Source organism: Haemaphysalis longicornis, unplaced genomic scaffold, assembly GCF_048455015.1.
Source record: "Haemaphysalis longicornis isolate Haplotype H1 unplaced genomic scaffold, Haemaphysalis longicornis Haplotype H1 scaffold_5, whole genome shotgun sequence".
NCBI lineage: Eukaryota > Metazoa > Arthropoda > Arachnida > Ixodida > Ixodidae > Haemaphysalis > Haemaphysalis longicornis.
Genome location: NW_027526385.1, coordinates 174,059,817 through 174,203,995, shown reverse-complemented (window position 1 = coordinate 174,203,995; position 144,179 = coordinate 174,059,817). Strand labels below are relative to the sequence as shown.

Genomic DNA, 144,179 nt, shown 5'->3' with positions numbered 1-144,179 from the left:
GTGAACACGTAATACTCTCTGACCGCAAAGGTCTGTCAGAAAGTGGGTGACTGACTGGCGTTTTTCTGTACAAAACTCAAATGTCCAATAAGATCCTTTGGAAAAACTTCAGAAAAATTTTGAGATTTCATGAAGATGGAGGAAGATTTTTGAGCAACCTACTTTCAAATGTTGGCTACGATGAATGCTGGCACACGGTGTAGATGCATCGAGGCTCAGTTGACGCAAGAGCCATTTGTGTACAAGGAACACTTGCCTGCGCTGATCCTCGTGCCATAAAGCGCATTTCTAAGGCTTACTGTGACCCGTTAAAAATGTGCTTACGTGGCAAGACCCAAAATGCAAAGAGTCGTTTAACTATGTCGTGCGGGAGCGTGCGATCAGAAATCTGTTTCTTAGAACGGAAGCGCTCAAAATTGCCACTTTTGACGCTCTCCTCATAGAGTTGTATACTTACATATATTAGAGAGAAATCCGGCGACACTGTCTAGTGCAACCGCGCTTCAGCAAGCGTTACTCCATGTACCGGGCATGCACGTTATACTTACGCTTGGCATGGCTCACGAAACACTGGAAAATTGCCTCTGGCTGAAAAAAGCAACAATATTACTGCGGGATATTATTCTAAGTTTGGTTGTTATAGAATTGAAGCTTCAGAAAGATTCCTTTGTCAGGGATTATTTAAAAGTTTTATGCAGGGTAAACAAGAAAACAATGTTACCATTTTTTATGATTCTGGCTCGAGTAAAAAAAAAGAAGTCATTTATCTAGCTAAGCCAAGTAGGTGAGGAACGTCGCTAGCTGCAATGGCGGCGCCCACGACGGCCCGAGCATGCAGCGCCAGATTTCTCTCTAGTGTATATTAGTATGAAACACTATGGCTGTGCTCACATTCATCTAAGGTTGCATGGCCCGAGTTAGCGTCCTGAGGACATTTGGAATGTCCCCGGGGGCAAAACTCTGATATGTTTGGGTGAGGTGGTGCGTGGCAGATTGTACTTCGCCTGGATGGATGCAGACGACTTACCACAACAAGCCAGAGAAACAAAAAGACAATCACCGATGCGGAATCAGACCATCACCATAGCACTGACTGTGGCGCTACAGTCATATCTGACTGTAGCGCTGGTGCATATTGATAGACTGGCCACTTAGACCTGCGCTTGTCCCACTCTGCTGCGTTGCGTTCAATTCAGTAGAAAAGCGCCTGTAGCTTGCGTGTGCCCTGTTCGCAGTGTACATATGGACAGTTTAAGACTGATTTTATTTTCACTGTAATATTTTGTACAATTCAATGCTTTATGGTGTTAAATTTGATGCGTTTTTTTGTCCCATTTTTGTACAAGTTTCGGTGCACCGCTTGTGTGACTGGCGTTTTTTGTTGATGCGCGGCTTGTGAGATATCTATGCCACTTTTGAGGACAGCCATAGGAGCATTCTGGTCAGCGCTTTCTCTGCCCATAACACCGCTGTGACCAGTAACTTGCCAGTAACACGAACGGGACAGCGAGTTGTAGCAGAGCAGTCGTATTTTTCTTGCTTTAGAATGCAACTACCGTTGCATTTATCAAAGCCCGCGAAAAGCATCCCCAAGGCTATAGATTAATAAACAAATAAACAAGACGGTTGAGGGTGTCCGTCCTGAGAAGTTTTGTTTTTGCGAATGTCGTCTGGTTTGTGCCAGGCTGTGAAGATTAAATGAGGCCAGGGTAATCTTAAGCTCCTCTAGGAAAACTGGATTTATAAGTTGCACGAGTCACATGACAATTTCTGGAGGTATGCAACAGTTCTGTCTTTGACACACATTTTATATTGCAGATATGTATGTGTGCTACACAGGTGGCTCTTGCGCCGTGAAGTTTATGGGGCGAAAGTATAGTTTTTCATCGCTCGTATGCTCATTCATTGTTTAGCCAACGTACTTGCTGGTCGTCTAGCGTTGCACTAGGGGTGTTGAATAGAAATATTTTTGTTTTGTATTTGTTGAGTTGTCATTATCGGTTTCAGGCCTTTCTTGTGTCTGTACTAGAATGATTTGAGGTTGCAAGAATTCTACAACCCCTTGACCTTTTCGCGAATGTGTTTTGTAGTTCCGTGGGAACGCTTGAAAGCAATCTGTTGTTGGGCACGTATGCTGTTGTTTATGGGCTAAAGCTACCTCAAGCGTTGATTTCATCTAAGCCGGAATGCCGAAGCTTTAATTTCAAAAAAGTATACGGGTGTTTTTAGTGTTCCAGAAGTGTGCGAAATTGAGTTTGTGGGAGCATCTGCGGTGCTTTTACTAACTTTGCTTCAAACCTTATCAGCATGTATGATATTTTAAAGACGCGTACAAAACTTGAGGCTCTCTTTGTGTCTTACCCAATTAACAAGTGTTTACAAAGGCTTTTACGTTTCAGTCAACTGTGGAAAAATTAACTTAAAGATTTCAGTTACCTTACCCAGTTGGCAAGTGTTTGCCTAATTTTTTAGGACGGAACTGTGGGACAATTTACCAAAACTTTAAAAGGAGATGAAAACGATCATTGCCGTAATGGTTCCTGTCTTCACTCTACTGAACGGTCCGAAAGAGGACAGGCGAATCAATCGCCAAATTTTTGCGCAACTACGGGTCATGCATTGTGCTTCTGACTGCTGGTTGCTTTGGGTGATAGATAAGCTCCAGATGGCGGAACGAATTTCTTAACAAATGCCCCATGCGTTTACGTGTTCAGACCACAAAGCTTACTTGGATATTATTCCCCCCCCCCTCCCAGTAACTTTCTTTTGGGGTTATCCATTAAACATTAAAATTCTCAGCCAAATCGGCCAAATTGGCAACTTTTTTCTCGCAGTACTCCTGTCACCAACCCATTCCATGGCGGCGAGACAAGAAACGGATAGCCAAGGGTGAGACAGCGGTATGATTGACAATACACAGTCGGTTTTTTTGTTTTAATATGTTTCCTGTAGACTCATGATTTGGATAGGTTTTTGTAAAACGTTTTGGGTATATCTAATAACCTTCCTATTTGACTTTTTCACTTGTACTAGTATTGTGTTGTATTGCCATAAATGTGGGCAGAAAAATTAGTGCGACGTGTACGTATGTGCTGTGACCAGGCTGTTCTATTTATGTTACTTTGTCGGTATTTTGGTGGAGTGCCAACTGGTCAGACAGGGGTTTGGTACCTCACCCGATGTTGCCCCACAGCTGATTCTACAAATTTGATGCCGGTCGAGATAAAGGGTGTGATAAATTCGTTTCCCCATCCGACGGCAAGAAATAGCTGAAAATCAACTTTTTTTAAGACGTGCCCTTCTAATAGTGACGATTGTGCTCCCCGCTGGAGACACAGGTGGCTGTAGCGCCGTGAAAGGTATGGGGGGATGTACGGTTGTGTCACTGGTCATGTGCGTGTGGTGGCATTCAAGCTGTACAGAAAGGGACGAGCCACCGAGACCCCTCCCGATGATTCCTTTAATCCTGTGAACTCATGATAATGATTATGGGGCACGAGAGAGGCAGAGATACTTCTTTTACAACATCCTCCCACGCGCAACAATGAACGAGCATCATATTCCGCGCCTGGAAACTTTAGTCCGTGGAGAGTTCCTTTCTAGTTCATGCGAGCCAAATGAGTTCGACATCGTGTGGCTTCCATCCCCATCGATGATAACTATGCCTTCGGGTTGGTGGGTCCATGAACCGAACTTCTGCGGCCCCTAGAAGCAGTGTTGTTTGGAGACCAGTTGAGCTGGTTTTCTCGGTCTTGGTTGCACGTATTACTTGCTGTTTCCACCCTACGCCATTTTTCTTTGTGGCAGCCGGATGCACGTGGAACGCAGTGGACGTATGCTTGCTTTCACAAAAAATGAGGCGCGCCCTGGTGGCTAACTCATCTCTGTGTCTTCGCTCGCGGGGGACTGTACGCCCTTTCGCTGAAAGCTGCCGGTGCCCACGAGTATTCTTCCCATCCGCAACATTTAGCTTGCGGCGCCCATACATTCGCAGTGAGGCTGAATTGAGATTTAAAACAGCTTCCTGCTCCTCCATCTTCGCACGTTTCCTCTTGGCAGTTTTTGCTTTGCTAGTCTTGCGCACCTTTTTCTTCGGAACCATACGTCTTAACTCTGGAGGACAAAGAAGGTCGTGTGATAACAAGCATTTCTTTCCGTGTTCGACCGGCGAATTGTTCGAAATCACCTTGGGGTCTCTACTCTTGCACATTTCTTCCGTGGTCACTTGAGGTGCTGGAAGACTATAATGCTCCTTGGGTCTTGCATGTGACGGCAGGTTGTCTATGCTCGAGTCTTGTCCAACCGTGGAAGAAATCAGTGCCCCTTGATCTGATACCTTATTGCTAGAGGTAACCTCGTTGGATTTAGTCTCTCCTCCATTAGGCGCGAAATGGGTGGTTGTCAGTATTGCTGCACCTTGCCAATTCACGTTTGTTTTTGTAGTAACTAGGGCCTTGAAATTCACTGCTCCATTACTCTGATTCGTGTCTGAAGTATCGCTCTTTTTAAAGTATTCTTCCGTATTTTGCCGGTGGTCCTCCAGTAATTCGTGGGTTCAACCTCTGTAGGAATCAATTAGCTTTTGTCGGGCTCTCTGTGCGTCGAATATTTTAAACTCAGCCCTTGCCTTTGCCATACAAACTAATTATTTAAACTTGAGCGCATCTTCTACCTCAGCCTCTGATTCATCGATGTCTACGGTGTCTTGAATATCTCGGTTATGCACTTTCAGTTTTTTTACGATATTCAACCAAATTAAGAAGAAGTTCCTTCAACTCAGTTATTGATGGTCTTTCGATTGGGAGGATTGATGGTCCTAAATCTTGCCGATGATGGACGTGATACCTTGACGGACGATGCGCCGCCTTTCACGTAGGGCCTCCATAGTCCGGTCCAGCGTCGCAAATTCCGTAAGGGCTGGTGACCGGGCTCAGAGGGCACTAGTCGGCATCGTCTCCGCGTCAGTATCGGCCCCGCATAGGATCATCATGTCTTGCATCGTGCAGATATCTCCTAAGCCTCGGCTTGTTCCATCTTCTTCTTCTTAGGCTGCTCCGATGTTCCTCGAATCGGCGTCTTCCATCTGCGGCTTCATTCTGGCTCCCGAGAGGTGAGAGGGCGGCCGAAGAGAAGCAAAATCCGCTCAGTGTGGCTCACCTCTCGAGGTCCCTTGTCCCGGGTTTCACGGCACCAAAAATATGTAGAGAAAGGGACGAGCCGCCGAGACCCCTCCCGATGATTCCTTTAATCCTGTGAACTCATGATGATGATTCTGGGGCACGAGAGAGGCAGAGCTACTTCGTTTACAACACAAGCCAAGTTCAGACACTTCTGCTATGACGTCATTCTCCTCATGTTCTGTTCAGTGAATGGTTGCACTTCGTCTCGCCACCTGCTTTATTAAATATCATTGCAATTCGCTCCACAGCAGACGATCGCCGACAATCGTCAGTCCAAGTTACCTTACGCGTCAACGTCCTGTCACTGATTAAAGATATATAGCAGCTTTTATTCTGCATATTCCCACATTCACACAAATTTTATGCCGTAGGCGATACCAAGTTGTCTGACTAATCATTACAATAGGCGGGGATTTTGTTGTCGAAGAGAGCTAAACTGTTGCATGTTCATTCGTTGGAGCCATCATAATGCGCTTTTGTATGCTCAACACAGAGGTCACCCCTGTTCGAAGAGGCAGCGAATGTACTCCTGTATGCGAGAACGAGTGCAATCCTTTTCTATACCGATTCCACTAAAGCGGCGCCTCTCACCTTTATATTTCCTGTTTCAACATGCTCACCCCGTTGCGTGGTTACTTGTGAAGGTTCTCAGTCACCTCACAAAGTGGATATAACATGACGTCATGTTCTGGGAAGATATATAAAGACAGTCAAAAGGTACAATGGTATCGCTGCCTGAATTACGCATTTTCAAAAAAAGCAATGAATCGTTGGTGGCCCGAAAGTTTCGGAAGCAATTGTCAACGGTGTACAATCGCTACGGCATGACCAGACAAAAGACATGAGCCACGAGATTTGCGAACGGTGTATTTACAGTATTTACTTTGCGGCCACGACTGTACCTGCGCTGTCTGTGCCCACCACATACCTTCTTCCTCACAGCCAGGTATGCACGTGCTATGTGTAATCGTCCACTTCTTTTTGTTAAATATCCCCAAGGTAGAGGCCGATCTTCTCGGTCAATCCCGAAATGGGTTGACGGGTTGGGTATACATATTCGGTACGGTGACATTGAGCACTCAGGTTCTTGCCGTAACCGTTAATTATATATTTATTTATCATTCCCCGCCCCACAATAGCGATGTTTCAAAACAGCTACGAAGCGTCATGGGTACTTGGAACGAGGTCGGGACGAGAGGGATGGGGAGATGGAGCCTTCGGCTGGTCTCGCCTGGTCAGAACTTGTAGCGGCTCGTCTTGATAGGCTAGTATCGGGCACACTGGGTGGGGAATGCGGTTGTGTTATGGTCGCGACGGCGCTGTGGCTGCCCGACATTGCTCCCAAACCATCGACCAGTGCGTCCAGGCGGAGACGCCGAAAGCTAATTACAGGATGGGCATGAACCCACACTTCCACCAAATATGTCACGGGGCGGCGGGACTGAAGGCATGCACCATGTGATAGGAGAAATAAATATTTGCAGTGTTTACATGGTAGGTAATGCATGGTCTTTCTTCCTGTTGTTTTTGAGAAAATTCATATATCTATTGAAATGATTCACATTCCTTAGCATCTGTTGGATGAAGTTTCGCTATTTTTGCCACCCTTTTTGTCTGCGAACTTTTGCCTGATAATACACTATAGTAGTTATTTGGTGAATATAAGGTCGATGGCTTGCGTAGCATGAGTCAGCATTTTTCTGCACAGAAATACAACCTACATTGAAGACGTACCATCAGAAAAATCCTGTCAGAAGTAGTATTTTTGATAAAATAAGAGAGCACTTGACTTTGTGGCACGAAATCAAAAGGACACGTTAGAAAGCGTGTCCAAAACAGCCCACATAGCATTTGAAACTCAAAAATAGGCGCTATTAAGCTCTTCTAAAACAGTTCAAGCAAATTGATTCACAAGACGGCGCACGAGCAGGGAAAATACGGTGAAAATGAATGCAATATGCAAATCTAATTGTGCTTTCATTTAGGGAAGATGGCGACAGGAGGGTAAAAAGCCTGATCAATAGGACGGGAAACCTGAAGTGCTTCAACTTGGAAGAGGTGTCAACCAATTCCAGTGTTTCGATGACATCTAAAGCGAAGAAAGCAGGTATTATGTCTTGGTTGCTTAAGCCTTAACCATTCAAGTGAGTGTGCCGCTTGTTGTATTTTGAAGCGAGCGGTTATATTCTTATAGCATGTGCGTGGCTACAACAGGTTTAACAAAACTGGACACCGGTATAATGACACTCAACTTCTTGCTCTCAGCAGCTATTCGCTTTATTTATTAGTAATTTTGAATACTGTAAGCCCTTCGGGGCTGCTAATTGGTGAAAAAACAAAGCATGTTCATGCCAAAACGCTTTCAAATTTTCTTCATATACGTTAACATTGTTGTTAGTTATAAATAGTAAATAGCTGAAGTTGTTCCCCTCAACAGTTGTCTTGACAATGACAGTGTGTGAAAGCATCAACTCGAGGAACAAAAACCATGACAGTATAAGCATGATTTGTTCGCGATGAAACTACTCCAGGTGGCTATAAATATGAACTAGAACTTAGATTCACCTTTTTGATGTAAAGCTGATACAATCACTTAAAGCTTGCGATCTACTGCCGTTAGCCAACGTAGTGAGGCCACACCAGGTAACCATGCATGTTACCGAATGTGTTTACGTGTAGTAGAAAAAATTAACCTACCGCCATTCGCTGAATATTTTCTTGTTTAGCTATTACGTAGAGTTCATGAGGGCTCATAATTAAAACCGCATGCTTAAAACTTGTTCTAACAATAGAAGCGCATGCCTTAAGGTTGATACTTGAAGTAGAACTTCGTAATTGTCGTAATAAAAATACAAGCCTTCGCTGGGATGATCCACGTGTGTTTTCGAAGTGTTTCATCCAGTTAAGTTAACAACTGTTGTTATGCAAGATATTTGTGTGTCGTAGAATGTTAATTACATTGTTATTCACACAGAAATAAAATGGCGATGCACATTTCGTAGCCGGAGTCCTAATACAAATACAATTACAATTATTCATCTACATATCTATTTTCTGCAACACTTATAAATTTTGTAAAAAGATTCATCTAGTAATTCTTGATCAGACACACTTCTGACGGGACAAAACAAGAGAGAGGTGTCGGCAAACAACCACACTATAATCACTGAATGCACATTGGTTCCACTATCATTACCATGCAGCGCAAACAACACCAGACCGAATATAGACTCCTGAGGTACACCCGGTGATACTGGGAGCAAAGAGGAGCACTGACCATCTGTTTCAACAAATTGCTGTTTATTGTGTAGGAAAGCCCTAATCCCTTTATTATTGTTACATTTGCATTATACCCATAATGTTTTAAAATAAGCTCGTCATGGGTAACCCAAAAATTTTTTTTGATAAACCAAGGGTGTCTTTCGCGAAATTGGGTAGGCTTAAATTGAGTGCGTGACCATTGATGGGCGACTTCGAAAACAATGTCGTTTGCCGAAAAAACATTATTTTAGATGTATTCCACTAGCTGTTTACAAAATACATGCTCCAACGTGTTGCAAACCATAAAACACAAATGATGGATCTATGACGGTAGTTTGAAAAGTTTTCTTGTAAAGTTTTCTCAACGTTCCGTCCACACTAAAAAGTGGTACAACACTCTCTACTTACCATTGACTAGGTAGTTTCACATTCAAAGGTGTCACAGAGAAACTTTAGGAAGCACGCAAGCCATTGACAGTATTGCTTTAAACACTCATTTGGTATTTTTTCAGGGCAACGTGACTTCTTCAAGTCTTTTTTAGCAACATGTCAACTATGCCTCCTTTTAATATAAAAATATATTATAACCTTGGTCCTGATCATCTAAATTTATTGCAGCATACTCATCTTTTCGCCTGAATATCAAACCAAAAAATGATTGAATTTTGGAGCAATTTTGTGGAAATTGTTGCACACGGTACCATTTACAGCTTTTCAATTTACTACCGGCTTTGATCGTGTGCATGGTGTCGCCAAAATATTTGATGGGATGCTTTAAGGTCAGCATTTTAAGTTTTGAGTAGAAAACCACGCTGTGGGGGCTTTTATTCCTGTCCAACTTGAATGCTAAGTGCCGCTGCTTTATCACAGTTTTTTTTTAATTTTGTTGCCACGCACAATGTAGCTGAATCTATAGATATGTTTCCTCACGAGAATCCTATGGATTGTCTAGGTTCAGACGCTTAGCTCTTTTCTCACATAAAAATGAACAGTGCATAACGTCTGTAATGTACTTCCATTATTGTTCTACGTCATCCTCTTTTGGTTTATGATCTAAAGGCAATTCTAAGCAGTCCAAGTCAGACTTAACCTCATCTTTGTAAAACTAAAGCGCGAACAATCTCGTTCTTAGTTGACAAGGCCATAATTTTTTTTAGTTTTAAGCTGCAAAGAGGGAGAGCAACCAATATCGACTATACTGCACCATCGTTCCCTGACCTGCACTGCATTTTTAGTTGTGCGCTTCGTAAGCAGGACAATTGCTGTTATCATCGCAGAGCAATAGAGAGAAATTAAAACATCGATTGGAACCCCTGTCGATCCAATTACTTGGGAAGCAGTCTGGGCTGGATGAGGTGATGTATTCAAACAAGGATAGCCTTTTTTTGCATTGTCCTCGACGGCATTCAAGTAATTTTTGATTATCATTAAGCATTTCAAAAGGCATAACGAAGGCGTTAGTGCTGATGCCAAGTCCTTCTCATTTCCGAAGGAAAAAATTTGTTTTGTACCTTTATTTTATTTTTTTCCTAATAATTTTCATCGAAGTGTGCCTCCGAATGTAACATTTTTATCTTGTCTGCTTTGTAAAGCTAAGGCTACATTACCGCATTCAAGCACCAGAATGAATCCTCTGCGGATATATTCCGCGAATAAAATCACGACCAACGCAGAACAAAAAAGAGAAATTACACTTTCCGACCATCATAAAAAACAATGCTTCAAGAAAGCCACTGCTTCCAAAAAAATGCAACAAAACCCAAAGGCTGCGTTTTTACCTTTCAAGCATTCCGATTACCCATAGCACACCGAGAAAATCTAGGTTTTGCAAGATGCACAACAAAATAGGCATTAAACTCTTTATTTTGCCTACCAAAAGGGCACCTGCAAATGAAGCTTCCCAATATTATGGCGCTGAGCTATTTACTAAAAAGAAATTCTGCAGTATTGGCGTATTTTCTATGGCTCCGTTTCGAATATAAAAAAAACAGGCGAAAAACAGCTTCCACATAAAAGCATTTTGGCGAGACGGGAAATATGTATCAAGTAATCTTGCTAATAGCGTCCAAGGGTTGCACTCAAAAACATTTGAGCGTTTTCCAAGCAAACATCGCTCTTAGCAATACCAATGTCACCATTGTCAAACACACCTCTTTGTCGCCGCTAGCTTCCCTCTTATCCGAATTTCATTAGAAAGCGGGTAGCAGGATTGGCCATTTAGAAAATGAACAGAATCGGGCATTTTGGCGTAAAGAAATACAATAAACCCCAACGCCTGTATAATAGAAGAAGCGATTTCAACTAAGATCGGCAAAGCACGATAAGCATACGCGACGCGCTGTTGCTTTGCAACGGCATCACAACAAAATATTCTGAAAATTTTAACTCTATATTCCCAGAGGACTGATAGACTCGAAAGGGATTGCTGTCATTGAGTCCAGTCCACAGAACAACCGATACGGACAGGGTGTCTGCCCTGGGTGTTCGGCTACGTCTGCATCGGAATCGAAGGATAAACTGAAGTGATACAAAACACCTAATTTTGAGTAAGCAATATTAACATCGCCTGAAGAATTCATAGTTTTACTCACACAGTGAACAGATAAAAAAGTGTTATTTCCGTTCTGGCCCTTACGTACCTACCTACTTCTAGGATAAGCTTCAATCAGAGTTTATCGAAGTCTCGACCAATTAGACTGGCCCTGTCGTATTTCTGTGTCCTTGTTTTTTATTCGTGCTAAACCTATTTTATTTTAAATTATACAGTTTCCTAATCGTTTTAAAACAATGTAAAGACTAAAATTTCCGAAGGATATTTCTGTGATGCAATTAATGGAGGCCCGGTTGGCGTAATATATCGTAGGAATTGATTCTCCTGTCAGGGTAGCCATATCTTTTCGTGGCAGCGACCTTGACGTGCCCCGCTGACAATCAGTCATATTTTCTCTGCACATTTCAGCCACCCAAGACATCTACTTTTTGAAGAATCTCAAGCTACGTGCCCTTTACAAAACGCGCCAACAATCGGGAAGACTCCTGTGTGTAGCAAGATCGTTGACGTCCTTCTCCATTGACAGCTTTCGCTGATGGTGGCGCTGGTGTTTTCGACAGCGCATGGCGACATTTGCGACCGGTAATGAGGATCGCTTCATTCGCATATAAATTGCTATGTTTCACTGAAGATAGAAGAAAGCAAGCACTGAATTGCTGCGGAATTATCCCTAAGAGCCAACATACACAGTAATCGTTATCTTCGGTGTTTCCCTTCATTCGCATATAAATTGCTATGTTTCACAGAAGATCTTGCTAAGGCTTAGGCAGGCCTGTATTGTACATTGTATATGAATAATAAAGTTTATTATTATTATTATTATTATTATTATAGAAGAAACCGACTACCGAATTGCTGCGGAATTAACCGTAAGAGCCAACATACACAGCGATCGTTATCTTGGGTATTGACAATTTTAATTTCCTTGCTACAATTTCGCATTTCGTTGAAACTAATATTCCGCAGATCCAGAATAATGACTTTGAGTCAGTTCAAAAGACTACGTTGCACATTTGCGATTTTAGCTATTTGGACACAAGGCGCGACCCCAAGCACTTTCCTGAAGCAAGAAGAAAACGCGTTAATTTTGCTTCAACGTGGGCTCTCCCGCTATGACAACCAATTGACAAAATACGACAACCAATTGACTGTGTTATTGACTCGTGCATCTCTCAACAAGTTTACGACATGGTCAGTTCGCAATGCTGGTTTTTGCGAAATGATAGCCAAGGATGCCGCGTCCCAAGAAAGAGCTTTTATTATGCTGCTCAGTAGTTTATATGAAAGCAAGGACTGCCTGTTGAAATGTTCGGACAAGGTAGATTGGCATTATCCTGCGGATTTTGTGGTGTTTTCAGACGCTGATGGATATAGTATAGATTTTCCAGCAATGCCCAAAAATGGCAGGAAATACTCAATTTGCTTAAAGTTGAAATGGCCCCTGCATTCGCAAACTTCCAGACAAGGGATGCTCTATACACATACTGGAACACTCTTTTCCCGTAATTGTGCACTTTACAGAACTCGAGAAAAACCCGGGTTGAGCCGTTCCCTCAATGGGGAGACTATTTTATTTGGTTGTTGGATCCTGAAGAGATTGAAATGGCGATGGCACACGCCGTGCGACAGTCGTCAATTTCAGATGATATTTTCGGTTCTGCGTGCGCTTAACGTGATGCCAGCATTCCCTATTTGCCCAGGTTATTCAGCTTCCAAGCCTTCGGCGACTCACTGCATCACGGACGTGCTAATGCATATTTTTCCGGTGCGAGACTGGCGGCTGCCTATGTACACCATACCAAAATTCTTAGAATATCGACACGACACATTCTACACATGGCAGGGGGATGCTCACGAGTCATTTGTTCACGTTGTTTCGCACTCAAAAGGAGCTGTTGCGCTGGTTCTGCTAACCATGGCAGCATTTTGTTTGTCACTGGCTTGTGGACGCTGTATAGAATTTGGTTGCAGTTCTGCAGGCAAATATGTCTTAAATGTGCTGACATTCCTCACTGCCTCATTTCTGTCTGCAGCAGCTCCTATTCCCGACCAGCTCAGGAGGCGGAGAGGTCGCTTCATGCTTACCAGATGCAACGGAATGTTACAAGGCTTGTGGCTATGAAGTGTTTTTTCCTTGTCTTTTTACTTTCGAGGAGAGCTTACTTCTAAATTGACCGTAAATGTCCCCGCAAACCCCATCGACACGCTGTCAGAGCTAGAGGCTGCTTTAGATAGAAATTCAATTTTCCCCTGCGTATTTAACCTTAGTGATTTTCATTTCAGCCTTCAGAACAAGGAATCCGGCAGTACTTCTACATTGTTCACAAAACTAAGGTCGGCGTTTCAGCTGAATGTAGATACCACGAGGCTCACTTTTGGAGGATACAGAGATTGTCTGAATTATTGTGCTACGAGACCTGGTTTCGTGTGCTTCCTGTACTCTATCAGCGACTGCGACGATTATGTACCGATCCGTGGAGCGATCCAATCTCGAGAAAGGCTACAATTAGCTCTGTTTTCCACTCTTGTTCGACGGGACTTCCCACTAGCCTTGTCGTACGGGGACTTGATGAGAAGAATATTTGAAACCTCCCTGAACACACGCACCTTCAATGCTCGCCGAACATGTTCTAATAATGATTTTAGATATGCCCAGTTTGTGGGCATCGAAAAATCCGAGATGCAGTATATTGTCACGTTCTCCCAACTCTCCGTGTTTTTCGCTGTTTTCTCACTACTGCTTTTCCTGACGATAATTGTGTTGTGCCTAGAGCTCGCGTTCGGCCCCAACCGCGATACTTGATTAGTCATAGCACCACACAATCTAAATTGTGTCTGTTGTAAAAACCTTGCTCTGAAAATCTAACAATATTCTGCCGAAAATATTTCGAGTGTAAATTGCACCCCGCCATACCAAGTACAATTTAACATTTTTCCAGCACCTTATTGCGCATGTTAACTAATATTCTTCCAAAAGACTATCGCTTGTTAAAGGACCCATGAAGAGAACATACAACTTCGTTTAATTCGAAATAACTAGGATTTAGTATCTCACTCAGCTCCATTATAGCCACAAAACATGTTTTTTAACGAAAAAAAAGCAAGAAGTATTTAAAAACTCAAATTTAGCGCCACAGTGACGTGTTATGAGCAAGAATGACGTCATACAGGCCAACAATATAATATAATTTTCAGTGCGTTAACTGCACGTTAGCATTCAAGTGATGCGGTCAAATGGAACTAGAGGCCCCATTACAGATGTCCAGTCATGTGTAGTCGCGACAGGTCAGCTAGGCGGTCGCCAATCGCACAAACAAGATTCCGTGACGTCATAGAAAAGTTGAGGGAAATTGGCTAGGGGGTCGCGACTGCTTCACACGTTTTCTTTAATATCTCCGTTATTTGTTCGAAGATTGCAGATGATATTGGTATAATTGTTATCGGGACCAAGGAGTCTTTATAATTAAACGCAACTTGTATTTTGTCTTCATGGCTCATTTAAAGGCCTACGTTGATTTTTTATCAATAACTAGCTTGTTTAAAAATAATACATATATTCCCAGAATTTTTACATTTAGCAGTTTTATATTCTATACCTCGTTATATCATAAAGGCATAGAAAAAGTGGTAATCGAGTCTGATTTATAGTTGTATACGCAAATGAGGCTGGCGGATTATAACCAACTGAGATCCATTGCTCCGAAACATGCACAACGACTACAGTGGAATTTTGGATGGCGTAGAGAAACCAAGGTGAAAGATGGCCAAAGCAACGTCAGCCATTTGGTACGCCTGAGCTAGAAAATGGTGTGTTTGCCGCAAAGGATACACATAAACTATTCAAATCATTTCGAATTTCAGGTGGGGTAACACTGTGTAGTTGTGAGCATTAAAATGTTTAAATAATTTCGTTTTTCAATAACCTCTGGGTGAGAAGTTGTCCTTCATTGAGGGCTTTTGAATTTAACTATATTTCACGTCTTCTCTCAACCTAAACATTCTGTTATGAGAAGTGCAAAAACTAAAGCCGTTCCACTCAATGTGAAAGCTGTCGTAAGTTCAGAGCAGTGATTCGCCATAATCGGCTGTACCGCAGTTATCCGCTTACTGCTACCACCCCAATTCAAATTCCCCCCTTTGCAGTGCTTCACAACTCTGCTGCACTTTGCTGCACAGTGCTGCACAGTGATGCACAACAGTGCTGCACAAAAGTTGCAGCACAACTTTTTCTCAAGTGGGGTTGGCGATTTTATTATGGTATCTTTGGTTCATCAACTCGCTCCACAAAAAATTTGATGCAGCGACTTGATCCTTTCCTTGGTTACATGCGATACTATTTCATCCGTGAACCAATAAAACAATGAATACAGGACCTTATTTTGCAAGTAATATAAATAGATACAGTTTATTTAGGCCAAACTGCCTATCATAAGGGATACTCTAAGCCACGTTTGCAGTATTTACATTTATTGTGTTTAGTGTAGCAGTTTCGGTTCGACAGGCAATAAATTTTCCAGAAACCCGCAGAAAAAGCCATGTCTTTGTTTATCTGGAGTAAGCTCCTTAGGTTTATCAACCATCTTAACACCTGTACACGGTGGCTTCAAAGTATTACTGTATAACTACACCGCCTGCCTTTTCAGTCGATGAGATAAAAAATAATGTATAACAGGCGCAATTGATTCACCTTTATTCAATATCCAAACTGCATGTCTCGCTTAATTCTGCCCAAAGCGTCCTTCTTGGGGCAACTACATTTAGAATTGGATTCCTGCAACAATTTGAAGAAAATCCCGCGACTTTCACTTCGGTGAAGCCGCGTAAGTGATGGTAGTTTTGTTGTTTGCTTTCTTGTGTCTAGTATCATTGCTGTGTAAATATAGCCTGAAAAATTGATGATTCACGTAGGCTGAGAATTTCGCTCTATTTGCATCCCCATAGCAGATAACCACACAACGAAAACACCCGCGCCCCGTGTGGAGGGCCTTCTCTGCGAGGCGGACGTTGCTACGTTGTTGTCAAGTCAAGTCGAGTCGAGTCGACGTTGTCAAGTCGAAGCGCGGTGTGACTCTTGCCTCTGACGATGCTGCGGTCGGTTCCGCCTCGACGGTTTTTTAATTCTATCGCTGCTTCCCAAGAAAACAGTAAAATAAACGACGGCGACGAGAAGCTGATACTCGCAGAAAAAAAAGTGACAGGCAGCCAGCTTTTTTGCTCATAACAGCAATTATGACGGAATGGTGGTTAGAGTGCACAGCCCGGTTGGCAAGTTCGTTGAGGCGTTAGCAAAACCACTGTATTTCGGATATGTGTGGCCGAAGTAAAGCGTGCGCATAACTTGAGCCCGCGAGGGAGATAGAAAAAAGATTCTAAAGCATTGTTTAGTATCGACCAATCTTTGTGCAGGTATTTTTTGGCATTTCTTGGGATCGAAAAACCGCGTATCCGCATAGTGGTGGTTTTCACATGCAGTATATATACTGATTCAAGTTCACAGAAAGCCGAAATGGTGGAGAAATAATCGAGTACGTCAGACTTATTTTAGCCGTACGCAAACATTACTCTCACGGTGGGTTTTGCGGGTCTTGAGGTTCGAAGAAAAACGGCTTCATGTCTCGACAATAGGTGCGATAACGTTAGTATTCGAAGCAAATACCTACGGCGTAAAACATGGCATTTTGTGTGTAAATGTGTCGCCTATCAGCTCCTGAGGTTTTGTAATGCGCGCCTTTATTTGTCGTGAAAACAAACTGGCAGACATATTTTTCTCTTCAAATAAAGTAATTGGTATGTTTGTGTTTCTGGCTCTTGTGACGTTATTTTTTATGACATGACTATGGTGGGGGTGGTTCCTTTGTTCACTCACGTGACTAACACCTGTTCCTCGCAGTGCGTCTGGAATGCCGGAACATTCGTTTAATTTCCATCGGTTTTTAAAAGAGACTAACGAATCAAACGATTCAACGATTCTGGATGTTCCCACAAATAGGGTTGAAGATGGAAGGCCATAGCGAATTAGACTTCAAATCGTGTTCCAGTTCACCAAATTCATTTCCCCTATGCCGTAAGGGGTAACGAAAAAAATTCTGGAACACCGCACAAGCGTGCTGCTGGTAACTACATCCCCCAATACTTCGCAAACCTCTGACATACGTTGTAAGTTGCCGCACTCGGCAAGCCGAATTTGGGACAAATACTATTTAGCCAATACCCGAGGCTGCTGCGTTCCTCCTTTGGTCAGCTTAATCGGGAAATCTATAGGATTTAGCATAGCGTGCTTTTTGTGGCTTCATAAAAAGTAGGAATTGATGTTGCTTTGATTTTGGTATACCCGCTTTCACATTGGCATTCAAAGCTCATGCATATATTCTTTCTTTCCTAGAACAATAAACAGTTGCTATTCAGCGCCCGTGTCTGCATTTTTATTGTGTCCTGTTTTAGCGATGTAACCGGTAGAAATGTATCACCTCGCTGAAATTTCTACTGGCTTGCATTTCCAAGACTGCAACACAATTCTGGGCCGAGTGCGCGATTTCGCATTCCGTTTTCAGGCCTTTTGCTGCGCCTTACTTGTGTGTGGGGATCATGCCCAGCACAATATTAACGCACTTTCAGTAAGTATGTCGTACTACAACCGGTCCGCCTTAATTATTATTGAAGCGTAAAAGATCTCAGGAAATGTGCAGCCGGTTTGGCAACCATTTCACAGGATACGCAGATTGTACTCACAACTGCTTTTCTATTTGCCGAAACTGCAGAAACAGTATGATGCCGTTTGTTGTTGATTCCCAAATATTAGTTTGTGCGTCCGGCTGGATTCATTGTAAGTACTACTTTTTTAATTTGTGAGTTCCAAAACCAGAACCTAATGAATGGTTTAGTGGCTCTTGCAGTTGTATGACGTTATTAAAGACGATAGTCTTTCTTGGGCTACCTAAATGCAGAACTTTTGGTCACAAGGACTACGTGCCAATTGTCGTAACAAGGTAGCATAACGCGTGCGAACCCACAGACTCATCATTCCCCATATGAACCAAAAAGGGTCTCTATGTCTATCGGTCCCTCAATTCTGCAAACTAGAGATGCATCGCTCAGGAGTGATCCGGTTCTTTTGAGCCGCTCTTTTTGAAGAACGAGTGAGCCGTGGCTCAGTAAAAGTGAGCGGCGGTTCTTTTGGAGAGAGGGAGACCCTTCTCGCCCCCTCAGTGATCCGTGTCGAACGGGGCGAGCCACAGCACTGCAAACCATGGAGAAAGAGCCAACGGAGCCTAAAAGCCGGGTCAACGCTCTCTGCGCCAGCTATTGCCAGCGCGAGAAAGCAACTGCACTGCCGGGCCAGCTGGGGCTAATTTTCCAAATTTCTCCAGCGCCCCCTGTCGTGGGAGCAGGCAATTCGAGCCAGGAGAAGCGGATGCAGTTTTGACCCGTTCATCGGCTCTTCCGGTTCTTCCGCTCAGTTACTGAGCGGAAGAACCGAAGACCCGGGTCAAATGAGCCGTCGCTCTGCGCCATCTGTTATCGGCGCGGGAAAGCAACTGTACTGCCGGGCCGGCTGGGGCTAGTTTTTCAAACTCCTCCAGCGCGCCTCCTGTCGTGGGAGCAGACAATTCGAGTCAGAAGAACCGGATGCAGTTTTGACCCGTTCTTCGGCTCTTCCGGCTCTTTCCGCTCAGTTACTGAACCGAAGAACGGCTCCCGCTCTTTTCGAGAGCCGCTCTTCGCTTTGATTTGATTGATTTGATTGATTGTAGGGTTTAACGCGCCGACGCAACGCAGGCGATGAGGCGCGCCGTAGTGGAGGGCTCCGGATTAATTTTGACCACCTGGGGATCTTTATCGTGCGCCGAAATCTCGTACACACGGGCGTTTTTGCTTTTCGCCTCCATCAGAAAAGCGGGCCGCTCTTCGCGAAGCGGATCTTCTGAGGCGCCATTTGGGAACCGCGGTGGCGGCGGCGGTGAATGACAGATCGGGTCCGGGAGGCCGCAATGGCAGCAGTGGACGAACTGCGTCTGTATTTTCAAAGTAATAGGAAAATAAACTCAGTTCCGCGGCGATTCTTGGCTCCCGGCGGTTCTTTGGCAGAGCGCCTCTCCTAAGAACCGACGTTCAGCGGCTGCTCGCTCGATTAGAGAATCGTGCTGAGCATGGCTCTAAAGAGTCGTGTCGGCACGTTCCGGTAGAGGCGTATCGGCCGACCCAGCTGGGTCTTGTGTACAACTGTCGCGTCATCTATTATCGCTGCCAAAAAGCGGACCCTTCTCGCTTCGAATAAACTGAACAAAGTGTTGTTCACCACCACAATATTAAAATTAGTTTCTTGCATCATGTTTTCCAGAATCATTTTTTTCTGGCGTCACAGCTCATTAGTAGAGATCATATCTGTGAGGTTATAAAGTTGACAAAAAGTTGCATTTTCTTCTTTATATATCGACCGAGAGTCATTCTGAAATACCACTGACACATAAAAACCTTTGTAATGATGGTGACGCCACTTCTTTTCAGCACAAATACAGCGGATGTTGTTACAAAATAAATGACTCGATAACAATTGAGTAATAATTTAGATTACGCATGCTAACACAGGTTACAAACCTAAATGAACCGCTGAACCGTTCAAATGAACCGGTTCACTTCAGTGAACTGAGCCGTTTTGCCCATCTCTACCAGTGCAAACCGGCCGAGGTTAACGAAATTTTGTATATCCACTGCCATTTTCAAACATCCAAGTCCGGTGGCAATATTCATACATGTCAACAATGTCGAACCAATACCAAACATTGCGTATATCTGAGGCGAAACAACAATACATGGGTGATACTTCAAGCGTTTATTTATCAAAAAAGTGACATTAGTGCTTTATTGCTGCGACAGAAAATTATATACAAGTCACGGCGCAGGCTCGGTGCATGTCCTTAGATAGGTACTTGGGAGTCGTTCCCTTTGCCGCGGCTGGGCGCCCCAGAACAACGTTTATAGATACTTTTTCAGTTTGGGAACTGCGCCTTCCAAAGCGGGCGCGAGTTTACCCTAGGCGCTGAGAGGGCGCTCCGGTCGCGAGTTGCGCTGTGTCGGCGGCTGCGGCGGCGGCTCCGGCGGCAGCGTCGACGGCGTGCGCGGCCGGTCCGCTGGGCTCAAAGTTGCGGTCGCGGTGTAGTTGCGTGTCTGCTCTACGAGTTTCTTCTTTTCGCTTGCGTTTGTCTTCGCCCTTGTGGGTGAAGACATGTGCTGGGCTTGGCTTTGGCCTTGACATGTGCTGGGCTTGGTGCAATGCCGACTTGCTTAATTCGCAGTCGGCTGTACGAGATTTTACAGCCCACTGTAGCAGTGATGCTTGTGAGGAGGCTGGACACATGCCTCGTGCATGGGGCACGTGCCCTTTACAAAATGTCCAACTGTGAGGAGGAGGACGGAATGTATATAGATCCGCATGTTAAAGAACAATTATTAAAACAAAACAGACTAGTGAACAAAAACAAGAATTCTTAATGCTGACAATATAACCAGAAAACATGCAATTCAAATATCAATACATAACTTCCTAATTTATCCAGGATTCTGGGTTAGCTTTAACCGGCGAAACAATTTGATTTCTTCGGAACAACAAAGGATACACGGATGTCTTTCATAAAGAAAGCATGCAGTTGTTTCGCATGGCTATTAGGAAATATCATTCGTGCTGCAAGGAATTTGCGCGATTGGCATGGCAAGCGAAATCGTGTGCCCGCTTGACAGCTGTATACTGCTACATGAAAACTCATTTAAAATGCTGTCGTTCTTATTGGTATTTTATCCCCCTCTAAAAATCTCTGGGCGTACGTACACCTCCTTGCATAATAGGCCCGTTTCAAATAAATCACGAACTGGAATAGCGCGGCAACAACGTTGAGCAACTTCCGAGAACAGTTATATTTCTTTTCGAGCACCCAACCAGAGCTAGCTGGTCACAACCCGAGATGCCGGGCGGAACGTACGTTACGGGAGGGCCGGTTTTTGCATCAGGGCGAAGGAGTCCAACAGCGAAAAAAATCACCTGACCACCAACCCTACGTAACGTGTTACGCCATTTAGATTTTTTTTTTTGCTTGTTTCCTGAGGGTTCTTATTTCTCTGCCATTCTTTTCTCTCTCTCGCGCGCGCGCTGCGTTTGCACAGCGTTGACGCGCGCTCCGGCAAGTCGAAGTTCTCATGTGGTGCTGATTATTCTTCTCCGTGCCTGTTCTAGGTTCATGCGCACCGAGCTTTTCTTGCGCGCTGACATCCCGGCGCTCACATACGGTTTCAGTTATGTTTTCCTTCCGAGCGGAGCAGGACGGCGAAAACCGCATTTCCTAGTTAAGCGCTCAGCATGTTTGCTGCGCGTGCGTGGGTGGGCGCACACATCTGGAAATTGTGTACATTCTTGGAAGCCAACTGCTACAATAAACAGAAAGCAATAATTTTTTTTTTTTTTTTGCTCCTTGTAGTGGTTCCTTCCGAGTCCACTCCTCCATAAGAGCATGTACGCGTGCTCCAGTCGGCTGAGCTCAAAGTTTCGGCGTAGTTGCGCGTCTCTACAAGTTTCTTCCTTTCGTTTGCGTTTGTTTTTTACCCCTGTGCGTGAACCTTTCCCTTTTAGTGCGTTCAGTTAGCGACGCTATTGAACAGTGCCGATTTCACCGAGGATTTCGTTGGCTCCGTCAATACATTGTGTGTTTTTTTATAAGCCTGGCTTACCGCAATGCCAATCGCACCTGGCTGTACGAGCAGATACAGAAGCAACACTCAGAAGCGTCACTTTTTAGCGCCGCCATCAGATCCATATTTCCCCGCGCGGTCAAAGAGCTAAGGAAAACGCGCAAGGCATGTGGACTTCATTTTCTCGAAAAGGACGTTGCGAAGAAGTATAGGTATCATTAACGTAAAGTCGCCGAGATTGACCGGGCTTACACTGAAGGAAGGTGCAGTCTCCGTTAACTTTCCCAACTTTCCCAGCAACTTAATTTATTGCGGAAGCAGATTCGGCGGCGATCTCCGAAAAAGACAAAGGCAGCGTGTGCGCACAAGCTAGGTGATTACAAAAGGAGAGCACTTGCCCATGGAGCGACAAGAGGAGTTGTCCAACTATGAGGCGCCTGTTCCCCTGCAGTGCACCGATTTTACTCAGATAGTCGAGAATAGTGCGATAATACGGCTCCCAGCCAACTTTATAACGGCCGCACTAAAAAAAAAAACCGAACCATCGTCGGCAAATTGTTTTTTACGCGGCCGGAATGAAACCGGGGGTTGTGAGGCACGATACCACCGATGTTGTCCACAAAACGGAAAGCTGCTCCAACAGTCGTGTGAGGAAATATCATTCATGATGCAATAAATTTGCGCAATTCGCATGGCAAGATAATTTGTGTGCACGCTTGACAGCCACTGCTACGCGAACGTTCATTTAAAACACTGTCGTTCTTGATATTTAAGCCACCGCTAGGAATCCCCGGGCGTACGTACACGACTCCTTGCATAATACCGCCCGTTTCAAATTGATCTCGAACTGCAACGGCCGCAACAAAATGATATAACAGCTGCGAACAGTTATTTCTGTTGCAGTACGCAGCCACAAGTGAGGACCGGTGATGCCGAGCGGAACGCTCCCCGCTAGCAGACGACGCTCGCTTTCGTAGCGCCACTCGCAACCGCAGCGCCGCGGTGGCGAGAGTCGCGGCCGGCCGCCTTCTCTCCATGGCCGCGGCGAGGAGATACGGAACTGAAAAAGTATCTATGAACGTTGCCCCAGAATAACTGGATATGGTGGCGCCTGCTGACAGAGCACGTGGGCGCGTTCCTCCGTGGTTTTCCTACGACATGGCTAGGTGGCGCCAGTGGTCTCGCCGGAACTATCTTTGAATGTTTTGCTTCGCCGTTCGCATCTGTAACCAGATTTGGAATGACCCATAGAGATAATATACTGGAATGACCCTCCACCCCGCCCTTTCAACACGGCCTAAAGAAATTGGAAGTACTCAAATACCCCTTGTACTACAGCGCACACAGACCCATTCTCTGCATGGTTGCAATGTTGGCAATGCGTCGGACGACGAAGAATGTGATGGTGGCACTGAAGGTGCCCGTGGTACCAGTGCGACTATGCAGCAGCATCGTGCCTTACACCCAGGCACAACCGGACATAACATGGCGTGTACCTCTTCGCATCGTTAGTACATGCGCATAGTAAGTGACACTTCCACGCCATAAATATATCCATGTTTGACGAATAATTCGTCTTCGAATACAATAATTCTATGCCGCAGCACATGCCAGCCAAACGTTGCAATATCCTCGAGTTACAGAAACATGGAATGTCAGCGGAATGAACGTGGTAAAAATGAAATCTTCGCAAACAAACATCCATTAGGGTGTCGGAAATGGTACGGGAAAACCATCGCTGGCTATGCTACTTATGTAGCATCGCCAGTGGGCGATGTGGACGATGACTTGTGTAGCAGGGCCGGCAGACGACTATGATCTTTCGACGACATCCTCAGCGAAGAGAGCAGATTCGCGACCATTTTTCGTATTACTTGTTCTTTCTGCTTCCTTTAAGGCCGTGGTTTCCTCATATATATTTCTAAAGAGCCACGGGCTTGAGTGTATTCATTTTAGTCCTGTCTGTGGGCATTGATATCTCCAACCTAAACACTTTTTAGCTCAAAAAAGACTTTTCGAAAACACTTATAATTTCATTAATTTTCCTAGCTCATTCGCTGCCAACCGTGCGTAAGCAAGCGTGGATCACTTAATTTTTTCTTCTTGTGTGATTTTTACACATTTTTTTTTAAGTTTTCAGATAATCACCGAGTTATGTTTCTTGTTTGTTCAGCATGCCAACTCCAACCCTATCATTGCCGTCCTGTTCTGTGCATCGTTCTAGACGTAAAGGTGTAATGACTGTGCTGCACCTTCCGCCACGGTGGTTCAGTGGCTAAGGCGTCGCGCTGCTGAGCACGAGGACGCCGGTTCAATTCCCAGACGCGACAGCCGCTTTTCTGATGGAGGCGAAAAGCAAAAACTCCTGTGTTCGAGATTTCGGCGCTCGTTAAACATGCCCAGGGGGTCAAAATTATTCCGAATTCCTCCAATACGGCGCGCCTCATCGCCTCCGTTGCGTCGGCGCGTTAAACCCTACAATCAAAATCATATCATCCTGTGCTACACCCCTACTTTCAATTGACATAATTGACCAGTCACTTGCAAGTGCACCTTATGTACTTGTAATGGGGCAATCGATAGACAGTTGGTTCAAAGCCCTTCGATAGGTAATATTCCTCGACTCGCGCAGCGCCTTACAAGCCATCCAACAACCACAGTCAGCTTGTATGTGAAATTGGCAAGATTCACACAATGGCAGTGCGCAAAGGTCATTAAATCATTATTCAGTGGCTGCCTGGTCACTCGGGAATACAAAGCAATATTAGATCTGATGCAACCGCCACCGCAGGCCCCTTTATGAGCAACACGACCCAGCTTCCTTTCTCCCGAGAGGACAGCAACGCCCTTATCCTCGCAAGTGTGTGGACCGCCCAAATGTCGGAGTGGCAGGACCCTCACCGCAGGTATCCACCACTGCAGGCTATTGACCCCCGCTGTAACTTCCGCTTTCCACGCGGCATCAACAAGCGGTGTGACCGACTGTGCCTGAATGTATCATTTACTCGTAGTTTTAAGTTCAAGATAGGTTGGGACGATTCCCCCTGTGCCGGACTTGCGCTGTGCGTGAGACTGTAGATCACTTGCTGTGCGCCTGGCCTCGATTCGCTGCTGAGCGAAAAACTGCAACGAGCTCCCTCTTTTATTAACAAATATATTGCAAATTCAGCGTACACACCTGAAACACTTCGCAAGTGGTATACCCCTCACCTGCCCCCTCGATGTCCTTACTGCCGTACCACAACACCATCAGACCTCACACACCTAGTTTGGTGGTGCCCAGCTTTCGCCACGCACCGTACATTTCAATCTCCTCAACCCCATCCCGATCCACAACAAACTGATGCACAACTATTATATGAAATAGCGGTTTATTCAATCAAAAGCGGTCTGGCACGGGTTGTTTGAGCGGGTCCTCCCCCGAACAAACTGGTGTATGTGCACAAACCCTATTGCGATCACCATGAACTGGCCCATGAATTGCAGGTTCCAAGAACTGGCCCAGTTATTGACTCTACTGAGAACGACCAGCATTAATTTGTTTATTTTCTCTTACCCTCCCTCCCCATTCATTTCCCCATCGTGACCAGTGGTCATCCTTTTCTATTAAAGGTTGTCTCTCTCTCTCTCGTGTACGCCATGGAGGCAGTCTGGAACTTCGTCATTTTCTTGGTCCCTGGGCCAACAGTGCTGACAGTACCTAAGGTACAAAAGTTCTACTCCAGTTCCTACGAGACACTGAACTCTGAGCAAGAGTGTCACAATATCTACTTTTTCGCACTGTGGCGTTAATCTAATTATTTTTCTTCTGTTGGTGTCACTGTGGCGTTCATCTATTTGTTTTTCTTGTGTTGGTGTTACTGTGGCGTTCATCTATTTGTTTTCTTGGGTTGGTGTTGTTACCCATTTTTTGCGTCGTTTACTTTTCATTTTGTTTCAGCGTTTCCATGAACGATTTTCTTTTCAATTGTATTTTTATGTTCGGACTCTGCTGGCAGAATTGTCTTGCTTTTCTTTTCTTTTTTAATGTTTCTTGTTTGTCTTCTGCCTCCTGCACCCCAATGTCTAATATTCGCCACTCATCAATGCAGTCAACCCCCCCCCCCATCCGGTGTAGCAAGCCTTGTCCCTAGCAGGGTGACCTCACTAGTTCCCTTTAAAGAGCATTCTCTCTCGCTCTCTCTCTCTCTCTCTCTCTCTCTCTCTCTCTCTCTCTCTCTCTCTCTCTCTCTCGAGTATAGACCGTGCACTTCGTAACTGCGGCTTGTGCCCCATTTATTTACAGCTTCTACAGAGGCAAGCAGTAATACTGCCTCCCGTTAACAGTCGTCTTTCACAATCAAAAGCAAATTTTCAGGACTCTTAATGTACCACCGTTAGCCGACCTGTTTCAACAAGGGCTGACAGCAATTATTTACCGCGTACTGAAGAATAAATTATCCCTTGGTAGCCAAACAGAGTAAAACCTGCTTAAACTCAATCCCACGAGGTTCTCTGAAAACAACAACCTGCTAATACCCCAGGTTAAAACTAATTACAGAAAATCCACGCTGTAATTTATGGAAATTATATTTTGGAATCAACTACCAACTGAAGTCGAAACTTCTCTTTCGTCACATTAACATATAAAACGTGTTAAACCCAATCTTGTTACCACACTTGATAATTCGTCGGCGCTGTGAACGCTGCCTAAGTGCAAATATATTGTTTACGGCTGCTCCTCGGTTTTCATGACGCAAATGTAACAAATTATCTTTGATGATCTTGTGCGTTGTGTACTTCATGTTACAGTATACTTATTTTGCGATTTCTTTTTCTCGCCTGGTGTTCTCATTTATACTCTCTAAGCATGCTTCTGTAGTTTAATTTATTCTGATTTATTTACGTATTATTGCTACTGCCTGTAACATTTTACTTTTCATCTGCTTTATTTACTAATAGGAGGTCCCCCGTCAATTTTGTAACTTTGAGACCTCCTTCTGTATTGAATGCTGCAATAAATTGAAATTGAAATAAATATGAAAGCTTTCAATGCCTGGCGTGAACATAATCTACCAAGTTGCCGTCGCGTTCATCTGTCCAGTGGTACAGATTAGGGTAACTCTGGTTTAATCTCTGGCGAGGGACACAGACTTTGTCTTTGTAACACAATCGGTTGCAAGCCTGAACCCCGGAATCAAATCTTCTACAAAATGATTGATGTTATCACTAGCGCTACTTTTCTTGTATTCCAAAATATCTTTCCAAACACCAACATTTTTTATGGTCTTGTCTCTCCATTTGCCGGCTGTCTGTCGGTGTGTCTCTCACTAAATTGGATTGTCTTACCAAGTGTTGTAAGAATGCTGATGAAAGAAGACATAGGAAGCACTGTTCCGGATTACAAAACCTTGTGACTTGCGATGTAGATGCAAACATGATTTAGACAAAGAAAAATTACCCATTGTCCTTGCAGAACACTAGTAACAAAGCAACACTAGCAGAGTTGTTTTATTATAAAAACATTTGAGCTGCTTTTTTTTGCGGAATATAAAAGCCCGCAGTAAAAATCTTGCTGAAGCCTAACAAAATAAAAGGTTATGGAAATGCCTTCACAAGCTTTCCGAAGTACAAAAGAAAGCAAATCACCAACAGATGCTGTGCTAGGAGTACAAAAGCACGAAAATTGAATCTCATGGAGCAAACTGCTATGGTATGAACGATGGCAGGACGGAGATGTGAGGACAGCGTGAGGCGGAAAGCACAATTCGTACGCGGCTAGGAGTCATAAGGCTGTCGTTCTTCGACACAATTTGCAGCAAGTAGGAAGATACCCGGCCGAGTTTCTGTTTTCATTTTATAGCGGCTGTGACTTGCTGTACCGAACGAAAAGTGCTTTACTCGTAACAAAAAGGCCAGTACAAGGGTAGTAACAGGTATATTTACAAATTCCTTACGAACATTAGTACCCCGCAAACGGTACGTAGGTTCTGCCACTAAGTATGCACCCTAAATGTTATCGACATTCGCAAGCTCGCTAAACAGCGCTGGAGTCAGTTCTGTTCTGGACTGGATCCGTGCAAACAACTCACGCGTGTCTCGAAAACGTTTCGCACCTTGAGAACACTACCAAGCTCACTTCACCCGTTCTCAGCCGTGGCTCTCCAGAAGGGCGTCAGTGAAGTGGGCATTGCCGAGCAATTCTGCACTAAAATCACCACTACGCCCAGCAACGTGGTAATTTCGCAGGTGTCCGCGTTCTGCTACTCCGCCGCGAATTCAACGCTGATGGATGAACCCTTCACCATTGAAGAGCTTACCACGCTGTTGGGAAACCTCAACTTGTCTTCCTCTCCGGGCGCTGATGGATTCACGTATTTGGTTTTACGCCATTTGGGCCCCAAGGCTCTCCAGCAGTTGTTCTCTCTCTACAACCAATTCTGGCAGATAGGGCGTCTTGAGGCCTGCTGGAAAATTGCCTGGATCGTGGCGATTCTCAAACCAGGGAACAGGCAACGGATATAGACCAACGGCCAATGGCACTACTAAGTTGTACTGGCAAGGTAATGGAGAAGATGGTGCTGGAACGGCTTGTTTGGGACCTGACGAATTGAGACATTTATTCATTGCAAACTTCAGCATTCAGGAGAAGACGTAGTAGCGTAGACAACATCCTTTCCTTGGTGTCAGATATTACCCGGCAAAAATCAGCCGGAAACATCACTATGGCTGTCTTCTTTGAGACCAAAGCAGCATTCGACAGCGTCGCACACGAAGCCATTCAAAGAGAAATATATAGGTCTTCGAGGACGCATGCTCCAGTGGCTCTGTGACTACTTGCAAGACCGCTACGTCTACATGGCCACCACTGATGGCGAAACAGCCAAACATCCCATCACGCAAAAAGTTCCTCAGGGCGGCGTCTTCAGCCCAACGCTTTTTAGCATGTGTCTCATACGCCTCCCAACAGTCCTTCCCAAAGATGTTAACATGTCACTCTACGCAGACAAAATCTGCATCTGGGCATCAGGCAGGAACCGTCGGAACATTCGCGCCGCACTCCAGAAGCCAATTCTGAAGATGAGAAAATATCTCAGATGCTGTGGTCATATTTTCCCCAGAGAAGTGTGCTGCGATGGCATTCACGCGGCGCGATGTTTCACGTTATACACTCACCATAGAAGGTACTCCAATACCTTATGTCAAGTCCCACAAGTTTCTCGGAGTGACGTGTGACCGCTCAATGTCGTGGGCCCCACATATTCGGCGACTGAAGGAGCGGCTTCTGTGTTTTGTGCGCATTCTGCGTATGCTCGGTGGAAATTCATGGTGCTGCCTTGTATCCTCCCTCTTTTGCCTTTTAAAGCCTTTTTTGTCGGCCTCTTGCGTTACAGCCTGTCGGCGCTACATCAGCTATCCCCTACAAGCGTGAAGGTAATAGACTCAGTGCTGGCAAAAGCTATGCGCACCTGCCTGGGTCTGCCTAAATGAACATCGACGGTTGGAACTCTGTGCGAAGTTCGGTGCTTTTCCGCCAAAGTGCTACAACGCCAAAAGGTTCTTCGAACGTCTTTGCGCCATTTCACTTGGTGTCATACGCACCCTTTGGCAGACACCTCAGCACAGCATGTGAGACGCCTGCTTCCGGCGAATTTTCAAGGACCTCAAAAGTCGATAGTAGCACCGTGGATACTGGCGCCATAAAAAATTTGCACGACAATACCCGGAATCAGCAAAAAGTCTGCCATGCCCGCGGTCCCGCTCAAGTTCTTCACACTCGAGTATATCTGCAGTACCTACAAAGGCTACACACACGTTTACGCAGATGGCTTGGTTCGCCTGGGCTCATCCGTCATCGGCGTATAGATCCCTTCAGCACGGCGGTGCACTATCGAAAGAAAACTTAGCCACGAAACATCCTCCAGTGCTACCGAACTGGCAGTTGTAAGGGTTGCACTTCACTATATCAGCGGACATCATGCCCAGCAATAGGTAATATTCCTCGACTCGCGCAGCGCCTTACAAGCCATCCAACAACCACAGTCAGCTTGTATGTGAAATTGGCAAGATTCACACAATGGCAGTGCGCAAAGGTCATTAAATCATTATTCAGTGGCTGCCTGGTCACTCGGGAATACAAAGCAATATTAGATCTGATGCAGCCGCCACCGCAGGCCCCTTTATGAGCAACACGACCCAGCTTCCTTTCTCCCGAGAGGACAGCAACGCCCTTATCCTCGCAAGTGTGTGGACCGCCCAAATGTCGGAGTGGCAGGACCCTCACCGCAGGTATCCACCACTGCAGGCTATTGACCCCCGCTGTAACTTCCGCTTTCCACGCGGCATCAACAAGCGGTGTGACCGACTGTGCCTGAATGTATCATTTACTCGTAGTTTTAAGTTCAAGATAGGTTGGGACGATTCCCCCTGTGCCGGACTTGCGCTGTGCGTGAGACTGTAGATCACTTGCTGTGCGCCTGGCCTCGATTCGCTGCTGAGCGAAAAACTGCAACGAGCTCCCTCTTTTATTAACAAATATATTGCAAATTCAGCGTACACACCTGAAACACTTCGCAAGTGGTATACCCCTCACCTGCCCCCTCGATGTCCTTACTGCCGTACCACAACACCATCAGACCTCACACACCTAGTTTGGTGGTGCCCAGCTTTCGCCACGCACCGTACATTTCAATCTCCTCAACCCCATCCCGATCCACAACAAACTGATGCACAACTATTATATGAAATAGCGGTTTATTCAATCAAAAGCGGTCTGGCACGGGTTGTTTGAGCGGGTCCTCCCCCGAACAAACTGGTGTATGTGCACAAACCCTATTGCGATCACCATGAACTGGCCCATGAATTGCAGGTTCCAAGAACTGGCCCAGTTATTGACTCTACTGAGAACGACCAGCATTAATTTGTTTATTTTCTCTTACCCTCCCTCCCCATTCCTTTCCCCATCGTGACCAGTGGTCATCCTTTTCTATTAAAGGTTGTCTCTCTCTCTCTCGTGTACGCCATGGAGGCAGTCTGGAACTTCGTCATTTTCTTGGTCCCTGGGCCAACAGTGCTGACAGTACCTAAGGTACAAAAGTTCTACTCCAGTTCCTACGAGACACTGAACTCTGAGCAAGAGTGTCACAATATCTACTTTTTCGCACTGTGGCGTTAATCTAATTATTTTTCTTCTGTTGGTGTCACTGTGGCGTTCATCTATTTGTTTTTCTTGTGTTGGTGTTACTGTGGCGTTCATCTATTTGTTTTCTTGGGTTGGTGTTGTTACCCATTTTTTGCGTCGTTTACTTTTCATTTTGTTTCAGCGTTTCCATGAACGATTTTCTTTTCAATTGTATTTTTATGTTCGGACTCTGCTGGCAGAATTGTCTTGCTTTTCTTTTCTTTTTTAATGTTTCTAGTTTGTCTTCTGCCTCCTGCACCCCAATGTCTAATATTCGCCACTCATCAATGCAGTCAACCCCCCCCCCCCCCCATCCGGTGTAGCAAGCCTTGTCCCTAGCAGGGTGACCTCACTAGTTCCCTTTAAAGAGCATTCTCTCTCGCTCTCTCTCTCTCTCTCTCTCTCTCTCTCTCTCTCTCTCTCTCTCTCTCTCGAGTATAGACCGTGCACTTCGTAACTGCGGCTTGTTTGATGCTAACATTCATTGATAGTGCTAAAATTCTAAGACTTATCGAACATAATAACTACTAAATTATTCCTAATCCACCTCACGAATAAACGTTTTTGCAAATCCGCGTGTTCACATTATGATCCCATTGTATATGTTCACATTGAAATGGGTAATTCCAAAACTATCCCTAAAATATTTGATTTTTGCTACAAGCCCCTCCTCTCTATCTGTAGACTTACCGCTGCTGGCTATAAAAGCAAAAAGAGCAGAGTATTCGTAACGTAACGAAGTTATACACGCTTTCTTCGTGCATCCCACTGATTTCCTTACTCAATTCATTTGTGGTCCAATTTGAATGTTTGCATCTTGCATGTCTCTGTACTTTGTGCTGCCCGCTCAGCCGATCTGCCTTGTAGCTGCGCTTCCCACACCCCTACTTTAGGATGTTAGGCAGCCTTACACTTTTATTCACAAGCACACACATTTCTCATTCTTACTCCATTTATTATTCAAAACACCTTTTAAAGGCGTGTACCATGGGACAGGATTCTTACACCCGTTAGACCAAAAAGTGTGTAAAAATGTGCATTGTGCACGTACTAGAATAATGTAGCGCTGCTTACTAGGTTACGTTGGCCAATCAGTAAAAGCGTGTAGCTAAGGAGAGTGGTATTCGCTAGAGCATTGCTGAAGGTAGTGGTGCTTACTACCTGCTTCAGTTAGTAAACCTTCTTAGTGATACATTTCCTACCTCCGGCTACTAAGTGTCCAGTAGATGCTGTGACAAGCAACTGGTTAGTCTTCCGTTATAAATGCTACAACCTTTTTTAGGAGTGTAAAACTGAAACGGCGCAATCTTGCAAAGTGGAGAATTGAATAATTTCGCCTGAAAATCCGCCGTTTATGTTAGCGAAGGTGGCCTCGGCGGACGCGGATGGGCTTACTAATCCACTCCAAAAAAATTACAAAGATCACAAGCAGTTCTGAGTATGTGGCAACTTCTCAGCATGAGCAAAGAGAAGGATTGCGGCAGCTGCACTAGTTGACGTCGAATTCTCGGTAGCAGCGACATGTCGCTCTCTTCGGTCGTTGACACCTGTGCATCACATAAATAAGGTATTGGAAGAATACCGTTAAACGACGGAAAAAACAAAGATTCTTTGGAGCAGAAATTTTGACGGAACACCCAGCAGAACATAAAAGGGCAAAAATTATTCTTATTTATGACTGATAATGAATGCCAAGTGCCCTCCACACCTTAAAATTGATGATCTGAAGCGATGTCGAGATAAAGCAAGGGCGCGTTGTAAAAAGGCTGAAAATGATATGAACGACAATAATTCAAAAGGCTACCAGAACTGTTGTTTCTTTCACAATTTGGAAATGCAGAAACTATGTGGTGAAGGACTCTCGCAAAGCACCGCTAGTAACCCTTGTGCAGCATTCTTCCGCACTGTTTTTGTTACATTTCGCAATACGAGCATATTTACAACAAAGAAAAATCTGACTGCCCAAAAATCTTCCGTGAGGACCTCACCGGTGGATTTTTGGGTGGGAAACCATGCTTACAAAAATTAAATCTAAGGTTTGATGGAAACTCGTCTGGTCGGGTGAAAGATACATAGCTGAAGAATGCTGAAATCCAAATATGCTTTGAACGCTGAAAGACGCATGGATAGCGAAACGTATCGGCGCACTTCAGTGATGAACGGTTGGCCATACGACCGTCGTAACATAATGAAATCTAAGGTTTGACGAAAACTCGTCTGGTCGGGTGAAAGATACATAGTTGAACATAGTGATGCATAGTGAACAAGGCTTCCTTATGGAAGCCGAAACGTCTTTTTAGCCTTTTTAAATAAACCTTTGGTCGGCGATAACCACATTCTTAAACCATGCTTACTATTGGGTACCCAAAAACGTATTTGGAATGGACGGGAACTAAATATGGGGTGACCAGAAAGATTACCAACAGTCCTTCCTAGCATAGAGGCATACTTAATGACCCATGACTGATTGTTGAGTTATTCCTGAGTCGAAGTGGCCGGCAATAACTGTTCCAGTAATTTGCTACTGTGCATAGCACAGAAATGGGTCCATAATTGGATCGGGAAAGTTTGGAACCAGATTTCTGGATGGGCTTACCTTTGCTGTCTTCCAGTTGTCTGGTGTTTCGGTTCAACCTACACTTTCACTAAATGTTGTGAAAGGAATTTGCCGAATCATTCCGCGCACCGAAAACGAAAAGCATTTTGGATTTCATCGGGTCCCTCAGATTTTTTTAGTGTCTCAATTTAGCAAGGCCGAGAACATTCCTCCTCCACTTATTTTTATATCAGGTAGAATTAATCCTTTCGTTTGAAATGAGTAAGTTGTGCTGCGGCTGCGAAGTAAAACCGACGAAAAAAAACGTCAAAAGCTGAATAGTCACTGGGACATTCCTCCTTTTTTTATTGGAGGGACCCTAAGTGGTCGAATGGTGTACTCCCATTACCGCCGCCAAGATGATGATGATGTTTCTTGATTAATCACACATACAGAAACAGGAGATCGGCCAAACACCAGTAATAATTATAAAGAGCCTATTTAACTGTAAGACCCTGTACGAAAAAAAATGGAACGGTAGGAAAGCATATTGAATGTAAAATAGAGATATTGAAAAACAAGGAACTGGTCAAAATTGAAAAGCAGAACTAACTGCACATGTATCCACCGTAAACGAAGCCAATCATAATGTAAATCAATCAGTCAGTCAGTAAACTTTAATGGTGGGAGCACGAGGGGGGGGGGGAAGGGGAAGCGGTGCTAGAGAAGTGAGTGCAGTCGTTTTTTGTTTCAAAGGTTGGTGGTTCGATTCTCACTGGGTAGCGCCGGATTATAGAGCGATTTCTTCCGTTTAACTGCATGTGGAATTTCTGAGAACAGATTCCTCCTAATTTCACAAAAATTTCCAATAAGGCGAGTTTGAATTATCGGGAGTCGACTTTATCAAGCCTCATTAGCGGCAATAGACATTGAACTTCTGATCTGTACTCTACTCTTTTAGCAATGTGAGAATACTGGCTGGCCGATCGCCCTCACTGTCCTCAAGGCCCAGTTTTCAATTCCAAATCTGACTGCCTCGGTTTGAAGAACGTAGTTACAAATATTTTATATGTAACGTGGCCTACAAGCGTGAACATTCCATTATTTTTATTATTTATATTTTATTGCATGAAAGTGAGGCAGCCTATCAGCACCTTTAATTGACATGTCATACACACAGAACACAAATAAGCCGAAATGGGAGTAAATTGCTTGTCGGATAACTCAGTACCAATTCGGAGTTTTAAAAGCTTCTCCCAACGGGAGTATCACCTTACTCCTATCATTTCCGCAGTTTTTTCAGTAGCATATGGGAGTTTCGTTTTACTGCCACTACAATGTAAGTTTTAAGGAGGACCATTTAGAATATATTATTTCTTCCAACCGGGAGTCTTCGGGGTACGCGTTGGGAGCAGCGTTGACCTGCATTCGAGATATTTTTTTCTGTTTTTGGGCGTTTGATATAAGCGCTGTAGAGGAATGTATTACTGTATTTTGGAGTTTCTAGTGAGTGCACATGGCGCATTTTCTTTTTTTCGTTTTGTATTACGCACTTTCTAGTATTTTCCCAATTCAAACGTTGAATGGCAAAACGTAAAAAGTTTGTTTTCTGCACACAGCCAATTTATTGCATAGCTTTTACATTAATACGATATACGTTTGAACACGTGAATAACGCAATAAAAACACTGAATGAACAAAACACCTACATCGAGAATGCAAGCTATCTGGTAAGAATTTTATCTACTACAACACTCTTTAACAAAAAAATTGCGCCCACCTCCCCGCGAGGGGAACACTGTGTAGATGCGACGCATCGTGGGGTTCACTCGGTGTTTCGGTTGGATTGATTCTGAAATCGCGTGAAACGTGTCGGGAACGCGTATGATTATTATGTTTTACTGGCCAATCTTGGTCAATCTCTCTAAGTGGTATGCTTGGGGCTTCGCTGTCGCAACGACCTTTACTCCATCATTGCTGCTGTAAGCGGGAGCTTCTTTTCTTTTATTACAAGTGTTATTCATTGCCCCATCATGCGTTGTATCAGTAGCTTCTTGACGTAGCTTGAATGAGTCAAGGATATAAGGCGCGTTCGTAACATTTGATTCTGTCTCGGTTTTGTGGCGCAGTGGGAAGAGCACCATGTACCTCGCGTTCCGCCCACAGGGTCGTGGGATCGAAACCGGGCGCCGCTAACTATTATTTTTTTATAGTGTAGGACGAGGGGTGTGGACGGACAACAACGCCGTATGGAGGGACAAGACGAGTGAATGAGATGCAGTCACATCTAAAAAATGTAAGCCATTTGCAAACAATGAGGTCAGCGTGTCGTCGATGCGCTGTTTGCTTGCAGTTGCCTCCCAAACACTGACGCTACCGCTCCTTCTGGCACTTTACCCTGGAAGCCACAGTAGCACATGCATTACAGGGTTAACAAAACGGTTTAAATCTCCGGCAACAAATACAGAAGCATATTTGGCATCCGACCTCAAAAAATAAAAATAAAGGAAAAGCATTGTAATAACGCCGCAATTGCCACTCTTGTGTCCAACCTTCCGTAATATCTGAATGTTTATTTAAAGCTACGCAAAATTGCACTTCCGTCCGAGATACCTGTGTTCACTAGTTGGTCAAAACGAAGTGCTGTTCGAAAGGGAGCGCGACCCTTGTGGCGACCAACATCTCAAAATGCTTCCTTTCCCTCTTTTCCTCGCGTGTAGTGTTCTGGGAGCGAGCTTCAGGCCTGACAACCCGCACTGCCCCTCTCTCCCACCACCCAAAGTTAAGGAAAAATTTCAGTCGGTGTGACACCTGCGCCCCCCCCCCCTCCCCCCCCCCCCCCCCAAAAAAAAAACAAATAAAATAAGCAGTCATCCGTCGACTCTACAGAACGCTCCATCGAATTGATTTTGCTTGTTATAATTACACGCGCCTAGCACACGGACAGCTCCCACTACGGGGCCCCGACCTTCTCCCGTTCCAGTGAAAGCAATGAATCGCCGGCTGCACGCGGCAGTCCCCCTCTTCGTACCAGGCGCGGCCGGCACCACACGTACTCCTAAATAAAAGCGGCCCTGCGACGTTTGACCGGCCAACTTCACCTTCGCATGCCAACCTAACAAAAGCACCTAGCAGCCGTTCAAAGTGCGGACCCCAGAGTCACACAGAAAACTGATGCCGTGCAACCTCAGGTAGAAGCAGCAGAGTTCGAGCAAACGAAATAAAATTGGAAGGCCTTTATGATTCACCTCGGCTTCTGTCAATGTCCATGTAAGCCACCTGGTGTTAGTAAGCTTAAGAAAAACGCAACTATCTCCTAAGTTATGACTGCACCGGTTTCACGCACATTCCTGTTAAAAGGTGAAAGTGATGGAACAAATTAGCAATGCATATTAGTACTACTTACGTTTGCTTGAGAACACAAACGGTTGTCTCAAACCAACAGACAATGGCAAGCATTTCAATGCGAACTGTAATCCCGCAAAAGAAACTATGAAATTTGTTGCAGTTCCCCACCCCCCAACGGGATGTCCTGCACTTCTACATTAGGGGAATCTCGTTCCATGCGCTCTACAAAAACATTGCCGATCTTGTTTTTCCTGAAAATACAATTATTTTTGTCACTAAAGTAGATCACAGCAGCAAAAGCATGTTACGAGTACTTCTTTACTGTCAATGCGACAACTTTTCTTCAAAGGCAATACTTGCCATACACAAAAGGACGCCCAGTCCCAAAATTGGTGGTGGGAGTGTCCAGCAGACAAGAATCTCGCCTGCTCACGGGAGAGCTGGAGGAGGAAGGTGCTCCCTGGAGGCTTCCTGCGTATGTGCCAGCGTATGACAGACCCCACATCAGTATTGGCCCACATCTGAAACCAGAAAATCAAGATCTTCCACTGCATTACCTTACGACATTAGGAGAACAGTTGATACAGCCATCTTCATCAGCCACGTGCGGGCAGGATCCATAAAGCCCTGTGCCGTAAAATGCTTACAGCATAATCTGTAAGATGAATGCAGTTGTCTGGCTGGCTTTGCCTTGAGGTCATCCCGTCCGGTGTAGGCCACCCATGCCGTTGACCTGCATGGATGATTAAGGGAACAGTAAACAAGTTTGCAATGACAAATTCCCTGCTACCAGTCTAAACAGCAATATGACACAGTGGTTTGAGCACTTGAAAAAGGAAAGTTCACTACAACAAGTATTCAAGCATAGCATCCACCTCATGTCACTTATATGCAACATAAAACCTTATCTTATTCTCCTCAGCGTTCGTGCCGTTCCGCTTTTACCAACACTGATAATATGCACGCCTAGTTATTTGCGTAAGAGTGGTTACGAGCATTTTTAATGCAACCTAGGGATTGTTTGGCAAAACAAAACGACAATGCAGCCGGTACACCCTGAATGACGGCCTTTTTTTACCTAATCAGGACAAACAGCGAGAAATGAAGGTACTACAAAGCCCAAACGCACCTGTTGTCCCGTGAGATGCGAAATAAATGCACCCCTGGACCGGGCACTTGGCGCGGGTATACCTTGCCACTGTGTGGGCACCACGGCACACAGCAGGAAGTGCCGTACCGATGACCAACCGAGGCCATGGGCTGCAAAACATGGAAATAACATACAGTGGTGTTCAGAGAATGGGGCTAAGGCGTTGCGCTGCTGAGCAGAAGCTCGCGGGTTCGATTCCCGGCCGCGGCGGCCGCTTTTCTGATGGAAGCGAAAAGCAAAAACGCCCGTGTGTACGAGATTTCGGCGCCCGTTAAAGATCCCCAGGTGGTCGAAATTAATCCGGAGCCCTCCACTACGGCGCGCCTCATCACCTGCGTTGCGTCGGCGCGTTTAACCCTACAATCAGATCTGTTCAGAGAATGGGTGCTGTATGCGCAATACGTCCTTTATAAATAAACTACCCAAAAAATGACTAGAGGAAAACGTTCACATGAACGGCACTGCACAGCGCCACGGCATATTAGATAATAGCAGCAAATAACTAGCCGTGCCTAGGTAGTAGCATATTCGAACGCAGTGTGCGGCTCACCTATATTAAGCGCAGCCACAGCGTCTGACACTTGCTTCGCCGTTACGGACCGCCGCCCGGCCGACAACTTTTGCACGTTACTCACCGCCGTCGTAGCCGGAACGCGAACGTCACGTGCGACGACGGGAACGTACCGCATACCGTTGACACTTCAGCACTTGCGCGAACACCACAACCTCCCTAAAATATGTCGATTTTCAGCTAACAGGCATGGTAACATTCCCAATGCATTGCCTGAACTACTGTCCTGAAGACACATAACCCGCCATGCATTACTTCACTGATCAGTATACTCGCGGCTTTCAAGAACAAAGAAACGTAAATACCATATTCCGCGTCAGAACTTTCAGGAAGTGCCTCACTTTTCGTTCAGGACGAAAAACCGATACCGCGATGAAAGCGCCAGTGGATTCTTTGTCCAAGAAAAATTTGCACAGAGTTCAAAAACGCAAGTACAAACCGCGAAAAACGCTGTCAAGAGACAAATCAAGACAAATTGCGACGGCTTTCTGCGACTTGACTTAGTACCGTCGACAAAAAAGTCACAAAAATTTACATTCACAGGCATTAAACTTGTTGCATAAATAAAAGTGTGCAGACTAATGTGTAACAAAATTAAAAAACCATAATATTGTGTGTTAGCTTAATTTTAAATATACAGTGTTTTACCACTTGCGCCAATTGCCGGACGGCACAAGAGTCAGGCCATTCGGCCGCGATAAGCCCGTCTGTCCTCTCTTCTATTTTTTTTACTTCTCTATGTTAGGTGGCCTACAAGCGTAAACGTTCCATTATTTTTATTATTTATATTTTATTACATACAAGTGAAGCAGGCTATCAGCGCCTTTAATTGACATGTCGTATGTCGAAGTAGGAGTTTTATGCCGTCTTCCAAGTAGATTATCGCTTGGCGCCAGTATAAAAATCATGTCAAAATCACTAAACTTTCCGCATTGCCGAATCGCCTCCCGGTATTGTATGAATCCAAGACCTAGCCAGCCTCTATACGGCTGCGCGTAGTCGCTGTATTTCGACTGTTGCATCAGATGCCGCACAAATGCATCAGATTCCTCACCCTTAAATTAGAGCAAAAGCGGAAACTTTCTTGAAAACACGGCAGTGGTCACAAGAATTCCGCTTCTTGCAGTTTTTTAAGCGCCACGCCAAGGTGCATCTTCGCTCGTTGCTTCTTGTCACCGGTTTTAGGTCAGGTGCCAGGGACATTCTAGCGTCAGATGCAAGGTTAGGTCCTCAAAAAGTAGATCACAATCTTTGCTCCAGCAAACATCTTTCCCCGTTCTAACGTAAGATATGGTCGACAACTCCGTCGCTTCATTTTATGGGAGTCTCCCCACACTGTAAACACAAACTAGCCTGAAATGAAGTTTTTAAAGGGACACTGAAGTGATATGTAAACATTGCGGGATTACTAGCGCAAATTGTAGTCCGGAGTCCCCAAGCCATGTTCCGACCACTCTAGACGCGTTTACGCGATTTTATTTAGTAGAAAAACTAATTCGAAAATGCTGTCCTCCTCTCTTTACGCTCGCCCATTTTCTGTGGCGTTTTCGTGTGACGTCAGGAGGGGATGAGCTGGCAATTGGCTGCGGCGCTACTGCACGGCTCCCCGGCCAACAGAGTCAGTCGGCCCAGCGTTTCGTCCGCCGGCCGCCGGCGGGTCGTCGCAGTCCAGGAGGTTAAAAAAAATTGCTTGGTCGCAATTCGTTCGCTTAGTTGAAACGAAGCCAGGACACGTTTGTGAATGGAAGAATGTGCCCTTCTTTACTTGGTTTGTTTGTACACTGTATCTAGCTCCAAGTCAAGTTCGCTTCACACAAGTGCTGCACAAGCGCACATGCGACGCTTCGCTGACTGGTACGCCAGTAGGAAAATATAAGGCCTCTTGAAGGCGGGAGAAGAGTCAGCGAAGTCAATATAGGTACTAAGGAAATAAAATCAACTGATATTTTTACCGTACAGCGTAAAACAAGGGCGCGGGAAGCACTTTTTTGCGCTGGGCGAACAAGCACAGTGGTCAGCAGCACGACTACGCATCTGCGAACGCTTTTCCGTCTACGAAATGCAATTGCTAGACTTGAGCTACTGTGGAAACTCGGGCGACGCTTACTGCACGATCGCAGTACAACAAATAGTCACCTAAGCTGCTTGAAATGCCAAAACTAAATAAAAGTGTAAACCGGTTGTACAATATATACCCTATATTAGCAACGCATTTGCGTCCCGCTCCGTGGCTTAGCAGTCTGAGGCGCTAGGAATTCACACCGAATATTTTGCGAGTCAAGAGTTCGAATCCCTGCGGGTACGTGCTTTTTTTTTTTGTAAGTTAACTTTTTTGTTTTCCGCCGATGTTTTCTATATTGAGTTCACCTTTTTTGGGGCCGCAACGTTCATGGCTACACGAACTAGTTCACAAAACGCGCGCAGGCTGGCACTGGCGCGCTAGCGAGTTCTCGTTGGCGTGTTGTTGCCATAAGCACCGACTGCTTGCAGGCAGTGGGCACAGGCCAGAATGAACAGACCCTTGGCCTGGTGCGAACACGCTTTTTACGATACAGGCATGAGGGAGGCAAGCTCCAAATATGGGGGAAAAGCGCATGACATTTGGGCGTCTGCGGGTACGCGGAGGGCGTTCATGCACTGCGTAGGTCTCGGCTAGTGAATGCTACGACTACAAGCCGTCCTGGGAGCCTTATCTTGTGCATTTTACAGCCGACAACATGGCAGAAGCGCGGTACGATGATTACTGAGATATTGAGAATGCCCATCCAACAACGCCATTGGTTATGTTTTACAGAACCGAAACCGAAACCGAAACTTGTTTGATTGCTAACCTTGGGCATCGTCCAATCACGGCGCCCCTCCTCTCAACGTCACAGCCTTAGTTGGTGCGGCCGCCGCAAACCGCGCATGGTAGTTTTTCTTCTTTCGCGCTTTGTAAAGTAATTACCGATTTGTCAACCGGATAAACGATGAAAAGTGTGCTAATTTGAGCCATTCTACGCAGTGCAAGCAAAAACGGAAGCTTGACAAATTCACTTCAGTGTCCCTTTAACAAGTGATGTGCCCTGAAAAGTACCTATAGCAAAAAATGTACTCCCTAGGCACGGTTTAAAAAAGTGGACGAACCTCCATGGTAGTACCGTTGCCCATCCGTGTAGCAAAAGAGAGGATTGAGAACAACTTAACACCTTTTGTGAGATGGCGTTCGGTTCCTTGTGTACTACCACGTCCACAATAAACTCCCCATCTGGTGTAATCATCTCAAGCGGGCGGTCGCCATGTTAGTTTTGTGTTGTTTCCGTGTATCAGCACTTCAACCGTGGCCTAATGCTAATTAGAACGAGTAAGCAGGACACGACGGTTGCATGCAGCTACAAAACCGATACCGTACGTATCCCCGTATAGATACTTCAGCCAGAGCAATCACAGGCAAACAGCGCGGCCGTGTTGTTTCAATCTGTTTATTTTGACGATAGGTGTTTTCAAAATCTGCTGCTAACAAAGAGACAACGCTCGCCGCTGCAACAATTGCAATGTTCATCTGCTTCGCTTGCTCGCGCATTTATAGACGATTTAAATTCTCGCGTCTGCGCGCCAACGCACCCGACTGCAGCGACTCAACTTGCCCTGGCGGCACGACTTGCCGCCCGGATGTAAACAACTTCCGTCGTGCTACCAACAACGCAGCGCGGCCGGCGACTCAGTGCGGCGTGCGGCCGGAGTTTCAAGCCTCGCCTTGGGCCATCGTTTTTTTTTTTTTATTTGAGAAGGACTAGTAGTGCCATTTGGTGGAAAGACTTTCATGTGCCCCTGTCACACGAGGCACGGCCGCTAACAGCATTTGGATACGGCGACAGCTGTGGACAGCTCGCTGGTGAGTGGTCTGTCATCAGTCGGTGCGTTTGTCAAACGGTTGGGTAGGGTTAACTGCGAAGTACGCGTGCCGCACACAGCACGTACACGCACAGGCAAAGGAGAAAGCGCACAATCGTTTTATTTTACTTGTTTGTGGGTTTTGGGGTATGCATTCGCATTCTTTTGTAGGCCGGTTTGTAACAGGGCATTCGAGATAAAATCGTTTGTCGCGCGCGGCGTCGTTTCAAAGCAACCGGAGGGTTACTTCGTGCTGGCGAAAATCAGCGCAGTCAGACGGAAGCGGGAAGGAAGGTAGACAGGTCGGGAAGAGGGTGCTCATATTTAAAAGAAAGCGTCATGCAAGACGAGAAAAGGAGCGCAACCCGCCTGCGTTTCTCTGAACTTCAGGACAGAGCCACACACGGGTATGTAAAAGTTGCTATGAGCCTATCGAACGATTAAATGCATATAGTGTGGTCCACGACGGCGACGTGGTTCGAACCCGAAATTTTTTATTCCCTTTCGGATGGTAATGCGGGGTCGGTATACAATCGGGGCCTGTGAGTCGCCAGCTAAGGAAACAAATTCATGCCCTTATGGAAGAGAACGGAGTTTGTCTTAGCATGACGCAAGTCTGCCTGGCATAAAAAGGAATATCATTTTTTAGAAGGGCAATAGATCAGGATGGCTAGGTTCCGCTGTCTCACCCTTCGAAAGACGCTCCGCTCCTTTCTATTCCCGCCGGCGCACGGCCGGGCTATACACCAGCGGCGTCCGCCGCTCTAGGCCGGCGTGTCCGACCCTCCTGCCTTCGGGACGCCGCCCCCGCTAATTCTAAGTAACGGCTGGCAGAACCTCTGGTTTCACTCTTTCTAGAGCAACGTGTGTGAATTCAAGTGGCGTCGCATGGGCAATCGTTTTTGGTGTCGTTTAAAGCTTTGCTTTCCAACCGCCTTCACAGCGTGGATTGGAGCCAATTTTTGTTATCTTTGGCACACACTATTTTGTTGTTTATAACTTTGTCATAATCAATAGTAAGACCATACACAAAAAATTACTGGAATCATCGGACACTCGATTTTGACACGGAGCTTGCAGCTACAAAAAATGTACTGTGGCTTTCGTGACGGATACTTCTACAATCACGTTAACATTAACTAAGGCAGGTGTGTGTGGCCTGCAGCGTCGGTACGTTAGTAAGAATAGCGTTTCCATTGCAACTGTTTTTTTTTTTGTTGCCATAAAATCATAAGTAATTCGAACCATGAACGAGGTTTACGCTAGCTAACAAGATTGTAGTAACGGTTACGGCTACAAATTACCTTATGCACCAATCATGCTTGTCAGCATGGTGACACAAAAAAATTATGGTGTCGGAATACGGATGACTCAGTTGCCTATTTTATCACTACTGTAAAAAAAAAGAAAGTGTTTTCTGAACCAGTGAAGGCCTTTCCTGTATGACGAACTGTGTTACGACAGATGACCATACTTGATGACGCAAAGCCGTAACAAATTAGCTTTGGATGTAACACCACGAGGGAAATAGGTGGAGGTATCTACAAGTATAAATGAAACAGTGTGCGCCTGTCCGGCATGAATTCATTATTTGCTGACACGATTTTCTTCTGCAGATCCTGATATATTATCGAGTTGAATGACTTCATAGATCTTAAGACAGGGCAGGCTGTGATGTACAAGGCAACGCTGCAGTTGGGAAGCAAGTTGGTTCCTCCAGCAGAAGTGAGTATTGCCACGGCTAATTACCTGCACTTTTTCTATGAAAGTGAGCCACCGTGATAGGGGAGAGGCAGTGTAAGGGTTTGCATCTTTAACTGTGTGCCCACTCACTTGATTAGATGCAAGCTGGCATCTTAAAGCAAGAAACAGCAGTTGACAAAATCACGCAATACCAAAGTGTTTTTGAGTCAAAAAAAGAAAAACTTGCACGTGTTCTGAAAGGACCCCTTGCAACCTCGAAAATGATAACGCACGTTTTTCTCAAACAAGCCTGGCAGGAATTGTCAGGTCGAAATAGACATGAATCACGGTATCATTTCAGAGGATACTTGCAGCGCTGCACTTTTTTTGCATCCAAACGTGGAACTAAATCATGGAAAAATTTCTTGCAGGCACCTTCAAGGGCTTTGCATTTGCCTTCCCTTTTCTCTGCCTTGCTTAATTGGAAATTTTTGTAGTGTGTCTTGGAACGTGGTCACTTTAACCCATACTAGGGTGTCTTGATGTCACTCGTGATAACCACATGGTGCGGTCAGGTCCTGAATTATGAATGACTATACCGAAATACTATACCGAAAAATTAAAGTTCCTTTAACCATACGGTCTGTTTTGAATTTTACATGTGGGGCATTTTTTTTTTTTGCTTTTTCAGGCAGATGTTCCTTTGACTCCCTGCCTGCTGTCCGTGAACAGGGAAGTTAGCCTCCACATCGATGGCCAGCGTGTCTTGACTGCATCATCTTTACTGGGAGGACTGTGTAGTCTGTTTGCATCATTCTGGGTTTTCAACATTCAATATCCCAAGAAGGCACACAGAGCTCTAATGTTGGTGGATCATGCCTTTTTGGGTCTTGCCAGCACCAAACTACGTGTGAAGGCTTTAGAACTAATTAACTTTTACCGCATCAGTATCGCTCACTAATATTTTAGTAGTTTTCAATCCTGTAATCATTAGAGTGTAGTAAAAAAAAATTGTGTATTTTGTTTCTGACTTTTTTTCTTTTTTTTTACTGAACAGGGGATATTTGATGGGCCATTCTGTATGCTGATAATACTACTATCTTTAATGAAGCAATAATATTAACGAACTATCTTTAACTTGAAACAATTATCTAAATAATGTTGGCAACTGGTGCCAAATGAAACAATTAAAAATTATCCGAAAAACACGAATTTCATGGCTTTTTGTTCTCACTCTAAAGAAGCTGTCGCGATACTACCCATTCTGTTCTATATCCTTGCAATTCACCCATCGGACTCGGTCACTTTTCTTGGCGCATTTGTGTCATGATCATAACGCACTGGTATTTTCCGCTGCATATTTTTTGTTCTTTATATAACTCGTTTATCCATAGCCATCTCATTGCTGTCTGTCTCCTACGTCATTTATCTCTCGTGCCTTTACCACCTACAAAATGCTCGTTACCTTTCAACATCAAATCGTTACACAGCTCTCGCTCATTTCACCACCAATTTAAAAAAAAAAATTTGTAAACCACGGGAACCATTTTTTTACACTTTGCGTACTGTGTACTGATGCGTACTGATAAGTTCTGATAAGTACTGACGCGTTCTCGATCCGCTAGTATTATAAAATGATTTCACTTACCATGCGGTTGTGTTTGTGCCTATCTTTGTTTTTCACGTATTTCCAGTTCTTGTAGTAATATTGTTTCTACAGTTTGTTCAACTAGCATAGTATTGCTGTCCTCCATTCCTAACTGGCGTGTTGTTTAGCAATGTACCATTTGTGCTTTCTTATAGGATGTCGGCCTAAGTTTCTATTTCGAAACGTCCTTGTGTTCACCATGTACCCTGTAAACTTGTATGCGAAAGTTCGTTTGAAATAAACCAGAAATCGAGAAAAACCGTGTGATATCAATACTCCCGCAGGGAACTAGAAATTCTCCCCTGTCGCCTTGAAAAATCTCCTTTCAGAAGGCCTACAAAACCACCCAAACTTTTGTAAAACTCCTTTCAAAAGAAATATATGCTTCCCTTGAACCCCCTAAAAACGCCCCTAAAATAACATAAGTACTTCCCAAGGGAGCTAAAATAGACTCCTATTCAACCGCCGAAAAATTCCATAAACATCACTTAAAAACGCCTTGAGGAAGTAAAAAATACTCCGTTTTGATCGCCTTAAATTCTCCCGAAGATTTCCTAACACTCCCTAAATACCTCCTTTCTATCACCTAGAAACGCCCTGTTTTGAGGAGGTAAACAAAACCTCCCTGTTCTATGTAGTAAAAAAACTCCTACAAGGAGGACCCAAAACGACCTCACCTTTCCAACCCGCACCGGCAACAGTGTCACCAGAGACAACACACCTGATTTATCATTCACTAAAAACATCTTCAGGATCCAATGGTCCCGACACGACGAAACACTCGGCAGTGACCATCATCTCCTCTCCCTTCGCTTCCCAACCAAAAAGAAAACGACCCGGACGGGCACCGCACGCCTGACTAACTGGTCCGCCTTCCACGAAGATCCAACCCCTCTCCCTGCAATAAGCCAAAATTTAAGTGACTGGACCCAGGCCCTCGAACACCGGGTTAAAAAGCACACCCAAGAAATCGCACTTACCGACAGCACTCCGGCAGTCGACCCCCACCTTATGCACATTTGGGACGCGCGTCGTAGTCTTACTAAACGCTGGAAACGGCAGAAGCATAACCGTAAACTTGAAAACCGCATAGCCCTCCTAACCCAGCAAGCGCAAGCATACGCCGCCGATCTCCAGAGACAAAATTCACTCTTTCTGCAATCAGCTCCAAGGCACTGTCCACTCAAAGAAAACGTGGCATCTCCTCCGTTCCCTTCTCGACAACACCAACACTAAGAGATACACAAACCATAGAATCCATCAACTAATCCGCAACAGCGCTCTCCCCTCTCAAGAACTCCTCAAGGCAATCCGTGACCATCTTTTTGGCAACCCTACTACCTACCCACCCATCCCCGACACATGCTATACGGGCCTAGCTAACGAAGCACTAGACGCCCCCTTTACCTTCACTGAACTTCAAGCTGTCCTGGCCCGCCTCACCCACACCACCACCCCAGGAAAGGACCATATGACCTACCGCACTCTCCGCAATCTCGACGAGGACACACTCCAAGATCTCCTCGAACTTTACAATTATCACTGGCAGGGGGCAACTCTACCTGAGCAGTGGCGACACTCGGACATCATACTGATCCCAAAACCCAACAAGCCACTGACGCCGACTACTCTTCGACCAATCTCCCTGACCTCATGCATCGGTAAACTCTTCGAACACCTAGTACATCAGCGCCTCACCGCATACCTGGAAGACCACAACCTCTACCCTTTCACAATGTTTGGTTGTCGGCAACACCTATCTACTCAAGACGTCCTCCTGCAGCTCAAGGAACATGTGGTCGACCACCTGAGCCGCACCTCTCCCAAAACAATCTTAACACTCGACGTCAAGGGTGCATTTGACAACACCACCCACGAAGCCATACTGGAAAACCTCAGTACCACGAACTGCGGCGTAAATACATTTCGCTTTATAAAATCCTTCCTTGAGAAAAGAACAGCTACACTCCGACTTGGCCCTCTACTCTTGCCTACTTTCCACACTCGGGTAAAGGGCACACCACAAGGATCGGTTATTTCGCCTCTTCTCTTTAATATAGCTTCGCTTCACCTCCCTGACAAACTGCTAGCCATTCCCGCCCTACGCCACGCATTCTACGCTGATGACCTGACTCTCTGGACCACCCAAGGATCTAGCGGTGCACGACAGGACATCCTTCAGCAAGCAGTCGACACCACTACTGCTTACCTTCAGCCCAGGGGATTGACCTGCGAGCCATCTAAGTCCGCCCTACTGGTCCTCCGCGCCCGCACAAGAGGCCGCCCGGCTGCGCCCACCCCTGACCCACAAGTCCCCATAAGTGGCTCTTTTATCCCCCAAGTTACCACGCTCAGGATATTAGGCGTTCCCTTCCACTGGGATGGTTCAGGCTCTGCCCTACTCCCGCAACTGCACCGAACAGTCTCCCAGCTCATCCACCTTATACGCCGAATCCGGGGATCGGCATACGGTCTAAAAGAGCCAGACACTTGCCGTCTTGTCCAAGCCCTCATGACCAGCCGTCTCACCTACGGAACCCCGTTTGTGAATCTCAGACGCCAAGAAACCACCAAGCTGGATGCCCTAATCCGCAAAACTTACAAAGCTGCCTTGGGCCTCCCTACATTTACCTCTACTGAGCGTCTACTCCGACTTGGGCTGCATAATGCCCTCAGTGAAATTCTGGAAGCCCAACGAATCTCACAGCTACAACGGTTGGCCCTTACTCCCACTGGCAGGAACGTGCTTCACACCATTGGCCGGTCCACCCCGTCTGCAACTCACGAACTTCAACGCATCCCTCTTCACATTCGCCAGCGGCTTAGGGTCGCCCCAATCCCGAAGCATATGCATCCGACGTTCAATAGGGGAAGGCGAGAAGCTCGTGTCAGAACGCTCACAAGGCGGTATGAAACCGACGCCCAAACGCGCTACACGGATATCGCCCATACTCCCAACGGTTCACACACCACCCTCGTCACCCTGGACTCTACCGGCCATCTCGCCATTGCAGCCACCTACAAGTAGCTACCAGTTCCCACAGCAGAGGCACTCGCCGTCGCTCACGCGACCACCACCCACCAAAAACAGCCCTACCTAACCATCATCACCGATTCTCAGCAAGCATGCCGGTGGTATCAAGCTGGCCTGGCACCCCCTCAAGCTCTTCCCATCTTTCACTGTCTCCCCGAAGAAATAGAGATACAAGTAGTTTGGACCCCTGGCCACTCTGGTCTTGCTGGGAATGAAGCGGCCCATGCCGCAGCCCGCGCACTCCACAACCGGGCACTGCCCTCTGCAAGGCTAGATACCACAGGACGTCCAGATTCCGCAAGCACCACCTTAACACCGCTGGACTCTACCTATAGCTCCATCCTTTCCCACTACACAAACAACAGAAGAAGGTACCCTCCTCCCCACCCATCCCTTACCCCACATGAAGCCTATGTCTATCGCCGCCTTCAGACGGAAACTTTCTATAATCACACGATTCTCCCACACATCTCCCCATTCCTCTTCCCCCATAACTGTCAAGCATGTGACCTTCCTCTTACCACCTTCCACCTAGCCTTCTCCTGCCCGCAGCACCCAACCCCCCTTCACTCCCCCACCCTTGAGCAGTTGGAGTCCGCTCTGACCAGCTCGTCACCGGAGCAGCAGCTCGCCCTGGTGAAACGAGCTCTGGAATCGGCGCGGGCTCGCGGCCTCCTGGACATGGGAGGCTGACCAATTCCCCTTCCCTCGCCCCTAAAGCTCAAATAAACGTTTTTACCACCACCTACAAGGAGGACCACTAGAGGACAGACGAAAAAGAACGTCTAGGGAGTATATGGGAGGAGAAAAAGTTTAGAGTGCATATACCTGCATTACAACCTTCCCTACGCCCCATGGCAGCTTAAACCTCGAACCCGGGGTTGGCGAACGTCCCGATTCTAGTCAGCTGCCTCATCTGTTGTACCTTTTGACTGGAACATTCACTTACCCTTCCCATGCTGCCATGGTTTGCGCCGGTATAGCCACCTTCAGAGTCCGCAATCTTGCTTGTCCTGATTTCCTGCTTTGTCCCGCTAACAAGGCACATGCGGGAGGTTTAATGTACAGAGGCTGGCCAGCTTCAGGGACCATGGAGCCACCCATGTGGACACAAACGCTATAGTGCTTGTCCAGCATAAACACCTTGATTTTTCTATTGTTACGGTGACGTGAAGGAAGACGTGAATCCAAGAGGTATAGGCCGTATCCACACAGTGTATTTACAATCCTGAGAGCACCGCGCAGGCAAGGCGCAAAATCCTCTTCTACCTCTACGTCTCACTCGTTCCCCGAGTTGGTTAGTTGGTTGGTTGGTTGCCTCCCACCATGGCACATACCCACGCGGGGGATTGGCCAAGAAGTTTTGTGCCTAATGAGGATGTGACCTATATTATTTTAGATCCCAAAATTTAGAAAAGAAAATACCCAACAGAATTTTTTAAATATGTATAATATGAAAGTAGATTCAGGAAGAAAAATGAGGTATGTGTGAATGTTTAGCTGGCTAGCAGGAAAACCTGCCTGTCGCCACAACATAAGAATGGAGGACAGACACAACATCCCTGTGGCAGACTCCTAGGGCGGAAGCGCCTAGTGACAGGACCTCGTAACTAGATAGCGGAAGGTTAAGGCGTCTAAAGGTTGACTCCAGATGCGTGCGTCGCATTGGGGAGAAGCTGCGGCAATTAAATAGGAAATGTTCTAAATTTTCCAGTTCGTCGCAGAAAGGACATTGAGGAGATGGAGCCATACGAGATTTATAAAGATAAAAATTTAGTAGGGGAATTTTGCACCGAAGTTTAGTGATTGCAACCTCGCATATCCTTGTTTCACAAAACATTGGCTTCCATGCATGACGAAGGGGGCTATAATCACTAGAAGATAGAAGGGCGTCTTGCTTATAAGCCTGGAGTAGCTGTAGACGTTTAAATCTCGCCCCCAATAGAAAACTGTCATTTGGACATTGCACGACCACAGGGCCACCAAGAGACATTCTGGCTAATTGATCAGCCACTTCATTGTATGAGATTCCTGCATGTCCTGGAACCCACACTAGCCGAACCTCACAAAGCTGATGTGGAACAAATGATCGAAATGTGCGGATAATTGGAGAATCTTTTTCGGATGTTAATGCGGAACACACAGAGAGGGAGTCAGAAAGTATAACTACATGGGAAAATCTATGCTGAAGTTTTTGAAGAGCCAAAATTATTGCCAATAATTCCGCCTGGAAAATAGGTGTGAAATCAGGTAACCTGATCGAAAAGAACCAATCGAGGTACTGGGAGAATATCCCGACTCCAGCTTTTTCATCAACTTGTGAGGCATCGGTAGCAATGACGATATGGGAATGAAGGGTTGACAAATGATCCTCCAGCAATCCATTTAGAATTCGGGCTGGCAACATCTTGGCATTCGGGGGGAAGATATTATCAAAGATTATTTCGACAGATGACACACTAATACAAGTAGAGGGGAGCCGGAAAAGGTCTGCGTGAAGTGGCTGGAGCCATGACTGTACTAGATCCATCTGGGGTCTGTGGAACCGCGTCCACTGAATGCCTTGAAAAAGATCAGGCCTCAGACGGAAAATGAACTGGGCGTCATGCAGTGGGGGTTCAAACAATTTGACAAAGGTTAGTACGGTCAATAATTGGAATCTAAACTTCAGTGGAGGAAACCGTGCCTCAAGGTGTAAAATAGGGTTAGCGACATATTTTGGCAGTCCCAAGCATAGTCGCAAAGCCATTCTCTCGACGATAAATAAGGGATTTAATTTGTACGCCGCACAACCAGAAAATAGGACGCAGCCAAACTCTAATACCGGGCGGACATAACTGCGATAGTCCGAGCATGCTATCGTCATCTTCTTTCGGCTGGTACCTGGCACATGTCCCAATGTTGTACATAGGCTATGAACTAACTTTTCCTCTGCTTAGCCTCTTCGGCGCTCGTTCTTTGTCTCGCTCTGTCCCGTCACGCATCATCGGAGACGCATAGCCGGCCCGTTCTCTTCGAACACCGCAAAGCCCCACTCGCAACCCACACCTTTTCCAAATGGGCCCAGAGCGTCCCTTCCAATGAACGTTTTCCTCATCCTCGTCACCTCGTGCTGGGAGCCCACCTCGACTAGCCAAGGCGCCTGCCTACAGAAGGAACTGTGGCGCCTAGTGGAGGGCACTGCATTGCCCGGTGCAGTGTGCTCCAGCCCTCAACAGTAAACGCAAGAGTTCTGACGCAGCTGGTGGTTTTACAATTGCGTTTCAGCTCTTTCCGTGTCGTTCACTCTCTGACACATTTGCTGCATGCCACGAGTTTCCCATCACCAGGCTTTTCGCCTTTTAGCAACCTTTACCGCAGTTGGCCAGAAAGGGTAGTAGAGGGTTCGGCGTTTATTAAAAAACCGATGAGTAGTTTTGACCACTTGCTGTAGTGCTTCTATCTTCTGGCTCTTTGGTTCTTCTTGTTCCATTCGTAGTTTCGTGCTCCTTTTTCCCAGTTTGCTCGAATGCAGTGGTCAATTTTGCTGGAGGAGAATCTTTTTTCACGCACTCTCCATCCTTGCAAACGCGACCAAGTAAATTGAATGGCTGAAACAGGAAACGAATGTTAAAATCAGTTAAAGCAATTTTCAGAACAAAACCATCAATGTCATCATCATCATCAGCCTGCTCCGGTCTACTGCAGGATGAACGCCCCTCCCGTTGACCACCAACCGCTCCTGTCCTGCGCTACTCGAGTCTATGCTTCACCACCGAAATTACGTGTATCATCCCTCCATTGTCTTAGTGGCCTTCCGCTTCTTCTATACCCTCCTCTTGGTATCCATTCTGTCACCCTGATTGTCCGCCCGTTGTTGGTTCGTCTCGCTACATGGCCAACCCAAGTACATTGCTTTTTCTTTATTCGAACTATGATATCGTCAACTCTAGTTTGTTCTCCGCTCCTGGTAGCTCGTTTCCTGTCCCTAAGTGTTGCTCTTGAAATTATCCATTCTATGGCTAGTTGAGTCGAGCTAAGTTTGCTTTCCGGTGGTTTAGTAAGGCGCCATGTTCCAGGTATGTATGTCATCACCACCAGTATGCACTGGTTGTAGATTTTTCTTTTGACAGACGTACTTTACTTTTTAATATTTTGGAGTGCTTTCTGTGTTCTCTTCAGCCCATAACTATTCTCCGCCAGATTTCTCTCAGCTGGTTGGAATGAGCACTATCCGTATGTCCGAGGTATTTATCTTCTTTTACTTCTATTAGCGTTCGTTTCCTAAGCTGAAGAGGACGTTTTCATCATGCTTCTCCTGATTACGTTAGATTTATTCATATTTATTTTTATCCCCAAGGCCGCTATTTCCGATTGTAGTTCCTCGAGAATTGTTTGCAGGCGTTCTGCAGTCTCACTCCGCAATACTATATCGTCCGCAAACCTCAAATGGTTCAACTATTCCCCGTTTATCCTTAACGGGGACATTCGGACAAAACAAGAGCTTGGTTTATTCGAACGACTGCTTCTTCAGAATCATACTGACACCACTTTTAACGCACACTTCGCTCAAATGAGCTATATAATTAGGAAAAGAGGGAATGGCCATGCGACCCACTTGCTCATTTCCCGCTACAGAACCTATGATGTCATACGTGCCCAGCTGTGCGATCGGTAGAGGCTGGCAAATGCAAACGCAAATTAGGCACAGCCTCTAAGCTTGCTGAACGAGCTATTTCCACTCAAATGTGATGCATATTCAATTTACAGCAACAAGAATGGTTCAGTAAACAATGAAAGTTACAGAAATTCACGTAAGCATAAAAGTACCGATGCGCACTGCTGTTGGTGCTAGGCGCACTATGCTTTTTTTAGCTGCACAGCTGTTCGCCGCTTTGGAATTGTGTTAGACGACACTGGCCGATTGGCGAAAGCGACATTGTCTTATGTGACTCTGTTTGTCGAGCATACCCCATGCTTCAAGAAAAGATTACTTCCAACGGCAGCAAAAACAAGCCAGGTTCAAATACATTCAAAAACAAAGCAACGGCGGACAACTGTGTGGATGACTATGGTAGCACCATTTTGAAGGACTGGCGGCAAGCAAGGCTGCAGAGCTATACGACGCAGTGGAAGTTCTTTTGAATACGCGCTCTTATGACTTCTTTGATGACATATTTAAAACACGCGATTTGGCGGGAGAATCAAAGTTTTAACATAAATTGATTGATTTCTCATTGGGTACGGCATCGTTTGCTTCCGTACCAGCGCTAGGGGCGCTATAAAACAAAATCTTTCGAATAAAACAAACTTGTACTTTGTCTGCATGGCCCCTTTAATCCGATGTTTTCCCATTAAAACTTTCTCAACACAGTAGACTCACGATAATTCTAGTCGAGGGGACACCAGGGTTTGTTTGAATTACCCCAACTTTGAATTATGAGAAGTTCACATAAATAAGAATCTTGTCATCTTTCTATGTTACAGTGAAACACTCACACATAATCTGAAGTGCCATTTACACTTTGAAAAAAAGTCGCGAATAGATTACTTCTTTTTCTTTAAACAAGAGTTCAAATCAAACGAAGTTTTCAATACCGGCATCTTGTTTTTTGCTGTTGTTGTTCCTCAATTCACACGTGATTTCGCTTTCACACACGCATGCAGGTAATGGGCTTTATTTGTGACCATTAGCGGTATAAGGATGCAGACCTGAAGCTAGAAGAGGTAAATTCACCAGATAATTTCAAGGAAGGATAAGCAAAAAGAACGAATTAACCGAATTTACGCAATAGACCGGTTTACATTAGGCGGCTTTAAAAATGCATTCAGAACATACATTGCAAGCCAAATTTTTATAATTTATTTGAATTAACTGAAAGTTTGAATTATCCGAGTTTGTATCATCGCGAGTCTAGTTACTCCTTCGAGATATGCCGTGAATAGCCTTGGAGAGATGGTATCTCCCTGTCTTATTCCATTTCGGATCGGAAATTTATCGCTTTGCTTGTGGAGGGTTATCCTGTCCGTGCATCTCGCATGTATGTCTTCTAGAAGTCTTATGTAGGGTACCTTTAGTCGCTGTATTTTAGTTATTTTAAAACGGCTCCGGTAAATAGGGAATCAAACGCTTTCTCGTAATCTCTAAAGGCCATGTAAAGGGGTTCAGTGCACTCTGCGGATTTTTCCATCAGTTCGTTGACGACGTGAATGTGATCCATTGTTGAGTATTCTTTACTAAACCCAGCCTGCTCTCTCTCTCTCTCGCTTGATGGGAATCTAGGTTGTCATACGGCTGACTATAACTTAGGTAAAAAGCTTGTAAACAACTGAGAGTAGGCTGATGGGTCTGTAATTGCTGAGGTCGTTGGGATCCTCCTGCTGAATAATAAGTACAATGTTGGCGTTTTTCCCGGCTATGCGCACTTTTTGAGTCTTCAAGCATTCCGAAAAAAGAAAAGCAACCTTCTCCAGTACAATACCTCCTCCCTTCTTCAAAAACTCTACGGTTATGCCGTCGTCACTTGCAGCTTTTCCTATTTTCATGCCTTTGAGTGCCTTTCGAACTTCCTCTTTTCGAACTTCCTTTCGGGCGTTTCCCGCCGACGACGTTGTCGTGCACGTCTTCAGTGATAGGGATCCAGCTTTTGTCGCTTTTGCTTTTACACGCGCGGTTCTGAAGGAGTAAACTGACACGCTGCCTGACTTATGAGATTGACAGTCGTCTGTACGTTGGAAAGGTAAGCAACTGATATGCTCAAGTGTACAGCTACGAAAAAATGGCTAGTTTCAAGCTCAGCCTGCCAAAGAAACGCTGGCCATCGGAAGCGGAGCTTCTCAGCTTACGGTCTAGTTTGAAGCTGAGCTCGGGCAGCTCCGTCAAGGCGTGATCGCCATGACTGGAAGGTTCTCGAACGTACGGTGACTCTTTGTTCACATTTTGGCTTTTGGCTGCAAATTTAGCAAAAATGCGCCTAGCGAGCTGAGTTAACTTGTCAAACTATCGGAACAGCACCGCGATAATGCGGGTATGGCCTTTCAAATGTCGCCTTGTCACGAGCGTTACCTACCCACCTTTGTCTTGCTTGCGTGTGACTCAGCGCGCGCGGCCCCGCAAATTGGCTAATGCCTGTGCTACACGGCTATTTTTAACGCATTCCGAAGGCCTTTGAACCGATTGTCTAATGAGCGCCCTATTGTAAATGCGTAGGGCGCCGTTGTTGCCGAGAGTACAGTGGTCAATTGAAAGTTACAGCGTCGTTTCTTTAGTATGGCAGTGCAAGTATTCCAGCGTTTCAATTCTGGGATTACGGCAGAAACTGTTGAAGTCGATATTTCTTGCATTTCATTTGTAAAGTATGGCGTCAGCTTAGTCCTATGGAGGAATAAATGCACGCGCATTCGAAGCTTCAGTGCTTGATAATCATAAAATGTCGATTACATGCGAGGAGTACCGCAGAAAGTTTCACTTTATGCTCAGTTGTCCTCAGCAAGAACTCGTGGTTTTCTTACCCTCGTTATGGGGAAGTTATTCGCTTGTTTTCTGAGCTGCATCTCCCTACCCTTCTCGAAGAGTTCGAAAAGATATGCTTCGCAATAACAATAAACTCCTGCTTCGTATAAGTTTAGGTTCGCTCGGCGAAAAGATTGTTGTTTTTTTCTTTTTCAGAACAAAACATACCATTATAACTGGTGGAGGAGGGTTGCAAGCTGGGCTAGTGGGAATTGAGACATTCTTGGATAAAACCAGCGCGAATTCAGACGAAGACAGAAGGAAGTAACCACAAGGACAGCCGCTGGTTCTTGTGGTTACTTCCTTCTGTCTTCGTCTGAATTCGCGCTGGTTTTATCCAAGAATAACTGGTGGGCTCATTGCTCCGTGAAGGTCAGCGTTGTCAACACCGGATATGTTCTATACTATTAAAAAAAGGTTTGCGATACTGAAATTTAGCAGAGTAGCTAACGCCTCGTAGCCTGAATGTTAACATAACGCTTTCTTTTGTTGTTGTCAGTGTCATCAGTACAGGCTATGCTGTGCCACCACATTAAAGCGTTGGGCCTTGTCGGGGTATCTTTTACCTTATGTTTGCGGCACATAATTAGGAGCGCCCGACTTCGGAGACCACGTCAAAAACAGTTTGGGAGGGCAAAGTACGCGAGATAAACGAATAACAGCCCATGAAGCGTGTTTCTATGCTGTTGTGTACGACGCCTCAACACGGGGTCCACGTATGATGACCGGGCGGCATTGGTCCCATTACAAGATTTTCCCAAGGAGCCGAACGTACTGCACCACTTGTTGCGATATTTTCTTTCATGCCACATTCGTTTTGCTGTCTGTGCCTAATGGCTGCCTCTCGGCTATAAAAATGCAGAAACAATTACTCTAGCAGCACTGCTTTGAGCAAATAAAGCGGAACAACTGTAAATTGCGGATTAGGGGATTGCACGAGACTCACCCCACAGCCGATGCCGTCCTCCTCGTTTTCAAACCGCATGGGAAATCCTAAGCACAGGTACTTGCAAAACACTCGGTAGTTTTCCTGCCACTGCACAAAAGAAATAAAGCAGTTCTCTGAGAAAAAGAGTGACATCCTTTGTTATTTCAGCCAAACCGCATGTGGAAAGCAACTTACGAAAATTTGTGTAGATAATAAATATTCAATTGCGTATTCTAACAATAGGTAAGTTACACGCACGTGCGCACTCACACACGCACGCACGTACGGAAAGTTCCCTCGAATCGGTGTACATCATAAAACTCAGTGCCTATGCGAAGTTGGTTCGCGAAAAGTAACACACCGGGTGACATACAGAAAGAAATTTCGGGCCATCTCCACTAATGTGAAGCCTTGGGAGGGGCGAAGCATGCAGTGTATAAGTCTATTCTTGGCGCCTTGGCATTTCTGCCAACGAAGATGATACCGTTGGGGTAGAGGTATACAACGTTGTTGTAAAAGTCTCCTGTCTTTGAAGCACGAAGCGTTCTAGCGCCAGGCGTAAACGAGTGTCCCGGTGTTTTTTCAGTACACGTTCGAAGCGTTCTAGAGAAGGCAGGCGTGGCAGGGGGCGGCAGAAACTTAGATGGGCAGATGAGATCAAGAAGTTTGAGGGGATAAATTGGTCACTGTTAGCACAGGACCGGGATAATTGGAGATTATTGGGAGAGGCCTTTGCCGTGCAGTGGGCGTAGATACGCTGATGATGGTGGTGACAAAGCGTTCTAGCGCGAGGCGTAAACGAGTGTCCCGGTGTTTTTGCACCGTCACTACATGAGACGATGATTACGAAGATGATGACGACGACGACAACAGACGCCAACAGCCCCCACCCCTAAGGGGCTTCACCCACTTCGTGGCGAAATATGGCACCGCCACTACCCTGTGCCTGTCATGATTTAACCAAGAGCTCTAACTCCTTGTTAATAAGAAGGCTTTGAAGCCCATGCGATGCAATTTGCGTCTTCTCCACGTTAAGCCCACGTCATGAACAGTTACATTATTGGTAAGATAAAACTTGCAGTGTGTCAGAATAACAACAAAGATACCCGATAGGGCGAGCGCTATTGTTATTGTTCCAGAGAGCGCTGATATTTTCATTCGGCCGAGTAATAAGACATACGGGTGGACGTGGATGTTCAGGGTTACGTTTACGGCATTTGGATGCATAGCAACTCGTTATATTGACCCCCCCCCCCTCCCCCGATCTCTGCACGCTGTCGGCTACTGTGACGACAAACGACTGCTAATCTCTTACCTTAGCCAGCAAGCGCGATTTGGGGATTTGGTTTCGGCGGTGAACATTGCCAACTCGGGGTGCCAAACTTAGCACAGACCACATTTCATTCTGAGACATAAACAATTAGGTAACAGGTAGCATTCACCCTCCTGCGTTTGTTTTTTACTTTTTAAGAATTTTCGACTCTTGCAGGCGCGCCCTTTTTATCGTTCCACTATACGCTTTCAAGATTCACTAGTATTGACGCTCGATGCATTTAAGCCCACATTACCACGCTCGTCGGGTACATCTTGCACGATCATAGGCAGAGGGACCTTGGCGCCGCGATACTTTTGCAGTCATTCAGAAAAGAGACTCTTCCGTCCATGGCTTTTAACCTTTGGCTAAAATTTACAACTGGCAAATTGTGGGAGATTAGCCGATTTCGCGCGCAAACCGCCTGCGTACGTCACCTGCCGCTAGTCCTGTCCGTTATAGTAGCACGCTTCAGTATAGAAGGCCGTGTTCTTGCGACGAGGCGTAACGCGGGTCCGCTCGTATGCGCACGAGAGCCGTTTTAGACAACAAACGCGCTTTATCAAGTTTTCTTGTATTCTGTAAATGAACTGATGTTCGCCTGTCGCAGTTTCAGTTTAAAGTACACAGTCATAAAGTACACAGACATGGGCCCCATAGTGAAGAACACTGCCTGTGAGACCCCGGGTCCCGTTGCCTTGTAATCCTTTTCCTAAATAGAAGGCTTGCGCCCAGAATTTTTGACATCCAAATGCTCATTTGGTCTACTAGCTTCTTTGTTAGTGTCGCATAAAAAATTAGCAGTGCCTTAGCTCTACTATGCCAGGATATACGTAGCGTAAGCTAAGGTTCAGCTGGTTATTGTTAGGTTTCCTGGTTGTTTAGGATTAGCTGATTATCATGCTTACTGCTGCTAAAAAGATTTTTCAATCCAATCCAATCGTGGCGGCGGCGGCTGCGGCGCGCCAGCTGTTTTGTCGTGAGGCGTCACTGCTCCTCGCACATGCGCAGCACGGCTCTCCAGGAGCCACGCGAAACTGCTCAACCTCGGCCAGTGTAGCTCATGCTACAAAAGCATGTGTTGTGGTTTACAAATTTCCTCAGCCTAGAAAGCGGCCGTGTCGTCGTTGTTTTGAGTGTATCGTACTTTTGTAGTGATAAAAAAATGAAAGAGGGGCATGGGATGGGCTTGGCTACCTGAGTATGCTCTACCGCAGTGCGCTGTACTGTTCCGCAGCGAGGCTTCAGTGCGCTCACTGGTGGCGTCTGTAATTCGAAAACGGGCGAATTGAAAGAAAAGAATGCATCCCGTGGCGTGAATTGAACCTGATACCATGCGTTATGAAGCCGGCGTCTATCCGATTGCTCCATTCTGCCATTCTAATAGTGCCGAATCGGCTAGGATTTCGATAGCATTGCATGGACGTTCCTGATTAGACAAAAAAACTGCGGTTGGTTCCTCTGTCATTGGAATCAGTAAAACACGAAAGTGAAATGTGCAGTAAAATCTGCCGGTGAGCATAACTTGCGCATCGGCGGCTAGCTTGTCGGTGTGCTTGGTGAGCGACGTCCTGCTGGCGGGTCGCTTCGGCAAAGGTGCACTGTCGTCATTTCCGCGACATATACGACGTCAGTGAAACCTTGGTTATCGCTGCATAAAACACTTTTGCGTTAAAATATAAAACCCGAAAATGAACAACCCTAAGTATAACGTACTCTTTAGTACTAAAGGTTGCTTCCCCGCAAGAAGACCCAGTGTGGAGGGGTGCACCCTTTACAGGCCGCTTGCTTCATTGTACTGGCGTCACTTCCGTGACGGAAATGACGTCAGTGAAATCTTTGCATCTTCCGGGAATAAAACACTTTCGTGTTAAAATCCTGCACCCCATCCGTCACTAGCAAGCTTCGCCGTCAACCATCGTCATCGTGGACGGAGGAGTTACCGATTTTTTGTAGTCTTCTCCTATTATCATTTTCTGCTTGGTAGTTAAGCTATTGCCTGTCAGAGGCACAGTTTGGATTGATCATGCCTTCATTTAAAGGTGAAGTTTTGCCCACTTTTTACCGTTTGTATGCGTCTGAATTGCCGTAGATAGCAGTGTTAACGTCAAAACCTGCCTAGCAACATAAAAACTAAATATATAACAGTCCGCATATGACTAGCTGGCTTTTTGAATAACGAGGTTTCTCCTGCAATACTTACCGGCATCAGCGGCAAAGCTCTTTCACACCGTTTTTTCCCTTCCTGGACGTTTTCTGTTAATGAAGGAAGGGGAGCTTCGTGTCAGGTGATTGCGTCTCTCATTGAGAAAAGTATCACTTACATAGGCATTGTTGGCCTTATTATCTGTTTGGCTTCATAACAAAAAAAAGGTTCGATACATTTTAAAATGCAGTAATTTTGTTGGGTGACGCTCCGTGCTTCCCTTAACAATATCGCAATCTTTTTATGCCTGGTAAACTGAAATGTATATGCTGCCACATTCGCGGCATTGAAGGCATCATTAGAAGTTCTTAGATTTCTTCATACTACTTTTATAAAAAAATGATTGCTTTAGCCATATTTATATGTCTTTGGTGGTGCTGGTAAATAATACCACTGAGCAAAATACGAAGATTGGAGTTAGACGTGATTCATGCCCGCATGTGTATTGTGTTGACGCAAGCTACAGTGAAAGGCGTTTATGTGCTACAAGAAAGGGTAAGATTTCTGGTGAACAAAATATGGGCAAGCCAACAAAACATTTGGCATTGAAAGCACGAAGAACACCGGAGCGAAATATTTTAAGTTAAGAAACAAAAGTTTGTTAAAGAAGCTCCAACCTTGCTTCTATCACTCAAAGGCAAGATGTTACGGCTCATGCGGTTTGAATATCTTGAGCAAATGTTACTCAGCATGTACCTTCTAGTCAATATGGCCACAATTAAACTGTATCTATCAAGAAATTACCTCTCGTGAACATTTTTACAGTGCAGTGCTAACAAGAAATACTGATCTCGTGAACACAACGAGTAATAATATTCATACCAGTCTGGGCGAATGCGCAGATAAGGTAAGCTGCGCCAAGAAGAAGAAGCGTCAACCGGGCTGCCATTGTCGTCACCGGTTCCTTGCAAAGTGCCGATAGTGAGGAGTGATAGCGTTGGTGCACCCGCGCTCAATTTATACAGAGAACATTGCTTGTCAGCGGTGCAATCGAATGAAAAGTGGGGACTGCCCCATAGTACCTGTCGCCGTACCTTTGCATCCTGGCCGGATAAGGTTAGATAGTGCGTACTATAAACGTGCGCGCGGTAATAAAGCAAGCAAATACTGCAACATCCGCAGTACGTGATTCCGACACAATGTATCCGGGGAGACGTCCAGAAATACGCCTTTTTACGTTCATGACTCCGTATGGTTAATCTCCGTAGCGATGTATTACGCCGTGAAGCGACGGGCAGCCTGGACTTTGACGCACCCGTCAGGGGAGTGCTGTGCGCAGACTTAATTCACACCGACTGTAGATGATTGGTGTGAGCATAAAGAACCAGGCTTAGCGGCTTTGCGATGCTCGTGTAACTATCAATCAAAATGAGCTTACTGGCTACGTTCTATAGCGGCTCTAACTTCGTATTGTTCCCCGGCGACGGCGGGTATCTCCGAATAAGATACACCTCTGGCTTGATCAAATTTTCCAAACTGTAGCTTTCTCCCAATGTTACATTCATTATGGCATATGTGGTGACAGTTAAAGGTGGATTATGGTGTGAAAGATGACTTATGGAGTGACAGGTAAAGGAACTGTTTAGAGCACGCAGCCAGCACGCAATTCAAGTAAAGGGGACGAATATTCGTGCCTTGGCACGGATGCAGTCACAGTAGTGCGCATACACTACATAATAAAACCGACGCCGCCTGTGGCGATGTGGGGGCGCCAGCCAGAGGCTGCCGCTTTTCCAAAGTAAAGTTCACTGATCCCTCATTAGCTGCCCTCTCACCCTCTCTTTGCATGTTCGTTTACGTCGTATACCAGGTGTCGAACCGAAAACATACTGGTTGATTCCTCTGTTGTAGGAATCGGTAAAACACGAAAGTGAAATGGGCAGCGAAATCTGCGGCTGAGCATGATTTGCAGGTCGGCGGCTGTATTGTGGGTGTGCTTGGTGAGCCACGTCCTGCTGGCGGGTCACTTCAGCAAACGTGAACTGGCGTCATTTCCGGGACGATTATGACCTCAGTGATATCTTGTGTATCCCGGCATAAAACACTTTCGTGTTAAAATATAATGCCCGAAAACGAACGATCCTATGTATAACGCACTCTTTAGTGCCAAAGGTTGCTTTCCCGCAAGAAGACCCTGTTTGCCGGGGTGCACCCTTTACAGGCCGCGTGCATCGTTGAACTGGCGTCAGTTCCGTGACGGATATGACGTCATTGAAATCTTGGTGTATCCGGGAATAAAACACTTTCCCGTTAATATCAGTTAGGTTGCGGTTCGGGTGAATTCATTTCCTTCCCGTTCAGTTCCTGGTCGACTAAACCACATGGCGAACCGGTGCGCAAACCGATTTGGTGAGTCCAGTTATCACTGAAGTGAGGAAAAACATGCTTATAGGTTCAAAGATTCCATAGAAACATAATACAAATAAAAAAATTGGCGCAGCTTGCCATAGTGCTGCAAGGCTCCAGAAACAGCGAGGTTTCAACGGAGACCCCGCTCTGGCACCCCACATTTATTTCAGACCTTGCCGCTGAGAGTTCTCAATGACTGGCAGGCTCGGATCATTTCGTCCGCAGGCTTTCGCACCTCTCCCAAAATAGACCGCGCTAGCACGCGCTAGAACCCGCAGCCAATTCCAACGCTACATGCCGCGATACGAATTCAAAGAAAATTCTTTGCGCCCGGAATGGAATGACTGCTCACTGAAATAGAATTCGGTTTCATTGCGCAAGGGAGCCAGGCTCGATTGAAACCACGGGAGTGTTTTTTTTTTCTTTCCAATTGGCTGAACATGTTTTAATGCGTAGCATTAAAACATGCACATGCAGATATCGCAGATATCTGCATTTGCAGATAATGCAGATATCGCGCAAGTTCCAAATGTAATTGTTATAATAACGTAGATGGAGATAATCTGTCGAAGGAAAGTCGGAAAAACTAAAAAAAATAGGAAAAATATTACGCCGTTACTAAAAATGGCAAACCGTATAACGCCCTGCATTACCACAATAATGCTGATTTCGTGGATGTCCCAATACTAATGTTTATAATAACCTAAATGGAGGTACTTGGTCGGACAGGATTTAGCAAAACCAAAAAATTTGACAGTAAAAAAACTCGCGCTCAAGAAAAGCGGCATAAGAATGCTACGCATTAGTAGATAACTCCCTGAATTTTTGCAGAATTTTTGTTCTCCCTCGTTGCTTACCCCGTACCCCTCGTGCCCTAAGGGTGGTCCTGTAGTTAGGTTGCCGGTTTCACGTTCTGAAGGTCCAGGGTTGGATTACCTGGACCCCACTTGACCACATTTTTTAGGTGCGAAGCACCTTAGGACCTTGCAATGTCCCTCCGTTGGCGTCCGTGCGCACATCAGTATAAACCGAATATGTGTATGTCGGACCGCCTGAAAGGTTGCCAAACGCGGCAAAAAAGCGAAAACCGTAACTATCAACGCTATTTCGCAGAAAAAAAAGGTTAGATATATAGAGAGGAGAGAGAGAGAGAGAGAGAGAGAGAGAGAGAAAGAGAGAGAGAGAGAGAGAGAGAGAGAGAGAGAGAGAGAGGTTGGGCAGTTTCGTGTGGCTCCTGGAGAGCCGTGCTCCGCATGCGCGCGAGGAGCATTGGATTGGACTGGTTTAAATTGCATTTTGATTGAATTGGATTGGATTGAAATGAATTTGATTGGATTTGGATTGGATTGGAGTCAAGTGGATTCGGGCGCATGCGCGCAAGGACGCGTCGTGTAAGAACGCAAACCGCAATGAAATGGCACACGCGGAGGCGCGAGCACTAACCAACCGCGCCCCCGCCACTGACCGTCCAACGTGGTTCGGTGCTAAGGACCGAATGACAGACTATGGCGAAATCACCAAAGCATAGCTACCGCCTGCTCGTAGGACCTTCCCACCACCGGACGCGGGGTTGAGCAGGGCAGAGGTAGTGCTACTAAGGGAGCTTCAGACCGGGTCCCTACCTACCCCGGCTCTGATGCGCCGAATGTATCTGGAGGTGTACCCGACCGACGAGTGCCAGCTCTGCTGCAGGGAGACTGCATACCAGAAGCACATCTTGTGGGACATAGTGCATGTCATGAACCCTGTGGAAGCGACGTCAAGAACCATTCCGCCACGGCTTGCAGAAGCCACAAGGAGCTACACCTACGAACATCACCACTGGGCCGTCCAGCAGGTCCTGCCGGTAAGGTGGCTAGAATGGGGACGCTCGAAAGGCATGAGACTCGCGAGTCGGCAACGGCGAGCTCACGTCTCGGCTGAGTAGCCACCAGGACGACGCCGAGGCCCGCGTCGCCGCGCGTAAAAACGTCGTTCTGCCGGCTTAGATAAAGTTTGTTCAATCCAATTCACAAGAAGGCTGCTCATATCGTCTTTTTCACCTAAATAAAATCCCTCGAAATGAAATGAAACGAAACGAAGTGAAACTAAACGAAAGGTCAGCGATCGAGGCCGTTAGACACAAAATATCAAATACTAGTGCAAGCACGCCATTCTCCCCATTTTAGCTGTGAAATCACGGCACTAATATCGCATTTATTGTTCTTTTCTGCATCTGCTGTATAGTTCGTTCATTAAAAACACCGCTTTGTCCTGATAACAATGGCACCAATTTGAAGCAAACTTTAAGGTCATAACCGAGACATCAAAGAAAACAGGCGAAGCAGTGACGACTCCCCATTCACTTTCCGGCAAATGTTCTATGGCGTCGCGGAATCCTGTTTGTACGATTGCCGACCGCCCAAGGGTATACCAAAGCCACCCCACGTGAAAATACCGTATTTACTCTCATAATGATCGCACTCGCGTAATGATCGCACCCCTGAAGTTCGTCGTCAAAATATGACGCTTTTTATTTCCCGCGCAATGATCGCCACCTGAACTTGCCGCAGCCATATGTCGTATGTGTGCCAAGTCTAGACGACGATGGTCGGGCTTACGTTAGTTTCCCCCTCTTTCAAAGCGGACATGGCTACGTTATTGCCGCGCACTTGATTATATTAGCGATATCGGCAAGCGTGAGTACATTATTGGTGCGAAAGAAACTCTCAGTAAATGCACATAATGTACTCACAAAACAGATAAGAAAACGCGCTCGGCTTGCTGTGTCGGCAGCCATGTCTTGATGTCCCACACTGTGACAGCAGCAGCCACTTAATTATTGGTCAACCTGTTCTCACCTCACAGCAAACTTGTTTCGGCGCGTTAAAACACTGCATTTTGCATCACTCGGTCTCATTCGGTGGTCGGTGAAGTTATTATTATGTTGTTATTTGTTATGTTTATTATGTTCATGAGACTTATCGTAAACATTCCGACTTGCAACTTGCGTTTTCAGCGCTGAAACTTTTTCCCGAAAAACTTACCTCGCGTAATGATCGCACCCCTAACTTTGCATCATTTTTGTGGAAAAAAAGTGCAATCATTACTCGAGTAAATACGGTAATATTTTTCTAGCTCGATTATTGAGAGAGAAATTTGTTCTAGCTAGAAATATTTATAACCACAAAAAGGCAGAATTTCGAGCTAGAAAGTCAGTTTCTAGTTCATTTCTAGCTGGATTGAGATTTTTTTTCCAGTTGGCAGCTATTACTTCTAGCTAGCATTCGTCAGACCAGCTGGAAGAAAAAAAAAACCTGCAAGCTGGAAACAATCGTCTCTAGCTAGGCTAAGGATTTTTCTATCTAGAAGCTGTCAATTCCAGCTATAATCTATAAATCTAGTCAGAAATGAAGCTGGAAGTTATGATTTCTTGCTATAAATGCCCTTTCCATTTTCACGGGGGACAGCCAAATAAAGTGACTGGACGATTGTAGTGGAACCTATATAGGAATACGTTTGATCGTATCCATTTTGTCAAAATTAACCCACGCAGATCTGGCACAAATACGCACATAATTAAGTGAGTACATGTTTTTTTCTCTTTAAATGCGACCATTTTCTGCGCCGGGCAACCCCTATTTTGCGCCTAGTGGGTACAGACAAAATGAAAACTCTATGGGGACAGACTTGGCCCATAGTGTTCATTTGTGTATGAAACTCTATGGTTTGGCCGGCTGCTGTTCTGCTCTATATATGTACATTCCTGTGTCCTCGGCAGATCACGCCATGACGAATTTCGACACAGTCAAAACCACTTTTATTTTCAGAAAAAAAAACGAGAATACCCACCTATGGAATCCGAGAGTACGAAGCAATGCGTCAATGCAAATGTGCACTCCTGTACTAGCTGGAACAACCGCCTTCCCCAAGTACTCTATGGTTAATAATGCCCCAATAAAAACAAAAAGGGCAATTTTTTTATACTACGTGGGATCGCCAATCAAAGGTTTATTAAAAAAGGAGGTTCCGGCTTTCATATGGAAACCTTCCTCACTCCGACGAAAGCCATACGCTTATTACAGCAAGGCGCTTCGGCTTATATGCGGAAGCCTTGTTGCTCACTTTAATAAATAAAAAAAGTTGCGGCTTCCATACGGAGGCCTTGTTCACTCTATTAAAAGTAGGCGTTTTGACTTCCATAAAAAAGAGCTGTTGACTAAAAAAAGAGCTGTTTTGGACTAGTTATATTGGCTTCCCAAGAAACCACGGACGTCCGTGGGACGTCTGAAAAATGGCCTAACGTCCAATGCCAAGTTTGGACGGCCACTGTACGTCTACTGTACATCCCTGTTCGGTTGTACATAAATTTGCGTACGTACAGTGGACATCCAGCAACGGGTGTACAAAGGATACACATTCGCATATGTACGAAGGACATCCGCCCTTGGACGTACGAAGTACCACGAAGCCTCAAATAACGGCGTAAATTGAATATAAAAGCTAAATCAGAACAGCTACTCTGCTTTTCAATTAAACGCCCTGACTTGTATATCGGAAGTCTCTTCTGTGTTATTGAAATTAAGCTTCATTTTCAAACTTTTTCAGCGTCATACCGACTCTAACGATGACCTCTTAGGAGAGTATATAAGAATTAAGAAACGCTACCACGTGAAGCAAGTTTGCCGTGTTCCTGTATACTTATCTGCCCAGTAGTGCGTCAGTGTTGTGCTGTGTAGTATTCGTTGTAGGAACTTATGCTTAAGATTTGCGAAGTTTTAACTGAACGTCCGAAATACATCCAATTTCGGACGTCCAAATGGACGTACGGAAGTGTTACATCCGGGTGTCCCACGGACGTACATGTCCATCGGCTCAGAAACGGACATCCAGCGGACCATAGAGTTTCATACAAATAACTAGAGGGGAAACTGGCGCTAGTGTCAACGCGAACATGGCAGCGGCGCTTACGCTTCAATGGGAATGATGGGTAGTTTTGGAACCGGATTGCGTAGGATCGAAACGGGCTTATGGCTGCGCAAATTGTGTTTTTTGACAAAAAAGCTCTTACTGCCCGGTTCTCCGTTTACAAATTACATGGCGAACAAAAAAGTTAGTGACGAAAAATTGGTTTTGTACGAAATAAAACGGCGCGTTTAAATAAAAAGCAGACGCGGAGTCGAGAAGGTTTGTGGAGCAGGTTTGCCATTTTTCGCCAACTACAGCAGGACGCGGACTTTTTTTAAAAACTACTTGTAAAAGTTTCGGCGCTGGTGGTTTGTAATAGTAAGATAATTTTTATGCTCATAAGAAAAAAGAAACCGATTACCTTTTGAGAAGTTATATAGTGACATACATCAAGCTGCGTTCCTATCAGCCGCCGGTGCTGCTGTTCTACGCAGTAGGAGCCGGCGTTCGCACGGAAGGTTTGGCTGTTCCAAGCGATTCGCAACCGTCGTCAGCTTCGACAATACATTGCTGTGCCGAATGAGAGCGCCGCAACTCCTAATTAGCAGACAACTTCGCCGCACAGAGCGCCGTCATTTGTGTTTTCGTGCTCGCTGTGCGGCAATGCATTGATAACCCACCCAATTCGCAACTCTGGTTGTAAACATTCCACTCAGGGCGGCGTCAGTGCACGCGAGGCATGCAGTTCAAGGAGAAACGTATTTTGATCACTCCTCCCAACACCCCGCCTAGGCAAATGCGTTCATGCAAATCCAAAACGAAAACGAAACTGCCTGCAATCCATAGTAAGTTTCAGGAGCCATCAAGCGCCAATCCGAATCCACAATTACCCATCACGCCCATTGAGGCGTACGATCGCAGCGCCAGTTTCCCCTCTAGTTATATTGTAAGAAACTCTACGCAGCGGACGTCCACTAGAGCCGGAATGGACGTACGCTGGACGGCCGACGGACGTCCAGTGGTTGCTTGTCTTCCGCGTGGAGGCGTTGTTCACTTTTCTTTTTCAACAACCATTGGCATGCGATCCCACGTTCTGAACTACGAATATTGCATCCAACCAGTCGATATTTCGTCAAAGATCCCTTGTTGACACTGCGTTAGGCGGGTATTTGAGCTTTGTGATGACCTGTAACCGGAAACCGAAACGGAAACTTCACTAGCATCATACGAGGCCCCATCGGTATCACCACCAGTGTTCAACATGGCCGCGCATATTCTATCGCTGTCGTTTCGGCATCAGTAATCGTATCTTGGATCCTATCTTAAAATGTGGCTCATTACTTCGACATCACACACGGGCCCTTTACACTTCAAGCACAATTCTTCCCTCACATACTCCGTCCGCAATCAAGCTCTTAGCTAATCAGCATTGCGAAGTCGTAGGTCGGTTAAGGTCAACAACTTTGTTTACCAACAGTTGATGGTTCGCCTTATCAACGTTCTTTGCCACGATGGCAGATCGCCGAAGAATTCTTCAAGGTAAGCAACTTTCTAGATTCGATGGCATACCTTAATCGGTCAAATAATCGTGCACAACCGAAACAACCGAATACGCATTGTGAGCGCTTGTTTCGCCCACCGATCGAACGTGCAGGCTGGGCGCAACAGGTGTTCAAGGACTGGAGATACATTCCAACGTGACGTCCCGTGAAGGCGGCACTTTGATTAAAAAACCAAAATGTCGAACTGCGGAGACGTTTGGTTTTAAACTGTCAGTACTCGTAAAACAACCTTCGATTGGAGCGCGTGAACGTAAAGCCACCCGGTTTATGGCGAGTGTCTTTCACTCGTCATTGCGGAATGTAAAGACCAAGGAAATATTGCAGCCTCTGCGGGCGTTCCAAAATAACTAATTGTGTAAGTGCATGCATTCGATCCCAGCCACCGTCGGCGCCGTTTTTTACCTAATCGGATGACTTTTGTTATGGTACACACATACATGCTGACCACTTTGCAGAAAAAGAATATTACGGAATTTATGACACCCTCCTTCATCTAACAGTGCTGACGAATTAAGTTTTTTTTAGTATTTAGGACAAACGTTTTGCGTGTGGCGAGTAAACTCGCGTTATGTTTATGATGTCTCTTTTTTCATTCTAACTCGCATGGAAATATTTGCTGAATTAAAAGCAGCGGGTGGGGGGGTGGGGGGATTTTATATTCAATGGCGCTGCAGCCTCAAGCAGCAAGTGTAGCAGTGCTTTTTGGGTCATTTTCTACAGTACCTGTTGATAAGTACGGTAATCTCATGCTTTAATATGCTAGCATGTGATTTCTACGCTTGTGCGGTACTCCCTCCTCAGTTCAGTGCAGCCTTGCTGAACAAATCCTGTTGGCACATCACAAACACCAAAAACAAGAAGTTTTTTGAAGCTGGAATCGAGTTGAATGAGACAGGCAATGCTACTTGTTTCAAATTAAATCAAACTGTATTTTGTTTTCACGGCCTCTTTGAGTAGGCATGCTGCCGTGTTACTGTGACATGAAAATTCAGCTTACCACCTGAAAAATCTTGCGCGTCTCTAAGTTGTGCAAAATCGACGCGGACACAAGCAGAAGAAAGTAGACAGGCCACCGCACTTGGTCTGTCTAATTTCTTCATTTTTTTTGTCCGTGTCGATTTTGCATTGCTTCAAGATCTTCAAAAACTACTTCCAGCTAGCGCACAAATGGTCACTCCTCCTGAAAAATTGGTTGGCGATTTTGTGTCCCGGCTTAGTTCTCTGTTTGGTGGGTGTGCGTGGGTGGACGTTGCAGATGACTGCTCCGACGGCCAATCCCCTTTCAGCGGCTGAAGCATGGGGAGCACAATGAAGTTGGGGCTGCTGCTTCTACTCTTGCCACTGTGTGCGTTCGCCGATGTGTTTGGTGCGGCCGACGACGACGACTCCGACACAAGACGCCCCTGTGGCTGCGCGGAGCAGTTAATGCCCGACAACCAACACTCGTGGACTTGCACGGGGAAAGAGGAGCTCACAGAGCTCCACACGTGCTTCGTTAAGGACCGCGACATGCACCTCAAGAACCTCACCCTCCGCAACATCAGCATGGATGTGCTTGCGCCGGGCTCGGCAGAGTTTGCAGCCAAGCTTGAGTTCCTTTCCCTGGAGGGTTGCCGGTTTAAGGAGCTCAACCTAGAGGGCGCCACCAACCTCGTCTCGCTCAGCCTGGCGTCCAACCAGCTGCAGGCTGTGTACACGGTAGGTAGCAGTGAGGAAATATTGTCTAGCTGGCAATATATATATCTGATTCGCTATATATATATATATATATATATATATATAAGGGTTGGCAGTCCAGAAAACCTCGGAAAGCAAAGGGGAGGTTGTGGTGAGTCATAGAAAGAGATGAAGAATTTTTTGAGTCGAAAAGAAAGTGGTGAAAAAATGCCCGCCGGGTGGGATCCGAACCCACGACCTCCAGAATACCCGTCTGGTGCGATAACCACTACACTACCAGCGGGGCTGTTTCCCCAGCACTTTCTCGGGTATTTATGTTAAGGTATTTTTGTTTCCTGCACTTGGGGGTGGTAGCCAGCGCCACTCGGACTACTCGGGGTCCCCTTCACCCCGAGTAGGCCGAGTGGCGCTGGGTACCACCCCCAAGTTCAGGAAACAAAAATACCTTAACATAAATACCCGAGAAAGTGCTGGGGAAACAGCCCCGCCGGTAGTGTAGTGGTTATCGCACCAGACCGGTATTCTGGAGGTCGTGGGTTCGGATCCCACCCGGCGGGCATTTTTTCACCACTTTCTTTTCGACTCAAAAAATTCTTCATCTCTTTCTATGACTCACCACAACCTCCCCTTTGCTTTCCGAGGTTTTCTGGACTGCCAACCCTTATATATATATATATATATATATATATATATAGCAAATCAGAAAATGGGAAATGAGGGGCTCAGTAAATTAACACAGAACAAGGGTTGGCGGTCAAGAAAACCTCGGGAAGCAAAGGGGTTAATGTGGTAGGTCATAGAAACAGATGAAGAATTTTTTGAGTCGAAAAGAAAGTGGTGAAAAAATGCCCGCCGGGTGGGATCCAAACCCACGACCTCCACAACCTCCCCTTTGCTTTCCGAGGTTTTCTTGACTGCCAACCCTTATTTTCTGTTTTGTATGTATGTTATATATATATTGATAGATAGGTAGTATAAGTAAACAGTCGGATACACAGCAAGAACAATAAGAAAGAAGCCGGCCTAAGTGTGCTTTCAAGTCGTTCAGTGAGGCGCCAAGTTTCCGCTCTACATTTCATCACCTCGCATTTATTTCTGAACTTGCCACTGAAAGTTCTCCATGACTGGCTGGCCCGGGTCATTTAGTCCACAGGCTTTCGCATCTCCCCCAAAGTGCACCGCTTTAGCATGCGCTAGAACCCAGAGAAAAAGCTGTGCACCCGGAATGCAATGACAGCTTTAATCGGATAGACGCCGGTTTCATAAGCGAGGGACCCAGATTCGGTTCCGACCACTGGAAGCGTTTTTTTTTGTTTCCGATTGGCTGCACATGTTATTGTTCCCCGCTGCTGCTAACACCATACCTCTTGGGCCTTTGGGGTGGCCCAGTGGTTGGGTTGCCGGTTTCACGCTGTAAAGGTCGTGGGTTCGATTCCTGGGACGCATATTTTCTTGATACTTCAGGGTTTTCAGTCTCCGCCGGACGGATTTGTGTCATCCCAAACAGCTGTACTTTTAAAAGGCTCAAAAGCAACTCACTCCCATGGATCCTGATGTCACCAAGACACCTGGTGCTTGGCTGTTGACGGCCCAAACCAAGTATAGGTTGACTAGTCAGAACAGATGTGCTGGCGAGGTGCTTTCTCATACTGCCATGGTTGAATGAGACGCAACGAACCAGCGCGCTTTTCTGAGGGTGGCAAAAAGCGAAAGCGCCCGTGTGTATGAGATTTCGGCGTACGTTAAAGGTCCCCAGGTGGTCAGAATTAATCCGGAGCCCTCCACTACGGCGCTCCTCACTGCCTGCATTGTGTCAGCCCATTAAACCCCACAATCAGTCAAATCAAATCAGTGAGCAACAAACCAGAACCCAGGTGAGCTTTTCACAGCCTTCTCACACAACCAGGCATCATCTTTGTGCCATCCCTGAAAATAATTGGGCCAGCAAGGAGCAAGAAAGGTGCATAAAAAAAAAAAACGTGCGGATATGACCATGCATTTCCTGGCTCAGTCTCCTCCCACGTGCATAACAAAGCAGTGACTGTGCTGAGCGCCTTTAAGTTGGTCACCACAGCAAAGGCAGTGGTGACACCAAGTCTGCTCTCTTCAACCAGATGGACAAATGAAGGGAAGAAAGAACAATCGACAAAAACTCTGCAATGGGCTCACAAAGAGTTTACGCAAGCATTTGAACCGGGTCATCCCCCCGTTCACCACTTGAGACGTTTATGACTACGGGCAAAGTTCAACAGGCTTTGGATTTTGGGCACGGCTCTCCTGGAAGTAGTAAATGAGTGAAATGAGCATGAAGGCTTCCAGGGGAATGTTTTGCCCAAATAGAAAGAGCAGACATAATTGAGACTGAATCGGTGAAGATAGTTTTATAGTATCTGCTTGCAACTTCTCATTTCCTAACATTGGGCCAGGTATTATCTTCAGCCGCTTGCAGCATGCTCAGAACGTGTGGGACTTCCACTATTAAAAAAAAAAAGACGAATGTGGCTAGTATTTTGTTTTTTGCATGTGCATAGTGTTGATACTAACTGACAGAGAGTAATAGTGTAGGTGCAGACATACTTTTTCTCCTGACAAACTCTTCGACTGTGCCTTCGTCTTCATGGCTCCTTTAATGCTAGGTACAAATGTGATACTCAGTGTGTTTTGAATTTCATTTTGATTCGATTTTGATTTTTCATTTTGAAAACGATTTTGAATCGTTTGGTTGGAAATTCTGTACAAAGGTCTGTTTTTATGGCCTCTCTTGGTTAAAAAGAACAGAGGCGGCACCAAAGCTCAGTTCCTTTAGGAACAGATTCAAAACCACTTCTTTACCGTGGGAGGAAAGCTGACGAGAGAGCTATTCTTCCTGCGCAAATACACGTAAAAAAACAAGAAGGCTTGGAGTAAGCTCATAAATGAAAACAGGTTTTCTTAGAATGCAAAAAAATTAGTGCGATACGTGTGACGCTATATTTTTACAAAAGAAATAAGCCTCAAAATGTGCCCTTCGTCCAAAGCTTGAGCCTTTTTGGCAAAAACAATTTTTGAAGGTGCTGCTTATTTATTGGTGTTCTTACCCCATTATAAAGGTGTTTTACCCCATTGCACCCTGCAGGATGCAATGGGGTAAGAACACCCTTAGGACATCTTGGTACCTCCGGCTCAGCACACTGCTTCAAAAGTTCTGTTCTCAGATAACTCACGCGACCAAAAGGACCCCTTGCTGATGCTCGCTTGACAAGCTGGCAACGCAATGCTTTGTCTCCTCCCTCCTCCGGTCGCTTGTTTTCCTTCCCTCTCCATTCAAAAAGCCATGAAGACAAAATGCAACCTTGTTCAATTCGATAGAACGAGGTAGGTTACGGATGGGCCACACACATGTAACACACTCCTACCTGCTCACGGGATCTCCTAGACCCCTGTGTAGCAGGTTTGGAGACGGCCTATCTGTGACCCACATACTTCTTCAGTGCAAAGCACTGGACACAATACGACACAAACATTTCACCCAACTCTACAGGCAACACATCCCACCGCACCCAGCATTTTTCCCGTCTGACGATCCCGTGTTTTCTGTCAAGCAAGTTTTTTGAGTGTTTAGCGGAAGTAAAATTTTTAGACCTAATTTCGTACCACGCGCAATCCCAAACTGGCCTTCCACACCAGCCATCCTTATTGCCTCTCACTGATTTTACTTTAGTTCTTCTAACCGATTTTACTGTTTACCTCTTCATTTCTCATATGCAACAACTGTTTTGGCGCTCTTTGCCCCAGTGGGCCTTGCGCCATTAACATCCAAACATCGTCATCAGAACGAGCCCCTGAGAACTCACTCAGGTTCGTTTCAGCCACGAGAAACGTTTTCTTAAATGAAAAAAAAAAATGTAGATATTTAAACACTAAAATTTCGCACTATAACATATACAGCCAAGAGTGACGTTTCGTGGGCTAGCATTAATAGTTAGCATAGCTACCGATGCGTTAGCTGCATGCTAATGTTCAAGTGATACGGTCAAACGTCAAATGGAATGAGAGGCCCTTCACTACAGTTGCTCAGCCTTGTTTCTTGGCGCTGACTTAGTTCGTCGGCTGATGATCGCACATTCAACATTCCGTGATGCATAGAGATCTCGCCAGAGAGCGACTGGGGAGCCGCCACTGCCTCGTTTGTTGTCTTTAGTATCTCTCTTACTCGTTTGAAGTTCGTGATAAAATCGGTATCATTGTTATCTCGATAAAGCAGTCTTTTTATATTAAACTAAACTTGTCTTTTGTCTTCATGGCCGCTTTAATAGCTTGCTGCAGCTGTGGCTGTTTCAGAATTTATGTGCGTAGGTAACCCGTGTTTCTGAAAGGGCCTGTCATTCTCGCTCGCGTGACAAGCTGGTGACATAAAGATTTGTGTCTCTCTGTCCCCACCCACCACCTGTGTTGTTCCCCCTCCCGCCTCTTTTAGGCCTGGTTCTCACCCCTGGTGGCGCTGCAGCAGCTGAACCTGACCCACAACCGGCTGACCTCCCTGCCTCCCAACCTGACCCACGACCTGCCGACCCTGGCCGCCCTCGACCTGTCGCACAACTCGTTCGAGGAGCTCAAGGCATCCTGGTTCGGCCCCTCGCCCGCGCTGCACCACCTGAACGCCTCGCACAACCACCTCGAGGCGACGGCCGCTTCGGATGACGAGGCGGTCACCCTCTGGGGGGGCTACCTCGCCTCCCTGCAGGCCCTCGACCTCTCCTGGAACAAGGTCAGCAACCTCAAGGGTCACGACCTCTTCGACCCATCTCGCATTTGGGCAGTTGATTCGGTCTGTGTTGGCTTTGATGCAAGCAGAGTCCCAGGCAAGTAGGGGACAATTCAGTCAAGGTGTTAGTGTTTGTTTGTCCATTACCACATCGGTGGTATAAGGAAAGAGTAATTTATTATAGTTAGTATTTATCTTATAAAAAGATATAGTAAAATAAAATGATGGAACAATAAAATGTCGAATTAAAATTGTGCAATTTTCTATTTCATTTTGTTTTGAGATTGAAATATGACCATGTTTACTTCTGTGATAATTCAAAAATTAAATCAATTATTCACTTAAAACAATCATTGCTAGCAGAAATATTTATTGTATTAAGTTTATAAAAGTAATAGAGGAATGAAATAATAAATCTCTTTTACCACCCTTTTTCCTGTAATCTTTCATCCCTCCTCCTCCATCTCCTCCCCCCCGCATTGGGTTGTATGCAGGTGAGCCCCCAGACAGACTCAATAATATCCCCAGTGCACTTCCTTTCCTTTTCACCCGAACCACCATCTCTCTCTCTCTCTGGGGGTATGAACCCACTAGCTTATTTTGGCTTACTTTATTGCATTATTAAAGAGCAGAGGGAAGATAGGAAGTCCCTGTGCTACAACACGACATCCTTCTTCACCACCGCGTCATCAGAAGTTCAGGAGGCTAACTGTGTGCACAAAGGCTTCCACATCTGCAATTACTTTTGAGGTTATAGGGAGAGGGGCCAGCAATTTGTTGCGTGCAATAGTGAGAGTTAAAATAGCAGGCTTCCACCGGGACGATACTTGGGATGGGGTGCAGAGGTGTTTTTGGGAAAACTGGTAGTTGAAGAAATGAGAGCCCTGGCCGATTATGGGGGAAGGGTGCACGGGAAAGGGGGAATTAATAGATGGTACACATTGGGCCTTCAATTGCCTGGCAGGGCAGTTCACTGTCACTGTCACTGTAGCAGTATTTGACAAGGCCAAGGGAAGGGACAGCGACTGATCTACTGAAGTGTTTATTATCCAAAGCATAGCAGGGGGTCGCACACATTCTGCAAAGCCTAGTTTTAGCATGGAGAGGCCCGCATAATTGATGCCAGGCCTAGCTCGTGTACGAAAGTGTCGCTTGCCACTGTCAAAGAGGCCACACTGCAACAGCAAAAAGAAAAAAAAAAGGAGAGAGAGAGAGAGAGAGAGAGAGAGAGAGAGAGAGAGAGAGAGAGAGAGAGAGAGAGAGAGAGAGAGAGAGAGATTCGTTGAGAAGATTTGGAAGAATAAAACCCAACTGCCAGACCACAGTTATGGGTTGCGGGGTGTCATAAAACTTTTGTTGCTGCCACAGCTGCCATAAATGAACACATTCTGCTGGTTCTTGCAAGGTGTGCTACTCTATCACTGAAAATGCTTACTAGGTATTTTCACAGGCTTCCCGGAGTTTCCACATTAAGCCCTTCTTACGAAACAATAGCTCTTTGAAAACCAATGGGATTCTCTTACGGTTGAGAGCAAACTTTTGACGCGGCCTGCATTCCGGGCTGCAGCAACCGGCACGCTAACCCCACACTATTTTCATCTCAAAGTGGGTATCAACTACGCAGTAGCTGAAGCAGCTTCAAAAATTTGGGTTGAGTGCCTGCATAAGCAGAGTACGGAGGCATTCAGAACGAGATGCAACAGTAATCATTAGCTTCCAATACCACAGCAAACACCACAGCGACGCAGCGCCTCCATGCAGTTGAGAGCACACATTGTGTACCATCGTACAGGTGGAAACCTGTGCGCGTGTGATTTGGCTAATAGCTCTGACCCAAGGCAATGCTAGGTCTTTTTTGAACTGATTGCCTAATACCCCTGTCACACGGGCACTTTCAATCACGATTGAGTCGATCCGGATCGAGCTCAATCCGGATTGGGCGCATGCTACACGGCAGTTTCAATCGCGATCGAGCTCGATCCCACTCGAACTCAATCCTGGTTTCTCAAGCGCGATCCAGGCTTCCAAGCGCGATCGAACGAAAGCGGCGATACTCTCGTCCTCGCTCAGTAATGACACAGAAGGTGAAAACTTCAACTAACGCTACAAACTGTGTCGAATAACTTGACCCAAATAAGCGTGAGGTAACATTTACATAGTTACGTACACCTACGACCGCAAGAAGTTACCAGATGCCGGCCACAAGTACAATGTTAGCGCCATCTAGCGTACACGAGTGCAGCCGGTGCAACTTTTCGATCTCGATTGAAACGGGCCGTGTAGCAGCGGCGGTGCGTCGAGTGCGCTCGAAAACTCAATTGCGATTCACTTCAATCGCGATTGAAAGTGCCTGTGTGACAGGGGTATAAGGTGGTTGCGCTATATCCGGGGCGAGTGTAATGCTGCTGCTTTTAGCTAAGGTACCCGAGAAGCACACTCGAAAAACTTTTCATTTTTTTGTCTGCCTTCCTAGGTGTGCGGGCAGGTTTTGTGTGCGCTTACATGGTGCATATTCACACGTGCGCGTGCATACCGTATTTTCGTGCGTATAACCCGTCCCTGCATATAATCCACACGCCCACTTTCAGCCCGCCGGAAAAAAAAAAAAAAATGCTCGCGTATTGCGCACATGTTTGATACAGGAAAGGCTGCACCAAAGCTACTGCTCAAGCAATACATTACGTACTATGTAGACAGAAAGAGTGTGTATTTAGCAAGTATAATACACTGACTGCAAGGTGAAAGTCACAGTTCACTCATTGTCACTGCTCTCGCGAGTGCTATCACTCGAGCCGCAGTCTTCAGGAACTACCGTAAAAACCCGCGTATAATACGAGGTTTTTTTCCAAATTTTACTATGTAAAATTTGTGCCTCGTATTATATGTGGATCCCAAAGTTTTCAGCCGAAAATGTGCACTTTCGGTTTCGGTTTCAGCGGAGGGTGCGCCATCTTGCGATGGCGTTAGCTGGCTGCTGCTTCTCTCAGTCGGCGCTATTTTGATTGTTTTGACCACGCGAAGGGTCGGGACGTTCACCGAAAGTCTATCACGATGGCGGGTACATGAAGGCAGTATTCGGCTGCAATTAAAAGAAACGTTATTTTATGTACCAAGACCATCAGGAATTGCGCCGCAGGACGGCAGTTCGGCGTCACCGAAGGCAGCATTTGCAGGTGGAGAAAGCAACTGATGGCCTGGAGCACTGTTGGGGTTCCCGTCAGTGCTCGTGTTGGACGCCTTTCGCTGCTACCTGGCCGATTCCGTGAAGAAGTTGTTGCGCGAACCCGGCACCGAACTCAATGTCATTCTAGGAGGAATGACATCCCAGCTGGAACCGCTAGACGTTTGCATCAACAAGCTTTTCAAAGACTGCATCAGGTCCAGCTACCAAGAGTGGATAATGTCAGGAGACCCGTAAGTGACAGCTACCGGATGGCTGACGCGGGCTTCTCCAGCGGTGCTTTGTGGCTGTATCGCGGATACGTGCGCCAGCATCTCAGAGGAGCTCGTCAGTCGCTATTTTTTAAGAAATGCGGCATCTCGAACGCCCTTGATGGCACTGAGGACCACTTTGTGTGGGAAGACATTTCCGACAAGGTTACTTCAGGAGACAGTGGCAGCGAACCTGACGATGACTGAGCGGACGTCGGGAGACAGTGCCAGCGAAAACTGACAATGACTGAACGGTAACTGCAGTGCAAATAAATGTTTTCTGTGCTTTTTACACCGCATATGTGGATGAAAACTTTTTTTCTGATTTTGCTGTCCCCGAATTACACCTCGTATTATACGCGGGTCCGTATTATACGCGGGTTTTTACGGTAATAAAATTAAGTTGTTAGAGTGCGTTCATCCTTGCTTTTTCTTCCTTGTCGTTGTATGATTTGTGCAATCGCTGGCATGGAAAGCTTAGTCAGTGTTACTGCATAGGAGCTTCATGGCACAATGGGCATTACCATGAAGCTGCAGTAAATGAAAAAAAAAATTACACCAAAGATTACACATGGTTCACATGGTACACATGGCCAAAAAGATTACACATGGTTCCCGTGGGGAACCATGAGGAGGATGCGAAGCATCATGGGGGTTGCGCGTAGGTTCCATTGTGTTGCCATTATGTTGTTTCATTTGTCGGAGCACGAACGGGAATGTAGTGTGAACCCCCATGTAGAGACAGAGAAATGTAGAGACAGCGAAGAGATCGACACCCGCGTTACCTGATCGAGCACCTCCTGGTTCTCGTCTTTCTTTATTGCGTGCTCACACTCCTACCCCGCTGCCCGCCCTCTTCGTCCTCTTCTCTGGTTGAGCTGCAAGGCACGTGGCGCTTCCCGCCACAGCTTTCCCGCAGGAAATTCAACATCTTCCTATAAACTTTTCAGTTCGTCGTTTCCGTTGACGTTCAGCTTAGTGTGCCTTCGTCGTATCAGTAGCTTCTTCATGTAGTTTGAATGAGTGAAGAACATAAGGCGCGTTCGTAGCACTTGCTCCCGTCTCTGTTTGTAGCACAGTGGGAAGAGCGCCACGTACCTCCTGTTGCGGCCAGAGAGTCGTGGGATCGAAACCGGGCGCCGCCTAACTATTTCTCTTTTTATAGTGGACTGCACTGACGTCAGGCCAAACGCTGGCGGAGCTGAAGAGACGCGCATGCGCAGTAGAGTGCAGACGGCGGACAACAACAAGGGAGGGAGGGACACAGCCCCAAGCATGAGATGCTTCACATCTAAAACCCACGTATTATCCGCCCCTCTACTTTGGCACTGAAATTTTCGCATTTTTGGTGCGGGGTTTTACGCGCAAAAATACGCTACATAGTCTTGCTACGTCTCTGTATGACCTCTTGGCTGTTAGTGAAGGCTTTTTTGTTTTAAGGGGTGTTGCTCTTCACACACCAACCCTGGAAAATATTTCTCACATCTAACAAGTCGTTGACATGACTCTAGCTCTTCTGCGAAGAAACGATCCCAATAACAAAATTTGCTTGTGGCTAGCATGTCCTTGCGGTTATGCTAGGGACATGCATTTGTTTGGTTATTATTTCAGAGGGGGGAAAAGAGCTGTCTTAAGGAATTTCCATTCAGGAGCAGTGAGTAAACGTTTATAAAGCAAAATTCAGATGCCACGTTTGTGTTTGCAAACCTGTAAACTCAAACCGTTTGCAAGTTGTGTTTACAATGTGTCACTTGAGTGGCAAAGACACTCTTATATTTGACGTCGTTCTTGTCATTTCCTTTCAAGCCCTTTCTTATAATCTAGTTCTTGTGTACCCCATCCTCATGCACAAAGTGTTTTCTACAAGGTAAGATATTGCTATCGTCATTGCCACAATGATGCCTCAACTTTGTCTTGGGTCACTGAATATGCCGATTTCTTTTTTTTTTTTTTTTTTTCAGCTTTGTGCAATTTGAGGATGCCCGTTTAAGGCAGGGTTCGCACAGGTCTTTGAAAACCCTTGAATTTAGAAGTGTCAATTTCAAGGCCTGGAAAGTCCTGGAATTTTTAAAGGGTCCTTGATAACCCTTGATTTTTCTGGAGAGAACTAATGGCCCTGTCTTTTCACAAGAATTTAAAGTTTTTGTCATGGATTTTAGGTGTTAAAAATGTAAAGAAACATTGTAACAGTCAGGTTTTAGTGTATTACGTGAAATTACGAGTTTGGTGGATTGTCATTATTACGAGGCAACATTGGGAGCAGCACTCCTCACTAGAATCCATGCCACGATACAATCCAGTGAAAGTCGACTTCTCTTCTCTATCTTGCATGTTCCATGTAGTCTGTGGAAGGCCGCTCATTGCATGTTTGCTGTGCCTCATACGCTCCATCTGCATTTGCTCTTACGTGCAAATGGTGGACGTGTACATAGTTCATCCTGCCTTGCAGCAACACTTGCTGAGTTAATTTCAGCTGATACTCTTGTTGACAAAGCAGGAGATGCAGGCCACATTAACTAAGTTTTGAAATCAAACAGCCTCAGAGAAACACAAAGAAAAAAGAAAAATCTGTAAATTCCAACTGTGAAATAAAAAATAAAGCTGGGGGAGCATTCATGAACCCATAGCGCCTATCTAAATGTGCACTAATGTGCTTAGGTATTGGGCAATAACAAAATTTTGCATTGTGTTGAAAAAGTTATAAATAATCCGAGATAAAACATTTGATGGGGGCCTTGAAAATGTGTTTTCTGGTCCTCGAAAGTCCTTGAAAACCCCTGAATTTTTGCTTTTGAAGCCCGTACGAACCCTGTAAGGCCATTCAGTAGTTTTTTTTTTTTATTACCAAGAGCAGAAAAGTACACACTCGTGAAGCAAATATTTGTTAAAAACCTGCAGTGCAATCTAGTGCAGACACTGCAATTTGTCAAGCTCCTGCAGTGCAGTGCTTTCCTTTCAGCCGAAATTAACCAGAACGGGGTAGGTGGTGGCTGTAATAAATTTGACGCCTCCGAAATGTGGGTACATGAGGCACATGAGTACGACACACGAGAAATGTGTGCAGCAGTGAAAGGCATCAGTGGTCTACTATGCTTTCGACCGGCCACAGCCACTGTGGTGATGCGAAGGGTTTTCCAGGCAAAGCGACATTACAAATGGAGAGGCTGTTTGCTCGAGCCAGGAGGGAAACGTATTCTGCAGTAATCAAAATGCGCCGGGCAGACTGGGGCGAATTTTCTGCGCAACGGTTGGTGTAGAAGTGCAGGTTCACGCTGAGTGCTTGACAGACACGTCTGCGGGGTCTCCTTCGGGCAAGTCCTCTGCCTGACCATGGCGCCCTGCTTGTCTGGAACTGTGCAGCTCCGCTCGGCTTCTGGCCTGCAGCCCCTGCAGAAGCTGGTCTCCCTACGGCTGGACCACAACCAGCTTTCGACTCTTCCGCCCGGGGCATTCCTCAACAACACCCATCTCGTGCGTTACCACCTGTCTGGTGAGTGGCCTCTGCCATCTTCCGTTAGAGTGGAATATGTAGACATTTTTCAGTGACGGTCTGCTTAGCGGCCGCCGAAACGAACAGAAAACACTGGGCAGGCATGCCCTCCAAAGATGGTGTAGTCAAAAAACTTCGTGCACATCTTCATTGCTCAATCACTCCCCCACCCACACGAAGCCTGTTCCTTTCACATGAATGCCATAGAAGCAAGCGCATGTTCCTGAGACTAACCTGCAGTGTCTGAAGAGTCTTCTTCTTTGCTTTCTTTTTTATATTTTTTGTGACTCCCTGACTGGTAGCTGATTCAAGTTCAGTCAAGGGCGCGGGTTTGATTCGCAGCCGCGGTGGCCACTTTTCTGATGGAGGCGAAAAGCAAAAACACCCACGTGTACGAGATTTTGGCGCACGCTACAGATCCCCAGGTGGTCAAAATTTATCCGGAGCCCTCCACTACGGCGCGCCTCTTCGCCTGCGTTGTGTCGGCACGTTAAACCCCCACAATCAATCAATCAATCAGTCAGTCAATCAATTCCAATTCTGTGTTCTCTGAAAAAGAAAGAGAAAAGAATGCAGGGAACAAGACCTGCTCCAGCTAGGGTAGGGCAGGTTTAAAGCCCATATAAAATAAACAAGTAGGGCTGAAAGCCAACTTAACGTTTTCAGGAAAAAGTAAACTTGAAGGTGCAAGTTTACTTTTCAAACAGTACATTACTGTTTTGTGTCGGGAGTACTGACACGAAAATTGTAGTACATTTTTTTCGCTGTTACATGTGCCTACCAGCCCACTAACCATAGAAGGGCACATAAGACGGGCAGTCGCAATAAAAATGATTATTTACAGCCTCGCTTATTTGCGCCACCTTCGGTTTTGACAAAACGAACACCGAGATGGCTGCCGTAACAGGAGGGCACTCGTGACGTCACTGTTCTCGTCGCACCACGGCCGGTGTGAGCGCGCGTCCAGACCGGCAGGGGTCTCCGCCATCCCCACGTGCCCGGGCAGCACGACGTCAGTCCCAAAACCGTACGCCAGAGCGGCACGTGCCAACCACAGCCAGTGCGTTGGCCACGTCGGCAGTTTAGGGCCACGAGGAGCAGGTGGCGTCATGCTGATGCCAACTGCAAAAGGGTATCCGTTCTGATCTTTCTCGCGCATCCAAAGATTAAAATGGGTTTACAATGTGTTATACTAAACAGTTACCATTGAAACTTGCTGGGATGTATTTTCACATACAAAAGAAGCCTTTTACTTAGTTATACCAGCTTTGAAATTTCGTGTCAGTACTCCTTTAACCTCTTCAGGGTCACGGACGTACATGTACGTCCTCTGCAAACACCTTCAAAATGGTCAATAACGTACATGTATGTCATCGCTTCTATGTTTAAAAAGCGCGCCTTTTTCGCCAACTTCTCTTGCCTGGCATGTGCTGCCACACTGGGGAAATACGTCAAATTATTTTCTGGTGCCGATGGCTCTTCTTTTTATTTTTTTTATGATTTACTTTAGTGGCACGCTGGGTATCGCCCACCTAAGGCCCCTTACGCCCACCGGGCGCCTCTCGCTTCTTGCGCCTGCCACAGACCAAGGGCGCCTGCGAAACTGATGAGGCTCTTTTCTTCCTTTTTTTTTGTATTTTTTAGGAGCAGTGCACCGTCTATCGCTCGCGCATCCGGCCGCGCGCCCACATGGGCGTAGCGGCTGGTTTCGGCATCGTCCTCCAGGCGCTTCCCACTTTTTGCGCCCGTGAAACTGATGTCTGTCTGATTTCGATTCACTCAAGAGGTGCCGGCTTGTTACTCTCGTTTTTATTTGGAATTTTTCTTGTGTTACTCACGAATAAACCACATGTAGGTTACAACACAGAGGATTTTTTTCCCCTTTATGGTCACCCTAAAAAAATTACGATAATTTTTTCTCGAAATAGATTCATCGGAAGAATTTAAATCGGCAATAAAAAAAATCTACCCTGGGGAATCGCATTTGACGAAAAAATTCGACCCTCGAAGGGTTCAGACGAGCGGAACACAGAACATGTAGCGAGAATGTTTTTATGCAGCAGACACTATTAAAGTACGCGTAAACTTATTTTAAAGGGACCGTGCAGCACTTACCATCGACTACTCGAAATGTATTTTGGCGTAAAGTCTATTGTCCTAGCAGTCTTCTCCCTCAAGGATTATGAAAATCCTTTCACTATTACCGGAACTATGCGCGGTGAGAAATCGCGCGTTATTGTTCCCGCGCAACTTGGCCGCGGACAACGCGATGAAAGCTGCGCTTCCTCTCCTGGAGAGGGGGCAGCTCGCGGTGTTCTCTTCAGTGGCCTTTAATATATATCACAGGTCGGGGAGTTTTCTCTTTTTCTCCGGAACGTGGAGGGGTCCATTTCCGGTATGGTGCCACAAAAAGGCAGGCATAGCTGCCTGCTCGCAGGCGCGCACTCAGGCTGGTAGGGCATATTTGAAGCAGTAAATGTTTGTCGTCGAGTGGTCTCCTTGAAAGGGGAGTACTGAGTTCGTCATTCAAACTCTGCGCGCACTCAAAACGCAAAAGAAATGCCAAAACTACGTGTACAGGCTCAGGTATAGAAGAGGTTGGTACACAGCACCGACAACGGCGGACCGTCGCAGGAAATGCGAGAAATGAGCCGCGGAGTTGGCTAACGACAGCCAATAGGACAGCCATGGCCACAGTGACGTCGTTTAGGTCACGCCAGGGGTTGCATAATGAGGAAAACTGAAGAGAGCGCGGTTGGTTTTTCCGCGTCTTTTACAGCGATTTGCACGCTCACTGCTTCACGTGCACGTGAAATATTTGGCTCAGGCATTCCTGGCAGTGTAATCTAAGCGTCGTGCAGGCTTACTTGCACTGCTGAAAGAATGTGATTGATTGATTGATTGTGGGGTTTAACGCACCGACGCAACGCAGGCGATGAGGCGCGCCGTAGTGGAGGGCTCCGGATTAATTTTGACCACCTGGGGATCTTTATCGTGCGCCGAAATCTCGTACACACGGGCGTTTTTGCTTTTCGCCTCCATCAGAAAAGCGGCCGCCGCGGCCGGGAATCGAACCCGCGACCTCGTGCTCAGCAGCGCAACGCCTTAGCCACTGAGCCACCGCGGCGGGTCTGAAAGAATGTTGCAGGGTCCTTTTAAGCTTTCAGATGAAATGACAGCCTCCTGGGAGGAGCGTTGTTTTGGTCACGTGACAATGTAACGTGGCGTACGTCGATACACTGGGACCCATCCTGTTAGTCTGCACTGCGAAAGAGTAACGATAGTCACGACGACTTGTGATGCACAGACAAGTTTTAGGCCGCGTAGTACTAGAAGGAGTGTGGAAAGACCATTACATCAGCGAAGGGGTGAAGTCTGAAAATTCCAAGGCGAAAAAAAGACTCGGGCAGCACAGGAGAGGGGCGCTCGGAGGTCTCTCTCGGGGATTGGGTTTCGTCTTGTAGTGAACGTAGACTGATGGTGATGACGATGCCAGGCACGTGTCCCATGGGCTACCCACATCACGCAGGCAACCCGTGGCACTGTGACGAGAGCTTTGTGCAGCGTCGCCACGCCTGGCTGACCTCGCTGACCGCCCAGCCGGACAAGCACCGCCCGGGCCCTGAGGTGCCCAATGTGACCGCCACCGTGTGTGCCTCGCCGCCTCAGCGGAAGGTGAGGAGGAGGCACTGTCCCCGCCCTGATACTTTGCTACCGCGAGGACAAAAAAAAAACTGTTTGCAGGTGTTCGTGGCAGGGGACGATGAGAAACGATGGTGGCTAATGGACATGTTTGTGTGTAATGCATACCTGCCAGGTTTCCCGAATTTTCCGGGAGACTCCCGAATTTTCATGGTTTTGTACGATTGTACGACCGAAACAAAAATCTCCCGAAAACGCACCTGTCTTTGGACAAATCTTTTTCCCAGTCTGGCCACAATGCGCCGGAGGTATACCTGAACCCGACACCAATCAGCATCGTTGTCAGTGAAGTGCTTAAAAAGCGTAGTCGCGGCCATGCACAGACGGTGAACCTGTTCGTCCCATTGTTAGCTTACTGTTGATGAAAGCGCAGCGCCACCGCCGCTTTCATTTACGCACGAGCGCGGCCATTCTGGACGGCAATTCTGAAGATTTAGCAAGTCTCCAGTGATGTAGCTTGTTGTTAGTTTAGACGAAACAACAAAACAGTTCAGTTCCTAACATGTTTGTATTGCGCTTGCAGTACTATTTCCAGGACCTTCTGAAAGGGGCGGTGGCAGCCACATCGAACACTTAAGTGGTGTAGCTTGTTGGTAGTTTGGACAAAGAAACAGTTAATTTCCTGCTATGTTGTAAGTAAATAAAAAAAAGTCTGTAAGGTTACCCATTCTGTTGTTGCTACAACCCTCCCTGGTCAGATCTCCGTAATGCCATCCCGGCATACCTGGCAGGTGTGGTAATGAAACGTTAATACAGTTCTTGTCCCTTAATGAAGGCATTGTAGTTGTGGATCACCCGCCTGTTCATTTGGTTGGTTCGAAGACCGGTGTGTCCCTATGGGTGACGGAACAGCAGGGCTGACCCAGTGAAGGCAGTTGGGGTACTGATGACAGGCTTTTCTGGCCAGCAAGCTCCCCTAGGCTTAGTGATGCCAGTTGTGGGGACCAGTGCATAAATAACGGGATTTCAATGCGTCAGTGGGACTGTCATGCAATTTAACTGAGCGTATCCAAACAGCGTGAAATAATTGAGTTGGTGGACTAGCGAACACCAAGAAGAAGAGAAAAAAGAGAAAGAAAAAGCACAGTGCCCATCCGTGGTTCCTAGTGTTTTCTATGCCTTCCTGCAATTTCTTTCGCGCTGTTCAGATGTTTCAAGATTTCAATGCAGAAGCATTAGATGTACCATTGAGAGAAAAGAGCTGATATTCGCAGCATTCTTTGCAGTGGAAAAACCGCAGGGTGTTCTGTCATACAGGCATTGTGTTGATAGAACACAAGAAAGGGACCGTGCTTAGGCAACACCTCGGCACGTGTAGAACCATGAGAAAGCGGAGAGTACATCAAGTACGCATTTCCCTGTCCTCACTCATGGGTGCAAGGGTCATCAGCAAAACAGGCCGGTATGTGCAATAGTAGAGTTCTCAGTGACACCGTCCAAATGATTGATTGATTGATTGTCAGGGTTAACGTGCCGACGCAACGCAGGCGATGAGGCGCACCGTAGTGGAGGGCTCCGGATTAATTTTGACCACCTGGGGATCTTTAGCATGCGCCGAAATCTCGTACAGACGGGCGTTTCTGCTTTTCGCCTCCATCAGAAAAGTGGCCGCCACAACTGTAACACATTACTCCCAGCGCGCTAAACTCGGGGGAGTGCTGAGCAGAGTTCAGTCGGAGATGATTGTTTTTGCATTCACAACTCGTAGAAAGTGCTTTGTCCTGGATTTTCTTTTGCTGTGACTTAGGAGCTTTGTGACGGCTTTTTCTTTTTTCTTTCCCCTCTGTTTCTCCCCAGGATTTGCACTCGTTCAAAAGCTACCGTATAATGCGGAATATAGGTCGAGGCGGAATATAGGTCGACCCCCTTACCTTGTAGCCGAAAAATGCAAAAAAAAATAATTGGGTACCAACCATTGTTTTATTGAGACTATAACTTCTTTCGTCTCAGATTACTCATTTAAAACTGTCTGAGGTATCGTCGGACGACTGCTTCTGGCTCGCCGTCGCCCACACAGCAGGTCATCCTCGGTGCAGTCCAGGGAATTGCTTATGCAGCACTTCTTAAACACTCGCATGACCACGTCATCGTGAAGCGAGCGCAAAGCATGGGACACTCGTGTGCAGACCGTAGCGACCGCCAGTCTGTGCAGGCGGTCAGCAAACATCTTGGGGTATCCATTCGTAGAGACATCGCATGATGCTAGCGGACAAAATTTGCCCCTTTGTACAGCAGCACAGGTGCACAGAGCAGCGCCCATGAAGCGAGGTCTTCCGAGTGTTGCATACCGAGAGCTGCCCCTTCAGCTAACGCCGCTAGCAACACTTCTTTTGGTGATACCGAACTGGCGCAAGGCGGACACGTCATTGGCCTTGGAAAACCCCCAACTTTTCTTTTAAATGCTGCTGTGAACTGGCACCAAGTGCCTAAACTCATTTTGAGCAAGAAGAAAATAGCACGCACACATTCGCCAACAGCGAGAGAAGCAACAAAACAAAGATGGCGTCGCGTCCGATTGATGGTGGTGGCGATGGTGCCTTTGGAGTTTGGATGGGCTCGATGGGCTGCCCGGTCGCCAGATGACAACTGCCAAATGACTGCAATATAGGTCGAGGGGTGACTTTTAGGCAAATTTTTCTGTAAAAAATCTCGACCTATATTCCGCATTATACGGTAGTACACTGCCGTTGTTCCTGCGCCTTTTTTTCAATCCCGTGCAATACACGTCTCACTGGAGGAAACAGAGCACGGTGCTGGGCTTTTGTCCTTCTGTCTTGTCTGCTGTGCTTTATTTTTATGCTTTGGTTAGGTACACAGATGATGCCAACACGCAAAGTCCAGTGACGTGAAAGAGCCGTTATCTCCAGAAAATCTGGTCGATGACCCGCTTCTCACAACGGAGCACCACCGTTCCGGCAAGCTCCCCATAGAAATAATGCATTAAAAACCCCTAGAATACGACACTCAGGTACACGCGGTCCACTTCGCGCGATGGACCCTGGCTGGGATAAACCGGCGTTTTTCCCATCTTTTACACCACTTCACCGACTCGTCCCAACCTTTCTTTATTGTTAACCTTCGTTTGATGCGGCTTGATGTGATGTCCCTGGAGAAGAAAGTGTATGACAGCTGCATCTTACCGGCACTCACCTACGGGGCAGAAATTTGGAGGCTCACTAGGAGGGTTCAACTTAAATTGAGGACGACTCAGCGGGATGGAAGATGATAGGTGTAACGTTAAGGGACAAGAAGAGAGTGGAGCGGGTCAGGGAACAAACGCTTCTTAAAGGGGCCCTAAACAGGGTTCCAAAGGTTGAGATTTTACGTGCGCAATCATTGGAGTACTATCCGAAGAACATCCTGTCGCAAAAATGATTTAAAAGCGTCCAATATTAGCCGAGCTATCGTTCATTAAAAAGGGCCCGCAACAAGGCCTGGCGCATTCCCTCTTTAACCGCTCCTCCAAAGCACTGTGGAAGCGGAGACGCCACCGACCAGGCGCAAGACCTGCTCGGTGACACCTAGAGAAACAGGGTTGCGTCGAGAAGCGCGCAGCCATTGGCTCCGCTCGGCGGTACGTCACTCTTGTAGCAGACGACGGCCAAGCTCTGCCTACTACCACTCAGCGGGGTCGGTCGGTGGCCGTGCTCGCGTCGGCGGAAACGAGCACAAACGAGCGTTTGAAGGCAAGATAGGGGGCTTCCTAACTCAACATGCTCGCTAACGACAATAATTGAAAATTGCCATTGACGACTATAGCGGCTCGCTAGCGGCTCGCTAGCGTTAGCATTTCGCAGTGAACTCGTCCCACCGAGGTCGGTGAAAAGGCTTAGCATCGCCGCAGTTATCCAGACACTGCTTTGCGAGGCCGCGACGACGACGACCCCCCGCGCAATCTTTCACTGCACTATCACCCCCTTTCGCGTATTCGCAAGCTGATTTTCAGCAATAGTCCCGCACTGGCGGGCGGTGACAAGTTTTAGCTGCTGCGGTGTATGCGTTATCGTGCATACACCGCACAGTGGGCTGCTTGCCGACCTAGCAGGCAGATGCTTGCCGCGGTTGCGCGTGTAGCGGCCGTTTGTGCCCGCAGAGATTTTCCGTGTTTTTCAGCGTTATTAATACCTTGTAAACGACTACAAACTCAGCTACGCTCGTGTAACGGATGGCGACGATAAACATTCGTCCGTGCCACCCGTGCAGGACGAATACGCCGTGCCGCCGGTGCAGGAGCGCTGCGCGCAACCGCGTTTTTCCCAGAGCCGGGAACGCTGACTGGCTACAGCACTTAACGGGGCCCACCAATAGCGCAGCCGTACTGTTGAGAGCTTCGTGCGTCACACAGGTGCGTCACAACCGCTCTGTCGCACGTCAGAGCGCGCAAGTGTGGCGGCAAGGAAGCGGTAGGTGAGCAAGGAAGAAAGAAAGCATCTTTGTTGCGTGTTTGTGCGGCCCCTGCTTTACGCAGAGGTGTAATATTTGGTATACATTGTCGTGAAGGGGTACTCTAGCGATTGCGCAATTGAAATGGCGACCTTCAGAAACCTATTTAGGGCCCCTTTTAAGGAGTACTGACACGAAATTTCAAAGCTGAAATAACTATGTAAAACGCTTCCTTTTTATCAGGAGATATCTCCCAGCAAGTTTCAACAGCAACCGTTCAGCGAAACATATTTAAAATCCATTTTAATCTTCGCCCGCACGCGAAAGGCCAGAGCGGGTCGACGTGACATCATCTGCTACGTGCCCCAAACTGTCGACGTCGGGGCTCCCGTGACAAAGCCGACGCGCTGGCTGTGGTTGGCGCGCGCTGCTCGGGCGTGTGTACACGCCATGGTTTTGGGACTGACGTCATGCTGCCCGGGCCTGCGGGGACGGCGAAAACCTCGGCCGGTCTGGGCGCGCGCGTGCGCTCGCTCGCGCGCGCTTCTAGAGAGGCAGTGATACGGCAAGAATGGTGACGCCATGTGATACATGCTGTTGTGGCGGCCGCTCGGCGTTTTTTTTGTCGATACCGAAACTGGCACGAATAAACGACGCCGTAAATGAATGTTTACGCTGCGCTCGACCGTCTAATCTGTCATTCTATGATTAGTGGGCTGGTAGGCACGCATAGCAGCGAAAAAAACGTAACATAAAAATTTCGTGTCAGTACTCCTTTAAGGACATATTAGTAGAAATTAAGAAGAAGAAATGGACGTGGGCAGGCCATGTAATGTGAAGGCAAGATAACCGTTGGTCTTTAAGGGCAACAGAGTGGATATTTAGCGAAGGCAAGCGTGGCAGGGGCGGCAGAAGGTTAGATGGACAGATGAGATCTAGAAGTTTACGGGGATAAATTAGTTGCAGTTAGCACAGGACCGGGACAAATGGAGAATAATGGGAGAGGCCTTTGCCCTGCAGTGGGCATAGATAGGCTGGTGGTGGTAGTGATGATGATGTGCGAAGGCGCCCAGGCGGGCCTGGCCACTCGCTGAACAGATGCAAGCAAGCAGGCGGGTACTGGTCAGCGGGAGTTAACCAACACGCCAACCGCAAGAAGTTGAAGTCCAGACAAGTGGCTCGCGGGACCGCAAATTCAAAGCTACCATCAAGCTGACGAACGTAAAAACACATACGACGCTACCCAAGACCAGCTTTTTTCATCCGCTCAATTCAAGTTTCTTTCTTTCACAAAGCTCTCTTAGCCCCTCTCTCTGCTTCTCAGTGTCTTTCAAAGTGGCGTTGTCCCTCCGGTCCTTCTTTTGCCACTTTTTTTTCATTGCCGCCTGATACTGTCATTCATTTCGCTTGGCCTTGGTAGTCGCACACTCTTGCCAGGGCTGCAGGGCCATAAATAGCCTTGGGCAGTGTGGGGGTCACGTAGCACGGGGTGTATGGCTGGCGGGCTAGTGCAGAGGCTGTGGAGGGGAGGGGGGCACCAAATAAGTGTTCTGGTTTTGGAAACTTTAGATTTCAGTTAGAGGTTCACAAATTACACGAGAACACGCTAAATATAGTACAGTAGAATCTCGATAAACGGAAATCGCTTAAACGGAATTGCCGCTTAAACGGATTTGGATTGGGTTGGAAAAACGTTTATTTGACCTGCAGTAAAGCGCGCGCACTTTGGACACGGCCTACGTCGTCGTCTTGGCGCGCCTGCAAGTATCTCGACTCGCCTTTTCAGGCTCGCCGAGTCCCTGCCTGGATAACGCCTCGATGACCCGCTGGATGGCCTTGAGTTGCGTTTCTTGGTCTTCTGTCCGCGTCGCCCATTCGAGCGACAGCGGGAACATCCGTCTTCGTGCTTCATCCGGGTGCTTTTTGCAATCCCACAGAATGTGTTCTATGGTGGCTCTTTCGTCACGGCACACGTTGCACTTGTCGTCTGGGTACGCGTCCGGGTACACCTTGTGTAGTACTGCTGGGTTCGGCAGCGTTCTTGTTTGTAGCTGTCTGACAGGACATGCGGAAACGTGAAAATGAAAACGAAAAAATGACGGGGGACGCACGGAAGAGGGGCATGCTTTGCCGCATTCAGCTAAAGCACATATTATATTTTGCCCAGTACGCAGAACCATCGCTTTCTTTCAGCTAACTTGCAGGAGTATTGACTGTCTGCCACCGCCGCTTGCACGTGGTTCTGCTTACACATACAAAGATCGCCTTTTCCCTTTCCGGCCTTCATCGTACCAGTCTTCACCCATCAATGGCTCTCTTTCTTTACGCCGCCAGTTAGTGCGGCCCACTCCTTGCTTCCCCAGCCATACCGTGACGAGTCAATCTCCTCTGCTGAGAACGACTCAGCCAGCCAATTATTCTCTGTGTGGCGACATGCCACACACGAAGGGACACAATGCACGCCTTTAGCGTCCCGTGGGCTGAGCTTACCCAAGGGCGCCATCACTTTTGGAGCTGCACCCCTCCGCAATTCTCCTGACCCGGGCACTTCGTTTTGCATAAGAAGTAATGCGTTAGGACAGGCATTGAGTCGTGAATGTTTTTAAAAGTGGCACGTCTTAAGGTTATGCGCCTTTGTTCACAGGTGATGTACTAGGCATAACAGGCAGCACAGCGCACGGGCCGGAAAGCTTGTACCGAGTGGACTAGTCGGGCTAGAGGGGTGAAATGCACCGTGGAAGGAGGCACTTTGCTTCCACTCTTTTTTTGAGAAGGGGGTGGGGGGGCGAATTGCGACCACCGCTCAACGTTTCTGTGGTGGAGATGCGAGGGGCGGGGCCGTGCAGTCTCGCACCAGGTGCATCGGGTGTCGGGCCACGTGGTAACCGCATCCCACGTCCAGGGCCCGAAGATTTCAAGCAAGCCATGCAAGTGGCGTCGCGCCTTCCGCCCCCCGAAGCCTGAACCTGTTTAGACATGCGCGCGAAAGAGCATTCGTTAGGCCATACCTCGAGTGCCGCATCATGCGTAAAGCAAACCTTCAAATTGACTGGCCGTAGCACTAACGGACGGATAGGGGAACCCGCGTGAGGGAGGCAAACAAGACGAACTGCGAGATCACAACAGCGACTAGAACCCAAGCCTTGATTGAGGTCTTACGGAAAGTTGCAAGAAAATCACCGTCATTCATAATTTTCTCTTGCTACGAGCCTGGGAAGTTCGCCAATTTGGTGAAAAGGAGGCACTATGTGCGGTGCTGTGGGGAGAATATGGTTCCTTAAAAACTAAGCAGTGGGGGGGAAGGGGGGGGGTGCAGGGAAAATTTCGGGAACCCCCTCCCCCCCCTGGCTACGCCACTGGTGTCATGCCAGTATACTTGCCGCTCAACTTCAATGGAGGAAGGGTGTTCACTTGGCCCGGCTTTTGAAGCAGAGTTTCACAACTGGTGTACTGTATATTGAAGGATAAGAATGGGGTGAAGTGCATTCGTCAGGCATTCTCAGATAATGAATGGCAGCCTACCATTGTCCGTGAAGAAGGAAGTGTATGACAGCTGCATCTTACCGGTACTCACCTACAGGGCAGAAACCTGGAGGCTCTCTAAAAGGGTTTGACTTATGTTGAGGACGACTCAGCGCGCAATGGAGCGGGAGATGATAGGTGTAACATTAAGGGACAAGGAGAGAGCGGAGTGGGTCAGGGAACAAAAGAGTGTTAGGGACATATTAGTAGAAAATAATAAGAAGAAATGGGCGTGGGCAGGGCATGTAATGCGAAGGCAGGATAAACAAGAAATGGGTGTGGGCAGGGCATGTAATGCGAAGGCAAGATAAACTGTTGGTCATTAAGGGTGACAGAGTGGATCCCCAGAGAAGGCAAGCGTGGCAGGGGGCGGCAGAAAGTTTGATGGGCAGATGAGATCAAGAAGTTTGCGGGGATAAATTGGTCGCTGTTAGCACAGGACCGCGATAGTTGGAGATCCATGGGAGGGGCATTTGCCCTGCATTGGGCGTAGACATACTGATGATTATGACGATGACTCTGAAGTAACCCATGTCCCCCAAGCAAGACTCATTGGTGTGTGCTCAGTGGCTTCCCTCGCCACTTTGCAGGGCCACAGTGTGTTCCTGTTTGGATTTGACCTGTGCAAGCGTTGTGCGTGCAACGCCTCCGAGTCGCTGTGGATCGAGGTCAACTGCACGGGAGGCGACCTGCAGGAGCTCCCGGCCGAGCTCCCCCTCAGGGCACGCGTCCTCAGGCTCGCCCACAACCGCATCCGGTCGCTCACGCCGCCTCCCAACGGGTGAGTGCGCGAGCCAGGCAAGCTGCCACTCTTCTGGTGGTGTTGCGGTAAGAAGTCGGTGTCTTCACACCCTATCCGAGGATTGGGAATTGCTTGCAGGATCCTTGAAACCCGTGGAGACCTTGGAAGTTGAAAGTTCAAGGAAGGACATGGCAGGCAAAAATACCTGTGCTCTTTATGCACCAAATTTAATCAAATTAGGGTCATTTATGTGGTTGGCCATCCCAATAACAAAACCTGGAGTGGGTTTCAGGGTATCTTTTGCATGTGTTGAGTTACAAGACTAATTGCCTCAAATTGGCACTGACAATAATAAACTAGTGAGACAAAACTGCCACAATAATTTTACGTCAGTGTGCTCAGGTGGGTCTACTGTGTGCAGGGAAAGGGCTATATTGTTGCTTCAATTCTGTTAAGCATCAAAACAAGAGAGAAAAGCGTCAGATCACAATAGTTTCGTGCTGGAAATGAATCTGGAACTTTTCTCTCTTGTTTTGATTGTGTGATCGTGTGATCGTGTGTGTGAATTGCGCGTTAGCGTTCAAGTGATAGAAGCGGTTGGGACCGGAGGCCCCAGTACAATCACCCGGTTGTGTTTTCTTGGTTGTGGCTTGCTTACTAGGTCGGTGGCCATCGATCATATAAACAGGATATAAATGTCGTGGAGAATGCAACAAACATAAGCGTCATGGAAAAATTGCTAGAAAGTGGCTGCGGAGTCGCTGCTGCTCCATCTGTTTTCATTAATAACACGACTCTTTGAAGTTTGCTGTCAAAGTTCCATCGTTCTCATCGGGACAAAGCAGCTTTTTTAAATTAATGAACTGAAGTTGCGTTTTGTCTCCATAGCCCCTTTGACCTCTCCGTGGTTCATTCTGTCGCCGGCAAATACAGGTGCCGTCAAAGGTAATTTGAACACTATCTCGTAAATTTACAGGAATTCCTTCTCCGGGGAAGCACCCGGCTGCATTGGTGTTCATTTTTAAAGGAGTCCTCCCTAACAGAAAAAGCTTCCTGTAAACCGGTAACGGCTGTCACAAAGCCAGCAAGACAAATATTTCGGGATATCCACAAGTGCTTGTTCCAATTACTTATGACGGCACCCGTACTTGAGGTAGAATGGCTCCCTAACACCAGACACAATAGATAGTTGAGGGAAACTATTTTCCCCCCGTCTTCGCTTCCCCAGGACCGGTTGGGAGAACGTGCTGATGCTAGACGTGCATGGAAATGAGATCGCCTCAATTGACAAGGTAAGCTGTGCTGTGCAAGTTTTTTGTCTACGAATTGGCTGGATTAGAAGGCTGGACGCGAGATGCAGGCACAATGTTTCTGTATTATTTTTGCATCGTAAATTATGCACGTATTCCAACAGTGGTAGCTGACAAACAAGCATGAGGGTGACTGATTAAGCTTTAATATGGCTGGTGAGTGTTTTTATCATCCGACCACTTGCCAGCCATGAAGGCAGGTGGTGCAGCTGTCCTAGTGCATTCATTGATGTAAAGCCCTAACCACATGGACGCGAGATCACGCATCGTGCGAGTGTTGGCGGCAACGCGCCGGAGAGGTCTCATGCGCCGGTAACCGCATGAGACCGGCAGAGTCACGCGCCAGCCGCTGCATCAACGTGCGGCAGTGGACACGTTTCTATTAACCGTGCCAATATGTTGAAGTCATTTATGAACAGTCATCGTTGATTGTTCAACTGCAGTTATCAAGACTGTAGCTTTACAAAATATATATATATATATATACATTTGCGAGGAAATATTGATATGCTGCAAAATGTATTTCAAGTCATTACTGTCAAGTCTGAACAAAATAAGATAATAAGAACGAAGACGCACTTCGCACAACTTTACGTGCTACTTGATTTAACCGTGATGTTATGTACCGACTGCAGTTTCTTGAATTCAAAGTGTAAGCACAGCAAATTTCAGGGCTGCCTTGATACTCTGCCATCATACGCCAGCTGTAGCTTAAAAGACGAGGTACTTTTGCACCCTTTGTTTGCCTTGTAAAGAAACAGCTGATGAAACCCTCACTGCAAAAAAAAAAAAAAGAACAGCAGTGAGGTTTTGCCAAGATTCAAACCATGGACTTTCAAAACAAAACGCCAGGACCCAAGCACCCAACCGCTCAGCCACGCCAAAAGACGAGGTGGGGTCCAAGAATTTGGTACCCTAACAGAGGCTGCCAGTGAATATTGTCGAGTGTGTTTTGTTTTGCTCGTATTTGAGAGATTTGAGCCGTGGTAACGCTTGTTTGTTACACACCGATCTTGGGTCCGAGGGCAGTTATGCTCTTACTACAAACGATGTAACCACAGCCCCCTTATTTGAGTCAAGAAAAGCTATTGGAAAACCTCGGTCTCCCCTACACAAGCCACGGTAGCCACGAATGGAATGGCATGCGCCGCTAGCATTCTGGCCTTGATAAAGCTTGGTTGTCACGCGCCAATCGTGCAGACAAGCCCCATCATGCTAATACTACAAGCGACGTAGCCAGAGCTCCATTATTTAACTCACAAAAAGCTACCGCAAATACCCGATCTCCCTGATTAAAGCCAAACAAGCAGCGCTCGTGTTTGTCACCTCCTTTTTCTTGTGTTTTGTGTGAGTTTGCGCTGTTCCCCTTTTTGTAATCATGCACCAACTCACCCAAGCCTTAACCCTTGCAAACAAGCCCCAAATGAATGAGCGGTTTTGAACAGAAATACAGTAGAATCTCGATGATACGATTCTGGGTGATACGAATTTCGGGATGATACGAATTTCTGAAAAGTCCCGGCAAAATTGCATTGTTTGCAATGGGAAAAATTTCGGCTGTTACGAACGGACCTGCGCGGCCCGGCGGATGATACGAACGAGCCGGTGAGGCGCCCGACTGCCGAACAAGCAAGTGACGGCCCTCTCTCTCCATTTGTCACTCTTCTTTCTCCAGAAACGGCCGGGCTGTTGTTTTCTGCTCGCGAAAACGCGCCCCGCGCGCCCCATGCGCGCCGCGAAACCTCTCGCACGCTGCGCGCGCCGCGGCCGGCGGCGGCAACATGGCGGCGGCTTCGGCCGCGAAGTGGCACGGCCGCTTGAGCGACTGCTTCTAGCCGCTCTTTAAAATGCCGCTCAAGGCAGACACGAAGTTTCTTGTGCAGTAAAGGAGCTGATAACGTTGGCGAAAACGGTACTATAAAACACCATCCGCGCCGCTAGTGAAAGCGCCCATAAAATATCTGCCGGAGTGCTAAGCCTAAACATCTCGGGAGGAGCCAGCGGGCTGTCTCGAGCGTTTCGCAAGTCGTCAGCGTCTTTTTCTGACCGAGGTAGGAAATACCGCGGGCGCGAAATCGTCAATGCGGCCGTGAAAATACAGCGCGCGCAAAGCCGAGGCGTGCGAATCGCGTGCAAAAACGCAACATGCGGTTCACGCTTGACTGTTGCGGCGTGTAGCGAGCTTGGACACCGGGAGTTAAGAGACAAGCGCGAAGCTAGGCGAAGCGTTACGCGCTACGGAAACGACTGCTTTGTGACGTGGGGGTTTAAAAAAAGCAGAAAAAATCACGAATTTGTTCACGCGAAAGTAAGAAAAAAAATAAACGAAAACTTTTTTCAGCTTTCAATTTTTTGGTCTGTGTTGGTTCATACGAATTTCGGATGATACGAATATTTTTCGCGGTCCCGCAAGATTCGTATCATCGAGATTCTACTGTAGCTTGCAATTTGTCTCAAGGCAGTCGATAACCGCAAGTTAAAAAGAAACTGATTCTCTTCTGCTGAAAGGAATGACCCCAAAGCACGAGAAGGACTGGAAACCCGACCGCTGCTGCCCGCTTTCCACTGCTTTCTCGCGCTGCGCCGACGCCAATATCTGGCGAGCGTAGACGTCGGCGTTGCTCGCCCGTCAGCTCGCGTCGCCATGCATTTTTGGCGACGCGCGCTGACGTGAGAAAACGACGAAAGTACGCTGCGTGCGGTTGGTCCTGAATGCTATGAACAACCCTTGGTGCTTAAGGGGGGACAGTGCTCTTAAAACAGCTTCCTTTAATTTTGAAGTAAACTCTGTGAAACTTGTCAGTCTTGCTGCTTTTTTTTTTTTTTTCTGATTTCACATATGGCATTATTTTTTTCAGTCAGTCAATTAATTACCATGATAATTAGAGGTAATTCACCATTTTCAGACGAACAATAGACAGAACAGTGTTGGTCATAAAACTGTAATCTTTATATTTTCCAATAGTACTGTGAACCCTGGTGAGTGCAATAAGAAAATCTGCTTTTTGATGCATCGCTTGGAACTCATTTTACAGCTCATTAAACTTTGGTGGCACAAGTGGCAAGGAACCATTTCGAATGCCCATTTCAAACACCAAAGTTTAATGAGCTGTAAAATGAGTTCCAAGCGATGCATCAAAAACCCGATTCTCTCACTGCACTCACCGAGGTTAATAGTACAGTCAAACCTCGATGTAACGAACGGCGGACGTTAAAGATCCCCAGGTGGTCAAAATTAATCCGGAGCCCTCCACTACGGCGTGCCTCATCGCCTGCGTTGCGTCAGTGCGTTAAAAACCCCTCAATCAATCAAATCAATCGATGTAACGAAGTCGGTAAAATTTGCAATTTTCTTCATTACATTAAAATTTCGCTACATTGAAATTTACGGTTAAAATGAATGAAAAAAAAAAGGCAACGCGCCGTCGGAGCTTAATCGTCTGTGGGGGCAACAGCGTGAACCGCATGGAGCATTTTCTGCATGCAAAAACACGCCGCAAGCCACAGGCGCACTGACGCAGCCGCGGAAACTATCCGCGTGGTGAGGGTAGCTCCACGACCGCTTCTAACCGCTCACTAAAACGCAATAAAAGGGGCAAACGAAGATGTTCATGCGGGAAAGAAGCTGATAATGTGGGCGAAAACTGCACTGTAAAACATCCTACACGCCGCTTTGGAAAGCGCCCATCATGTATATCCTCAACGGTGCTAAGCCTAATCGTCTCTGCCGGGGCCTGTTGACATCCTGAACTGGCCGTGCCCCAGCGCTTCGAATCTCCCGCCATGCGGTGTGCGCCTCCTCATTGGTGCAAGTTGTCAGGCTCCTCCCACTGCCGCACGTGGCGCAAGTCGTTTTTTCCGGCCGAGGCAGAAGCCGCCGTCGTCGCGCAATCGCGGACGCGGGCGTGAAAAAAACGCATGCACAAGGCTCGTGGTGACCCACAAATGCTTCGCTGTGCACTTGCTGGAACGATGAAACCCAACAAGCGCGAACGAGCACGAACGAAGGACAAAGCGGCGGCATGCGGTGGCGGCACCTTACGCAGTTTGTAGGTAAGGAGCTTGTAGGCACTACACTTGCTCACGAACTCAATGACTCGCGGCATTGGGTGGCCTGTGTTGCCGTTCGCAGTTTGTCAAGACCACGTTTCGGTGCTTGCGTCTCCCAAAATCCCCTTCTGCAACCAAAATTTCGTACCTGGTTGTCCATGAAACTTCGCTACATTGAAATTTCGGCAAACGGGACTTCGTTGCACAGAAGGCAAAAATATATCGTGTGCGTACACTTAAAAAAGTTGAAAAAAATTACGTGGTTCGTTACATCGGGGGTTTCGCCACATTGAAGTTTGTTACATCGAGGTGCGACTGTATTGGAAAATATAAAGATGACAGTTTTATGGCCAACACTGTTTTGTCTATTGTTCCTCCAGAAGTGGATAATTATCTCTAATTATCTTGGCAACTAATTTACTGACTCCAAAAGTAATGCCATATTTAAAATCAGTGGGGAACAAAAAGCACCAAGACTGGCAAGTTTCACAGAGCTTACATAAAAACTAAAAGAAATTGTTTTAAGAGCCCTGTCCCACACCAAATTTGTATGTTACCTTTTTATTGGTTCTATCGATGCCAAATTGCCTCGCAGTCCTAAAGCAGTACTTTAAAAGAGCCATGAAGAGAAAATACAACTTCGTTTAATTTGAAAAAACTAGGATTCAATATCTCACTCAGTTCCATTAGAGCCACAAAAGATGTTTAACGAAAAAAAGCAAGAAGTATTTAAAAAGTTTCAAATTTTGCGCCACAGTGACGTGTTATGAGCAGGAATGACGTCATACGGGCCAACAATAAAACATAATTTTCAATGCATTAACTGCACGTTAGCATTCAAGTGATGCGGTCAAATGGAACTAGAGGCCCCATTACAGACGTCCAGTCATGTGTCGTCGCGACAGCTCAGTTAGGCGGTCGCCAATCGAGGTTCCGTGACGTCATAGAAATGTTGTGGGAAATTGGCTAGGGGTCACGACTGCTTCACACGCTTTCTTAAATATCTCCGTTATTTGTTCGAAGATTGAGATGATATTGGTATCATTGTTATCGGGACTAAGCAGTCTTTCAAATAAACCCAACTTGTATTTTGTCTTCATGGCTCCTATAAATACTTGAACTCCCGATAAATAATTACCTACATATAGAAACGCCTGGAAATCACCAGTGACACAACCACGCTACGACCTCACCGTTTTATGTGAGTGTCAAAACACTGTGGAGGCTGGTGGAGGCCTGCAAGCATTTACGCTTGCCGTCGGAGCGAATGACTGCTTTCAATTAAAGCGTGGGTGGAGACTTTTACTGCTATTCTAGGCTATATTATCACCTCCTTTCCCACATGTGGAACTTTATGTTTGGCAAGAGGGCTGTTACACCTGTAAATCTGCGGTTACACCTGTTGCGGTGGCAGCGTGCACCATTTCATGTATGCGCCATTCATATTTCAGCCAGCGTGTTCTGTAGAACGAATGAAGCAAACTGTGAAGTGATATTAACCCCCCAAAACATGAAGGAAGCCCACACTAACGAGCAAGACTTGAATGTAGCAAAGCTGTACGCAACCTTCACAACGATCACGAAGGTTTAAGTCCATGATTGCAGACGATTTGCTTATTCTCTGCTGCCGCAACGACCTTTACTCCCTCATTGTTGCTATAAGTGTGAGCTTCGTTCATTTCTTTTTTTTTTTCTTTTGGCAGTAATAATCATTGGACATCATCTAGGAGGGACGTACACTATGGCGTGTCTTTCTCATTTCGAGCAAGTGTTCACCTTTCAGCCCTGAATTTTTTATTTCAAGCGAAAATTATTTTTCTGCATGTTTTCATACAGCTTTGGACCTCAGAGGAACAGAAATAAAAAATTAAGCTAATACTGCAACTATTTATTAATTTAGAGGCACGATAATTAATTAGGTCATTAGGCAATTTGAAATTTTCTTTCTTGTAAAAAATAATTTTTTGTTTGTCGTAAAACTTATGTCATCCTGATTTTAGAGAAAAAAATATAAATCTGGTAATACAGGTGAACCTCAATATAACGAACCTCGATTTAACGAAATTCGCGATATAACGAATTTTTTTTCAAGTTTTCTATCAAAATTTTGCTAAATCCAGGTATTTTTATCTCAATTTTACGAAGTAATTTCGTGCGGCGCTTTCAATTTAACGAAGTCATGGCGAGAAAGGAAGAACAAAATTCCGGTCGAAATTCCGAACGGTGCTGCTGCTCTAGGTTGTGCTCGCTGATAACCACATTAATATTTTGTTCATCCATCATTAGATGAGTCTTATAAGCAGCATGAGCACTCCAAGGGAAAGAAAAGTGTTCCGAACAAGAGCCTGAGGAAGTGTCGGGGAAACCGAAGGCCATTGAAGTGATGGATGCCATCGACGTTCTGCGGAGGCACGCAGGCGCATGCGAATGTTGAAGAGCAAGCCTTGTTAGCGCTGTCAGCATACGAGCGTCACGTAAAGCCCACCCTGGTCAAGAAACGCCAAGCACTGCTTACGGACTTCTTCACTACGGCTTGAACATCGAGTGCTGGTGGCAATAAATTGCTCACCGAACGTGGTCAAAACGTGTTCATTAGACAGCTGCATTGTGGAGAAATCGGTTTCTTTAGGGCTCAGCGGGCATAAAAGTAATTGCTTAATCAAATTTGGCCAGAAGATATTTAATGTAAGCTTTCCGCTTTAGCGGGAGCACGTAAGCGCTGCTCCACAAAGTGAAGCGGTCTGTGTGTACTCCGCTCAACTCGCAATCATGGCTTTATCTCGAGTGTCGTGGTTGCATCACACGCCCATACTGCAGAGCCTTTGTGGATAAAAAAGTCGAAAGCTTTATAGCACCCTTCCGCTGTTGGCCTGCCGCACCCCTCAACGCCGCGCCTAAGCCTACCACTGAACGGACGAAAAGAGGCATAACTTCGAACCAGCACCTCGCCGGGGTGAAGTTCACGGGGCATGGACGCGGGTTCAATTGACTAACAGTGGCATTTAGTAGTGACCGAAATGAAAAAAAGCAAAAGTGGAAACCTAGTCTGCTGTCATATTTAATGTGGCGTTGCGGAAAAAGCACCGGTTTTACGACGACACGAACTACTGTCGGCTATCCGAATTCCATTGCCTAAGTGTTGAAGCTCTTAATTCACACAATTTTCGCGGCCAGTTTTAGTACAAATTTCGGTTTAAGTGGAGAGGTAACTACATAGCAGTTGTTTCCGAGCGATGGGCAAGGTTTTGAAACCTCAATAACTGGTTAAATTAACTGTAAAATCGAAACCTCGATTCTACAAAATTCTCGATTTAACGAAATTTTCGCCCGCAAGTACGACTTCGTTATATCGAGGTTTAACTGTACAAGTATTTACAGATTAATAGACATTTCTGACAAGCCGGAATTTCCATTTCCTCACTCGCCCCTGTCGTCATACGCTGTGTCCACTGAAGCTTCTTGTGTTTCATATCGTCCAACCCCACGAATACTCAACATTGGTGATGTCTGTCGCAAAGGGAACCCTTGAACAACCCCCGCACAGAAAACTAGCAGTTTTCATTTTGTTCTCAAAGCAATAGAAAATATTATGTGTTGTGTCGTCAAATGGCGACGCCAGGGCCGAAAGGGTTAAGGCAAACGCTAGAGCCTTTCTCATTTTAAGCAAGTGTTGAATTTTAACTGCGAACACGAAAAATTACGATTTGCTAAACAGCTTTGCTGTTAAAGTTAGCTCCAACCCTTTGTTGCGTCTTAGGCACATGCTTTGCAAGATATACGAGCTGATTCCATGAGAGCTTGAACATCCATGTACATGCGCATTGTTATTCTTCTCTCATATTTTTAGGAGTTATGTGCGAGCCAGGTAAGAGCCCGAAAGTTGAGTCCATATTCCTCCTCTAACATGCGCGCTTTACGAGAAAAAATAAAATTATAAAGGCAACGCGGGTGATGACACATGGCTTCCGGTGACTGCAGTTTTTTCAAACTTTGAGCTTTGCAGACAACAAGGTTTAAGAGTTGTGTCTAAAATTTGTTTGAAGCCAAAGACTACACCAGAATGCAATCAGTTCAAGGCAAACCTTGCGTTTTTCAGTGAACAGATAAAATTGGAAAGAAATCGGGAAGTCAGACCAAACGCTAGATTGTCACTTACTTTGACACCTTTAATGTCTGTATCTGCATTGGTGACCAACTTGTAAGTGATAGGTTATGTCGGCCGTGTATTTCTAAACATAGCTGTAAAAAATCAGTTGTGCAGTAAAAATTGAAATGCACGCAAAAAAAAAAAAAAAATTGCTGTGCCTTTTCCAAAAATGCGTAACTTCAAAAATCGAAATACTACAGTACAACCTCGTTGATGCGTTTAAAAAAAAAACGGGAGGGAGAAATTCAGAAGGGAGGAATTCAGGAAAACGCATGATCCGGTAAGAAACGTACTACAGAGAATTTCTAGTGTTCACAATTGAGAGCGCACTAACCGGGAAATCGTTTAAACCGAGAATGTATCAACAGGTTCAACTGTAAATGAAAAATCACCGAGTCTCAGTTATTTTTTTTTCAAAACTTGGGACACGAGACTTGCTGAGAAGAACAACAGCACTGCTGAAAAACGTGTTGCATTATTTCGCGCACACTAAAGTTATAAGCGGCTGAACTCGCGCGTTCGAGACCTCTGTGCCATATGTGTGGCTACTGGCGCTGCTTCTGTGGCTTCTCGCAAATAGGTCTGTTCGCATTCTGGAGCCACACAAGGAAACGTTCAACAGCCTTTTTGCAGCCTTTTGAAAAGTACCATATTTAAATTTGTTTTTCGTTTGCAATGTTTGACGATATGGGAGGAGAGAGTGTGAGAGGTTGGCGGAGGATGGAAGGAGGCACTTTCGTAGCAGGGGCTGGAGAAGATCATCATCACCAGCCTGTCTACGCCCACTGCAGGGCAAAGGCTTCTCCCATTATTCTCCAATTACCCCGGTCCTGTGCTAACTGCGACCAATTTATCCCCGCAAACTACTTGATCTCAGCTGCCCATCTAACTTTCTAGCGCCCCCTTTCACGCTTGCCTTCTCTAGGGATCCACTCTGTTGCCCTTAATGACCAACGGTTATCCTGCCTTCGCATTACACGCCCTGCCCACGCCCATTTCTACTAATATGTCCTTAACACGCGTTTGTTCCCTGACCCACTCCGCTCTCTTCTTGTCCCTTAATGTTGCACCTATCATCTTCCGTTCCATTGCACGCTGAGTCGTCCTCAATTGAAGTTGAACCCTCTCAGTGAGCCTCCAAGTTTCTGCCCCGTAGGTGAGATAATAACCTTTAGAAAACACTTGTGGCAAAGTCAGCAGAGACGTAGTTTTCTTCTTTTCTTTTCGAGACTGCTCGAGTGAAGCGTGTGCGGTTGCGTGAATGCGCAGGTTGAGCCCCTGCGGGTGCTGCGCTCGCTGATGGGGCTGAACCTGACGTCCAACCGTCTGAGCTGGGTGTCCGCGTACGTGCTCGAACACCTGCGCATGCACTCCATGGACGACCTGCGCCTGAGCGGCAACCCCTGGCTCTGCAACTGCGACAGCATCCCCTTCGTCACCTGGCTGCAGGAGAGCAAGAAGGTGCGTTGCGTGTGGTCTGCGCTGTTTGTAACAGCACGTCGTGGTGAAAGCGCTCGAGTTGGGGTGCTTGTTGCTACAGTGAAAGCTCGTTCATTCGAACCACAAGCCGTATCAGTTCGAATTAATGGGGACCCTGCAGCAAGCACTCTTTGGGCAGTGCAAATAAACGTACGCAACGTTTTAGATTACACTCCCAGTAATACGGGAGCGAAATATAACACGTGTCTTGGTGAAAGGTGCGGGAGAAAACCAACGGTGCTTCCTTCAATTTCCCTCATTGTGCGCCGCATTAATTACGTCATTACGGTGGTGGCTTTCCTATTGGTTCTTGCTGGTCAACGTGACGGTTTATTTCCGGTGACGATTCGCTGTCGTCGGTGCTCTACACCAACCTCTTCTATGCTTGAACCTGTACGTACAGTTTTGGCTCTTTTTTTTCTGTGTTTTAAGTGCTTGTTGAATTTGAGTGACAAGCTCAGTACTTCATCTTCAACCAGACCACTCGGCAACAAGCAATAAGGGAACATCGCAAGTGGCCCCCCCTCTCTGGGAGAGAGTGCGCAACCTTCGTCGGGTGTTCGAGGGTCGAGTTGAGAGGGAACGGTTATGCACGATTTTAAATCTCGCGTAGCTCTGGTGATACTAAATGAAGTTCCATAATTCTTGCGGAAGGAGATTGCGGGGACAATAGACTTTACCCCAAAATGCATTCTGAATAGTTGGTGGCAAGTGCCACAGGGTGCCTTTAATGAAAGCTCGAACTAACAAGAGGGTAGGATAACAACAGCACACTGCGACTGGGGAAGCAGTAGGCCATGTCGATACGTTCAATTCTCAAAAAAGTTTGTGATTGCAGACAGGCTGTTGTCCTTAAAAGCGTCAGCCAGCACTTTTTTGCTCTAACGAGTGGATGTTGCAGAAACCCCCCCTCCTTTTGCGTTTCTCAACACCTTAGAAGAGCTTGGTGACATTTCATCCTGCCACAACTTTCAAGCGGACGGCTGCGCTGGTGCTCTGTCCTCTACCACCTCCCTATCAGTGGTAGCGACAGGTTCTGCACTTGCGACAGTGACATAGTCTGCAAACAAGCCTTCTTCCAAACCGTGCGCCATGAGGGCTTCAGATTGGTTTTACCTAATTACACCTCTCTCCATTCCTAAGGCGATGCAGTCTCATGTGGGCATTTCTCTGGGTGCATTTCTCTCGTCACTTGTCATCCACGAAGCCTCTGGCATGGGGGCGCGTAGTCCAAATTATCCATGGCAGAAGCTACTCGCGTTCCAATTAATGGGCTTTTTTCTGCATAGATTTCTGTGGAGCCTGGCTGGACGAAATCGTGCAGTCAGAATTGTTGATAAATTCGAATTATCTATGTTCGAAAACTTTTACTGTATTTACATTCACATTTTGGGGCTTTGACACGTCAAAGCTAGACGTGGGCTTTGAGGCACGCCATAGTGGAGGGCTTTGGAATAATAAAGAAGACGGATTTCCTCGGTTGAACTCGTGGATGGGATGGAAATTGGAAACAAATTAATGCGACACCCAAAAGAAAAACGCATGCGTGGGATAGCTCACGCGTCTTCTGACTGGCTGGCCCGCACAACGTTCTCATGATCTGCGATTTTTGGTTGAAAAGAAACAGAACTTTATTGTTTTCGAGTCCCTTAAAGAGGATCGTTCGTTTGCAAATATGATGTTAGACGTTGCGCAATGTTTTCATGCGTTAGCCGATCCATGTGAGTACACTTGTCCAAATATGTTGTTGACAGCATAGGCGTTACATTTGATGAATGTGGTACTTGGTATATCCAGCCGTGTGAAATTCACACTTGGTTCTGTCTATGATAAGTGGTGACGTTCATGAAATGAATGCCCCATCAAATGTGACGTCTCTAGATAAAAAAATCCAATGCTGATTTAGTTCATGACTTCGATTGCAACAATCAAAATACCGCAAGGCTGTCTATCAGTCACACCGCGTCATCTTCCTTTCATGCCTCTTTGTTCACTTCCATCGGAGCACAGCATGGCCAATATCACTGTCTCCAGGGTAGAGAAAAATGCATAGCTTTGTGTCTGTGTTGTCCCTCCACCAATAAACTTTACGGGTTTCTTGGTGCAACCCAGCACGCCAGCTGTATAAAAATATGCCGCAAAAAAAAAAATGGACCTCTTCTAAGGCAATCAAGGAACTTTCATTTGTATGAGTAGGTCGGAAAAGAGGGGAGGAGAAGGGGGGCAAGATAATCAATAAGCATATTGGAACTATTTCAGAATACTCATATTTGTCGATATCTGTCGCTCTACACTAATGGCTGTGGCGTGAGAACTCTATTAGAAAGAATTGTATCACTTTTATTGCCTTCAATTTGCGCAAATGCTTTAATCTGAACAAAAAAAAAAAAAATAATTGGAACGCGAACATTTGGTCTTGCATTTTACTTAGGTATGTCCAACTTTTATCGAAGCCGATGTTGTCTGTATTTGTCTTAGCCATTCATTGGATTAGACAAGTCTTTTGTAGTTTCTTTTGCAAGAAAAGCCAATGACATGTCATGGTATTCAATTAGGTGAAGAATCATTTAGGAACATCAACCCCTAAAGAGTCCACCACATGTTTTTGTCTGTATTAAATACGGCAGTAGCCACGTGAAATAATAGATGCACCGTAGAGTGAAACCGCTGGGTGGTAAACTACCCTGTAATGACTGTGTTTGGGAATTCTCGTTATGAGCAAATATACTACGCAGTGTGCACTTGTGCGCACTCACAGCCTGGTAACCAACCTTATAACCACCTGCTGGTATTTCACAGCAGCACGTAATCCGCTCACTTACTCTGTTTTTAAAATTCAGTAACCAATGCAGTAACTGTGGCTATGTACCCGGGAAAAAAAGGGTGGGGGAGAAGGATTTGCGAGGAAATGCAAAGCATTCAAAGCAACCTTCACGGTGTGCCGGCTTACTGTGGTGTTTGAAACCGTGGTGTTTGAAATGGGCATGCAAAATGGTTCCTTGCCACTGGTGCCACCAAAGTTTAGCGAGCTGTAAAACTAGTTCCAAGCGGTGCATCAAAAAAAAAACGATTCTCTTACTGCACTCACCAGGGTTTGTAGTATTGGAAAATGTAAAGGTTGCAGTTTTATGACCAATACTGCTTAGTCTATTGTTCCTCCAAAAATGGCTAATTATCTCTCATTATCTTGGTAACTAATTGGCTGACTCAAAAAATACTGCCATATTTGAGACCAGTGGAAAAAAAAGCAGCAAGACTGACAAGTTTCACACAGTTTACTTAACAATTAAAAGAAGCTGTTTTAATTAATAGCCATGTCCGCCCTTAACTAAGTGCAGTGCAATTCTCTAAACTGATTCGTCCCTCCAGGTGAAGGACGTGGAGGAGATCCGGTGCTCCGACGGCGCCCTCACAGGCCTCAAGGGCCAGGCCATCTACGCCCTGCGCAAGTCGGACCTGTGCCCGCAGCCGACGGACTGGACCCAGGGCCTGCTGGACGCCCTGAGCGCCCTCATGGCCCTCGCCATCGTCGCCATCCTGGCCAAGCTGCTGCGCGACTACCTGCGCCAGAAGCGCACGGGCAAGCTGCCCACCTTCTTTGGCTTCGTCTGATGTGGAAGAGGAGGACGGACGCTTGGCAAGAGAGGAGACATTTGTGAGCCCGTCACCTGCACAACATCACTCACAGCCGTGGTTATTAAGTGGCAAGCCGTTGGGAGTTCCGTCTTCAGCTTCGTCCGAGGAGGACATTTGGCGGGGGCGACGACTCGCTCGAGAGGGAATACATGGCATTTCTTTGTTGCCGAGGCAGGCAGGCAGGACGAGACGTCTGTGAGTTTGAAGTCTGCACATCAATTACAGCCTCGCTTAAGTGGCAGACTTTAAAGGGGCCATGAAGACAAAATACAAGTTTGGTTCATCTAAAAGCTTGTTGTGCCCCAATAACAACTACTATACCAATTTTTTGGCTAAGTTCAAACAAATAGTTGAGATATTGAGGAAGGCAGATGAAGTGGCGACTCCCCGTCCACTTTCGGGCAGTTTGTGTATGATGTCACAGAATCTTGTTTGCGCGATTGGCAGCAGCTGACCCAAGCTGCCGCCAAGAAGCATGACTGAGTCGTCGTAACGGGGCCTCAAGTTCAACTTTGTCGCATCAGTTGACTGCTGACCGTCAGTTAACACGCAGATAACTATCATTTTAGTGCTTGCCCATATTACGTCAGGAATTTGAAAGTTTCTCCGTATTTCTTCCCGTGTTTTTTTTTTTTTTTTTTTTTTGTTAAGAAAACATCTTTGGTGAGTGGGATGGAGCTGAGTGAGCTACCAAAGTCTAGCCCTTTCCAACTGAACAAAGTTGTTTTCTGTTTGTCTTCGAGGCCCCCTTTAATAAGAGTTTGTCTCCCATTCTTTGCTGGTATGGCGACTTGCGGAAGTGGTACGTGTCCTGCTTTTTTACCACGCACATATGTCGCACTGTGACTTTGGCTTTGGCTGCACCGTGGGACATGGACTATGCTTGTGTAGGTTCACGATTCTACTTTAAGGGTGGCTTGCTCTCGGAAGACACGCCCTCGCAACCTGTGCAAGTGTTCGGCATTTGTGTGTGGACTGAAGTTGTGTTGTTCGGCGATTGGAAACTGGAAGGCGTTTTGTGCGATAGTGACTCCCAAATTCGGAGGCAAACAACAGGCCAGGGCGTCACGAGACAGGAGTGGTTGGGGGAATGTGGGAGCAGCCCTTTTCCTGCAGTGTGAACACAGACATGGTGATGATGGTGATGATGACGATGATGATGAAATGTTCCCACAGGAGTGCTTCTGAAGGAGTGTTCACTTTGTGACCTAGATCGGGCTTTGGACTTGTGTGGTAAAGAGAGAGTAGTCACTTGGCGTGGAAGGAGGGGTGGGGGGGGCGACACTTACACTCGTGACTATTTTAGCCACAGCAGCTGAAGTCTGGGGAGGGGAGGCTGCTGCGTTATTGTTCACCCGGCAAACACTGCCCGCAATCTTTATTTCCATCCTTGAAGTGCCGCGTTGCTTCACTGATTAGAGTGGCCTCCTCAAAGTGACTTTGTTAGAAGTCTTCGGGAAAAGCTAAGTAGCCTGGTGTTAAAGTGGTACTGTTACAAAGAGAGAATGTGTCTGGTTATGCGGCCTAGCTAGTCGCAGCATTGTACTATTCAAATTCACGTTTGTTTCGTGATCATGCAAAAGTGCTCCATCGCCGGAGGTTTTAAGGCGCTTATCAGAAAAAGCTTAGATCTAAACTGACCAGGGGTGTTATAAGCCAGCTGTTATATTCAGCATGCTAGTACCCAGGTATTTATGTGAACACTAGAAAGACTGTGACCTTAAAATGTTTACCACTTGCTTTATTGAAAAAAAAAACTCATTAGTAATCAACGTTGTAGTTTCACGATGTATATGTCAGTATCCGGAGGTACTGAACCAGCCGGCCCTTTTATGTGCTTTTAAGTCAGCAGGTGTTGCAGTTTCAGCTCGCAGTTGTAAGAACAATTTTGTGACCGTTAGCTCACCCCCCTGAAAAGCACTATGCTTGCCGTTTCGCTTGTGAGGCTGCAGACGTTCGTGGAGAGTTGCGTTGGCTTGTGTTGTCCCTCATTGGATCGAAAGGGGCGTAAGGTAATTTCGGTTTTGTAGTCATTGCAAGGAATGTGGTTGTACAAACCGTAACGCTGCTCTGAAAGACCCGTTAGTGCCTATTGTCAAGCGCTGACAGTCCATTGAATGGTCTACCTATTGTCGAATTCCCCCTGAGGCGTTTGAGGGAGAACTGGATTTCCCACTTGCCTGTTGTGCATCCGCTTAGTTTGCGATGTTACTGCTCATTGCTTTGAATTTGTGTCGTAGTTGTACAAGTTTAGATGTCGCCATATTGTGTTGTGCTGCCATTTGTTCAACGAGGAGGGCTCACTGCAGAAAGATTTTGCTAAACAACAACAGTTCTTGAGTGAATAGTTTTTAGGGTACATGTGACTCGTGCTCATTTTTCTTTTTAACTAAACGAGGAAATTTCGCTCATTAGTGCAGGTGTTGGAGCCATCAAATAATTGAGTGAGCGAGCGAGGGAAAAACTCCACTGTACTAAAAGGGAGTTAAGGGGTGACGATGTTTTTGCACAAGTTTGTCTAATCTAGCTTTTTTGTGTTTGCTGCGCTCGATGCACTTGCACAACTTAACTGCACCATTTGTGACATTTGCCAATAGAAAGGAGCACTGAGTTAGAACCTGTTATATTATGAAATCCAGTCCTTCTTTCAAGTGCATTTTGTTTGGGAGCACACAACTTATTGTGCTGTTCACAAAAAAGGGTGATCGTGGACCATGTTTATGCTTTACAAGAGCAGAATTTGAGAGAACATTTTAAAAGGAAATTGTGAATTGTTTTACTAGGTAGTCAGTTATAGCCTAATGTAGCTGAACAAAAATGGTAACCACCGCGATGGCTCAGTGGCTAAGGCGTCGGGCTGCTGATCCCAAGGACGTGGGTTCGATTCCCGACCATGGCTTTTAAGATGGAGGGGAAAAGCAAAAACGCCCGTCTGTTCGAGATTTCGGCGCATGTTAAGGATCCCCAGGTGGTCGAAATTAATCCGGAGCCCTCCACTACGGCGCATCTTTACCCAGGCGAAACTTTGATGCGTAAAACACCCGAAATTTGAGTTTTTTTTTTTATAACAGCAGTTTATCACAAAGTATAGGGCATGAATGCACTGATGCCATGCAAACGGTGCTCTGGAAGATCTGAAGAGTCATCTACACTGCTTATTGTTTCTTTTCTACAAAATTGTGGAATGTTTGCATGTAAGAGTCACTTTACCAGTGTGTGTCGAACCAGAAAGTCATGGCACATGCAGTATACCGCTTCAACTGTTTTGTTGACCCTTTGAGGGATAAATGTAACGTAAGGTCATATACCTTTTTCCACAATCGTTCCCCTGAGGTTCTTGCTGCAGCAGGAAGCAATCGTTAGGCTTAACAATTAAAAACGGTCTTGTTACTGCTTTTGAGTTATCGCTGTGCCACTGTCACGTGGCCTTCAACCTCCACTTTGTGGTGCGTCACGTGACAAAGCACCGATTCATCTGTGGGGCATACTGCTCAGTTTTGGTTCGCGACGTTCGTGTGCTGCCGCGGATCGCACTATCGCAACCATTAGGAATTGTTGGTCTGCTCAATGTTGGCACGTTTCAACGACGCATTTTGCTTGTTCCGTGTGTCTTGTAACGTGTTGTTTTTGTGATATCAAATTTACTTGGTGTTTCAAGCTTATACGTGACGAAGTTGCTTGTGTGTACATCTTCGGTCATTGTGATAAATAGATGCAGTGGGATTGTGATGTCAAAGTTCATTGCTTTGTTCATTGGTGCTGTGGTTCGTTGCTTTGTGCTCTTCAGATCAGTGTCAAAAATTTGCGGAAAAAGCCTCGAACAGGGAGTGCTCCGAAGAAGGTGAACACAGAAGGAGCATTCCTGTTCTTTTCTTTGTTGCACGCAACTTGCATTTGTGCCGAATTCGCGTGCGTGTTTTTGCAAGTTGAACAAGGTTTGAGTTGTTGCCGCTCTTTGAAGAACTTTTGCTGCACAAAACAGTCTGTGGAATATTGGCACCTGAACATGCATATCATAAGAAATGGCAAACCATTTCACAAAGCTTGGAATGTGAGTGTAGCGCGAGTTTTTTTTTTTTTGCAATTTTTGTAAGGAAAAAAAGAATGCGACCTATTTTTGGTGTTATATTCATAGTACCTTACTGGCCACCTGGTGACCAAAATAGTGTTCATGATTATTTTGCCATGCCAGCATGACAGAAGACATTGAACTGGTGGTGAAATGTGACACACGTCGCTTGCTGTCAAACAGAAAATTTGTCGGGCGTCTGTTGATCGTTTTCTGCCAGAAAACGTGCTGGCCGCTCACTTTTTTGTTATAGAAGTCTAACCTTGCTTGCTTCTCAGTGTTTTTTTTTTTTTCATTCCTTACATACACACCCATGGTATTTTCTCTCTGCATTTTTCGCCTTGTTCTTTTTAAAAAAGCAAGGTAAGACTTCAACTTGATAGAACAACCAGTATCAGTTCTAGTTTAGAACAACATAACTTCAAGCTTATTTTTTCCAGGTGTGTGAATTGCAGTGTAAGATTCAGTGTTGTACAAAGTCCCAGCCTTTCTTTTTTCATCACTGAATAGAGTGCTGGCTGTGTCATCTCAAGTCGAGTTGACGCGCCTGAACCTTGTGCATGTTTTCCAGAAGTGAGCTTTTTGTGTTGTTGCCTTGTTGTGCATAGCTAAGGGCATAGCTTTTGTTACATTTTACTCCTGCTTGTTTCATTTTTTTTTTCAATACAACGCGAATTGCAACGAATTTTGCCTGTACCTTGGTTCAGACACTTCTGTACACGTCAGAGGCTCATTTTTGCAAAGCAGCGTCTAAAACCTGCCAGTTTTAGTGTGCAGAAATATATGTGCTCATGTGTATTTTTGCTCAGATCATTATTGTAACAGGCGCTCAGTTGATACCCTTTTGTTGTTTGGCTCTGAGGCATGCGTGGGTGGTTTTATGAATGGCACATTTCATGAAGCCCTCCACTATGTGTGGTTGGTAATGCCAGTTCTGAGCTGAACTTAGGTGCTGTTCTTGTCTCATGCTGCATCGGAAGAATAAAACTAATGGTGGCACTCATTTCTATTCAAAGTGCTAAATTTCTCATCGAAGAAACCCCTTTTCAGTGTGGAACAGATGCGAATAAAGCTACGGTAAAGTTCCACCTGTTTAAAAACCTACACTTGATTTTTTTTTTTTTAGTAGTCCTATAAAGGGAAGATACTGTGGTGGCATAAACGCTATGGCAACTGCACTTTGCTGTGGTATTTATCTGATCTTTCACAGAAAAGGCTGCTTGCAGGGGACAGCAGTGGTGGCAGCAATGACTGACGATGCTAAGTTGCTCGAAACAAAATTTCCGTGCTTGTGTTAGACTGGGAGTCAACATTTGTAGTTTACCATGCGAACACTGCTTGTCCCAAAAGGCATGTGTTTTTGAGTAATTCTCTTTATTTGCACAAGCATATGAAACTATTTGTTTTCCTCAGAAATAATTTATTTTTATAAAACAACAGCAAAAACAAGAAAATGTTATCATTTTTGTGTTGTTTACAAGCGAAAAATTTTGGCATCAGGAGGCTCACGAAACAAGTCTGGAAAAAAAATCAGCTAAGTCAGGGCATTGCTAATAGAATGCTGCATCATCACACTTATGCAGCGTGTGTATTTTCCTTTTTGGTGCAGAGAATAGCTACACTAGTGCAAGAGAAGTGTGGCTTGAGTGCAGAGGCAGTGTGCTCTCAGTGTGCCACAGTGTGCACACAACATTGAAAATCGAACGAAAGTCACCAAACGGCCTTCTGGAGGACTCCAGGGTGTCTGGATTGTGGCTTTCATGTCTGTGATGTTTGGTGATCAACAGTTTGCTCCATCGGTCATGCCTGCTGTGAATTTTGTTCGAAGTTATTGAAACAATCTTAAATTAATGGCCATCTTGCGCTCACTTTGATGCTGGTTTCCTCGATGTCGTTGTTGTACACTTTGTCATTGTTTTCCCATGATGTGTAATGGGTGCTCTGTGAATTGCGCATTGTTGCATCCGTGATGAAATAAAGAATGTTGTCTTGGAAATTTCCAAGTTGCGCCTAGCGCCTATGATCCCACAAAATAATATGGGTAGAAATTAAACAGTGAAAAATATTTCTCCTTTAATTTTATTGTGGCTATGCATGCAAACTTTTTTCAATAATTGCAGGTCTCATTGAAGAAGCTATGTACTGCCAGGTTGAAGCCGTATTTGGGAATAACAGAGCTGATTAGTTGTGCCAAAATGCATGTCAAATGAAGTGACATGCTTTCATTTCTTAAAGGAATCACTCCACAGAGATGTAGACAAGAAGAGGGGAAAGTTGACCTTTTTTTTTTGAGTGCCACTTTCTTTCAAAAGTGTGCTTATGGATTGAAATTTAGATGGTATATTCTACAAATACTTATTATGTGAAAACAGTCACAACCTTGAGTACTTTGCAAACCACGTTTCCTATTCAATTCAATTCACAGTACACTTGCACTGTCAGTATCAGTATCAGTATTTTTTCAGACATTTCAAAATTACAAATCCTGCAAAAAAAAAGTTCAGACAAGGCTCTTCTGCACAATGCGGGAGCAGTGCAAAAAAGCCTAGCACATCTCAAGGCATATGTAGGTTGAAGCTATAAAATTTAAAAACTCAAAAGCAATATTTTTACCAATAATGCTGTATGTTACTATCCCAGTGTTACAGCTTATTTATTATACCTGCGATGTGATATGTGGGTGTACAGTCGCAGACAAACGAAATGAAAACATGAAAATATGAACCAGAATACGCAAAATTTAAGAATACGGGGACAACGGAGATAAAATAATGTCTTGCTAGGGGTATATTTGGAGAGGCACATTTTCAATCTTTGTTACTGTAATAAAACCACGTGACAATTTCACTTGCACGGAAAACAGTCAGGCTATTTTTGTGTTCTGGTTCATGTTTTCGTGTTTGCATTTCATTTGTGCATGACTGTACCTGTCATTAGCATGCCAAGCTGCTTCCAATGACTGGAAGCACTGCAACCCTAACTGCAGCTAGGAAGTTTAGGGATTGTATACAAGCACTAAGCACTACATACAAGTCGCACTATGCACTACATAGTACGTACGCATACAAGCACCAAGATCGTATACGAGCACTAAGCAAAACGTTTCCTCTCCAAACAGCTGTTGCTCTAGACCATGGTTTCTCAAAGTGGGTTTTGCAGAACCTAGGGGTTCCGCAGGCCTCTCCTCAGGGTTCCGCGAGTCACTGATAAATTTTCCCTGGTTCCGCAGTCGCAAAGTATTATATGGTGAACTTGAGGTGCGACCGATCTAAGGAACCTCCATTACTCACGCCCGAGTGTCAGTAAGCACATCTCGGTGCATAACAGAAACGCGCGAACTGCGCAATAAATCTCGCCAGCAGCTTGTAGCCAGCCAGACTCCGAAAACGGGCCACGTGGTTAAACTACTGCACTGGAACCTCGGCCTTATATTACCCCCATGCGCATTTCTCCTGTTTGGAGATAGGTGCCGCTGGCGTACGCATTCGCGTAAAGTCGACGGGGGGAAAAAAACGATACCCTTGCTTGCTTTTGAATTTATTGCACGTTAATGTTGCATGAACGGAATGAAAAATGGCAGGAGGGGGGGGGTCCTTGGCACTTAACGGAACTTAGCAGGGTTCCCTCGGAGCAACTTGCTTGAGAACCCCTGCTCTAGACAATATGTCAATGAAGTTTACAGGCCTACTTGGGTGAAAAAACAGGTCATTATTGATCAGGGCAATGAGGCATATCATGTAACCAAAAGTATGCAAACATAAATTCTGGAAGTGTGAATCGCATATGGATAGTGAAGACTCGCTGCTAATCGAATAGAATATTTTCGAATGTAATATGCTTGCTTTAGCGTCTAGAGTGCTACAAAAAATGTACCTACAACAAAAAAGAAATGTGGTATGAAGAATGGCATTCGAGAACGCGAATTTTTAATACTACCAGGCTTGCACTCAAAGAGCAGAGCATCTGTAGATGTGGCCTAGGGGTTTGGTCTTGGATTCCCGAGTTGCCTCCTTTGTTTGTTTCCCATCTTTTTATTCGATTACAATTTTTATCGCTTAGGTTAGTTTTTGGTGCTGCTTTCTGGTTGTAACGTTACATTAGGGGAAGTGTAGTAGCGCGAGGCAAATTTTTGCGTTTTTTTTTTTTTTTTTTTTTTTTTGAGAAACGTCAGCGGACATGGTTTAGATGGAGTGCTTATGGCACCTTAGACGGCACTAGACAGAGCCAGAAAGTTGTCTTAGACAGTAAGGACTTGACACATCGGGAGTTCATTTACTAGTGCATCATAAGAAAATTAAAAATTAAAGGTTAAGACAAAATCGCAAAGCAGCAGAACCAAAATTTGCCGCAAGTTAATTAACGTGAACAAATCTGGTTTCCCCAACACGCTGTGAACACAAGGATACTGAGGATAATATAGGGACCGGGCAGCTGGACGGGTGGCGCCACCATTCGGCGCTCCGCTCGTCAGTGGAATGAACCGGTGCATTGGACTACACAGCCTCCCGTTGTTTTTGTCGTGTTTGCTTCGGTGCATTGTATGTTTTGGTGGCGTTGTGAGCAGACATGTGAGATGAAACGAAGTCTAGACAGGTGTGTTGGGTTCTTAGATGCATTAATGACTACGTTAATTTGTCGGACGCGTCTAAAGTTGGGTATCGGCTGCAATAGCATGAGCGCTTTTTGCAACGATCTGCGCTTGGCTACACCCGTTCTGAGTACGAATAAAACTACTATTATTATTATTATTTTCTTCTTAAATGCACCAACGGCTACGCAAACTTATTGGATGCTTGTAAAGTTGGGGAAGGGCTACATTGACACGAGCGCTTTTTGCAGCGATCTGCGCCTGGCCCCGCACGATCCGAGTAGGAATAAAACTACGTATTAGCAATATCAGAATTCATTTCTACCACTTTAAATTATCTTCACTGGTTTCAATGACTACGGTTTTCACGCCAGCCTTAGCGCTGAGATACCTCGATACGTGTGCTTTAAATAGAAAGGCACCTGCATACGAGATGGATTACCGTGTAGCCGTAGAAATGTTGGGGTAGTTTACACTTTCTGTAAACGTAAGCTTTGTACCTTTCGTTTTGGTGAGTGACACTGTGACAGCATGGGAGCCTGAAAGCTGAAGTGGAAATCCCACGTTTTTGGTGGTCATTTTATCAAGAGCCAAAGTTATTCAAAAACTCAAAAGCCCAAGCTACAAACCATCCCTCCTCCCCTTCCCGTTTTACCACCTGCGTAGAATAACGGCTGGCACCGATAGTTAAAAAATGTGGCAGTGTTAACGTCAGCCGGTGTTTTTTAGTGCTGAAGTATTCTTTCCAAAGTACCTAAAAAAATCGTGTAATGCCTGGTGAAGACACCAAAAACGCGCGATTGGTTGCCTCAAATATGGGTGCATCAGCCCGAGTCCTCCACCACAGACACATTTCCGACACGCTGGAAAAAGTTTAGATTTGGAGAGGGGTGCATGGAAGTTCAAAATTAAACAGCAAAATCATCTAACCCCTCGTCTGATGATTACGATGGTTGAACGCAAAGCTTTCTTCGTACGAATGAATGGGAAATGGTCAAAGACGCTGCGATCAAAAGACCAAAATGCGTGCTGGTCAAATTCGAAGCTCAACTACTCAAAGTTTAACTCCAGAAGGCAACCAAGGAAACCCATACGAGAAAGCTTTGCGATAAACCATCATCGTCGTTAGACGGAGGAGTGCATGATTTTTCAAGCGTATGTTGCAGCTTGTAACCGCAGCATTCAGTTGTGAAGCTGAGTACAGGCTTCGGGCACCCTCCTGTCTTGCGTGCTTCAGCCACGCAGGAATTGGTTTTTGAAAAACCATTTACCAACTAGCCAGCAACCATTGCAATTCTTGTAAAGCAATGCTTCTCCACGACAAGCAATAATGTTCTACTATCATGCGGTATTTATTATATCAATGATTACCGATGACTGTAGTAAGAGCATTTATGTGAAATTAAACACGTTTCAGCCGTAGGTAATGAAGTTACGGAAGTGTCGTCCGTCACAATTTCTGTTTTGAGGTTATCTTCGAAAACACCCCCCAACTTTGTCTTTCGCTTGTGCACGACGTCGACGCTGTTTCGTCATCAACTGCCAAAGGCCTTCACTGCCGCAGTCCTAGATCGGTTGCACACACCGGCTTTGTGGGAGCATTTAGCGGCAATATACTTCTCGATTCGCGAAACTGCATGCAGGCATGAAAAAATTGCATGAAGCAACGAACTTTCACTTCCAGCTTGACTTCTGCAGCTTGGCGCATTGAGCGTCGTCTGCTATTTGTAAATACTGAGTATGGGCGTAAATAACACACATGGCATGCCTCGTAAACGTCACATCCACGCTAAAGATTTACCGATCTGAAAAATGCCTGTGGGGATACGTACGCTTTGCAAGCCGCACCGCACGACAGAAAGCCATGCACAACTACGCTTCGCTGACCGCCACCGGCATTCCACTGACGAGCGGTTCGCCACGGGCGGCGCTGTTCGCTGCAACGACGGTGGTGCCATACAACGGCTGCCCGGTCCCTATAGTAAGTATACTGTATTATATATGCGAAGTGCGAGTGTATTATGTGAGCAAGCATATTGGATTGGCTGAAGTCCTTACTTATCGTTGAAAAGTTCCTTGCTCATGGAGTGATACTGCATGAAAGGACTGCCAATGAATGACAGCTTTTGATTGAATCATGCAACTATATTGAACAGAAACTTCACCTCTGCCATCAAATTTTGCACAAGCAGCATTCCACTTCAGCTAGCATACACACGAGTTAGCATGCACTCAATTTGCGCATGGCTTACCCGTGTTAAGCGCCCCTGCACAGCCTTGGCGTTGGGCCATAAAGCCAACCCACAGGGGCACGTCATGCGATGAAGCTTAGGAGATTCCATACTGTGCAGAAGAGTGATGCAACAAAACTCTGGGGTGCATGGTGCTACTTGTATAACCGGCAGTGATGTCATTCGTTAGCTACATTTGGAGAAAGGGGAGGCAACTTTATTATGATCAGACAGTGGCAATTTCTACAGCCCTACCACAATCCTGTCTTTTCCTGAAATGCAGATGATTAGTGCCTCCAGCTAGGACGGTGGAGGGGCTTCTTGCCGTGCTAGCGAGGACTGCAGAAAATTCGGGGGCACTCCCGAAGCATGTGGGTAGTAATGGGACAGTAGTCTACGCAGTGGGTAAAGTCAAGGGGAAAAGTTAACGGACCACAAGAGCAGCAAATTTGGGTTATTTCTATACCGCCTGGCAGCCCGGTGTATTATGTGCGGTGTTTTGCGATGGTTTAGAAATCATACATCTCGAATGTATACGACAGTTTGTGGGCTCCAACTGGAAGAGAAGTAACCTAAAATTGCTACTTTCGTCCTCCATAAAGTCTTGTTTATGAGCGTACACTACAAAGCAGTGGTTGGACCCTGTGAATGTATAGGATGACCGCCAGTTTAAAGTAACGTGCCTTGTTCTCAACTTAGCTAGGGAGGGGACCTCATACACCCAGGGCTGTGGTCTGCAGACAATAGGACACACAGTCTATGTACATTCGGGACCCTCAATTTAGTGTGGAGTGGACACCATGCTACAGGCATCATTGGGGAAATGCGAATCACCTTTTCAAATGAAGATGGTGTACCAGAACGTCACAATGTTAAAGCGGAGAGTTCGATATACACCAGCTAAAACTCTGCTTTGGAATTGTGGCCATGCTAGCACCCCTGCTTGGTTTAACCTGAGGGGCAAGTGTATTGGCACAGCACCTAGCAACAATAACTTTGCTCGCCTTACTAGGAATAAAGCGCTCCTTCCAAATGAGGAAACATTAAATTTCTGAGTTTTTGCAAAACAATGAAATTTCTCAGTTTTTGCATGGCGTTTTTCAGGAAACATTAAATGAAATTTGTTTTTGCATGGTTTTTCCTCTACGACGTACAGAAGCAGGCGCAAGCGCTCGAGTACAACTTTAGCTTGCTGTTGACAGAAGGCAGGCAAGTCAATCCGCCCCTCTTGCTCTCAACGCAGAGGGCCAACCATAGATGGACCTTTGATACATGGAGCCTATAAGGGGTTTCACAACCGCAGCTCTGTTATGGTATGCAGAAGGATGTCCCTCAATGTCAAAGACAGAATTGGGACCTTCTTTATGGGGAGATACAGCACACATTGAAGCACTTATCCAATCGAATCGTGATTTATTATCTTTCAATCACGTAACTAATTCGTCCTTGCCACCACTGATGTGCTAGCAGATAGTCCGCATGGCCTGGGTTGAGCATTTTAGCCTCGTGAATGCACCTCTGCTGACTCAGCAGCCAGGCCAGGTGAAAGGTGCTGCCACTGAAATTGGCTTCGAAGCCATCGTAGTTGTACGAGTTGACACACAACTTTCCCGGTTCCAACTCTGCCAGCACCAAGCGTAGATGATGCAGGGCCTGGTTCCATGCCGTCAGATCTTGTATCAGCCAGCAGTTTGTAGAAGTGCCGACTGAACGCTTGCGATCGGCATCTAGGCCACGTAGCTGGTGTAGTCGAGCCCACCGCCACCGGCCATGGTTCGCACTGGCAGTACAAAAGTGGCCATGCCAGTGGTAGAAGCGGTTGAAGACTGGGCTGCATACCTGCAAGTAGACGGTAGACTTTGCAAACGTGCATTTAAAACGGCACACTGAACAAGCACCCAACCGAAGGTGCAAATGACTAGAAGCTGTGCTACCGCGTGCACTAAACCAAGAATGCGCTAAGGCTAGCTTACGCCCATCCTGTTTGCAGCAGTTTTGCAAGGGCCTGCACCCAAGCACCGACAGGTCAAACATTTGTTTTTTGTACTTTCTGCGGCTAGTCCGTCATAGAAATATATGTGAATGAGCATCGTTATTTGCACCCCATCATCATCAACAGCCTGTTTAGGTCTACTACACGAGAAAGGCCTCTCATTCCCACACACAAGCTTCTTACTGTCTTGCACTGTCCGAGTCCATTCTTTGCCTCCAAATTTCCTTATTTCGTTCTTCCATGGAGTTGTTGGCTTTGCCCTTTTTCGGCACCAGTCTCTCGGTACCCACTCTGTTACGCGGGCAGTCCACCGGTTTTCATTTGTCACTACACGGCCAGCCCAAGTTCATTTCTTTTTCTTTATTTCAACCATGATATCTTCCACTCTAAGTTTGTTCTCTGATCCAGGTACAATGAAACCTCGTTACAGGAGACACTCAATGACACCCAGAAAACGTGTCTCTTGTAACCAAGGTCTCTTGTATGCAATGTTGCTAACATGGCAAACAGTGAAATCAACCAAACTGCTTTCATTCAAATGTCTCTTATAAACAAGTGTCTTGTAACAGTGTCTCTTGTAACGAGGCTTCACTGTAGCTCGTTTCCTGACCTTAAATGTTACTCCCAACATCATTCGTTCCATGGCCCGTTGAGCCGACCCAAGTTTGCTTTCTAGTTGTTTATTCACGAGCCATGTTTGAACTCCATACGTCATAACCGGCATTATGCACTGGTTGTAGATTCTTCTTTTGAGTGACAGAAGTAGCTTACTTTTCAATTTTTTGGGAGGGCTTGCTGAGTGCTTCCCAACCCATACCTATTCTGCGCCAGATTTTTTCCCTTGTGGTTGGGATTGGCGCTGACAACATACCCAAGCTAGCTACCCTTATAATTTTTACTTTAAACACACATCTCACATTGCCTAAAGAGATTCCTGTTCCAAATTGGGCGTTTTTGTTTGAACCATACAGCAGCACCCAATAGGAACAGGACTGCGCTGCAATTATTTGAAGAAACCACCCCGTTAAGGGGGATGGAGCTGTTTTTTTTATTTACCAACCAATTTCAATGAAACTGAACTGCATTATAGAGTTTTCTTTATGCTGATTTCAAATCTGCCATTAGATGTTTGGTAAGTTGATTATATTTTGAGTTGACTAATGATTAATTGCCATTATTTTGGGTCACAGTTACCAAAATAACCACTCCATACAGGATGGCAATTACCACGTGGCTAGGCTGACAAATGACTTAAAGAATATAACGTAGGAATAACATTTTTGATTGAGCCCTTTTTGGTCATTTTACAACACAGTGAACTTCGCTTCTCCCACGCTCTGCCAGAAACGGCTCACAGGTGGTGTCGATTAAATACAATAACAATTTTCCAAAGCCCTCATTTGAAAAATTTGTTCCCAACATTGCATTCTCCACACATTTCGGTATCGGAAGCAAAAAGAATTACACTTGTACGTGCTCTGGGTGCCTAGATATCTGAGGGCGAAATGCTAGCTTTGCATTGCAAGAAAAGTGCCGTTTCACCGTCGATTTCTGCACTAACTAAGCTGTAGAGTGCACTTTAAAATGCCATTATAATATAATACCTAGCAACAAAATATGGTGCCTTTTGGTGAGAAAATTTACAGGCTGATAGAAAAAAAGCCGTGGAGGCCGAAAATGCCATTTTGACAGAAAACGCTTTTTTTTACCTTTTTTCGGCCCCAAAAAAAGACCCAACTGCCCCCTTAAAAAACGACTCACAAGTACTTGTGAGCAGACCACCTGGTCACGTTGCCATTGGCGTCCTCGGAGCACCACTCGTCTTCCACCTGTGCCTCCTGCAAAGAGACAGGGTGCTTTTAAATGCATTGCGAGACAGATAAGCATAAATCGGCACCCACATGAGAGAAATGAAAGACTCCGACCATAGTTAACATGCAACTTGAAACTTGCGTTGATTTCCAACTGCAGATCCAGAGCACTTTCAGAGCAACTTTTTCGCTCCGTTTAGAGCAAACGAATTCAAATGGCAGATCGCGAGCGCAGTCGCAGCCAAGATCGCTCCGTGGAGCAAGAAAAGTTGCTACCCCGAAATCGGCGGAGTCGGGCCGGAACTCGCGGGGTTCTCATGACGTCGTCTTGTCTGTGCTTGCTTCACAAGGAAAGCGAGCGCAACACCAAAATTGGGAATCGATTGATTGTAGGGTTTAACGCGCCGACGCAACGCAGGCGATGAGGCGCGCCGTAGTGGAGGGCTCCGCATTAATTTTGACCAACCGCAGGGGATCTTTAACGTGCGCTGAAATATCGTACACACGGGCGCTTTCGCTTTTCGCCTCCATCAGAAAAGTGGCCGCCGCGGCCGGGAATCGAACCCGCGACCTCGTGCTTAGCAGCGCAACGCCTTAGCCACTGAGCCACTGCGGCAGGCCAAAACTTGGAATCAAGTAACGAGGAGCCCAGCTCAAACGACAAACGACGACTGGGCATAAAGCAGTTATGTCCGTTTTTTGCCGGCCTATAAAAAGGTTAATGAAGCTCTCATCACGGTCGGTGTTGGACGCCGTCGAAAAAACTAACGTCTTCAAAGATTGAAGTTGACACCAGGAAAGGAGAAAACGTTCGCAGGGAAGCAGACGCTTTTGAAAGGGACCCACATTAATGCTGCCGGGAAATTCCTGGTCCCATCATGCTTTGGAGCACCTGCTCTTCAAGGCAGCATTGTGCTCGGTGCTGGAGCTTGGCGACTGCTACAGATCTGCCATTGGAATTCAACATTGGACTGCTTTTGTGATCATGCTGTACTACAGTGCGCCAACAGGTCCATATTGAACGGCTCGTGTGACTATTCTATTCCACGTTGCATGAGAACATGCAATGGAATTCAGGGAAAAAGCCCAAAACAAGTTGACTAACCCTGAATACCTAGTATGCTTGACAATCAAGAAGCAGCGAGAGCAGAGCAAGGTAGCAATGTTTCTTGGGTCCTAAATGACGACTAAAAAAAAGAAGCAATATCTACAATCACAGTAAATTAAAAAAAAATCAACTGGGGAAAACACTACATCACACGTCTCACCAAATGCTAAATGTAATTGATGATGATGATGATGTTTGGAGTTTACTGGCGCAAGGCCAACTAAGGGCAAAGAGCGCCAAACAATAATGATTACATGAGAGTGACATGGAAGTAAAAGTAGAACATTTCAGTAAAAGTAAAGTAAAACGCAACGCAATGACGATGACTGGTGTAAAGGGCCAGGTTGTCAAGATGCATGATAAGAAATGAGGTGTAAAACTGTAAATGAGGTGTAAAACTTAAAAACACATTTGACTGAAAACATGGGCTCGTATCCTAAGAAGTATGACGGGTGTTGTGGAATATGTCGTATAAGTGTTAGCGTCGTGTTATGTCAAGTGCCTTACATTGAATGAGTATGTGAATGTAATTGTAATTGTTTTAGAGTAACATCACTCATGTTCGAGTTACCGTTTCGTGCTAGCTCATTCAGGCCAAGAATTGTGCAATGTAGAGAAAAATACAATCCCCACTTCTGACAGCACGAAGTTATATCTCTCATGCGCAAGACAGGTGAAAAACACAAAGGGATGCTGACACCACAGTCATTTCTTTAAGATATGCTTCACTTAATGTAGATGTAACAAGTCACGGAGACACTGAATGCAACCAGAAAGTTCGTTTTAAGCTACTTCGGTGCCAAAAGATGCCTTAACACGTTCACTCCGTCGTGGGCACTGGGGGGTTACGGCCTGTGTACCTTAAACACAGCAGCGAAGTTACGAGCCTGCATCTGCTCGCAGATGCAATAACTTCATCACACTGGGACGGAGAGACAAGGTTCTTGTTGCATGATGTCATGCATGGTGTCTTACCAAGCTGACATTTTCAAATTCTCCGAGTTTTCCAGGTTTTCCCGGAGTCTTCTTGATAAATTCCCCGAGTGACACACAACTCGCTTTTATGTCAACACAGGCTGACACGAATTCACCAGTTGCTGTCAGCATCTAAAAGGGACCTTATAAAATAAAATGACATAATAAAGTTTGAATGCTAACCAGTAACTTTTATCCCTTTCAAAAAGAAAACGTAACAGACTGGTAGTAAAATTCAAATATCGAAAAAAAATGGCAAAACTGTACTGCCATGTCCTCAGCTCGCACTGTTGCCTCAGTACTGTATTTCACTGCTTCAAGGAGCCATGAAGACAAAATACAAGTTGGGTGTATTAGAAAGACTGCTTAGTCCCGATAACAATGATACCAATATCGTCGCAATCTTCGAACAAGTAACGGAGATATTAAAGAAAACATGCGAAGCAGTCGCGACCCCCTAGCCAATTTCCCGCAACTTTTCTATGAAGTTACGGAACCTTGTTTGCGCGATTGGCAGCCGCCTAACTGGCCTGTCGTGACGACACATGACTGGACGTCTGTAATGGGGCCTCTAGTTCTATTCGACCGCATCACTTGAATGCTAACGTGCAGTTAAAACACTGAAAATTATGTTTTATTTTTGGCCCGTATGACGTCATTCTTGCTCAACACGTCACTGTGGTGCAAAATTTGAAAGTTTTTAAATACTTCTTGCTTTTTTTTCGTTAAAAAAACATCTTCTGTGGCTGTAATGGAGCTGAGTGAGATACTGAATCCTAGTTCTTTCAAATTAAATTAAGTTGTATTTTCTCTTTATGGCTCCTTTCAAGGAGGAGTTTATTTTGGTTTGGATGAGGGACAGCTGCATCTTAAAACACCGTCACGATACGTGCCCTTAAACGCTGCCATACTTCTAGCATCAAAGCGCTGCACAGGATGAGCGGGAAGAGTTTATTTGCGATGCACATTGGAAATCAGAAACACCTCAACTACACCCCGCTATGGCGACTCCACGTAAAGTTCTTTTGGCATGCAGCAAACGCTTCGGAGCTGAAATATGCTTCGTTTTTCTACGCACAGAATATAGTTCTGGCTTGCAGTTTAAAGTAACTCTTAAAATGGGGTACAATGTCTATATTCGATACCTAGGACGTATTTTGAACGCAGCTGCGAACTTTTAAGGTTTAAAATTAAGAGAAATGTGCTTTATTTATTACGCCAGATTCACAACTCAACGATTCGCAAAGTGCGTCGACTAGCTAGAAACCACAGTACGTAGGTGGTGCCAGGTGTTCCAGCATAGGATTGAAAGCTACTACTGCCCCTGCCCCTGTAGGCTCCTTTACACTGCCACAACAGGCTATCGCGGCGCACATTTTCCTACGCCTTTCAGGAGTCTGGGAAACATGCTAGAACACAAGTGGAGTGTATATGTGGTCGGGAGGGGTGACTTGCAAGCTGTATGAAGCGAGCTCTCACTGGAACTAGTGACATCAGACGGTGCCATCAGGAACGGCTCCAGAAGTCTGTCCACTTTTGACTTGCTGTACTTGAGCCAGCATTAGCGCGAATTTCGTTTCCTTTATAAGGTACAGCTAATTTTCCCTGATAGAAGCTTACATTCCATGAGTTCCCCCCCCCCCCCCCCCCCCCCCGAGTTTTTCCAGACTATTCAAAATCCCTGAGAATTCCCAGCTTTCCAGGTTGGTAGGCACCCTGACAAATAGCCAGAAGAATAGAATGCTCTTCTGGTGTTAAATGCCGTGACCAACTGGTGACCCACGGCGCACTCAATGTGGATGTTTCCATGACGCATGTGGTGTAAATCCCCAATGACCCACGCTCAAGAACGCTTCCTGATGTGCTGCCACCATCTGAGGTTCGAAAATGCAGCCGAAATATTGCACTGGATGTGGGGTGGTGCTACTGCTTTGAAAGAGCGGACTGGCACCCTATTTCCCTGTTGTGTTTGTATCTTGTGGCTTTGGATCTTTAAAATAAACGCACGAAATGCCAGCAAGAAAGGTAGCAGCGCCATCTCTTTCAGAACAAATGAAACAGGCATGGGAGCGCGTGGCCTCCGCTATCGGCTGCCGGCGGCGCATCGTTGCTCCGGTCGCCCCATTCAGCGTGGAGCCAGGCGGAGAGGTGTAATTTTGTTCACTCCTATTCCCATCGCAAGGTGGTGGCCTTAGCCGAAGGCTGAAGAGACGTCCGTCTGGCCGACGCTGCCTGCGCTTTGAGTTGTAAATCAGCCTTCGTTGACGCGTGTTCATGTGAGAAAACTCTCAATATGTGGTCTATGTGTTTTGACTCGAACATACAACTACAAAATTGTTTAACTTACATTGTTCAACACCCACGATTGCCTTTGCACGCAGCTTCAGTGGTCCTTTGTTTGAAAGCCGAATGTCATAGCCCAGGGTTCTGTCATCTCGGGCAGAGTGAATGCCAGCGTGCTGAATTCTTTCTTCGCTGTAAAACATTTTTGCGGGATATCGCAGCGCGAAAATATGCTTTTTTGCCTTTTAAGTGGTTTCGAACGCTTTGGGTATCCGTTGTGTGTGTGCGTGCATGCGTGCACGTGTGCGTGCATGCGCCAAAACAGCATAATACCAATAAGCTCTCATGTGTTGTTTATAGGCAGGCGACTACAATAGTCAAATAAGCTGTTAGGCTTCCACGAGTACGAATCAATCATTTTTTTTTGTTTTATTTTAATATGCTTAGGGGCTTCAAGTACCTAGTGCAATCTCGCCACCAAAATTATTTGCCGTGTGTGAAAAGGTCGCGGTTTTCCACGATGTGTTTCACACCGCTACCGACTCTACATGTGTTATTTCTTGAATGAATGTTTCTAAATTTCTAGATTTGCTGGGAAATATTAATATTCTGCACATCATTTGTTGGCATGACACATTAAGGGCATTATTTTTTCAGTGAGCAGTTAGGTGATCACTAACATATGTATGCACAACATCGGCTGTAAGCAAGTTGTTCGGGATATTAGTAATAAACCCACCAAGTAGATAGAGAACTAGCAATCGTACCTCAGGTAAAGATTTTTATGACATTACTTAGACCACATCCATTTATGGTAGACAGGAAGTCTATTTGTGCGTTTGTACATTCAAGCATGCATGCCAATAAACGACACCAGCACGTTTACTCTGCCTATTGTGGAAGAAATACTGATAGCCATTTGGACAGCATACACTTCTGATGCTGAAGTATACCACGTCTCTGTAAATACTATCGCGGTACAAGTTGTGCCAAACGTTTCAAGTAGTGTTGCCATGTCATTTACTTTATCTGTCAAAGACCGCACGTTTCAAGGAGAAAAAAAGGAAACGACATAGGTGGTATTTCCGTGTTTACTAATGGTCAGATTTCGGTCGGTTGAATTCCCATAATCTGGTTCTTGCTCGGAACACATGTTCCATGCGTTCCAAACAACATGTACGAGATTTTCAGAAATAAATCCGGAAAACGTGTTGTTTTGGAACCATGCGCGACTACAAAAAGGAATACTGCTCTGCAACGAATGCGTCAGCCCAGGCATAGTCACGTCGAAAATTGAAAGGCACCAGTAATGGCAACGGTCTAATTAGTGTCGCATAATGGCGGCGTTGGGAGCAGTCTGTCTCGATTTTTACCCAACCGGCCAAACAGTTTCCGCTTACTGACTAGCCAGAGTCAGCGACGGCAAAATAGCCATCATGGGAGTTTTTTAAAGAGGCTACTCGTATATTTGTGTTCTCGGCAAGGTAATCTGTCGATATACAGGGTGTTGCGACGATAATTGGAACACTAAAAAATTTTCCCGAGCGAATTGCCGCTCTGTTCACGCACAAACTTGCCAAGAAGGTCGAAATTTGTGGTCTATTTTGTTTGATACCGGGAGCAACAATGGTACTTACCTGTGTATTCTGATAATAAATAAAAACGATTTTCGTCTATGGGAAAATGGCAGCTGATTTGGACGTGCGAGCCAGCGCAAGCTGATGGTGGAACGACGGAACCACCTGCAGAGTGAAACGCATGTTTGGGATTCACATACAGAGCCAAACGGTGCAGCAGACAATCAGAAAACGCACCTAGAAATGAGCTAACAGACGATCAGAAAACCCGGTTTTCGGGCCCGCACGTCCAAATTGCCGCCATTTTCCCATAGGCGAAAATCGTTTTTATTTATTTTCGGAATACACAGGTAAGTACCATCGTTGCTCCCGGTATCAAACAAAATAGACCACAAATTGCGACCTTCGTGGCAAGTTTGAGCGCGAACAGAGCGGCGGTTCGCTCAGGAAAAATTTTTAAAGTGTTCCAATTGCCATCGCAACATACTGGTAGAACTTCAATTTGCATTTTGAATTCAGTGTCCATCCCCGCCTCTTAAAACCAAGAGCTGGCTGGCCTCCGTGAACGCCGACTTAAGCTCACAGTACAAAATCTCTGTGATGTCAAGCTTCGAGGAAAACAATGCTACACGAAAAGTCGAACACGAAAACGGCAGACTGTAGATGCACGCTGAACTTACCGAGGCAGGCCACCAAAGGTGCCGCTGGACGAGCCGAGTGAGGGCTTGGACCTCGAGGTTTTTCCGCGTCCCGAGGCCACCGCTGGCATGGCGCCCTGCATCATACAGTTCCAAAGGCCCCTCTCAGTAATAGCATGCAGTGCTCGAACTCCGTGTGAAGTGGACTACCCGAAAAAGTACAGAGCACAACAGTGCACTGGTCCAGGCAGATGCCAAAAATCTCGATGGGGTGAGCCGGCGAGGGCCACGCGGATCCACTCGAGCGAGAACCGCCTCTCGAAGTTTCAAAGGGACAGACACTGGTGAGGGAAAGATAAGCTCACCTGAACGAAACAGGCTTGGACGCAGGGAACGTTGATTCCACACGCAGCCGACGAACCGGGAGGGAACGGCGACACAGGTTTGGAACGCCTGAACACAGGTTTGGAACAGGTTTGGAAGCCCTTGAGAGGCCACAAAACGCGGATGGAACCATCGGTTGTGGCATGGGTTATGGCACAGAACAGGGAGGACACAGAACAGGGAGGGGGAGGATTGTTATTGGCGGCTACGGCGTTACGGCATGGTTAGTGCGCGCTCCTGCTCCTGCCAACCACAGGTCCGCACTGGCCAATCGTGTGACGCCATCAAAAATGCTAGTTTGTATTGTAGCAAAATGCGAGTATAAATCTTTGTTAAATAAAAAACTACACAAACGATTATTTATTATAAACAAAAATAGCTTAAAAAATGCAATACCAATATTCAGGACCCCAGTCAAAACAAAAATTACAAAATCATTTTCGGTTTCGGTTTATGTAATGCGTGAAAGGCGTTTCGGTTTTGATAACTTGCAAGGGCTGAGGCTTGGGCATGTTGGTTCATGACTAAAAGGAGGGGAACAGCGCAAATTTGACAGACACGAGAAGAAGGAGACGACACGCACAGAACAGCGCAAATTTGACAGGCACGAGAAAAAGGAGACGACACGCACAGCGCTGTGCGTGTCGTCTCCTTCTTCTCGTGTCTGTCAAATTTGCGCTGTTCACCTCCTTTTATTCGGTTTTGATATCACTCACAAGTTGCCGTAAGTCCCCATTGCAGTGTTCTGATCAGGGCCTTTCTAATACGATATCCGCGAGTTTGTGGCTCAATTTTTTTAGAAATTTCTCGCTGGAGGAAAGAATTCTGTCATCCCGTGCCCACTTTTTTATACAGGTAAAAACCGTGTCGAAGATTTAGAGAGCAAGAGTGAGGCCGAAACAGGATATCGTGTTCCTGCTCCGCACTGGCACTGAGTGTGTAGTGTCATGTAATAAATATACAGGGTATTACATCGATACGTGGAACAGTTTAAATTTTTTCCTGAGCGAACCACTGCTCTATTCGCCCTCAAACTGCTCACGAAGGTCGCATTTTGTGGACTACTTAGTTGATAAAGGGAGCAACGACGGTTCTTACTTGTTGATTCTGAAAATAAATCGATTTTCTCCTATAGGAAAATGGCGCCGATGCCCGAGAGTACTACATGCAGTGCCACGGCAGGTACCAGGGGAATTTCTTGTGTGTGCTGCAATAAAACCAGTTAAGCTCCCGGGATAACCGACAGGGCCTTCTTTGCGCGTTCAATGAGTGTCCAAACTTGCACTTCCGCGTTAGGGTAGGCCAGCCTCCTTCCCCATGAAGTGGGAGTAGCATTGGGCATGGGGGAAAGTTTGGGGTTCTGTGTGCATATCCAGAGAGTATGATAGATGCTGGGGTAGCCCCGCAGTTAGGACACTTGGGGCCCCCGGAAATCATTGGAATCAGTGTGTGGAGGCGGGGTACAGTAGGTAGCGTGTTTGTCTGAATTCATCCTTAGTACAACGGATTCTTAGCGCGTGAGTGTTTTGTGTGGTGTTGGGTGTTTCGGCCTTTTTTGACGGGCTGTCCGTAAGAGATCTCTGACGTGTCAACTGACACTTGATGTCCTGGTTGCGTCCTACGTTCCATTGAATGTGGAAGTGCATGCTCAGGCGCCCGGTGGTTTGGCGCTCGGGTGAGTGCGTGTGCGACCTCATTTCCTTCGTTCCAGGTACTCAGATCATCCTGTAGCAGTTCAGACTTGCAGCGAGGGCCTTGTTGAGTATGTGTGTGGTATTTCTGTGTATTCGCTTGCAGAGCATTTGCCGGCATGTGGCCTGTGAGTCAGTGTAGATGTGCAGGTGCGCCAAAAAGTAAACGGAGCACGCATTGAAGCTTTTGAGGGGATTTCTCCGCCATGTGCATAGCCATGAACCTCTAAGTGACTTTTTAAGGAAGTCATTCTAAAATAAAATTAGGCCGAACATATTCTATTTATGCTCCAGCCACATAAAACAGAAATAATTATAATTGCACGAAGCCGCGTTCTGTTTACTTTTTAGGGCACTTGTACACTGTACCGGTGTCTGGCGCAGAAACGTTGCCCCTGTCTCCATATCGGCGGTTGCGTTGAGGTTAAGTTCTGTGCCTGTGTGATGAGGGCATGGCTTCGGTCTACAACAACGGTGACACCCGTCCCATCTCGGAGGCTGGCGTCGGTGTAGTAGAGTTCGGGTTGTGGCTCGGTCTTGTTGATGTGCTCCAGGATGGCCCTAACACGAAGGGTTCGTCTTTCTTCGTTCCTCTACGGACGCACATCACGGGGAAGAGGAGCAGTGCAGATTTTACCCCGTATGTTTGGCTCCAGTTGTTCGTTTGCAAGGCGTTGGAAAACGAGTGTCCCGGTGCTTTAGTAGTGTACGTGACTACATGATACTACGACGACAGGAGACGACGACAGCCCAAGCTTCAAGGGGCTTCACCCCTAAACAAAATTAGCAGTGGCTTAGCTCGGCTACGCCAGGATATACATAGCGTGAGCTAAGGTTCAGCTGGTTATTCTTAGCTTTCCTGGTTGTCTAGGATTAGCTGATTATCGTGCTTACCGCTGCTAAAATGATTTCCAATCCAATCCAGTACAGTCTAATCCAATTTAATCCAATCCAATCCAATTCGATTCAATTCAATCGCGGCGGCGGCGGCTCCACTACAGTGTACTAGAACACTAGCTCCGGCACGCCAGCTGTGCGCCGTGAGACGTCACTGCTCCTCGCGCATGCGCAGCACGGCTTTCCAGGAGCCACGCGAAAGTACACAACCTCGGCCAGTGTAGCTCACGCTACAAAACGGACGCTTTATTGGTCTCTTCAGTACCGTCACCTTATTCCTGCGTCTGCTATTTGAGAGTAGCTATAGCACTACTTGTTTCGCTTTAATTCCTGCCGTATTCGTGCCTCTAACTCTTGTTGGTTGCTTATAAATGCTTAAAATCAGATCGTCAACATAAGCTTATAAATAAGACAGCCAATCAGACTATATTGGGGCTTCGCGAGTGGGCGCTAGCTTTTCGAGGAATAACTTCAAACGTCTGATAGTTTGGTTAGCACAACGAACCTTTTTTTTTTTTTACTGGCAAGCCTCTTTTTGTTTGCGTATTTTTATGCAGCATTATCTACTTTAAATGTACATGGTCTGTGACCTGATCGGACCTTAGGCGGCGCCATGCATGAGGACCTATAATTCTGGCTGGCGCATTGATTCGCGGTCCACGTTGCAGGCTTCAGCAAACGAAATACATAGCTCGCGTGAATGAACAAACAAACACAATTTGGTTTTACGATTGTTTTACGCCCTCATAAAAAACGAAAATAATGAATCACAAAAAGGTAATTAAAAAATATCCCATTCCTTCCTAAAGAAAATTGAGAGAAGCGCGAAAACGACATTTTTTTTTTCACTCTAAGAAGACGCATCTCATTACGATCGATCTAAATGCGTACCGATACGTGATCTTTGGTTTAAGGGATATATATTGTACTCATTCTTCATGATGAATGTATGTATCGTCTTATCCAGAGCCGTTCCTCTTTCGCGATTTTCAACTGACCTTTTTAGCACAATAGAATCCCGATTTCACGCTTGTAGAGTTGTTTTAGCGGGTAATTGTCACGTAATTTGTTTCGAAATACTTTTGATAGCACATGAGTTAGAGCCGTTTTCTGCAATGATTCTCACTCCGTATATGACCATGCTCCACAGCAGAAGAGGAAATGTGGGGAAGCCAGCCGACAAAAATCAAGCTTACGCCTATGTTTCGAACGTCGGCTTCTTGTCTGCACACAAATGCATTGCTTGGAAAACATCTTTCAGGAGAAATTTAAGTCGTTTTGTATCAGTATATGAAAGCCCTAGGATCTTTTCTTTAATATTTTCATGAGAGCCTTTTGGTCGGCCTACCGGTCTACAGGGAAATGCACTAGTTTTATAACAGGACTCCATCTGTCCCACGGAGAAAGTGTTCGCATGAAAGAAATTCAGTGTTCTTCCTCTCTCTGAGGGAGGATGGCTGGCGAAGCTGTGATGCCGAGCCTCAACGTGAGCGACAATAGGCTTTTACCGGGGCGCAGTCCAAGGAGCGCACAAAACAAAGCGCGTGTGTTTGCAATTAGCGATTGAGCGCACTTCCTAGTTGATTACCTGAATTGGAGTACTAGAGTGTTATTGCAGCGGAACAAGATGGGCTGTCCGTTTCCCACTCGTAGAAGCTCATTTATTGACAGCATACGGGAATTCCCCGATATTTACAACTTCGTTGATTGATTGTAGGGTTTAACGCGCCGACGCAACGCAGGCGATGAGGCGCGCCGTAGTGGAGGGCTCCTGATTAATTTTGACCACCTGGGGATGTTTAACGTGCGCAGAAATCTCGTACACACGGGTGTTTTTGCTTTTCGCCTCCTTCAGAAAATCGGCCGCCGCGGCCGGGAATCGAACCCGCGACTTGATATTTACAACTTCACTCTGAAGTATGTAATTTTGAAAGTAATGAAATTTCACCTAACTGTAGAGCCGTCTTAGCGTCTAATTATCATATACTTGAAGTTGGGATAGTTCCAATGAAACATGGCTTGTAGCTGTTTTTTTGTAATCCTACTCCCTCCGTGGACGGACGTGCTTCTTTCCCCGTGCCGCACACAATGCGTAAAACCCAGCTTACAATTAAAGCCCAATTCAAGTCGTCTTCACCTCTAAGCACAAACTCATTGCAGGGCAGACATTATTTTCAGGGGCAACATAAGCCGTGTTATATGAAGGCCCTGGAATGATTTTATTATTTTTTTATGATTTTTTCCTTACGCGGAAGGTGCGGCGCACAGTTTTACGATTCCAGTGATTTGAATGGGCGCCGCGAAATGGCGCTACGATCGCGTGGTATTTTTGTCTACATGGCCCTGTAATCGTAGACGGTATGCTGCATGCTGGATTATAGCCATACACAGCTTCGCTTTAAAAATGAGTTTGACAGGCGGGGGATGGAGGGGGGAGGGTGCCTTGGAAGCAGTTCGCACAAGGCCACGAACAAGGTAACTCCAGCCCTGCCTGTAGTCACGGTACTAAAACACCGGGACATGTACCCGTTTTGTAACGCTCCGCTCTAGAACGTAACGCGTACTAAAAGAACACATCGGGACACTCGTTTTCCAACGCCTCGCCGCTTCGTGCTTCAAAGACATGAGACTTTTACAGCAAAACAGTAAACCGAAGGTTTCATCTCCGTGGGCAGAACACCAAGCCGCCAAGACCTATGACGCCGCGCGCTCAGCATCGAAACCACATTATGGGTGATAAGCTGCCTGGGAACAATGGAACCCCCCACCATGTGTTCCTGGCAAACATTATCATTGCAGATTACCTTTTAAGGATACGCAGGATGTATTGACTCTCACCGGCGCTTCTCAGGCGCCCAATCAGGGCGCGCCGTGGGGCAAGAGAGAGAGAGGCTTACAATCTTTGAATAAATCTATACACTGTATAGATGTATTCACGTTAGTAAAGATGGCCCGGTTTTTCCTTCGGTGTTCCGCATCAATCTGTGCTGTCGAAATGATGATGATTATGGGGTTTAACTCGCCGAAAATACACAGGCAATGAGGCATGCCGAAGTGAACAAGGCTCTGGATTAATTTTGACCACTTGGGGATCTTTAACGTAAGCCGAAATCTCGCACACACGGGTGTTTCCATCAGAAAAGCGGCCGCCGCGGCCGGGAATCGAACCCGCATCCTTGGGCTCAGCAGCACAACGCCTTACGGTGAACTGCGCGTCGGGCAGCAGATTACTTGTTTGCCTCGGGCAACCGGTGTTATAAAGGAGACCGGTGAACGTACGGCCCCAGAATGCACGTTCTTCATTCGGTTAGCGGTCTTCGGCCGAATCACGGCAGAATATTTGGTGTTTGGCAACCGGTGTTCAGGAGGAGACTAGCCGACGTAAGGTCTCAGGTTATCCGTAATTCTTTCAATAAGCGGTGTACCGCCAAACAACGGCACGCGTCTGGGCGCCTAGAACACATGCACTTCTGGCAATTGGTGCTTGGGAGGAGACCGGCCGGTGTACGTCCGGTTTTTGCTTCGTTAGGAAGAAGCGAGCCGAGCGATGCAGACGCGTTTTTAATCGGCTCGGTGTTTCTACGCTTTACATGAACGAACTTCGTTTGTCAAGCAGTAGTGAGTGCTACTAGGTGAACCAGAAAGGTGTAAGGACTCACCTTGACCTCACCAGTTAACCTTTTCGGCCGTCGGAATACCATTTATTGCAACAAGAAGACTGTGCCACACCGGCGGGTGAGCTAAGCCTCGCCAGTCGTTTGTATACGCTACCATGCGTCGCCCGCCGGCCTCGTCGACGCATGAGCTCGAGGAAATTCGCCCCCTCGAGAAATGGGGAGCATTGGAGACATCGACCCGCCAGAAATGTCCGACCCGAGATGGCCGCGGTTCCCCGAAAATAGCTGTTCTAAAAGGGCGTCGAACAAGCGGTCACCACGCTGGAGCTCAGTCGGCGCCATGCCAAGGACTCCGAACCGAACAAAGGAAAAGGCGCGCAAAAGCGCAAGTTTCCGGCAATTCTTCTAGTCATAATGCCGCAAAAAACAATGTCGCATAATTGTTGGAATGTTGCATAATTCCACAATGCTGCATAAAGAAACTAAGCTCCGTGCATTTGTAGGCTCAACTTCTTGCCCTGCACTATGTTTCTTCATCTGATTTTATGACTGCCTGTATAAAAACAAGTGTTATTTCAAATTTACGATAACAACAGAGCCTTGTCAATGATGGAACGAGGATTTTAATTTAACTTCGGTGTTTGAAGGTGAGCTCAGCTACACTTGGGATATGACACATTAGGTTAAACATATATTCAGCATCCTATATATAGCAAACACGGATTTCGTCAGGTTTTTCTTGCTCTACGCAGCTTGTTGAGTTCACGCATGATTTGACTCTAGCAAGAGATAAGCTTAAAGTAGTTGACTGTTTTTTCTTGGGCTGCAAAAAGCATTTGACGTTGTTCCATATTGCCGCGAACCATAAATGGGTTTTTTGTTTATTGTTTGTTTTTACAGCCCGGCTCTGTTATCTGTGTCCCAAGCGAAGCGCGTCTTCCATTCTTTATTTTTATGCCGCACGGGCTATCGCATTCAGATAAGCACACTGTTTCGTCTTAACCTCACTAGCCCAGAACAATCTTCTCTGATCTACAATGTTCTGGATGTAAATCGACGGTTCCAGAAACACTCGCGCCGAAAAATAAAAGCCTGCAGAGCATACGCCGCGGCATTCGAATCATCGACGCTCGCCTTCGCACGCCACTTTGTTGATTGCTGCTTCGCCGCCTGTGTATTCTTTGAGTTGTTGGGGGAGCACAAGTTCGCTCCAATAAACTTGTTTTCCATAAAGACAACTGCGTCGTCTTTGGCCACTTGACAATATGACCTTCTTGTTAATATATTTCGGGTTATAAGCTCAATGAATCGGTTATTGCATGGATAGCCAAGAATCTCTCTCTAAGACAACAGTCGGTCGTCCTCAAAGGTTGTTCTTACGGATATGTTCTTGTGACCTCAGGAATTCCCCAGGGCTCACTTTTGAGCCCTTATTTGTTTCAGTTATGTATAAATGATATTTACTATTGACCTCAAATCTCCGTTCAAATTGTTCGCGAATGACTGTGCAGTTTACAGGACTATAGAGAATGAACGGGATTCCGAATACATGCAGCATGATTTCAATGTAATAGCATCCTGGTGTGCCGATTTAGAAATGTCGTTTAATGTTAAAAAGTGTGTTCACGTCACCTTGACAAGGAAACGTTCATACCAGTTTAATACGTATATGACGTAACTGATATAGGGCGCATTCACATGACGTCACCGAAGCTCAAAAGTATGCTGGCAACCTGGGAGGTGCGGGCGGTGGCCATAACTGTGGCGGCGATCAAACTTGCTTGGGCGAACTGGGAGGCGGTGTCGTTACGTTAATGTTGTTATCGTATACGGCGTTGTTAGTGATCAGGCCAGTGGCGGTTGTTTGGTTGTGTTTGGACACTTATGCTTCACTTTGGGTGCAGGCGCTTAAAAGTGCAATGAAGAAAAAGCAGCGGTGGTGGTACGTCGATCCGTCGCTGCTCGGGAACCTCGAAAACGGACTCTGTGCTTCTGCGTATACAGTGGAAGGCTCGGACATTGAATATTACCTTGTTCACACGACTAGTTCCGTGACGCATCAACGCTTTAAAGCCACTAGGTGACCGCAACCGTTTGACTGGTGGCTGATCGTTCAGCAGCCACAGCAGAAGCAAGTTGGCGGCGGCGTCATTGTGCGCTAAAAGGTAAGCACTTTTCGCAACGTTTTAAAAAGACCTTGCCCGTATCACTTTGGATTAGCGGCAGTGACCATGTTTATAATTTCGCACGACAGAAACACCGGTGCTGGAAGCTAGCGATCGCACTTGCAGCAACTTGCGAAACTGCGCAAGGCGGGGGCGAGGCGAGGAAGCGAGAAACAACGGCGCGTTAGTCTTGTCTCGTTTGTTTCGCTACGTTTTGGCTCTGTTTCATACGTTATGTTATGTACTGATAAGGTCACACTCGGGCGCTCTCCAGCTAGCGGCTAAAAATGCTCGAATGAGCGCTATCGCGAATTAAGCCGGTGTTCGCACGGCGCATTTCGGGCTTGGAAGATCGCGGCAGCGCTCGAGCGCAGCAATGAAACGGGACCGCTCACAACTCGGTCCCCGACAGGGCAATGCTTTTCGTGGACAATTGCAACCACGTTGCGAAAAAACTGCACTGTGAGGGCAGCCAGGTAAATCAGTTGTTTGCCCTCCCCTAGTTTTTGTTGAGCACCTCGTAAGCATTATTTTGCTCATGCTTAACTTTTCCTCATTTGCTCACGGATGCTTACGCCCCTCTGTTTCAGTTCAACAGTCTATGTCATAACGATTGACTGCAGTAACATTTACACAATCTTTGTTATTGATGGCTACAAGTAGTGTTGACATTTGTTTGCACTGTGCCCAATACAACACCCTTTAACCACGCTGTTTACATTCGCAGGTGAACAATTCCTAGGCCCTGTCGACAGAGCCACTGGGGCCATGGCTGCTGATGAATGGATGTAGAGGCTCAATGTGTCCCGACTCACCTCAATGATTATTCTTTGTTGATGTCTGTGTGTAACGATGTATCAATTAGTAGTTGCTTAGTGGAAGCACCACGTTGTGAGCACATTGCTTAGGATCTTTTCTTGTATGGATTCAGTCACAGCATTTCTGGCAGAGTTGCCGCCGGTGAGGTTAAAATGAAAGTTGTACTCCAAATGTGTCTCGGCGTTCTTTGTTCGCTATCATCGCTTAATGTATGCAAGTGTGCATTTTGTTTTTAATCTCAATTGCCATCTTGTTTTGCACACTGAAGCAGCCCGTTCAGTGTGTCTTTTTACTTGTGTAAAAATTTGATTGTTTGAATATTTATGAGCACCATTTAGCCACAGAATGGTCTATGAGAAAGGGGAGACGTTTATTCCATACGCGAATTTCTATGTACAGAAGAGCAAATGTATGCACACGTCTCAGAGAGACGAGATTGTCAGTCTCTGATTCCTAAAGCAGTCGAGCTCATGTTACATTTGAACCACCCACAATTGCCATTAATACGCTATCACCTGGTGGCAAGCTGTCGAGTATCGGAGTATGCTGTACTCTGTCACCTTCCTGTTGCTTGTCCTGCCTCTCCAGCCTTCACAAATAAAAGTCATGGCTCGCTGTCGGGCAACCCCAAATAGAAACGTGGCAGTATTGTGATTCTTGTAGCTAGACCATGTTTTTGTACTAAAGATGGCCTGTAACACTTCGAAACCTATGCTACAGCTGCCACCAAAGTTCCAAATGCCTGTTTGAAGCACGTGAGCATTGTGTGCCATAGGTATCCTTGTTATGGCCCCTTTGCAACGTAAGGCGGTGCACATACACAACATTGAGTCCCCTGGTGTTCCATAATCCTTGTCCGAGTCGCTTGACTGACCTGCAGAGAAGGGGAGGGGCTGTGTAAATAGTGGCATAGTTGCACGCCGTGTCATCGAACGCAGCTACAAGCTACACCATTTTGTTTTGAACGTCCTGTTAGGTGTGTACATCTTTTCACGAGCATTGTAATTCTGACTCAGGGCCCTGTAAACAAAAGGGCAGCCAGTAAGAAAACAAGAAACATGAAAACTTGAGTGTAATAAACTACAACCTCTAGCTGTGTCACTGATGTCAACACATCCATTCACACTGTCATTATTTGGACAATTTGTGCTGGAAGGTTGCAGTACTGAGCTAGGGCCTGTAACTTCATGGTGCTTCTTTTTGTCGGCTCCCATGGACCGTCATTTATGCCTGCAACAATTGTACGAGAATTCCTCACCCTGTATCTTATGCGATGGCAATAAACATATCCATGGAACAACAGCACACATTTTCATGCACATAAATATAACAGGGCAGCATTCAGAACAATCCCCCTCAGAGTAATTAGGGCACAACGTCGGCTTTCTGCTGTCAGTACTGCTGTTGCAAATAAACTGGTGGATGTAATAAAACACAAGGAAGAAGATCCACCTCACTATGTACTGCACTTGTCTCTTAACCACCAGGCAGAGAATCAGGACACCATGTGTACAACTTGTGCTGCAAAGAGTGAGCAAATACCTCAATCGAAGCAGCTTTGACGTAGCTTAGGTTACGTCTTAGAGCCCAGCGTTGAGTTATTGTCATCTATCAGGCACCCTAGTATTCTGCAAAATGCAAGCAGACGCACAATTATTGGCGGCGATAAGAGGAAGCAATCAGGACATCGAGGGGTTTTATGTAATCAGCGCCGAGCCGTACGGTGCATGTGGGAACATAACAGTGTACGTTTCGAGCTTTTTCATTGATCATTCAAGCTGCCATCGCTTCGCACTTTCCCCGTAGAAAAAAACCCGGGTGATAAGGCAGGTGATTATGGTCAGGGGGACACGTACTGTCAGATTAATTTGCTGTTGATTGCACGACTGCGAGCACCTAAGCTCGACGATTGTCGCTGCGCATTGTTTGTGCGCACTGTGGGCAGTAACGATTAGGGTAACGATTACCCTTCTAGCACGCAACTCAATCCTATTAGCGCGCACACGCAACATTAGGAAACGGCATCGTTCATACTGTTGTTTTCAGCCCAGCGAGATCGCGCCCAAGAAGCAAAGTGAGAAAGAAGCTCGATATAGTGCCAGCGCGCTCGCTCAGCACGCACGAAAACAGCGCGTGCACAAGCGGAGCTGTAAATATACTTACCAGAAACGAAATTATCGCAGTAAACTTTGGTGTGTATCTTGTCTGTTGATGCCACCGCCGTTGACAGGACGAAACCACACTGAGTGCACTCGGCATCTCTTCGTCTTGTGCACAGCGTCAGGCGCCCAAAGGAAGCTCACCAGCTGATCATTTTCCCATCCACCTCGATCGCATCGACGTGTTGCAGCACTGTACGTAGTACTGAAGTACTATTAACCGCCACCCACAGGCTGCTAACCAACAAACACACCAAAAAACTACCGCCAACGTTATGGCGGATCGCCGAGTCGCCCTTCCCATAAGGCCTTGCGGCATCGCGGCTGAACCGCTTGTGAATACTCCCTATACCAGTTGAGTACGTATATACCGTAAATGACGCTGCTTTAAGAACGGCCAGGGCATATAAATAACTAGGAGGTTATATAACGTGTGGTTCGAGGGGCCCGAAGCGTTCTAGCGCGAGGCGTTCGAAAACTAGTGTCCGGGTGTGCTCTTTTAGTTCGAGTTTTTGCCCACGGAAATGAAACGTCCTAGCACGATGCGCGGGAAAAAGAGTGTCCTGGTGTGTTCTTTTAGTACGCGTTGCGTTCTAGCGCGACGCATTGGAAAACGAGTGTCCCAGTGTTTTATCACCATGACTACACGAGACGACGACATGAGACGTCGACAGCCGGAGTCCCTAAGGTGCTTCGCCCCTAATACTCGGCAACTTTCCCCTACAAAAGAGGTGGAAAAAAAAGGTGAGATAACGCCGTGCAAACGTGTACGAAGGTCATGCTTCGTATCGAAAATGAGCAAGATTCTGCTGTGGCACGGCCCAAAATGAGCCAAATCTATTTGCCCAATGGGAGTTTGCTTTTGGCGTGACTGTTTTGACTGTTTGGTGGGTTCTTACATAAGATTTTTTTTTGCTTTTCGTAGCTGGCTTATCAGGAATTCCGGCGGCAATTAAGAAATCGGCGATAGATCTGTCCCCAGACGTCGACGACAAAGTGAACAGAAGAAATAAATGAAATAAAACTGAGATAAGTGAAACAATTATTTCATTTGGTCTCCCTTGCCCCTGCGGATTAAATCTGGTTATTATTATTTTTTGCTCCCGTTTTATACTTAAATTACCCGCCGCTTACAAGCCCTGGGAAATCGTAACCCTCTGAGTGGGTGCGAGCCACTTCATTAAGGTGAAAAAGAAGGTATGAGCAGCCTTCTTGAGAAGCATTTTGGATATTTATGGCAAGGCAATGAAGGAGCTTGCTTACTTCGTGAGTGCCTTCAGGCGTGCCCAAGAAAATTATCCTGTGGAAGAATTCGAAAACAGCTGCTATGCTGCCAAAAGGACTAACCTGCTCTTCATGTATAGTTCTTCTGTTTTCGAAGCCATGTTACACATGTTTAGTCCTTTTTGTGCCGAAACCCCATCGTACCATCTTGAAAGTCAATTGCGATAA

General features: G+C 46.1%; 2 protein-coding genes across 3 annotated transcripts; one reads left to right on the top strand and one right to left on the bottom strand.

Moving 5' to 3' along the window:
- Positions 1–52,049: 52,049 nt before the first annotated feature.
- LOC144139509 (uncharacterized) lies at positions 52,050–61,590 on the bottom strand. Its single transcript, XM_077671828.1, has 4 exons — positions 61,433–61,590; positions 60,608–60,660; positions 57,111–57,200; positions 52,050–52,262 (listed from the first exon to the last, which is right to left on the bottom strand). The coding sequence occupies exons 1-4, from the start codon at positions 61,497–61,499 to the stop codon at positions 52,068–52,070; spliced, it is 405 nt and encodes a 134-aa protein (XP_077527954.1). The 5' UTR covers positions 61,500–61,590; the 3' UTR covers positions 52,050–52,067.
- Positions 61,591–69,095: 7,505 nt separating this feature from the next.
- Positions 69,096–110,897, top strand: LOC144138826 (protein toll-like). 2 transcript variants are annotated; one of them, XM_077671307.1, is made up of 9 exons: positions 69,096–69,385; positions 70,695–71,106; positions 75,542–75,832; positions 82,622–82,751; positions 86,281–86,426; positions 94,949–95,139; positions 96,329–96,392; positions 105,877–106,068; positions 109,456–110,897. In XM_077671307.1, exons 2-9 carry the CDS (start codon positions 70,705–70,707, stop codon positions 109,696–109,698), a joined length of 1,659 nt encoding a protein of 552 aa, XP_077527433.1. In that variant the 5' UTR covers positions 69,096–69,385; positions 70,695–70,704; the 3' UTR covers positions 109,699–110,897. The 2 variants fall into 2 exon arrangements, with proteins under 2 accessions (XP_077527433.1, XP_077527432.1); XM_077671306.1 differs by having other exon boundaries at positions 70,664–71,106; positions 109,456–110,896.
- The last annotated feature ends 33,282 nt before the right edge of the window (positions 110,898–144,179 follow it).

Bases quoted from the DNA above. Each gene is read 5' to 3' on its own strand.
- LOC144139509 (XM_077671828.1), bottom strand. From the start codon at position 61,499: ATGGCAGCCCGGTTGACGCTTCTTCTTCTTGGCGCAGCTTACCTTATC. The intron at 57,201-60,607 runs GTAAGTATTGCA...TCTTTTGTGCAG, and splicing joins GAGCTTTGCCGCTGATGCCG to TGGCAGGAAAACTACCGAGT. The intron at 52,263-57,110 runs GTGAGTCTCGTG...TTCCTGTTTCAG, and splicing joins AGGACGGCATCGGCTGTGGG to CCATTCAATTTACTTGGTCG.
- LOC144138826 (XM_077671307.1), top strand. From the start codon at position 70,705: ATGGGGAGCACAATGAAGTTGGGGCTGCTGCTTCTACTCTTGCCACTG. The intron at 86,427-94,948 runs GTGAGGAGGAGG...GCCACTTTGCAG, and splicing joins CCTCGCCGCCTCAGCGGAAG to GGCCACAGTGTGTTCCTGTT. The intron at 96,393-105,876 runs GTAAGCTGTGCT...GTGAATGCGCAG, and splicing joins AGATCGCCTCAATTGACAAG to GTTGAGCCCCTGCGGGTGCT.